This window comes from Triticum urartu, chromosome 3A, assembly GCF_056163025.1.
Source record: "Triticum urartu cultivar PI428250 chromosome 3A, HENAU_Tu73, whole genome shotgun sequence".
Taxonomy (NCBI): domain Eukaryota; kingdom Viridiplantae; phylum Streptophyta; class Magnoliopsida; order Poales; family Poaceae; genus Triticum; species Triticum urartu.
In genome coordinates, this window is record NC_141875.1 from 690,707,727 (window position 1) to 690,812,313 (window position 104,587).

The 104,587-nt window shown below is 45.8% G+C and overlaps 5 protein-coding genes, 1 long non-coding RNA gene and 3 pseudogenes across 10 annotated transcripts in view; 6 read left to right on the forward strand and 3 right to left on the reverse strand.

The window, feature by feature from the left end:
• Window positions 1-849, forward strand: part of LOC125545997 (disease resistance protein RGA5) — a 3,665-nt gene extending 2,816 nt beyond the window's left edge. The window contains exons 2-3 of the mRNA XM_087516047.1: window positions 1-451; window positions 837-849. The exon at window positions 1-451 is cut by the window's left edge and continues 1,460 nt beyond it. Coding sequence (XP_087372173.1) covers window positions 1-451; window positions 837-849 — 464 coding nt within the window. The remainder of the gene's footprint in view (window positions 452-836) is intronic.
• A 7,956-nt stretch (window positions 850-8,805) lies between these two features.
• On the reverse strand, window positions 8,806-9,612 carry LOC147981684 (uncharacterized). The gene has a single exon (XM_087516048.1). The coding sequence runs from the start codon at window positions 9,610-9,612 to the stop codon at window positions 8,806-8,808; it is 807 nt and encodes a 268-aa protein (XP_087372174.1).
• Window positions 9,613-15,366: 5,754 nt separating this feature from the next.
• On the forward strand, window positions 15,367-20,791 carry LOC125545999 (disease resistance protein RGA5-like; annotated as a pseudogene). Its single transcript, XR_015599000.1, has 5 exons — window positions 15,367-17,241; window positions 17,640-19,498; window positions 19,572-19,598; window positions 19,678-19,730; window positions 20,321-20,791. The product of XR_015599000.1 is annotated as a disease resistance protein RGA5-like (transcript).
• Window positions 20,792-26,405: 5,614 nt separating this feature from the next.
• Window positions 26,406-31,281, forward strand: LOC125549262 (disease resistance protein RGA5). The gene is made up of 3 exons (XM_048712713.2): window positions 26,406-27,579; window positions 28,001-29,967; window positions 30,360-31,281. Exons 1-2 carry the CDS (start codon window positions 26,753-26,755, stop codon window positions 29,940-29,942), a joined length of 2,769 nt encoding a protein of 922 aa, XP_048568670.2. The 5' UTR covers window positions 26,406-26,752; the 3' UTR covers window positions 29,943-29,967; window positions 30,360-31,281.
• An 11,090-nt stretch (window positions 31,282-42,371) lies between these two features.
• LOC125547215 (disease resistance protein RGA5-like) lies at window positions 42,372-46,137 on the forward strand (annotated as a pseudogene). Its single transcript, XR_015599941.1, has 3 exons — window positions 42,372-43,325; window positions 43,578-44,777; window positions 45,068-46,137. The product of XR_015599941.1 is annotated as a disease resistance protein RGA5-like (transcript).
• A 654-nt stretch (window positions 46,138-46,791) lies between these two features.
• LOC125547216 (protein ACCELERATED CELL DEATH 6-like) lies at window positions 46,792-49,026 on the reverse strand (annotated as a pseudogene).
• A 1,902-nt stretch (window positions 49,027-50,928) lies between these two features.
• Window positions 50,929-58,236, reverse strand: LOC147981685 (uncharacterized). Its single transcript, XM_087516049.1, has 6 exons — window positions 58,152-58,236; window positions 53,634-53,729; window positions 51,663-51,895; window positions 51,498-51,626; window positions 51,219-51,413; window positions 50,929-51,129 (listed from the first exon to the last, which is right to left on the reverse strand). The coding sequence occupies exons 1-6, from the start codon at window positions 58,234-58,236 to the stop codon at window positions 50,929-50,931; spliced, it is 939 nt and encodes a 312-aa protein (XP_087372175.1).
• A 14,384-nt stretch (window positions 58,237-72,620) lies between these two features.
• LOC125546001 (disease resistance protein RGA5) lies at window positions 72,621-77,200 on the forward strand. 2 transcript variants are annotated; one of them, XM_087514034.1, is made up of 6 exons: window positions 72,621-72,877; window positions 72,941-73,620; window positions 74,007-75,966; window positions 76,061-76,087; window positions 76,167-76,215; window positions 76,744-77,200. In XM_087514034.1, the coding sequence occupies exons 1-6, from the start codon at window positions 72,794-72,796 to the stop codon at window positions 76,755-76,757; spliced, it is 2,814 nt and encodes a 937-aa protein (XP_087370160.1). In that variant the 5' UTR covers window positions 72,621-72,793; the 3' UTR covers window positions 76,758-77,200. The 2 variants fall into 2 exon arrangements, with proteins under 2 accessions (XP_087370160.1, XP_048566033.2); XM_048710076.2 differs by having other exon boundaries at window positions 72,622-73,620.
• A 1,497-nt stretch (window positions 77,201-78,697) lies between these two features.
• LOC125546002 (uncharacterized) lies at window positions 78,698-81,399 on the forward strand. 2 transcript variants are annotated; one of them, XR_015599001.1, is made up of 3 exons: window positions 78,698-78,970; window positions 80,004-80,964; window positions 81,046-81,399. It is a non-coding gene; the product is annotated as an uncharacterized LOC125546002 (long non-coding RNA). The 2 variants fall into 2 exon arrangements; XR_007300396.2 differs by having other exon boundaries at window positions 78,702-78,970; window positions 81,210-81,399.
• Window positions 81,400-104,587: the final 23,188 nt, after the last annotated feature.

The following is a 104,587-nucleotide window of genomic DNA, read 5'->3' on the forward strand; positions in this document are numbered from 1 at the left end:
CATCGCTTTCTCTCCTCACCTATCTTCATATAAAGGTGGTTAAAGTGTCATCGGAGGCCATAAAACTTATTGGGATGCTTCCTGCTCTTTGTGTTCTCAGGATAATGGATATTTCTAAGTTCTATGAAGAGCGTGTGGTGGAAATGTCCGCCGTTTCCTCTGTTGAGTGTCACTTCCTTTGTATTGGTGCAGTGCCATCTATGTTTCCACGAGGAGCGGCGCCGAGGCTTAAGCACCTTGGCTTCACCTTCTCAGCTAAGTGGATCGCCCGTGAAAACATCGATTTGTGCATGCGCCACCTCCCTTCCTTGGAGCGAGTCGAGGTTAAAGTTATTAAGGAGGAAGCTAGTGATCGCGAGGTGTATGAAGCAAAGGCAGCGCTGAGGGCCACAGCGGAGGACCACCCCAACCGTCCCGTCCTTGACTTACATAGACGCATGCATAGGAATAGGTACGCACACTAGTGTTCGTTGCTCCTTCTTTCCTTCTTTCTCAGTTTCATGTGGAGGCTAGCTCCTCGAGCTAACCTCTGCTGTACGTGTATTCTTTTGGTTTCTGACCAAGTTTTTAATTCCTCTCCTCTTCTGTTGTTCAGTTTCAGGCGGCCGGAGTGCTAGGTCGATCGATCTGGCCCCTAAAGCCTATGAACTACTTATGCTACAAAGGTACAAGATTACATATGTGAAGCTCCCTCCATCAAGAAATGTAAGAGCGCTTAGATCAAGAGTGCTTTTACATTTCTTTACGGAAGGAGTAACTCAGATTAGTGAGCAATCCACTAAGTAATACTATGCGCTTCTATTGGATGAAACCTGTGGTCTTTATTTTCTATTCAGAACATTTGATTGAACCATTGGTATGTGTGTACTTGCTGCTGGAATTTAGTCTATTTTGGGCAGCCCAATAACTATTTCAGAAATTCCCAATAAATCCTAGAGGCCCATTTAGTTCATTTGTGCAAGGCAAGGGATACTACTAAAGTTTAGTCCCACATTGCTAGTTTAGTGGGAGTTGAACCTCCTTATAAAAGAGGTTCTTTCCCCACTTGTACGAGTATGAGAACAAGAGGGATATCCACGCCACGCCTCGCCTCGCCACGACGCGCCGCGGGTTGCGGGAATAAGCCGAGCCGATATCTAAATTTTTGCCACGCACGACGGGTATACGAAAGGTCACGTGGGAGTTGAAACGTTTTCTGTAGTGGACACTGAATTCGAACGGCGCGCCTCTTCGGCCGCTGCCTGTTCGCTTCGTCTCCCTTCGTTGCTTCACCTCCTGCCGCAGCCTCTTCGCGTCCTTCTCATGTGCCTATATAAGAGAGGTCGCTCCTCTCCAGAGAGACACAACAGAAGCTCCTCTTCCTCTCGCCACAAAGTTTTGACCACTGCGCTGCTGCTACGTTCTTCCCATCCCGTCTTGCGGCGTGCACCGCGGGTCGGGACAGTAGGCCTCCAAAACCGCACCTTTTGAGTCATGTACAGGAGAAGGGTGATAAGGTTTTTGGGGAGCGCTCAGCGCGATTACTGGCTGCTTCATCACGGACGATCCGGTCGCCGACGACTACTTCCCCGACGACGACTTTTTCCCCGACGTCCACGACCTCCTCGACGACATGGCAGGCGAGGACACCGACCCCCAAGTCCAGCGCTTCTGCTGCTGCTGTCCCGTACGTGTTCTTATCTTTCCTGTTAAAGGTTCTGCCGTAGTTCCTTGTTCTAGTCCTTGTCCTACACATGATAGGTTCTACTTCATATATGCTACTTGCTATACTGTCTGCTTTAGATATGATAAGCTACGGTTCATATATGCAGAAACTATTTATCTTCTCTCTGTCAGAACGCATGACTTGTTTTATCTCTATTATATTAGTCATGCTTTATCTAGTATTTCTGTTAATAAAATCATTTGGTAAATTGCTCATATTTCGAACAATCCAAAAACCTTATTATAGGCAATTTACCCCAAGTGGTTTTGCTGCTTCCATGAGACCTCCTATGTTTGAGGGTATCCACTATAAAAGGTGGCGCGTGAGAGCAGTCTTATGGTTTCAAACCATGAGTTGCTATGACGCCACTCTCGGCAAACCTGAAGGAGAGCTTGATGCTCAACAGGCACAAGCTTTTCATAAAATGGATACTCTGTTTAAGGCTGCTCTCTTGAGTGTTCTTGGTGAGAACATAGTTGATGCTTATGCGCCAATTGATAATGGAAAAGATATGTGGGATGCACTCGAGGCCAAGTTTGGGGTCTCGTATGCTGGCACTGAGCTGTACATCGTGGAGCAATTCTATGATTACAGGATGACTGAAGAGCACTTCGTGGTTGAGCAAGCTCATGAGATACAGCCATTTGCTAGAGAACTTGAGCACTTCAGTTGTATGCTACTGGAAAAGTTTGTTGCCGGAGGTATCATCACTAAGCTTCCCCCTTCATGGAGGAACTTTGCTACCTTGCTGAAGCATAAGAGGCAGGAGTTTTCCGTCCCGGATCTCATTGACACTCTTGATGTGGAACAAAAAGCGAGAGCAAAGGACACACGTGCTCGAGGTATTGAGGGATGATCTAGTGCCAATGTGGTATAGAAGCAGAACTTCCAGCCCCACAAGTTCAAGAACAAGGGCAAGTTTGATGGAAAAGCAAAGTTTGATGGGAAGAACAAGGCTGTGCAACACACGAACTTCAAGAAGAAGAATGGCAAGAAGAAAGGTGCTTGTCATGTGTGTGGGGATCCTGATCATTGGGTTCCTAGTTGCCCTAATCGCTATGACAAGCGTCATCCTGGGAAAGGCGGCAAGACCGCTAATGTTGTCATTGGAGACACTGACATGAAGGATGCTGGGTATGGTATATTTCCCACTATTCTTTCAGTATGTCATTCTCCTGACTGGTTGATTGACACGGGTGCTAATGTGCATGTATGCGGTGATATTTCCATGTTTTTGTTTTATCAGACCGCAGGGACTTCAACCGTGCTGATGGGCAACGGTTCAAGTGCTTCTTTTCATGGTGTTGGCACGGTCGATCTGAAGTTTACTTCGGGGAAGATCGTGCGGCTAAAGAACATGCATTATGTCCCCTCCGTCAATAAAAACCTTGTTAGCGGATCTCTTCTGTGTAGAGATGGCTACAAGCTTGTCTTTGAGTCGAATAAATTTGTAATATCCAAGTATGGAACCTTTGTTGGTAAAGGCTATGAGTCAGGAGGCTTGTTTCGTTTATCCTTATCAGACGTTTGCAATAAAGTTGTTAATCATATTTGCAACAATAGTGAATCCAATGTGTGGCATTCACGTCTTTGTCATGTTAACTTTGGTTGCATGTCGCGACTAGCGAAGTTGAACTTAATCCCTAGTTTCACCACCGTCAAGGGATCTAAGCGTCAAGTGTGTGTGCAAGCTAAGCAACCTCGTAAGTCTCACACGACTGCGGAAATAAGAAATCTTGCACCACTAGAGCTCATACATTCAGATCTATGTGAAATGAATGGTGTGTTGACAAAAGGTGGAAAGAAATATTTCATGATGTTAATTGATGACTCCACTAGATACTGCCGTGTGTATCTTCTGAAATCTAAGGATGAGGCTTTGAACTTTTTCAAGATCTATAAAGCTGAAGTGGAAAACCAACTTGATTGGAAAATCAAGAGGCTTAGGTCCGACCGTGGTGGAGAGTATTTTTCCAATGAGTTTGATGCTTTTTGTGCGGAACATGGTATAATCCACGAGAGGACGCCTCCCTACTCACCTCAATCAAATGGGGTGGCCGAAAGAAAGAACCGTACTCTAACTGATTTGGTTAACGCCATGTTAGACACATCGGATCTCTCCAAGGCATGGTGGGGGAGGCGATATTGACAGCATGTCATGTCCTGAACCGAGTCCCCACAAAGAACAAAGAGATAACTCCATTCGAGGAATGGGAGAAGAAAAGGTTAAAACTCTCTTATCTGTGGATTGTTTGGCGAAAGTCAATGCTCCAATTTCAAAGAAGCGGAAGCTTGGACCAAAGACTGTGGATTGTGTTTTCCTAGGATATGCTTTTCATAGCATTGGCTATAGATTCTTGGTTGTAAAATCTGAGGTACCTAACATGCATGTCGGTACGATCGTGGAGTCGAATGATGCGACTTTCTTTAAAGATATCTTTCCTATGAAGGATATGGCTACCTCATCTAATCAGGAGATGCCTAGTTCATCGAATCAGGAACCAGTTACAATTACCGAACCTACAATTTAGATGGAACACTTTGAAAGTTCTGTGGAGGAGAACAATGAAGTTCCTATTAGGAGCAAGAGACAGAGGACTGCAAAGTTCTTTGGTGATGATTTTCTTGTGTACCTCATAGATGACACTCCCAGTTCTATTTCAGAGACCTATGCATCTGAAGATGCTGACTACTGGAAGGAAGCGGTTCGTAGCGAGATGGATTCCATCTTGGCGAATGAAACTTGGGAGATAACTGATCGTCCTTATGGGTGCAAACCTATAGGATGCAAATGGGTATTTAAGAAGAAGCTTAGGCCTGATGGTACTACTGAAAAATACAAGGCTCGGCTCATGGCTAAGGGTTATACCCAAAAGGAAGGTGAAGACTTCTTTGATACTTACTCACATGTGGCTCGACTGACCACTATTCGAGTTCTACTTTCACTAGCTGCCTCGCATGGTCTTCTCGTTCATCAAATGGATGTTAAGACTGCTTTCCTAAATGGAGAGTTGGACGAGGAAATTTATATGGAACAACCAGATGAGTTTGTACTAGATGGTCAGGAAGGGAAAGTGTGCAAGTTGCTGAAGTCTTTGTACGGACTTAAGCAAGCACCCAAACAGTGGCATGAGAAGTTTGAAAGAACTTTAACAGCTGCAGGCTTTGTTGTGAACGAAGCTGACAAATGTGTGTACTATCGCCATGGTGGGGGCGAGGGAGTTATCCCGTGCTTGTATGTTGATGACATACTAATTTTCGGAACCAATCTGAATGTTATTAAGGAGGTCAAGGATTTCCTATCTCGTTGTTTTGAGATGAAGGATTTAGGAGTGGCTGATGTTATTCTGAACATCAAGTTGTTGAGAGACGATGATGGTGGGATTACATTGCTTCAATCTCACTATGTGGAAAAGATCTTAAGTCGCTTTGGCTATAGTGACTGCAAGCCCTCTCCAACACCATGTGATGCTAGTGTGTTGCTTCGAAAGAATCGAAGAATTGATAGAGACCAATTGAAGTATTCTCAGATTATTGGCTCGCTTATGTACTTAGCCAGTGCTACAAGACCTGACATCTCTTTTGCTGTTAGCAAACTGAGTCGGTTTGTTTCAAAACCAGGAGATGTGCATTGGAAAGCTCTAGAAAGAGTTTTGCGTTATTTGAAAGGCACTGCAAATTATGGAATTCACTACACCGGGCATCCAAAGGTCCTTGAAGGGTATAGTGACTCAAACTGGATCTCAGATGCTGATGAGATAAAGGCCACGAGCGGTTATGTATTCACTCATGGAGGTGGCGTTGTTTCTTGGAAGTCTTGCAAGCAGACCATCTTAACAAGGTCAACAATGGAAGCAGAACTCACAACACTAGATACAGCTACGATTGAAGCAGATTGGCTTCGCCGGCTCTTGAATGACTTGCCGGTTGTGGAGAAACCTGTACCGGGTGTCCTTATGAACTGCGACAATCAAACTATAATCACGAAAGTGAGCAGCTCAAAGGATAACATGAAGTCATCAAGACACATTCAGAGAAGGTTAAAGTCTGTCAGGAAAATGAAAAATTCCGGAGTTATTGCGTTGGATTATATCCAAACGTCTAAAAATCTGGCAGATCCTTTTACCAAGGGTCTATCACGTAATGTGATAGATAATGCATCGAGGGAGATGGGTATGAGACCCACAATATGAGTTGTTCGCGGTGGTAACCTATTCTTTGTGATCGGAGATCCCGTGAATTAGATGTGGAAGACAAGCTGTTGGTCAACTGAGAGGAGAGTATCTTTACTATTCATAATATCACTCCATGAAGATGCAATACTCTCCTAATCTGCATGGCAGGTTGATGTATATCTTAATGTGTTCTAAGTGGCTTATTTAAGCAGAGATGTTATCCTGTAGAACATCTTTTGAAGAACACACCTATATGAGTCTGATTGTCAAACGTCGCAATCTATAAGAGTAGGGTTCTCTCTAGTAAACTCATGAAAGGTCATGGAGTATGACGCATAAGCTCCACCCGCGGGGAAGATCCACGGTAGCCACATGTCGGTCAAGGCTTTATGTGAAGTTAGATTCGCAGAAAACTTGCAGTTCAAGACCCAGTCCACTGTTCAAGTTGCTTACTAGTGTAGCATAGAGTTCTAGGTGGAAGTTCAACTTAACAGTCTCCACTGCAGTACCGGTATATAAAACAGTGTTTTGGAACCAAAGGCAAATTTCTGTGTGCCTCTGGGATCTGGTGGGGGATTGCTAGAATTTAGTCTATTTTGGGCAGCCCAATAACTATTTCAGAAATTCCTAATAAATCCTAGAGGCCCACTTAGCCCATTTGTGTAAGGCAAAGGATACTACTAAAGTTTAGTCCCACATTGCTAGTTTAGTGGGAGTTGGACCTCCTTATAAGGGAGGTTCTTTCCCCACTTGTACGAGCATGAGAACAAGAGGGATATCCACGCGCGCTCCTCCTCCGCCGCCCGCCTCGCCACGCCACGCCTCGTCACGACGTGCCGTGGGTTGCGGGAATGAGCTTCCTCTCGCCACAAAGTTTCGACCACTGCGCTGCTGCTACGTTCTTCCCCATCCCGTCTTGCGGCGTGCACCGCAGGTCGGGACAGTAGGCCTCCGAAACCGCACCTTTTGAGTCCTGTACAGGAGAAGGGTGATAAGGTTTTTGGGGAGCGCTCAGCGCGACTACTGGCTGCTTCATCACGGACGATCCGGTCGCCGACGACTACTTCCCCGACGACGATTTCTCCCCCGACGTCCACGACCTCCTCGACGACATGGCAGGCGAGGACACCGACCCCAAGTCCAGCGCTTCTGCTGCTGCTGTCCCGTACGTGTTCTTGTCTTTCCTGTTAAAAGTTCTGCCGTAGTTCCTTGTTCTAGTCCTTGTCCTACACATGATAGGTTCTACTTTATATATGCTACTTGCTATACTGTCTGCTTTAGATATGATAGGCTACGGTTCATATACGCAGAAGCTATTTATCTTCTCTCTGTCAAAACGCATGACTTGTTTTATCTCTACTATATTAGTCATGCTTTATCTAGTATTTCTGTTAATAAAATCATTTGGTAAATTGCTCATATTTCCAACACTTGCACGATCCACATCTGCATGTATTTGCTAGCAGTATATGCACGCGCCTATCTGAAGTTCCAACAAATCTGCAATGTGGATTTCGCCTTGGTTACTTATGGTGCATAAATACATAGCATCAGTTGTTACTTCTGCTTGCCACAAGATCACATATAAAGTGCTCCACGTTACATTAGCAAGCAATTCACTAGTAGTACTAGTACAAATATGTGCCCTGTATATGTGTGCCCTTTTCGTAGTTGGATGGACTATGTTTTCTTCTTCTGTAACATTTAGCTGGGCCGTTGACATGTATGTCCTTCAACATGGCATTGCAGGCAGCATGAGCTAACAAATGTCGTCGACATGTACTTGATCGCGCATGCCTCCGCTTCTTCTCCAGCCATACTGTCAAGCACACTGCGTTTGCCATGCCGTTTGATCCGTCTTCGTTCTGCAACAAGATGAGGCAAATCAACCGACTCTTCTAACTTTATACAGGGGACCAAATCATATATGTGATGTTTTTTTTTGTTATCTTGCAACAAAATTGTATCAAGTGAAGCATACAAAGACGATGATCTCATAGATCGATTGTCATTAGCAGTGTCTTGTTATGTTGCCCCTCGGTTAATGCATGATTAATCTTTTTTCTTGAACGGTGCGTGAGAGCCAGTCGGTTTCGGCCGCAGTTTCAACAGAAATCTAAGTGAAGCTGTAAGGCTGAAGCCACGCCAAATTCAGTCGGACAGATTATTTAGCGATGCCTCAGTTTGTGCAGCGTTTGTTATACATGGGCACATTCGGGTGTAATTACTGGCCAGGTCCTTGCGTTGTTGTGAGGTATTCCGATTTGTCACCACACGTTTCAGAAACGTTGGTCAGGCCTTCTGCTGTCTGCTCTTTTGTAGCAACTTCTGCGTGAGTGGGGAGATTTCAGATGGAGTTGCAATCAAAAAGATGCAGTGCCCAAGCTTACTAGTAGTAGTAAGAAAATGATCCTCAGGTGAAAGCGAAATCACGCACGATTAGAGCATCTCCAGCCGTTCGGCCCCCAGGGCGCCGAAAAAGAGTGCCCTGGGGGCGAGCCGGCGCTAGATCGCCTCCTTGGGCTCGGTTTGCTCCCAGTCACGCGCCCGCGGTCGCCGCGGGTTCGGCGGAGTTCGTTTCAATTTTTTTTTGCAAACTCGGCGAAGTTCGACCAATTTTCGACGAAATTTGTACAAAAACTTAAAAACATGCATGAACTAACTTAAAAACGAACTAAAAGCCTAATAAGCCGCTGCCGCCACCGTCTACATGCCGAGAAGCCTGTAGAAGCGGGTGTAGTCGCCGCCGTCGTCGTCATCGTTGCCGCGCGCCTCACCTGCATGCCTGCTGCATCCCTCGTCGGGGTCGCCGACAGCGGTTGACGGCCCGGACTCGCCCTCGTCGTCGCTGTCGATGATGATAACGCCGCCCTCCTCGGCTACACGGCAACGCTCCTCGGCGCGGCTACGGGCCTGAGTCTCCAGTTACGCCCGACGCTGGCGGCGCACCTGCTCGCGGACGTAGTCCTCCCTCACCCATTTGAGGGCGGACTCGTCGTCGGGGGCCACCATGCCGGCGTGCTCCGGCTTCACGGGGAGCATGTCTGGCTCGGGCTTCGGCCGGACCAGGCGAACGGAGCGCCTCGTTGGTGTAGTCGCAGGCGAGGGTTCGTTGATGACGAGGGCGCCGCTGCGAGCACGGCGCCCAAGCGGTGTCTCCTCCGGCTCGGGCTTGATGGGGCGGAGGGCCGGAGAGCCGGAGCCCGACGACGAGGACGACCCCGGCTCCATTCGCCGCGGCATCCAGGAACTGCCACGCTGACGAGAGAAGAAGGGCCGCGTCGGGTACTCCAGCCGCGGCACATTGCCGGTCTCGATGTGGTCGAGGACGGCGTCGAGTGTGCGGCCGGGGATGCCCCACCACTCGCGCCGTCCTTTGGAGTTGTGGCAGTCGCGGGGGACAATGCCATTGACGGAGGCGATCTGCTCCTCGCGACGGCGCTGGAAGTACATCGTCCACAGCGTTTCGCTGTCGGGCGCGTACCTCGGCTCGTTCCGCTGCTCCTCCGTCAACGAGGAGCGGATGCGGGCGATCTCCGCCCGCCGTGCCGCCCCTTCGGGCACCGGCGGTACCGGGGCGCCGCCAGCGCTCAGTCTCCATGAGCCAGGCACGCGCATGTCGGTGGGCGCCGGGTACTCGGCCTCGTACAGAAGGCGCGCCTTCGGCTCCTGGAGGTGTCGGCGGTCGAAGCCGTTCGCCGCTGCGCCGTCGCATGGGTATCTCTCCGCCATGGTTTTGCTCGTCGGCGGGCAAGGGAGTGGTGGGAGAGCTCGCCAGTGGGGAAAAGGCTTTCACTGGAGGTAGAAGGGGAGGTTGTGGCGCTCACCGGCGGGGAGGGGCGCCTTTTTATAGCCGAAGCGGGATGGTCGGGGGGCTGCATGCGGGCTAACGCGTGGCGCATGCGGGCGGGACGCGCGTCTTCACTGCGCCGCCCGTGAGGCATCAATGGAGGAGACCGGCGCGGCAGCGCGGCAGCCTTCACATTGATTCCTGCGGGAACCGAGGCGATGAGGTCGACGAAGCGCCTGTCTCGCTGACTCGGCGGGCCCGCGGCTGTTTCACGCAAAAACACTCGCCCCGGCGCCCCCGGGCGCCTCCCGGCGTGTTGGGTTCGACCTGGGTCCGCCGACGCTGATTTCGACCCAAGCCGGTGAAAAACGGGCTCTTGGGGCGCGACTGGGCCGTTTTTTCGGCGCCGGCACAAAAAATCGCCTGGGGAGGCCTTTCTGGGGGCGTGGCTGGAGATGCTCTTAGAGCATTGCTAGTAGAACCCTCAAACCCTCAAATCCTTAAAGCAGTTTTAAGGGTTGAGAAATGCCACTTTTTGACACTTTTAGGGGTTGAAAAACAGGGGCAAATACTAGAACCCTCAAGCCCAACCCTTAAACTGCTTTAAGGATTGGATTTGAGGGTTCTAGTCTTTGCCTCAACCCCAACCTTTAAATCTATCATTTGACATCTCACAATTTATGACAACAAAAACACAATCAACTTCCAAACAAACTACCAAATGACAATCATTGATGCATGGTTTAATAGTTTACATCACAAAATCATCATCTTCCTCCTCTCATCGGCACCATCACCAAAAAGTTGCACCTCGGCGCCATCTCCTAGACCACATGCGGGCTCCATCAAGCATCTCCATGGGCATCGGTGGAGTCGTACACACCGCCATTGCCACAACTACTCATCGGAGTGTCACCTCGAAAAGTAGAGGACGCAACACGGAACATCCTCTTCCTCTCCGCGATGTCCTCCTTGTAGTCCTTCCACCATTGCAATTGGTCTTGATTCATGTCCTTATTGGACATCATCATGTGCTCTTTCTCTTCCACCATGAGTTCTTTCCATACTTTTGCCTCTTTGAGCTTGATCATCCTCTCCTCCAACTCGGCCTTGCGCTTTGCTTCTTCACGCTTTGCTTCAACTTGTGCAAGCTTGACCTCTTTCTTCTTCTCGGTGATAAGAAGCTTCTCTCCAATGTCTTCATTGTCAATTCCTCTCTTGCCTTCATCATGTGGTCCATCTTCTCCCTTAGGCTTGACGCCTCTTATCTTGCCCTTCTTGGTTCCCTCGGGCTTGCCCAAGTTCCTCTCCTCCTCATCTTCACTATCATCCATCCTAAGCATTGCCGACTTCTTGGGTGCGGTCTCTTGATCCCTCAACTTCCACTTGTCAAAGTTTTGAAGAATTGTCCAAGCATGCTTAAATGGGAATGGCTTGCCCTTGGAAGCGGCCATCTCCTTGTACCTCATGCCGGCAATTGTCTCCTATCAACCACACATAAATCACATAAGAACCCACCAATAGCATAGTACACACACATAATCAAAATAGTGAAGAAATATGTACTCACATAGTCACTCTCCACGGTTCCACTAGGTGGTGCATCCCTCACTTGGTCCATGGCCGCACTCCAACGAGCACAAGCGGGCTTCATCAACTCCCACCGGCCTTGAAGCGACCGGTAAGTGCAAGAGATGAACCCACTATTCTCCGGCTTGATCCTACAATAGGTGTCCTCGATCCTTTGCCAATACCGTTTACCGGTTTGATCGGTGCCAGTGGTTGCATCCATTCCCACAGCTGCCCAAGCACGAACCAAGAGGATATATTCCGCCCCGGTGTAGTTTGTCGACCGAGCGTGTGGGCGGGAAGCGGCGGTGAATACCTCCTCCCCTATCTCGGCCACCTCCTCCTCGTCATCACCTTCATCCTCCTCATCTTCCTCTAAGTCGTCACCAACCCTAAAGGGTTCGAGAGGCGGAGCCCCGAGGTCCACCTCTGCGTTTTGGAGGAGGTCCATGAACGAGGATGGGGTTGCCATTTTCTCGAACACCTCGTGCGCGGCGGGAGGAGGTTCGGCCACGGCGACGAAAGGAGGTTTGGCGACGGAGGCGGGCGGGGGCGCGGGCTTCTTCCGCGGCATCTTCACGGCCGGGGCGACCTTGGATGGCGCCTTCGGCTGGCTCTTCTTGGTGGCTGGGGCGGGAGCCAGGACGGGCGCCGGGGCGGTGACGGTGGCCGGGGCGGGGGCCGGGGAGGCGGGAGGAGGAGGTGCGAGGCCCGCCCGCCGCCGCTTGGCCCCGACGTGGGTCGCCGCCACCACGTCTGCCACGGTCGGGCGGGCGGGGCGGGCGCGGTGGGCGGGGGCGCGGCGGCGGTGGGGCCCTCCATGGCCGGCGCGGCAGGAGGCGGCGGGAGGAGGAGGCCGGGAGGAGGAGGAAGTTTCCTCCCGCCCGAGAGAGGAGGAGTGCGGGTTGGAGGGAGATTTCCCTCTCAACCCCTACTTCTACAGGTTGCAAACTGGTTTGAGGGTTGGACCTCTAAATTTTTTTACGGGTTTAAGGGTTTAGAGGTTCTAGTCTACAATGTTTTTTTCAGCGAAAATTGTAAAAAAAGTGGTCATTTTTAGGGGTCGGTCCGAGGGCTCTACTAGACTTGCTCTTAGACCAGGAGATCTATCAGACCTCAGCTTAGCTGTTCAATGTTTGTCTAAGCTGGATGACACATGGGACCATACCGCGCGGAGGACCCACATGGTAGCAGCTGTGTGGGACCATACCGCGCGGAGGACCCACATGGTAGCAGCTGTGTGCCGGCATGTGATTGGTCGGATCCGTTAACCCCTCTCCCCCCGTCGGTTATTTCTACAGCGTTTGGAGGGACCGGTTTAGAGAGAGGGAGAGTCCGTCAGTCAGAGGCAGAGGTCGAGCCGTGGAGTAGATCTCGCCGGCTGGGCTCGTCCCGGGGCTGGTGCGTCCTGCCGGCCACCGGCGACCTCCTCGTCGGTGAGTACGTGCAGCAGCCCGGAGAGGTGCCAAAGGCTGGATCTCGCAGAACAAGGACATGAGGTATATTTCGTTTCTTCCTGATCTGGATCCGATGAACTTAAACTCATGGTGGTGTGCATCTTCAGTTCAAATTTCTGGTCTTCTTCCGTTCTAGGTTGTTTAATCTAGTTTCCTCAAGTACCGGCCGGCCGGCCGGTGTGCGCATCTTAATCCTTCGGTGCAAATCCTTGATTATCCATGTTAGATTTACTCCTAGGGTCTGCTTTAGTGAGGCCATTTGTTGCCAGATAATTAGCACATACTTCACTACTGACCTCTCTTTGTGAAGAAACATATATCAGATTAACATCTTAAGTGCAAATCATTTGTGATTCACTCTAGATTCTGCTTATTTTTTGCCTTGATAAATAGCTCATTATTCATTGTTATCTTCTCTTTATGAATAAATAGTATACTCATGTTGACTTGCCTGCCAACTAATTGTTTCAAAATCTTCACATGCACAGGTACTTGGGCATGGAATGGGAATCACAATTGTTGTGGTGGAAATGAAGAATATCCTGTTATTTGGCTGCTACCATCGATGTTCTTTTAGATTGAACATTGCCATGAGCATTTCTCTACGCAGCGAATATATTAGATCAAGCATCATGTCATGGACACCATAAGACTTTTCTGCCTCGCTAGTGATGTCTACGGGTTGGATCGTACTTCTGTTTATCAGCTCACTGAAGTAACTCTCCTAGCTCAAATGGGTCAATTTCGTGTTTACATGATACACAAATCTTCAGCTATCCATCTTCATATGAATTGGTCTCGCTTAATTTTGTAATCTTCTGGATATATGCTTACATATAATAAATGATGTGAAGATAGATCATAGAACAAAACCATAATCTTTAGTCTTAAGCAAGTTAGGGTAAACTAGAGATAGAACACAACAGAAGCCACACACACGAATGACATGGAAAGCAGCAAAGAAATAGTAAAAGAAGCTCTTGAATTGTAGATTATGTCAAAGTGATAATCTAGAGTCAAGCTTCTTTTACTATTAGTTTCGATCTACCTTGTCATCTATAGGATTAGTTATTATATCTAAGTATGTTTTCAGAAGATTAGAAGATTAAGCAAGGTCACCTGATAGGTAAATTGATAGCTGAATTTTTTGTTTATCATGGAAAACCAGAGATTAGCCTATTTGAGCTCGGTGATAGAGTTACTCAATGAGATCATAAATAGAAGCATGATTCAACCAATAGACATCAATTTGATGAAGGCATGAAAAATCTTATTGTGTTATGATATGATGATTGATCCAATATGTTTTTGCCAAGTGAAGAAAAACACTAACATGGCACTGAGTGAAAGCGATCTATACAAAGGCAAGATTTGAATATTATCCACCCGAAAGAGAATGTCAGATATGACCACCATCAGAAGAAGCAAGAATGCCACAAGTGAGCTCTCTTGTATATCCGTGTGCTATTGTCGATTCAGTGTCGCGTATGTTGAGCGTTTATGTTCTACATGTGTTAGATTTAGAATATTGTGCTGAACACTTCCATTCTTGCAAATTGAGATGGTGAGACTCAGGAACACTGCATTTGCCATGGTCTTTTGATTTGTCTTCTGCAGCGACATGAAACTCTTATTGTAATTGTACCCACTTATGCCTGAATACTGCTATCACTTTAGTTAGATTCAAGAAGCACCAAGTTTCTGCGGCGCCTCCTGCATTTCGCTAATGATGAACTTCCTTCTCCATTTCTTTCTTTTGCAAGGAAGGGTTATGTACTTATGATGTATACTGGCTGGTTAATTTTCTGTCAATTTAACAACCAGTTTGTAGGGCGGCCACTGCAATTTGCCCGTATGAACCATTAGTTATTATATATGTACTGATGTCTGGTTTGCTTGCTCTGTTGCATTCTTCATTACACTCCTTTGTTTGTGACAGCTTTATTTCAGACTCGCAAACTAAAAGGCAAGTTCAGTTTGTACTATGTTCCAAAGTTTCATCTTCTATTTGTCATGCTGGTTTGATCTAATAAACGGGCAAGTCAGCAATGTCATTTTGATGTGCCAGCTTACGACCTGTATTTAGTACATGTTCCTATTCGAGTATAACTGGAACTTGACTTGCCATTTCATCTCACGTGTACCTTTGCTGTCATTTACTCTGTAGTAGAAATATTGGCCCTGAGCTGATGCAACACTTTCTGGATGAGAGAATGATTGGATATGACCTCAACTCAACTGACTCATCTATCTTTATACAAGGGCGCAAATCATGTGATGTTTTATTTTGCTATTTTGCAACCAAATTATTGTGCCGCAGACAAACACTCGTCTAATAGCAACTTGATATGATAAATTCAAAGAAGCATCTTGTTCAGTTGCACCCTCAGATTTGTTCTTGTTAGCTTGTGATTCCTCTTGCCACGGTCAAGCTACGTTGATAGGCTGCTTTGGCTGAGCTGTAGATGCCGATGTTGCAAACCGTGTCATTCACAGTCGTTCTTTCCACACACACACACACACACACACACACACACACACACACACACACACACACACACACACACACACACACACACATATATATATATATATATAAAACTGAAGTTTGTTTAATTTGCACAAGAGAATGAGCATCAGTGAGTGACCATGGGCAAGAGAATGAGCATCAGCAGCGGCCGTAGGCAATCCGAGTGTCTTCTTTCCAAGCGCCATTTTCTTCCTGGACACATGAGGAATTGATCTTAATTATCACAACAACCATATATACATGTAATGGGTACGCATGGTGGTGCGTGGCGTGGTGCCTAATTTGATTAATCCCACAGACAGAGGTGCCAGTCTTTCTGTCTAATGCAAACCAATGCATCTGCTCAGAGGCATCTCTCTAGGCGATGCAAGCTAAGCAGTTTATAGTAACTAAACTAGTGCACATGCTGAGAGGCATAGATCGGATCGTCTCAGGCACATAGTTCCATTCACAAGCGCCAAAGAAACGGGCGGGAGCTGAAATATTGCGTGAGTGGAGTAATTAACCAGAGTTGCTCACACGTACAAATGGTCTCGATCAGGGAGCAAGCGAGGAATCTCTTCTGACATTTTTCTTAGGCACGACAGCACGCGAGTAAAGTGCGCGCATGGAGACAGGTGAGGCTATGTAATTTAACAGGTCACTGCAGTCGAAGCGGCATCCAAGGAAACTTTTCTCCCATCTCAGGATCACATGACACTTGGTACCGTGTCTACCACCTAGCTTAAACACACAAAATGGGTGTTAGTTAGTGTTGCACACATGGCTTAGGGAGCAGCAGGAATCTCTCTAATTTTTCTAAATCAACGCTAGCTTGGTGATTGGTGGGGCGGTATAATTAGTTTATAAGCCAGTTCAGTCCGAGCGGCATCTCCGAGGCCATTTTCTCCCGTCTCAAGTTTGCATCTGGGCCTTGTGAGATTATCTTTGTCTACTACTACCACAACCGCTGATGCATGGGACCTAGCTGTTTGACAGGCCCGCAGGGCAGCCAGCCTACGCCATTATCATCGTATCCAATCTTCGATCTCGTCATTAAATTAGAATTATGTACTCCCCAACTCTGGTTTCTATACCAGTCTAGTTTCTCCTCTAGGACATGACAATTGCCCAGAGTGCCTTTGGAGCAACACTGTAGCACTTCCAGCTCTCTTTACACCAAAAACACCACGAGAGAGGTCGAGGCATATGGAGATCGCCATGGGGGCCATTGGCCCTCTCCTCCCGAAGCTCGGTGAGCTGCTCATCGGCGAGCTCACCTTGGAGAAACAAGTGAGGAAAGGCATCAAGTCTCTCGTAACAGAGCTGAAATTGATGCATGCTGTCCTTAGCAAGGTGTCAAAAGTGCCGGCGGACCAGCTTGAAGAGGGGGTCAAGATCTGGGCAGGAAATGTCAAGGAGTTGTCCTACCAAATGGAGGAAATCATTGATGTTTTCAAGGTCCGCATGGAGAATGGAGGCGAGCCAACCAACTCGAAGAACAGAGTTAAGAAGATACTCAAGAAGGTCAAAAGGTTATTCAAGAATGGCAAGGATCTCCATGGGATCTCTGATGCTCTAGAAGAAGCGGTCCAACAAGCTAAGAAGTTGGCGGAGCTACGTCAAAGGTACGAGCAAGAGATGCCGGATACTAGTGTTGGTGCTAGTGTTGACCCCCGCATGATGGCCCTATACACAGATGTGACAGAGCTCGTCGGCATTGAAGAAACACGAGATGAGCTGGTCAACTTGTTGATTGAAGGTGATGATTGGTTGAAGCATCCATTGAAGACGGTCTCTATTGTTGGATTTGGTGGGTTGGGCAAGACAACTCTTGCCAAAGCAGCATATGAAAAAATCAAAGGGCAATTCAATTGTGATGCTTTTATTTCGGTTTCTCAGAATCCCGACAAGAAGAAAGTTTTCAAGAATATTCTCTATGAACTCGACAAGAACAAGTATGCACACGTTCATAGCAAAGAATGGGAAGAAAAACATCTGATCGATGAAATCATTGAATTCCTTCATGGCAAGAGGTACATATTTTTTTCTTTTTGCAAAACGATTATCATTTTGTGTAGTTAAATGACGATAATATATTTTAGACTAGTGCATACGCATCTTGATACTATACTTTTGATTTATAGTTTTATCCGTTTGGCGTAAACTAGCCCATCTTTCAACAGTTAGCGAGTGTATATATTTAAGGCAGCCGTGAAATTCTTATGCCTAAGTGGACAATCTCAACTGTTTAAAACCATGTGCAACAATTTCACATTTCTACAACTATAGTTGCACACAAGTTTTCGTGTGTGTGGAAATCTAGGTCTCAGAACATGCAATTTGGCCGAGTTATAAATATTTTTTGTTAGTTCCCTTTGTATATATCTTCATTGTATTATTTGTTAACTAATTCCAAAATGTATTCACAAAGGTACCTTGTCATAATTGATGACATATGGGATAAAGAAGTGTGGAAATTAATCAAGTGTGCTTTCTCCAAGAAGAGTCCTGGAAGCCGACTAATTACGACAACCCGCATCATTAGTGTCTCTGAAGAATGCTGCTCTTCTAGGGATGATATTTACAAAATGAAACCACTTTCTGACGATGTATCAAGAACACTCTTCTGTAAAAGAGTATTTTCTCAAGAGAATGGGTGTCCTCAAGAATTGTTGCAAGTTTCCAAAGACATTTTGAAGAAATGTGGTGGCATACCATTAGCTATTATTTCTATAGCAAGTCTTCTGGCTAATAATCGTCAGATGAAAACAAAGCACCAGTGGTATACTTTGCTCAATTCCATTGGCCGTGGGCTCACAGAAGATCAAAGTTTGGAGGAGATGAAAAAGATATTATTATTCAGCTATTATGATCTACCCTCATATCTGAAACCTTGTTTATTATATCTTAGCATCTTCCCAGAAGATCACGAGATTATGAGAGATAGGCTGATATGGAGATGGATATCCGAAGGTCTTGTTTACAGTGATAGACAAGAAACTAGCTTATATGAGCTCGGTAATAGCTACTTCAACGAGCTAGTAAATAGAAGTATGATACAGCCGATAGGCATTGATGTTGAAGGAAATGTAGAAGGTTGCCGTGTACATGACATGGTGCTTGACCTTATATGCTCATTATCAAGTGAAGAAAGCTTTGTCACAATACTAGATGACACCAGAAGAAAAATTCCTAACTCAGAGATCAAGGTTCGCAGATTGTCCATTCAAAATAGCAAGATAGATGTGGATACCACTAGGATGGAGCATATGAGATCTCTTACTGTTTTCACAAGTGATGTTGTTGGGAAAGTGTTGGATATTTCAAGTTTTCAAGTTCTGCGCGTGTTGGATTTAGAAGGTTGTCGTGATGTCTCAGATGTTGGGTATGTGGGGAATCTGTTGCATTTGAGGTACTTGGGGCTAACGGTACTCGTGTTAAGGACCTTCCCATGGATATAGGGAAGCTGAAGTTTTTGCTTACCTTGGACTTAAGAGGTTCTGAGATAGAAGTACTGCCATCGAGTGTTGTTCAACTAAGACGTCTAATGTGCCTGTATGTTGATGATGATATGAAGCTGCCAACTAGGATAGGTAACCTGACTTCCCTAGAAGTGCTAGATGACCTGGGGTTATCTGACGTTGACCTTGATTCTGTGAAAGAATTGGGCCGTCTGACCAAGCTCAGGGTGCTCCGGCTTGACTGCGATGGTTTTGATGACAGCCTGGGTAAAGCTTTGGAGGAATCCATTAGTAATATTTATAAATTGAACAGTCTAGATGTATATGTCTCTGATGGACTCATCAATTTCCTGAGCGAAGATTGGGTGCCTCCTCCACAACTGCGTATATTGGCTTTCCTGTCAAGGGGAAGTTGGTTCAAGACATTGCCGTTATGGATTAATCCTTCATCGCTTCCTCTCCTCTCCTATCTGGAGATAACGTTGTTTGAAGTGCGATCGGAGGTCATCCAGCTTCTTGGGACTCTGCCTGCTCTTGTTTATCTTCAGATACGGAATTATTCTACTATTTTCGAAGCAGCGCATGAGGTGGAAGCGCCCGTCCTTTCCTCTCGTGCATTGTTTCCATGTGCGACGGAGTGCCGCTTCCGTGGTATTGGTGCCGTGCCATCAATGTTTCCACGAGGAGCAGCGCCAAGGCTTAAACACCTTTGGTTCACCTTACCAGCCAAGTGGATCTCCCGTGAAAACATTGATTTGGGTATGCGGCACCTCCATTCCCTCCAGCGAGTCAGGGTTGACTTTATCTGGTGACGCATGCAAGGGGTAAGGTACATACACATCATCTGATGACGCATCATATGTACATTGTCTCCGATGTTCATTGCTCTTTCTTTGTTTCAGGCGGACCAAGCGATTGAGGCTCGCGAGGTACCCCTCCACGATTTTGTACGTGTAGTCCCTTGTTTCCACACCTTGTGTTTTATTCCTCACCTCTTCCGTTTTTCAGTTTCAGGCAGCCGGCCCGAGTGCTTAGGACGATTCGTCGAATCTTGCACCCAGGTACTAAGCTAACTCCATTGATTTGATTACAAGCACCAAAGTATTCTTAATTTCAGCATTTCCATAAGCCAGCTAGCTCAATCGATCAGGCCCCTAAAGCCTAAACATTACAATACGAATCTACTCTGTTCAGCATTGGTCTGTTCGTTTCTGCTGCAAAGATACATAGGGCCCCTTAATTGTTATTTCTGCATGCTACAAGATTACAAGTAATCTAGATTAGTTTAGTGAGCAATCCACTAAGTACTATGTGTTTCTCTACTTGGATGAACCCTGTGTTTTTTTATGTATGCCTTTCGGCAATCCACATTTGTATGTCTGTCTAAATTCTGAAGTGCCAACAGAACTGCAGTGTGATTTTTGCCTTGGTTACTTTACGGTGCATAAGTACATAATAGGATCAGTAGTAACTTTTTCTTGCCACGTACAAGGTCTCGTATTTTCCAAAAACGCAAGGTCTTATATGATGTGGTACAGATTAGCAAGTAATCCACTACCGCAGTAAAATATGTGTACCTTCTCTGCAGTTGGTTCAACTTTGTTCTCTTGTTCTGTAACATTTAACTGAGTCATTCACATGTGGCATGCAGGTAGCATGAGTTAATAAATTTCGGCGACATGGACTCGATCGTGCATGCCTCCAACTCCGGTGCCTTTTCTTTTCCAACCAATGCAGTCGAGCACACTGCGTTTGCCTTGCCGTTTGATTTGTCTTGGTTCCGCACCGAGATGAAGCTCTCATTCTGTCCACCACCCATGTCTGAAGTCTCTTCTTGCTTCCGTCAATTCAACAACAATCAAGTTTGTAGGGCGCCCCCTGCATCTTGCCCTGATGAACCATTAGTTATCATGTATTGATGATGTCTGGTTTGGATGCTCTCCAGCATTGTTCATTACACTCCTTTATTTGTAACAACTTTATTTCAGACTCGATGTTTATTCCAGACTCGTAAACTGTAATGTCAGAGTTCAGTTTGTAATATGGTCTGAAGTTTATCTTCCATCTGTCATGTTGGCTTGATCAAATAAATCGTGAACTGGAACTTGAATTTGCGATTGAATCACACGGTGTGCCCTTGATGTCATTTACTCTGTAGGATTATTGGCCCAGAACTGATGCAATGATTTCTGGAGATAAGAACGATTCAGTGTACTCCCTTCATCAACTGCCCGTTTGTCTTCTACTTGCACTTATAGATGGAGCAAATAATCAGGTGCTTTTGGTGTGCCATAAAGCAAATCATATGCTGCAAGTCTGCAATGCAGATGAAGCACCCATGTTCCGAACGGAGGGAGTACGTCAATAAGTAGCCTGCTTCGGCCGAGATCAGACAAGAACGTTGCCAACCATGTAATTTACTGTAGTCGTTTCCACAGAAATCTAACTGAAGCTGAAAGCCCTGAAACCCGGCTCAACATCGAAACTCAGGCAGTCCCTTCTTTCTCTGTGGCCATGCCCTGCGTTTCTAATCCCTGGCGCTGTTGAAACTATGAGAATCAGTCATTTTTGTCTACTCCTGGAATCAACATCGGCAGTCAGGAATTCAGATTTATCACCACATACAGTTCATCACGCCAAGAAGATTTTTTTTCTTTTTGGGTTGGGGCACATGAAGCTAGCTCGACCAGGCGCATGCTCTGTGCGATTGTGAATGCCTTCTTTCAGCCCCGGAATGTGAATATGTGATCGATGGATCCCGGATGCGGCTTTGCGTTTTCTGAGCAAACAGGAATTACACCTACATCGTACCTAGACCGCTCGCGGTTTCAAAAGAAAATCAAACTAACTGAAGCTGAAAGCACAAAATTCAGTCAACCCGTTTGGAGCTGCATCACGCAGGCTACTACTCCTACTCCAGATTGCATGTTTAACTGGATGCAATCCCTGTCATATTTGCATAAGTAAGGCCTGTTCAATCCCTGTCTGTCATATTGGCATAAGTAAGGCCACTTCATCACTAACATCATCAGTCAGCATCTCGTTAGTATGTTGCGCTCTGAAACCTCAAATCCGTCTCAGCTGTTCATGTTTCGGTGTACCTGAATGACACGTGGGACCATACCATGCGGAGGACCACAGGACAGCGGCTCTGTGCGGGCACATGCTCAGTCGGGTCCCTTCATGGGTCCTCTGTTCCGGACGATTATTTCTACCGCGTTTGGAGATGGCGAGTGCGGTCAGAGAGAGAGGGAGAGAGGTCCAGCCGGTAAGTGGATCTCGCGGCTTGGGCTCCGCCCGCGGACCTGGACGCCGGCCTCCTCCCGCGGACCTGCTCGCCGGTGAGTATGTGCAGCGGCCCGAATAGGCGCGTCCGCGCGTGCAGTGGAAGGCGCCGGATCTTGCAGGAACATGAGGTTTAAATCCGACCTTCTGCTCTAGATCTGACTAAATTAGTTTCCTCTATATCGTTCATCGTGTACTCTAGTTTCCTCTAGTAAATCATGCGTGCCCATTATTTCTGTGATGGCCGGCCGGTGTGTGCATCTCTGTAACTCTGTTCTTAAGTGCAGATCGTTGGTTATCACTGATAGATTTACAGTGCTAATTTTGTTGTACGTATAATAAGCTAGCTAATCCTAGGGTCTGCTACAGTGAGTCCGTTCGTTGCCCGAAGAAGCACATGTTGATGTATCAGATACATCTTGATTTGTTTGCCAAGTAAACGGTGCAAAAGCTTCATATACATAGAGTCAGTGTGGGATGAAAATCACAACTGTTTGTGGACTTAAAAGAGATGCTAGCGCGGAACAAATAAATAGAGGATATTGTTATGTAGCCGTTACCATCCACTGTTTTTTAGTGCTTGTTTTGTCTGTGCACCTTAGTGCAAATCATTGGTGATTCACTATAGATTTACATTGTTTGGTATGAGCTGTTTTTCCCCCTAGTCTTTGCTCATTTGTTTTTTTCCTTGATAACTACTGCCTCCATAAAGAAATATAACATCGTTTATAGATCACTAATTTAGTGATCACTCTTATATTTCTTTACAGAGTGAGTAGCCAATTATTCATTGATGTCCTCTTTACAAAGAAATAGTACACGCTTGTTGACTTGCCTGCCAACTAATCATTGCAAAACTTCACATGCATAGGTACTTGGGGCATGGGATGAGAATCACAACTGTTGTGGATTTACAAAGATGATAGTGCGGACGAAGAATATCTTGTTATTTCGCTGTTACCATCCATAACTTTATCTCTCCGCGATGAATATATTAGATCAAGCATCATATCATGTACATGCTAAGCTTTTGCTCTTCTCGTCATCGATGCCTACCGGTTGGATCATGCTTCTGTTTATGAGCTGATTGAAGTAACTCTCTCCTAGCTCAAATGGGCCAATTTCTCGTTTACATGATACACACATCCTTCAGCTATCCATCTCCATATCAATTGGTCTCTCTTAACTTTGTAATCTTTTGAAATATGCTTGCATATAATAATGATGCAAAGGTATATCATATCATACAACAACACAATCTTTTGTCTTCGGCAAGTTAGGGTAGACTAGAGATAGCACACAATATGTGTCACGTACATAACAACATGGAAACTAGCAAAGAAATAGTAAAAGAAGTCTTGACTTGTAGATTATGTCAAAGTGATGATCTAGAGTCAAGCTTCTTTTACTATATTAGTTCTGATCTACCTTGTCACCTATAGGATTAGTTATTATATCTAAGTATTTTTTTTAGAAGATTAGACGACTAAGCAAGGTCACTTAATATGTAAATGGATAGTTGAATGTTTTGTTTATCATGAAAAACAAGAGATTAGCCCATTTGAGCTCGGTGATAGTGTTACTCAATGAGATCATAAAGAGAAGCATGATTGACCAATAGACATCAATGTTGTTGAAGGCATGGAAAAATCTTATCGTATACATGACATGATGATTGATCCCATATGTTTTTGCCAAGTGAAGAAAACCACTTGCATGGCACGCAAGATTTGAAGATTATCCATCCGAAAGAGCGTGGCAGACATGGCCACCATCAACAGCAACAAGGTCCAAGTGAGCTCTCTTTCAATATCCATGTGCTATGTTTGTTCTAGTGTCACTTATATTGAGCTTTCGTCTTCTACATGTGTTAGATTTAGAATATTGTCTGAATGCTTTCGCTCTTGCCAACTTAGACAGTGAGACTCAAGAAGACAAGAACACTGCATTTTCCATGGTGTTTTGATTTTTTCTTCTGCAGCAACTTTGAGCTTTCATTGTAATTGTACCTACTTATGCCTGGATACTCTTATCACTTTGGTCAGATTCAAGAACAAATAAGCCTCTGCGCCGCCTCCTGCGTTTTGCTAATGATGAACCTCCTTCTCCATTTCTTTCTTTTCATACAAGGAAGAGTTATGTAATTATGATGTATGCCTGGCTGGTTAATTTGCCTGCTTTTTTTTCAAAAAGGCGGGACTCCCCGGCCTCTGCATCAGAACGATGCATACGGCCAACTTATTAAACAAATAAATAGGTTCAACAAGGTCTTCAAGTCTCAAAACGAAAAATAAAGGAGAGCTCACAAAGAGCTAAAAAGGCGAAAAACAAACTCGCCAGAAAAAGCCACAACCGGGCTGACATAAGAAAGATAGGTAAACTAATTGCCTATCCTATTACATGACCGCCATCCAAACCGGTTAAAGATATCCCATGCTAGCATCTCCCAGTGGATAGATCCAGTAACCAAACGCTCCCTGGCCTCCGTCGGAGTAAGTAGCGACCACATACGGATCAACGCAGTGGCTCGGAAAATAACCTGCAAAAAATGAATATTTGTTGTTCTGTTAAAAACCAAGTCATTTCTGCAGTTCCAGACTACCCACAGTAAAGCACAGACTCCTACGCGAATGTGTCTCGCTGTTTCGGGCCCTATCCCGTTAAGCCACGTTCCAAATAACGTGTTGACAGACCGCGGTGGAGTAATGTTAATTTGCCTGCTTTGATTATCCATTATGTTTCTTTGTTCCTAGCAGCTTTCAGAGCCGTTTTACTCCAGCAAATTGGAATGAAATTAAGGTCCTTCAGTTTATACAATATTTTGAAATTTCATCCTTTTTTTCCTATTGGTTGCTATTAGTTTTCTCTATGTACTGCTGGCTTGTATATATTTACTTTAATTATTCTATGTGGTGCTTTCTTCCTATAGCAGACACGGAGCCATTTTTTTTTTATTTGAGACTCGTCAGCATTCAGTTCGTGATATCTTCTGAATGTCCACTTACTGTTTGTATCGCTTGCTCCTTGTTTTCCCTGTCTCCTTGCATTTGCCATCATGTTCCATAAGCCAAACAGGGAAGTCAGCAGTGATTGTTTCAATGTCATGACGGTATCTTGTTATGTTGTCCTTGGTTTATCTCGAGTGTCTGTGTGGTTAGTCTTATTGCAATCAAGCTATGTACTCTACGTACTTTCATAGTAATAGTCTGCTCTGTCCGACATGCAGCAGCCAAGATCAGGCGAGAGGACGATGCTCATCCTTATTCGGTAACTGAACCTGAAAGCGAGAAGCCCCCAGCTCAATGCAAAACTCAGACAATCCTTTTCAGATACCTCAACTGATTCGTGCAATTGCGTCTGTTATAAATTAAGGCACTCACTGGCGCACGCGGTCGGATGTGAATGTGATTCTGATTCCCCTGACGAAATGTTTACTGTCACCGGGGAGCGGGGAGGCAATCCAACTATATTCTCTTCTTATGTCTGAATTCTCATGCAGACTGTTCACTTATGTCTGAATTCTCTTCTTGCTTGCAGCAACTTAAGAACAACCAAGTTTTGCTGAACCATTAATTACGATGCACTGCTGGCTGGTTTGCCCACTTTAATTCTTTGTTCAACTTCTTTGTTTGTAACAGCGTTCAGAGTCATGTTTATTCCAGAGTTATAAATTGAAATGTCCACCTCAAACTCCCTCTGCTGCTTCCAATCCAAGCAAGAAGCCAAGAACGCTGCATTTGCCTTGCTGTTTCATTCTCTTTTCTTCCGCGACAACATGCAGTCAACTTGTGCCTGAATTCTGCTATCACTTCTGCCGATTTAGGAAACGTTAAGTTTCTGCGGTGCCTCCAGGATTTTGCTCATGATGAACTTTGGTCGGTAAGTCATGAAGCTAGACAAGTTACACTCTCATGGCAATATAAGCCCTCCCCCCTGTTGAGCATCTCCGGTAGTGCACCAAACCATGACTGTGGCTGATAATAATGCCAGTTTGAGATTGGATGCACCAAGCGCACCACAAGCCCCGACTCACCAGATATGTTCTTATCCACCCTTGTCCTAACATCCAACTAACGATGGTTGCGGAAATAGTTGTGACCTTGTCGTTGTGGGGTCTAGATCAACCACCATTTTCAAATTGGTTAGTTGTGACCTTGTCCTTACGTGTACGCATGGTGATTAAACAAACGACCAAGGCGGCTATGGGTCTTTCTGAGATAATGCAAACTGAGTTGTTTAACTAAGCTAAACTATCTCCATACGTACGTTTAGACATGGTCACAACACATGCACATCCACATGGGTATTCATTAGTTTTTTTTAGTGAGTAACACATATATGGTCTCATTCACGGAGCAGGTGGGCTTACGTACTCTATTTTTTTTCTTTGGTACAACGACTTGTTCGCAGGGTCTACGCTTGTAGATTGGTAGCGCCGTGTAATTTAACTTTTGATATGCAGTCCAAGGGCATCCTGGCCCGTCTAAGATCGGACTGAGCCTTGTGTGAGCAACCAGAGTAACACTGTTAGGTACTACTACAACTACAACTAGCTGATACCTGGGACCCCGATGTGTAGAGGACCACAAGGTAGTGAGTTTGCGCACATGACCAGCTGTGTAGAGTAACATTGTTTGCTTTTGGTTGACAAAATAAAATCATGCCCTATACATAGCTTCTCATTTTGGAACAGCGATACAAACATTACCACGGTGCCCTCGTTGCAACCTCAGAGCTCTACCACCTAGCTTCCTTCCACTTAAAACACATCCACAACATTAGCTAGATCCAGCTTGCCATGGAGATCGCCATGGGTGCTATCGGCCCTCTCCTCCCCAAGCTCGGTGCTCTCCTCGTCGGCGATTTCACCCTGGAGAAACGCATGAGAAAAGGCATTGAATCTCTTGTGACAGAGCTCACGCTGATGCACGCTGCCCTCCGCAAGGTGGAGAAAGTGCCACCAGAACAACTCGACGAGGGAGTTAAGATTTGGGTAGAAAAGGTGAAGGAGTTGTCCTGTCACATGGAGGACATAGTTGACGCCTTCATGGTGCGTGTGGAAGATGGTGGCGATCCTGCCAACCCAGAGAATAGAGTCAAGAAGATACTCAAGAAGGTCAAAGGATTATTCAAGATTGGAAAGGATCTCCACTGGATCTCTGATGCTCTCGAAGAAGCTGTTCATCAAGCAAAGCAGTTAGCCGAGCTACGTCAAAGGTACGAGCAAGATATGCAAGATACAAACGCCGGTGCTAGTGTTGACCCTCGCATGATGGCCATGTACACAGATGTGATAGAGCTTGTCGGCATTGAAGAAACACGAGATGAGTTGATCAACATGTTGACAAAAGGTGATGATTGGTCAAATCGTCCATTGAAGATTGTCTCTATTGTTGGATTTGGTGGGTCAGGCAAGACAACTCTTGCCAAAGCAACATATGAAAAGATCAAAGGGCAATTCAATTGTTGTGCTTTTGTTTCGGTTTCTCAGAATCCCAACATGAAGAAAGTTTTCAAAAATATTCTTTATGAACTTAACAAGAAGAAGTATGCACATATTCGTAATGAAGAATGGGAAGAAAAGCATCTGATCGACGAACTCATTGAATTCCTTAATGGCAAGAGGTACGCTTCTTTTTTTGTGTTCTTATGGATCGATACATTTTCGTCTTGTAAAATTAAAACACCAATTCTTATATATAATATCATATGGTTGATTAATTACAAGTTTATAGTAAACCCTCCTGGTGTTAAACCTCTAGTAAGAATTATGGAGTATATTTTTAGGGCAGCCAAGAAATTCTTGCTTATAGGTCGATGTTCTCAATCATTGAATCAATACCCTATGAAAATTATAGGATTACCCATTTCAAAAACATGGGCAGCTTAAGTTTTTAGAAATGTGCAATAGGCGCTATTGCACATTTCTACAACTACAACTACTGCACGCGACACAGCATGTAGTTTGATTGCCATAGAAATATTGTGCCCGTAGGATTGCTAAAAAAATTGATTTGTCGACTAATTCAAAATTTTAATCATATAGGTACCTCATCATAATTGATGACATATGGGATAAAGAAGTGTGGAAATTAATCAAGTGTACTGCTTTCTCCAAGAAGAGTCCCGGAAGCCAACTAATCACGACAACCCGCATCGTTAGTGTCTCCGAAGCATGCTGCTCTTCTATGGATGACATTTACAAAATGAAACCTCTCTCTGACGATGTATCAAGAACTCTCTTCTATAAAAGAGTATTTTCTGATGAGAAAGGGTGTTCTCAAGAATTGGTGCAAGTATCCAAAGACATTTTGAAGAAATGTGGTGGCATACCATTGGCTATTATTTCTATAGCAAGTCTTTTAGCTAATAATCATCGGGGGAAAACAAAGGATCAATGGTATGCATTGCTCAATTCCATTGGTCGCGGACTCATAGAAGATCAAAGTTTAGAGGAGATGAAAAAGATATTATTATTCAGCTATTATGATCTACCTTCATACCTGAAACCTTGTTTATTATATCTTAGCATCTTTCCAGAAGATCACAAGATTATGAGAGGCAAGCTAATATGGAGATGGATATCAGAAGGTTTTGTTTATAGTGCAAAACCAGAAACTAGCTTATATGAGCTCGGTAATAGCTACTTCAGTGAGCTAGTAAATAGAAGTATGATCCAGCTAATAGGCACTAATGGTGAAGATGAAGAAAACTTAGAAGCTTGTCGTGTACATGACATGGTACTTGATCTCATATGCACATTGTCAGCTGAAGAAAACTTCATCACAATATTGGATGACACTGGAAGAAAAATGCCTAACTTGAAAAGCAAGATCCGTAGATTGTCCATCCACAATAGCAACATAGATGTGGATACCACTAGGATGGCACACGTGAGATCTTTTACCATTTTTACAAATAATGTTGTTGGGAAAGTGTTGGATATTTCAAGTTTTCAAGTTCTTCGCGTGTTGGATTTAGAAGGTTGCGATGTTTCAGATGTTGGGTATGTGGGGAATCTATTGCATTTGAGGTACTTAGGGCTAAAAGATACTCATGTTGAGGAACTTCCCATGGAAATAGGGAAGCTGCAGTTTTTATTTACCTTGGACTTAAGAGGTACTAAGATAAAAGAACTATCGTCGAGTGTTATTCTGCTAAGACGTCTGATGTGCCTATATGTTGACTATACTATGAAGCTGCCATCTGGTATAGGTAACCTGACTTCCTTAGAAATGCTAGGTCAACTAGGGGTGTCTGGCTTGGACCTTGATGCTGTGAAAGAATTGGGCCATCTAACCAAGCTCAGGGTGCTGCGGGTTTTATGTAACTGTTTGGATGAGGCCTCGGATAAAGCTTTGGAGGAATCACTCGGTAATCTGCACAAATTGGAAAGTTTAGAGATAGAGATATTTACCGAAGATGAATTAATAAATTTGTTGAGCAAAGATTGGGTGCCCCCTCTAACACTCCGTAAGTTGGATTTCCGGTCAGTCTATAGTCGGTTCCAGGCACTACCGTTATGGATCAATCCTCTATCGCTTCCTCTCCTCACCCATCTTCGTATCAAATTGGATGAAGTGCGGTGGGAAGTCATCCAGCTTCTTGGAGCGATGCCTGCTCTTTGTGTTCTCGAGATATGGGATTATTCTAAGGTCTGTGGGTGTGAAGAGTATACGGTGGAAATGCCTGCACTTTCCTCTAGTGCATTATTCCCATGTGTGACAGTGTGCCGCTTCATTGGTATTGGTGCCGTGCCCTCTATGTTTCCACGAGGATCTGCGCCGAGGCTGAAACATCTTTTGTTCGCCTTCTCAGCTGAGTGGATCTCCCGCGAAAACTTCGATTTGGGCATGCGGCACCTCCCTTCCCTCCAACGAGTCGAGGTTAACATTATCGATGCAGATGCGAGTGAAGCGGAGGCTGCGCTGAGGGCCGTGGTGGAGGACCACCCCAACCATCCAATCCTTGCCTTTGACATATACTAGTGGATTCATCAAATCTCTCAATCAGGTATACTATGCTCTAACTAATATGCATATTTGTACCTGGATGAGCCCTGTGTTTTTTATTTTCTGTTCGGAACATTTGACTGAACCATTTGCATGCTTCTGCTTCCACAACCCAGAACTCTATGTATTTGCTAGCAGTATATGTGCCTATCTGAAGTTCCAACAAAGTTGTAATGTGGATTGTGCCTCGGTCACTTCGCTTATGGCGCACAAATACGTAGCAGCCATTGTTACTTCTGTTTGCCACAAGATCTCATATAACGTGGTTCACATTACCAAGCAATCCACTAGTAGCATATGTGCCCTTCTCTGTAGTTGGATGAAGTACGTTTTCCTCTTCTGTAACATTTAGCTGGGACACTCACATGTATCTCCTTCAACATGGCATTGCAGGTAGCATGAGCTAACAAATGTTTTCCTCCGCATCCTCTCCGGCACATTGCGTTTGCCATGCGTTCAATCCGTCTTCGTTCTGTAACGAAATGAAGCTCTCATTTTGTCCAATCATGTCTGAAGTCTGAACTCAACATGGTTTCTAGCCCGCATTTTCTCCATGATGAACCATTAGCTATTATGTACTGATGTCTGGCTGGTTTGCCTGCTCTCCAGCATCCTTCATCACACTCCTTTCTTTGTAACAGCTTTATTCAGACTCGCAAACTAAAAAACCGCGTTCAGTATGTACTATGTCCTGAAGTTACATCTTGTATTTGTCATTTTGGTTTGATCAAATAAATATGGAGATCAGCAGTGTCATTTTTATTCGCCGGCTTTGCACCTGTATCAAGTAGTACATGTTTCTATTTGAGTAGAACTAGAACTTGAATTGCTAGCTGTTACATCTCACATGTGCTTCGCTGATGTTTCCTCTGTAGTAGAAGTATTGACCCTGAACTGACTCTTCTATCTTTATACAGGGGAGCAAATCACATGATGCTTTTTTTTATCTTGCAACCAAATCGTATTAGGCGATGCATATGAAGACCATAATATCATATGACCCCGAATTATCATAGCAGTACCTTGTTATGTTGCCCCTCCGAGTTATTCCATGGTTACTCTTTTGAACGGTGCGTGAGAGTACTCTTGTTACGATCAAAGCTACACGCATTTATTTTGCTCTCAGCTATATTAGTGATGCAGATGTCGATGATGGCAACCGAGTCGGTTTCAGTTGATGTTTTGACAGAAATCTGACTGAAGGTGTAAGGCTGAAGCCACGCCCAATTCAGTTACAGATTTTTAGAGATTACTCAGTTTGTGCAGCGTTTGTTATACGTAGACACATTCGGGTGTAATTCTTGATGCTTCTTCCTTTGGGAAATTAATTGTTCCTGGCATTGTTGTGAGGTATTCTGATTTGTCACCACACGTTCCAGAATTTTGGTCAGGTCCTCTGCTGTTTGCTTACTGTCTTCTTAGGAACCGCCGGTAGGTCAACGCCTCCTGATCAAGGTAAAGGCCGAATTACATCAGGTGCTCTGCTATTCTGTAGCATGTAGATCGACACTCGACAGAGCTGCCTATGATGCTTTCTTTTTATTACTTTTGTTTATACTTTCGAATATTCTAAAATATTACAAAAAACCTTTACATAAGAAATGTCAATCAAGTATTTAAAAAATGTTGATCAAGCATTAGAAAAATGTTAAATGTGTATAGGAAAAAAATGTTTGTCATATATACAAAAAATACAATGTGTATGAAAACTGTTCCTAGTATATACGAAAAGTATACAATATGTATGAAAAGTACACATCAAGACATATATATGCAAAATGTTAGTCATGTATTTCAAAAATCTTAAACATGTATATGAAAAATGATCCTGTTATATATTTTTTACAATGTGTATCAAAATGGTAGAGAAAAAAATATAAGTTTTGAAAAGTGCTAACCATGTATTTGGAAAATGTTAAACGTGTATTAAAAAATTACGAATGTATAAAAAAGTACAATATTTATGAAAAATATAGACATAGAAAAATATAAGTTTTGAAATTTTTTAATCATATATTCAGAAAATGTTAAACGTGTATAAAAAGATGTTCGTACTGTATATAATAAATATACAAATGTCTATGAAAAAGTAGACAAAAAATATATGTTTGAAAAAAGTTAATCATGTATATAAAACATGCTCGTGCAGTTTAAAAAATGTATATTACCGTAGAAAAAATATTCAATGTCTAATTGAAAGAATGTTAACCATGTATTCAAACAAGTGTTCATAACATGTTTTTAGGGGGAAAATGTACATCATGTATTTGAGAAATGTGCAACACGTAGGAAAAAAACGTTTCATGTTTCATTAGATATGTGTTGATGAAAAACGAAAAATGACGAAAGCCAACAAATAAACATAAAGAAAACAAAGAAAACCTATTAAAGAACCAAAGAAAATAGAAGTATAACAAAGAAAAAGAAAAACCAGGGAAGAAACAAAAGAAAACTGAAGTAAAAAAACAAGAAAACTGAAGAAAAACCCATGCAAAAATAAAAGGAAACAAAAGTCCATAGAAAACCGAGAAAAGAAACAAAAAATGAAGAAAAAACAAAGAAACCAAAAAACATGAGAACCAAGAAAATAAAAAAATTGGAAAAGCAATTTTTTTAAATAAACAAAAGAAAAACGGAGTAAAAAAAGAAAGAAATCAAAGAAATCAAAGAAACCAGAGTAGGCGCAACCACCATCGATCATCTTGATTAAAGCAGATTGAACAAAAACTATCGATAAAACTAGGATGGGCCCATGGCTACACGTGGGAAAAAGATTTCGGACGACGGCAGGATATATCTCCGTATAAGCGAGATATAGCTCCAGCGGTAAAAGTTAGGGAGACAAGCCAACTTTCTTGGGAAAACCCTATTTAACGCTCGTCACGGTAAATTGTCAGAGCCAAAGGGAGATTGGGCGAGCGTTCTGGGTGGGTCGACCCGTTAAGCATTTCACCGATCCCGGTATTTGAGATTCCAAAATGAGGTTTTTCGTTTTTTGAAACTTTCTAGAAGGTCGTTGAACCATTTTTTTTCTTTCTATGTTCTTTTTCTTTTGTGATTTCTGGGTTTTCCCTTTTTTTCCTGTTACTTTTTTTCTTTTTCTTTCTTTGTTTCTTTTTTCTGTTTCTATCCTTTTTAAATTTCTATCATTTTATTTTTATTTTCTATATTATTTTCAGTTTTTAAACAACTGTTCAGTGATTTAAAAATGTTCCATTTTTCAAGATTATTTGTTTTTTCTAAATTGTTCCTCTATTTAAATTTTGTTAAAAATTGCAAAATATTTAATAATTTCAAAAATTATTCGCTTCTTTCAAAATATATTCAGAAATACGAAAATAGTAATGTTTGGATTTTCAAATTTGTTTGAAAATTCGAAATATGTTCCCATTTGCAACATTTATTCATAAATACAAAAAAATCATGTTTGCAAATGTAAAAAATGTGTGGCAAAATCCGTAAAATGTTCATATTTAAAAAAAAACTTCATAACGTCTAAAAAATGTCCACGTTTTTCAAAAAAATTCCGGTTTTTGAAAAAATGTTCTCATTTTGGAAAAGTTGTAGGCACTTTCAAAAATTTCTTGTTCAGTTTTGTCCCCCTTTTTAAAATAGAAATTGAGATCCAAAATGTATTCATGTTTCCACGAAATGTTCGAGTTTGTAACAATTTGTTCACAGATTTTGAAAATGCTTGTGTTTTGAAAATATTTGATTGTTGTCAAAAATAAAATCGCGATTTAAATTTTTTAAAAAGTATTTTTGTCGGCTTATAGTTCATAGAAACGGTATTGTCTATTTACACAACAAATCTCAAGAACTACAGATGCTAGAGACGTGGTTCACTCGCGGGAGGTCGTGTTTTCTATCCCGCTCACGCTGTCACACACTATAGATTTTTCGGATTTTGCAAACTAGTGTTTAAGTTTTGCCGCTACTGTTAGTTTCTTTAAGAATCATGCTGGGAATCTCACTATAGTCAGCTAGTCGCAGTGGCTAGTAGCGTGAGTGAATCTCCCTCTGTTCGCACTTTTTTTTTCATCGCATGCTACCACAAATGAGCCGGCCTATGTCAGCTATCCCTGTGTGATTGCCGACTACTTGCCGCAACCCCTCTCTCGGGTCCCTGCAGGGACCGAATATAGCTAACAGATGCTTATCCACACGCCAACATATGCACCTAGTGGACTTCAACCCTGAACATACCTAAAGGCAATTTCTTTGAAAAACGTTGTAGAGAGATTTCAGATAGAATTGCAATCAGAACGATGCAGTGTCCCAATCTTATTAGTAGCATAAGAAAATGATCCTCAAGAGATCTGCGAACCTACCTATGGTTGATTGATTTGAGGGACTGTGGTATCCCCAGCCCACCAGGGTTCAAGTCCTGCTACTCGCATTTATTCCTGTATTATTTCAATTATTTCAGGATTTCCGGCGATGCGCATTCAGTGGGAGGAGACGTTCCTGTCGACGACGAGGTGCCTACGGTGAATTCGTAAATTTTGAGATGATATGCCGGCTCAGTAGGTGCTCATAGGGGTAGGGTGTGCATGTGTGCGTTCATATGGATGAGTGTATGCACGTGTATATGAGCGCTTGCGTCTGTACTGTGTTAAAAAAAAGAGACTAGGAGATCTATCAGACCCCAACCTAGTTCTTCATGTTTGTCTTAGCTAGATGACACATGGGACAATACTGGGCGGAGGACCCACACGGCAGCAGCTCTGTGCCGGCACGTGATCGGTGGGAAGTGGATCCGTTAATAGGCCCTCTGCTCCGGTCGTTTATTTCTACATCTTTGGAGAGAGGGAGAGTCCGACAGTCAGAGACGGAACGAGAGTCGTGGAGTAGATCTCGCGGCGGGGCTCCACCGGCCCCAGGGACGCAGCTTCGGTGCCTTAAAGGCACCTGCCTTTGGGTCACTGACATGTAGGTCAGTCACCTATTGGATCCACATGTCATAGACACAAAAGCAGGTGCCTTAAGGCACCGAAGCATTGTCCGGCCCCCAACTAGGCTCGTCCCGGGGCCGGAGCGTCCTGCCGGTCACCGGCGACCTCCTCGTCGGTGAGTACGTGCAGGGGCCAAAGGTTGGATCTCGCAGAACAAATACATCGAGGTATATTTCGTTTCTTCCTGATCTGGATCCGATGAACTTGAACTCAGTGCAAATTGCTGGTCTTCTTCCGTTCTAGTACATCTTAATCCTTCAGTGCAAATCCTTGGTTATCCATGTTAGATTTACTCCTAGGGTCTACTCTAGTATGAGGCCATTTGTTGCCAGATAACTAGCACATGCTTCACTACTGACCCCTCTGTGTGAATAAACATAAGTACATCAGATGCATCTTAATTTGTTTGCCAACTAAACGTTCCATAAAACACGTTAGGTCAGATTTGTTTGCCAGCTAAACGGTGCAAAAACTTCATATCCATAGGTCAGTGTGGGATGAAAATCACAACTGTTTGTGGACCTAAAACAGATGCTAGTGCAGAAGAAATGAAGAGAATAATGTTATTTAGCTGTTACCATCTTAAGTGCAAATGGTTTGTGTGATTCACCCTAGATTTACATTGCTTGGCATGAGATGTTTTTTTCCCAAGGGCCTGCTCATTTTTCTGTCTTGATAACTACCTCATTATTCACTGTTATCTTCTCTTTATGAATAAATACTCATGTTTACTTCCCTGCCACCTAATTTGTTTCAAAATCTTCACATACATAGGTACTTGCGCATGGCATGGGAATCACAATTGTTGTGGAGGAAATGAAGAATATCTTGTTATTTGGCTGCTACCATCCATGTTCTTTCAGATTAAACATTGGCATGAGTGTTTCTCTACGCAACGAATATATTAGATCAAGCATCATATCATGGACACCATGAGACTTTTCTGCCTTGATAGTGATGTCTGCAGGTTGGATGCTGCTTCTGTTTATGAGCTCATTCAAGGAACTCTCCTAGCTCAAATGGGTCAATTTCATGTTTACATGATAGATGATACACAATCTTCAGCTATCCATCTCCATATGAACTGGTCCCGCTTAATTTTGTAATCTTCTGGATATATGCTTACATATAATAAATGATGTGAAGGTAGATCATAGAACAACAACATAATCTTTAGTCTTAAATGAATTATGATAGACTAGATATAGAACATAATAGGAACCACACAAACAACAACGGTATGGCAAAGTAGCAAAGAAATGGTAAAAGAAAGTTCTTGACTTGTAGATTATTTCAAAGTGATAATCTAGAGTCAAGCTTGTTGGGGATCGTAGCAGAAATTAAAAAAATTCTACGCATCACCAAGATCAATCTATGGAGTATTCTAGCAACGAGAGGGATAGGAGTGCATCTACATACCCTTGTAGATCGCGAGCGGAAGCGTTCAAGAGAACGGGGTTGATGGAGTCGTACTCGTCGTGATCCAAATCACCGATGACCAAGTGCCGAACGGACAGCACCTCCGCGTTCAATACACGTACGGTTGGGGAAGAAGTCTCCTCCTTCTTGATCCAGCAAGGGGGGAGGAGAGGTTGATGGAGATCCAGCAGCACGACGGCGTGGTGGTGGAAGCAGCGGGGATCTCGGCAGGGTTTCGCCAAGCTCAGCGAGAGGGAGAGGTGTTACGGGAGGGAGAGGGAGGCGCCAGGGGCTAGGGTGCGGCTGCCCTCTCTCCCCCCACTATATATAGGGGTCCAGGGGGCGCCGGCCCCTCCAGATCTCATCTAGATGGGGGGGGGGGGTGGCGGCGGCCAAGGGGGTGGCTTGCCCCCCAAGCCAAGTGGGGCGCCCCCACCCCTAGGGTTTCCAACCCTAGGCGCAGGGGGAGGCCCAAGGGGGGTGCACCAGCCCACCAGGGGCTGGTTCCCCTCCCACTTCAGCCCATGGGGCCCTCCGGGATAGGTGGCCCCACCCGGTGGACCCCCGGGACCCTTCCGGTGGTCCCGGTACAATACCGGTGACCCCCGAAACTAGACTTCCTATATACAATTCTTCACCTCCGGACCATTACGGAACTCCTCGTGACGTCCGGGATCTCATCCGGGACTCCTAACAACATTGGGGTTACCGCATACTAATATCTCTACAACCCTAGCGTCACTGAACCTTAAGTGTGTAGACCCTACGGGTTCGGGAGACACGCAGACATGACGGAGATGACTCTCCGGTCAATAACCAACAGCGGGATCTGGATACCCATGTTGGCTCCCACACGCTCCTCGATGATCTCATCGGATGAACCACAATGTCGAGGATTCAATCAATCCCGTATACAATTCCCTTTGTCAATCGGTACGTTACTTGCCCGAGACTCGATTGTCGGTATCCCAATACCTCGTTCAATCTCGTTACCGGCAAGTCACTTTACTCGTACCGTAATGCATGATCCCGTGACCAAACACTTGGTCACATTGAGCTCATTATGATGATGCATTACCGAGTGGGCCCAGAGATACCTCTCCGTCATACGGAGTGACAAATCCCAGTCCCGATTCATGCCAACCCAACAGACACTTTCGGAGATACCCATAGTGCACCTTTATATATAGCCACCCAGTTACGTTGTGACGTTTGGCATACCCAAAGCACTCCTACGGTATCCGGGAGTTGCACAATCTCATGGTCTAAGGAAATGATACTTGACATTGGAAAAGCTCTAGCAAACGAACTACACGATCTTTGTGCTATGCTTAGGATTGGGTCTTGTCCATCACATCATTCTTCTAATGATGTGATCCCGTTATCAATGACATCCAATGTCCATAGTCAGGAAACCATGACTATCTGTTGATCAACGAGCTAGTCAACTAGAGGCTCACTAGGGACGTGTTGTGGTCTATGTATTCATACATGTATTACGATTTTCAGATAACACAATTATAGCATGAACAATAGACAATTATCATGAACAAGGAAATATAATAATAACCATTTTATTATTGCCTCTAGGGCATATTTCCAACAAAGCTTCTTTTACTACTAGTTTTGATCTACCATGTCATCTATAGGATTAGCTATTATATCTAAGCATGTGTTTAGAAGATCAAGCAAGGTCACTAGATATGTAAGTGGATAGCTGAATGATTTGTTTATCATGAGAAGTAAGAGGTTAACCTATTTGAGCTCGGTGATAGAGTTATTTAATGAGATCATAAATAGAAGCATGATTCAACCAATTGACATCAATGTTGATGAAGGCGTGGAAAAATCTTATCGTATACATGATATGATGATTGATCCCATATGTTTTTGCGAAGTGAAGAAAACTACTTGCATGACATTGAGTGAAGGCAATCTATCCAAAGGCAAGATTTGAAGCTTATCCATCCGAAAGAGCAAGGCGGATATAACCACCGTCAACAGCAGCAAGGTCACAAGTGAGCTCTCTTGCAATATCCATGTGCTATTGTTGATCCAGTGTCGCTTATGCTGAGCGTTCATGTTGTACATCTGTTAGATTTAGAATATTGTGTTGAATGCTTCCATTCTTGCCAATTGAGATGGCAAGACTCAAGAACACTACGTTTGCCATGGTGTTTTGATTTGTCTTCTGCAACAAAATGAAGCTCTCATTGTAGTTGTACCCACTTATGCCTAAAAGCTGCTATCACTTCTGTCGGAGTCAAGAACCACCAAGTTTTTGCGGCGCCTCCTGCATCCTGCTAATAATGAACTTCCTTCTCTATTTCTTTCTTTAGTAAGGAATAGTTATGTACTTATGATGTATGCCTGTGGTAGAATCAAGTACTCTACCATGTCTAGGGCGTAGGTGGTAAGGGAAGGATGGAGGGGGACGTGGTGAGGAACGGGCGCGCCGGCGGCAGGGCGCCGTCGCGAGCTAGGAGAAGGGCGGCGGCGGTTAGGGCTGTTGGCGGCTAGGGTTTCCGGCTCCTCAGGGAGCCGGGCAATAGGAGATAATATTCTTCTTATTGCTTGATCTCAAAAGAGTCTTACAACTTATATTTATAACCTAGATAACTTGCACACGAATTAACCTAAGATAACTTGTGGGCTGAGATTGCCCGATGGGCCTTCCATATGACAGGCCGGACATAACACTTCTCCCCGCCTGCACAAACAGCTCGTCCTCGAGCTGTAAGGTGGGGAAGCGCTTGTTGAACTCCTCGAGGTAATCAACCAGCGTCAAACACCTTCTCGACATCTGGGGCGGCCAGGTCGGCGGCGACGGCGTCCTCCGGAATGTAGTCTGCCACCTCCAGGTAGAAGAGTCGCGGGCAGGCGTGGCCGGGCTTGTAGGGTTCGTCGCAGTTGAAGCACAACCCTTGGCGGCAACGCTCGAGTATCTCGGCTGGGGTGAGCCGGCAGAACGGGCGCGCCGCGGTCGCGGCGAGAGGTGCCGCGGAAGCCTTCACAGGCCGACCCGGTGCAGAATCCGGCGAAGGTAGTGAGCCAGCGGCCCGGAACGGTGAGTCCTGCTGAATGGCCACCGCGCGGCGCTCGAATGCACGGGCATAGTACATGGCCGTCTGGAGATCGGGGGGATCCCGTAGCTCGACGTCCACGCGAATATTGTCTGGCAGACCGCCCACAAATAACTCGGTGCGCTGAGTCGCGGAGACGCCCGACGCGTGGCATGCCAGGGCCTGAAAGCGGTCGGCGTAGTCCTACACCGTGGATGTGAAGGGTAAGCGGCCGAGGGCCGCCAGTCGGCTCCCGCGGATCGGAGGCCCGAAGCGGAGGAGATAGAGCTCCCGGAAGCGCTCCCATGGTGGCATGCCGCCCTCGTCCTGCTCGAGGGCGTAGTACCAGGTCTGCGCCGCGCCTCGAAGATGATAGGACGCGAGCCAGGTACGATCCGAAGCGAGCGTCCGCTGCCCTCGAAAGAACTGCTCGCACTGGTTGAGCCAGTTGAGGGGGTCCTCCGTGCCCTCGTAGGTGGCGAAGTCCAGTTTGGCGAAGCGAGGGGGTGTTGGCCCGCCGTGCCCGAGGGCGGCCGCAGTCGCCGGCAGCGCGTACGCCTGGTCGAAAAGTGCCGGGGCGTACGTCGCCGAGCTGGAGGGGTGATCAAACCGCAGGGAGGGCGTCGGGTGTTCCGGCGTCGTGGAGTATACCGGGCCCGGAGACGAGCCGGTCGCCCATGCGGGGATCAGCGAAGGTGACAGTGGAAACTGCACCTGGTGCAGGGGCCGACCCGTGGCCCTAGACGCGGGTGGTGGTGCTGTCGATGGTGGTGGCGCCTGGTGGAGCTGCTGCACCGGCGCCTGCGTCGTGGGGGCCGACGGTGGTGCCGGGAGAAACTGCTGGGTCGGGCCCCCCAGCGGCGCGATGGAGGCCGACCACGCTGGCCAAGGCTGTCCCGCGGCGGAGTAGTGCGGCAGCAGCAGCGGCGGCTGGGGCGCCCCTCCGTAGGGCGCCTGGAAGGCCGGTGCGGCCCACTGGAGCGGCGGCGGCCCGTAGGCGGTGGTGGCGGCGCTCGGTGGCGGGGGCTGGTTCCCGGCGAGGTAGAGGGTAATGCCCCTGACCGCCTGGACAAGCTCCCGCAGGGTGCTCGACACCTCCTCGGGCGAGAGGATCGGGGGCGGATCCGCCGTGGTGGTGATGGGCGTGGGCGCGGTGGTGGTGGTGGTGCCGGACGTGATCGCCGTCTTCGGCGTGGAAGTGGCCGGCGGCAGCGAGAGCGGGGCGGAGGAGGATGGCAGCGGCGGTGGTGATGGAGGGAGCGACATGATCGGCCTGGTGTCTCTGAATACCAAATTGGTAGAATCAAGTACTCTACCAGGTCTAGGGCGTAGGTGGTAAGGGAAGGATGGAGGGGGACGTGGCGAGGAACGGGCGCGCCGGCGGCAGGGCGCCGTCGCGAGTTAGGAGAAGGGCGGCGGCGGTTAGGGCTGTTGGCGGCTAGGGTTTCCGGCTCCTCAGGGAGCCGGGCAATAGGAGATAATATTCTTCTTATTGCTTGATCTGAAAAGAGTTTTACAACTTATATTTATAACCTAGATAACTTGCACACGAATTAACCTAAGATAACTTGTGGACTAAGATTGCCCGACGGGCCTTCCATATGACAGGCCGGACATAACAGCCTGGCTGGTTAATTTTCCGTCAGTTCAACAACCATTAAGTTTGTAGGGTGCTCCCGTGCATTTTTGCCCTTTATGAACCACTAGTTCTTGCGTACTGGTTTGCTTGCTCTCCTGCACTTTTCTCCACTCCTTAGTTTGTGACAGTTTTTTTCAGACTGGCAAACTAAAAAGTCGTGTTCAGTTTGTATTATTTTCCAAGGTTTCATCTTCTATTTGTCATGCTGATTTGATCCAATAAACGGTGATGTCGGCAGTGTAATTTTGATGTGCCGTCTTAGGACCTGGATTGAGTACATGTTTCTATTAGAGTATTACTGGAACTTGACTTGTCATCTCATCTCACGTGCACCTTCGCTGTCATTTACTCTAGTAGAAGTATTGGCTGGCCCTGAACTGATGCAACACTTCCTGGATGAGAGACTGAGATTGGATGTGCCCTCAACTCAAATGGCTCTTTGATCTCTATACAGGGGTAGAAATCATGCGATGTTTTAGTTTGCTATTTTGCGACCAAATTGTATGGTGCCGCAGACAAATAAGAGTCGTCTACTAGCAACTTGATATGATAAATTCATAGAAGCATCCTGTTCAGGTCCCCCCCCTCAGACTTGTTCTTGTTAGCGTGTGATTATTCTTGCCACGTTCAAGCTATGTTGATAGGCTGCTTTGACCGAGATGTAGATGCAGATGCAAACCGTGTCATTCACGGTCGTTGTTTCCACAGATATATCCAACTGAAGTATGTTTAATTTGCACAAGAGAATGAGCATCAGTGACCATGTCTGCAAGCGCCGCGGCCGTAGGCAATCTGAGCGTCCGGCCGGGCCATGCACATTTCTTTCTTTACAAGTGCCATTTTCATTCAATAATCCATTGGAGAGATTTGAGGAATTGATCTTATCACAACCATACTTGGAGTGGGTTAAATGGGTACGCATGGTGGTGCCTAATTTGATTAATCCCACAGAGGTGTCAGACCGTCTAATGCAAACTAATGCATCTTCTCAGAGTCATCTCTAGGCAATGCGAACTAAACTAGTGCACATGCTCAGAGGCATACTTAGATCGCAACATACGATTTCACAAGTGCCAAAGAAACGGGCAGGCGTTTAAACATTGCATGGGTGGAGTAATTAACTAGAGTTGCTCACACGTACACATGGCCTAGGGAGCAAGAGGAATCTCTCCTCGCATTTCTCTTTGGCGTGACAGCACGCGAGTAAAGTGCGTGCATGGAGACCAGTGACACGGTGTAATTTAACCCGTTACTGCAGTCGAAGTGGCATCCAAGGGCATTTTTCGCCCATCTCAAGATCGCATTGAGCTTGAGCCTCCTCTTTAACACTCTTTCGCTTCATTTTTAGGACAGCCGAACAAACATTGCTAGGGATCCTTCCTACTAACCATGTCACAATAGTAGAGCTCTCTCTTCCGCCCAAAGCAATACCACAAACGTGTGTAGTGAGGTCGAGCCATGGAGATTGCCATGGGGGCCATCAGCCCTCTACTCCCAAGGCTCACCAATCTGCTTGTCGGCGAGTTCACCCTGGAGAAGCGGGTGAAGAAAGGAATCGAGTCTCTCATCACAGAGCTCACATTGATGCACTCTGCCCTCCGCACGGTGGCCAAGGTGCGCCACCAGATGAGCTCGGCGAGGGGGTCAAGATTTGGGCAGAAAAGGTGAAGGAGTTGTCCTACCAAATGGAGGACATCGTTGACACCTTCATGGTGCATGTGCAGGATGGTGGTGAGCCAGCCAACCCAAAGAATAGAGTCAAGAAGTTACTCAAGAAGACCATCAAATTATTCAAGAAGGGCAAGAATCTCCATCGAATATCCGAAGCTCTAGAAGAAGCGGTTGGTCAGGCTAAAGAATTGGCTGAGCTATGTCAAAGGTACGAGCTTGTGCATGCCACCGGTGCTGGTGCAAGCATTGACCCTCGTGTCATGACTCTATACAAAGATGTCACAGACCTTGTTGGCATTGAAGATACACGGGATGAATTGATCAACATGTTGATCAAGGGTGATGATTGGCTGAACCATCCACAGAAGACGGTCTCTATTGTTGGGTTTGGCGGCTTAGGCAAGACAACTCTTGCCAAAGCAGCATATGACAAGATCAAAGGGCAATTTGATTGTGGAGCATTTGTTACAGTTTCTCAGAATCCCGACATGAAAACAATCTTGAAGGATATTCTCTTTGAGCTTGATAACGACAAGTATACAAAGATTTATGATGAAGTAAGGGATGAAACACATCTCATTGACGAGATCATTAGATTTCTTAATGACAAGAGGTATCCTTCATTTTCCTATTACATACCAGTAGGCATTTTCTTCAAGTAAAATCACGAAACATTTGCCTTAGTATATATATGTGTTTTGATAGCAATCTTTGATCCACTCTATATAGTTCCATATACTTTCTATATAGACATTTTTGAGTATAATTGATGAAGTTTCACTTGGATATCATTTAATAATAGTCTCCTTGCATATGTATCTTCACCGATCAATTTTTTAACTGACTCTTGAGAGCATCTATGCAGGTACCTCATTGTAATTGATGACATATGGGATAAAAAGGTGTGGGAAATAATCAAGTGTGCATTTTTCAAGAAAAGTATCGGCAGTCGGCTAATAACAACAACTCGTATTGTCAGTGTGTCTAAAGCATGTTGTTCATCTAGTGATGACATTTACAGAATGAGAGCTCTTTCCAATGATGTAGCAAGAAGACTCTTCTATAAAAGAGTATTTTCTCATGAAAAAGAATGTCCTCATAAATTTGTGCAAGTATCCGAAGATATCTTGAAGAAATGTGGAGGGATACCACTAGCCATTATTACTATAGCAAGTCTTCTTGCTAGCAATTGTCGAATAAAAACAAAGTATCGGTGGCATGGTTTGCTCAACTCCATTGGTAGAGGACTTACAGAAGATCCCGATGTTGAGGAGATGAAGAAGATATTATTATTCAGCTATTATGATCTTCCTTCATATCTCAAGCCTTGTTTGTTATATCTGAGTATCTTTCCAGAAGATCACAAGATTGTGAGAGATGAGCTTATATGGAGGTGGATCGCGGAAGGGTTTATTTGCAATGAAACACATGAAGCTAGTTTATATGAGCTCGGTGAGTGCTATTTTAATGAGCTTATAAATAGAAACATGGTCCAGGCAGTAGACATCGATGGAGAGGGAAGGGCAGAAGCTTGTCGTGTGCATGACATGGTGCTTGACATCATATGTTCCTTGTCAAGTGAAGAAAACTTTGTCACTATATTGGATGGTACTAAGAGAAAACTGCCCAACCCGCAAAGCAAGGTTCGCAGATTATCCATCCATAAGAGCAACACAGATGTGGCTACCACCAACATAGCACAAGCGAGGTCTGTTACTGTTTTTGGAAATAATGCTGGTCACCAAATGCCGCTTGTTTCAAGTTCTAAAGGGCTGCGTGTGATGGCTTTAGAAGGCTGTACCATTTCGGATATTGGGCACGTGGACAATTTGTTACACTTGAGGTACCTAGGGCTAAGAGGTACATGTGTTGAAGAATTTCCGGTGGATATAGGAAAGCTGCATTTTCTGCAAACACTGGACTTGAGAGGAACTAAAAATATATGTGAATTGCCATCAAGCATTGTTTGGTTAAGGAATCTAATGTGCCTATATACTGATTGGTGGATGAAGCTTCCATCTGGGATTGCTAGCCTGACGTCCCTAGAAGTGCTATACAGACCATGGTTTTCACTTTCAGTGAGATTTCGATGAAATTCATTGAATTTCAGTAATTTCAGTCGACACTGAAATATTATGTTTCAGCCAAAATATTTCAGCAATTTCAGTATAGAACAACAATTCCAATATTTTTCAAAATATTTTTTAAAAAAATTCAAATTTTTAATTGAATTCAAGTGAATATTTCGATCATTTGGCTGAAATGGAAACTGAAATCACTGAAATTCATTGAATTTCAGTGATTTCGGTTGGTGCTGAAATTTTTCTGAAACTGAAATTGAAAACCATGATACAGACTGAATATTGGCGATGATGACCTACACATGGTGAAAGAGGTGTGCCATCTGATCAAGTTGAAGGTGCTCGTGATTGAATGGCATTGTAGTCCTCTTGATGAAAGCATGGGAAAAACTTTGGCGAAATGCCTAAGTAATTTGCATAGGTTGGAAAGACTATGTATTCTAGGTGGAGCATTGGATTTCTTGCAGGAAGGCTGGGTGCCCCCTCCACAGCTCCGCAAATTAGAGTTTTACGTATATGGCGCCGCTTTCGAAACACTGCCTTCATTTATTAACCCGACATTTCTTCCTCTCCTCTCCTACCTTGTGATATCGGTGTTTGAACTGCGACCAGAGGATATTCAGCTTCTTGGGATGCTGCCCACTCTTCGTTATCTCTGGTTCAATGTGGATATCACCAAGAGCTTATCAAGAAAGGGCGTCACAATAATTTCCAGCTCTGGTTGTTCCGCTTTCTGCTTCAGTTCCGCAGTGAAGATGTTCCTTACCTCTGATGCCTTCCCATGTGTGACCAACTTATCCTTCATTCATATTCCTGTGATGCCGTCAGCATTCCCTCGAGGAGCCGCCCCAAGGCTTAAACACCTTCAGTTTCCCTTCCCGGCTAAGTGGATCAGCCGTGACGACATGGATTTGGGCATGGGGCACCTCCCTTCCCTCGAGATCGTTGAGGTCTGCCTTCACCGTACTGAATCCAGCGATTCAGAGGTGAAGGAAGCAGAGGCTGCGCTGAGGGCTGCAGCGAGTGACCATCCCAACTGCCCGGACCTTCGTATCCTCCTTCCCTGAGGGCACATCGGTCGGAGAAGGTACACAACTGCACCTCGAGGCATCATGCATGCGCTTCTTCCCATCCCTGTGCTGTGATCCACCACGTGGCAAATTAAATGTTCATTCCTCTCTCTATTTCTCAATTTCAGTCGGAGGAACATGCCGAAGCTGCAGGCGCTGAGGTTTGTGTTTCGCCGATTGTTCAGATTTCCTTTTTCATCCAGCAAGTGTTTAGCATTCATCTTCCTTCTTCTCTTTTCAATTTCAGATCAAGGGCTCGAGCCATCAAAATACTGCAGACAGGTACCATTCCGCAGCATCTCCTTTACCATGTTTTATTCTGCTAGCAAGTTCAATAAGAGCTTACGTGGCCGTCTGCTTCAAGTTCAAAGAAAAATGCAATGTGAATTTCGCCTTGGTTACTTATGGTGCGTAGGTGGCACAGATTAGCAAAGCAAATTCACCACTACTGTAGCATATAATTTTCCATTTTCCTATACTTGAGTGAACTCTGTTTTTGTTTCTGGAACATTCAACTGAGACATTGACATGTAATTCTTTCACATCGCAGTAGAGCTCATAAATTTCGATGACATGGACTCGACCGTGCAAGAGCCTCCGACTCCCGTCCTGCTTCCGCTCCAACCAAAGACAGTCTAGAGGACTGCGTCTGTGTTCACCTTGCCGTCTGATCCGTCTTCCTCCAGCAACGAGATGAAGCTCTCAATCTGTCCACTAATGTCTGAATCTTCTTCTTGCTTCCGTCCAGCGATTCAAGAACCAGCGTCTGAGTACTGCTGGGTTGTTTATCTACTTTAACCACTCACTGCATTGCTTTGTTCCTAGCAGGTAGCAGCTAGCTGCAAACTCATTTTTATTCGAGACACGTCAACATTCAGTTCGTGAAATTTCAGTATGTTTGTATCGCTTGGTCCTTGTTTTCTCTGTCTCTATGTATTTGTCATGCTGGTTCATCAAATAGTTTCATCAAACAAATCGGGAGTTCAGCTGTGTTGTTTCAATGTACCAATCTGTATCATCATCTACTTCTTTGAGTAGAACTTGGACTTGCTATTGCATCCGAACATTTTTCAGACCAGAGAGGGGTTCAATGTACACATTATTTATTTTAAAGTTTTTCCTAACACTGTTTAATTTCATCATAAAGCATGAAGATAGTATCCCAGGAGTAGTTGCGAACGGCCTGCACTCCGACTTGCCGCCCTTAAGGTGGTCATCAGCTCTGTAACCCCCAGGTAAGGCGAAAGCAGCACCAAAAGCCATTGTTGTAATTAATACTAAGCCAAGGCCGAGAAATTGTGTTGAGTTTGATATTACCGCGTCAATCTTATCATCAGATTGGGTACTAGGTCCTTTTTTCATGATATCCCGCCGACAAATATGAAGTGTAGCATCGGCAGATATTAGAGCTTGTTGTATCAAAATCCGCGAGTGCTGCAGATCAGAAAAAAAGAAACAATATCAACTTATCAACTTCCTATTTTTTTCTCTGAATCTAGAAAATAAAGTACTGAATGAAAGGAATGGAAGTAGTTTACCAGTAGGCAGTACAACCCTGTGGGAGTACTGCTAACTGAAATTTCTCGCCGGGTATGTTGCTTGTTTTTTGGTAGATTCAAATCTACTTCTTTGTTTGCGAAGAGACAAGCGAAACTCCACCAATCCCCAACCTCCACAGCTAGATGTAGTGCAGTGTTTCCTTCATTATCTTGCTTGTTCATAATTGATGAAAACATGGGTGTCTGGCAGGCATACCGAACTATATCATATCTTTTCTTCATGACAGCAACATGGAGAAAAGTTCTCCCACGGGTGTCACGTAGGCTGGCGCAACCTGGACACTTTAAAAGTAAGATGATGAGAGATGAAAGTCTCCCTGCTAAAGCAGCGACATGTATGGGGAATGATCCTTCCTCATCCGGTTGATATGCTGAATATGCATCTGCCTCCAATATTTGCATGGTAAGGTCCATTGGTGTTTCCACTACGTTCAGAAAACTTGTAATACTAGTCCCGTTTACCACTGGCACGGCATATTGGGGAAGCATACCACGTGTGCCCGTTTCTAATGATACCGCAAAGTGTAGAGGTGTGTTTCCAAGTTGATCTCGCTTTTTAGTAAGCTCCTTGTTCCAGTTCATTAGTAATTCTGTCATATCTGCAATTTGGTCCTCTCTGTGTCAAACAGTGAAATATGCAAAAAGCCGTGTGAAAGGTACATTTGGATTGATCATGTAGAAGAGGAAAAGAATGCTCTAGCATATCTGACATGCTAAGTAAATACAATTATCTTACATTCAAAATGTTAAGTTGTATTGTACTCATATATACACCCTCCATCCCAAAATAAGTGTCGCAGATTTAATACTAAATTAGTACAAATTTTGTACTAGATCAACAACACTTATTTTGGGATGGAGGGAGTAGCAAATTAAATACAATCATTTTTATGATCACAACAGAGTGGCATAGAAGTCAGGTACCTCTGCTTCGAAGAACTGCGGCATGAAGAGCATTCTGTCCATCTGGCCCGGAGTATGACAACTTCTTGTCTCTCTCGTAGAGCTCCCGCGCAATTTCTTCATGTCGCAGAGAGACGGCGAGGAACAACGGCGAGGTTCCGTTCTCCGGAACGCGAGCGAGGAACGGGTCCGCCGTCATCAGCTCAGCCACCGTGAGCATGTGACCAGCGCGGATGGCCTCATGCAGGGCTGTCTCCCCGAGCTCGTTCTGCATCCTCACCAGCGTCTCCACCCTCCCATCTTCACCGGCGACTTCTTCCCCTCTGGCCAGCTCAATGAGGAGAGCGGCCATCGGGGCATGACCGGCTCTAGCGGCGCAGTGCAACGGCGTCCTGCCGCCGCTGTTGCGTGCGCCCAAGAGGTGTGGTGCCTTGTCGTAGACCGCCCTGGCTTTCATCTGGTACCCGTAGGCTGCTACGATGTGGAGTGCGGAGTCCCCGTCTGGGGTTACCCCTTCCAGGAGCAAGGACGACGCTGCTGAGCGCCCGGGGCGGTCGATGTCGACGACGACCTCAATAGGCACGTTGGCCGCTCCTCCGTTCAGAAGGTTCGTCAGTTCCCGGCAGCTGCCATGCATGGCACGCCACCTCCAGCAGCTCGGGATGCATGGTATTGGTAGTTGCGTTTGCCATAGCAGTCATGCTGCCGGTTTGTTGTGTGTGTGTGTCACCAAAGTGACGACTCTAGGTGAGGAATTGCACAAAGGCGATCATAATGAGGAGAATCTTTATGCTTGACTTGGGTTGCAAGGCCTTATTATTTGCATCAGCCAACACGCAACGAATAGGCAGCAAAAAAGTATCAGTTCGGCTCTGGTATGGTCGTTCTGATTAATGAAAATGGTATCTGATCCAGTAACAATGCATACAGCTTTCTTGGTAAAAATGCATGCTCTTTTATTTTCTTTGTTTGTATGTGATCCGTTTAACTCGAGCTGCAATTTTGCAGACAGTTGCGTCGAGTAGGAATTTCTTCTTTGCTTGATCCTAATGTGAACGCTCTCCACATTTTCTGTTTGTTGGTTCCTTACTAAGCTGACCGGTTGAACGCTCTTGACATTGATAGCTTGCTCAGCTTTAAAACAGTGGGCAGTCTGGCTCAGTATTAAAAAAGTACTAGTGTTTTTACTTCGACAATCCACATTTGTATATGTCTTACCTAAATTCTGGAATGCCAACAGAACTGCAATGTGATTTTCACCTTAGTTACTTATGGTGAATAAGCACATAGGATCAGTAGTTACTTTTGCTTGCCACGTACAAGGTCTCCTATTTTTGGAAAAGACAAGGTCTCATATAATGTGGTACAGATTAGCAAGCAACCCACTACCGTAGTAATATGTGCAACTTCTCTAGTTGGATGAACTATGTTTTCTTCTTCTATAACATTTAACTGAGCAATTCACATGGGGCATTGCAGTTAGCACATTGCATTAATAAATTTCGTCGACATGTACTCAGTTGTGCGTGCCTCCATCTCCGGTGCAACTTCTTTTCCAACCAATACAGTCGAGCACATTGCGTTTGCCATGCCATTTGTTTATTTGAAACAGCTTTCTTTCGGACTCGATGTTTATTCCAGACTCATAAACTATGATGTCAGAGTTCAGTTCGTACTATGGTCTCAAGTTAATCTTCTATTTCTCACTGTGTCATGAAGTAAATCATATGCTGTAACGCACACTACCGGAATCGCACCCTATGCCGACGGCCCTGGCCGTCGGCATAGCCCTGACTGGCCGTCGGGACAGGCCTATGCCGACGGCTCCCGTCGGCATAGGGCCGTCGGCAACATATCCGTCGGCATAGAAAGGCCGTCGGCATAGGACCTATCCCGACTGTGTCCGTACATGTATGCCGACGGCCCCGGCCGTCGGCAACGTTACCTCCTAACAGCGGCCGCCGTCAAGTTCTGACCAACACCTGCTCGCCACGTGGCAGGTCTACGCCAACGGCCTAGCCGTCGGCTTAGTTTGAAACTATGCCGTCGGCATAGACGTGCCACGTGGCGAGCAGGCGTCACCCCTGGGGCAGGTCTATGCCGACGGCCTGGCCGTCGGCATAGGTTCAAACTAAGCCGACGACCAGGCCGTCGGCATAGACCTGCCACGTGGCAGCAACTGGGCTCTCCTAGGGCAGGGCTATGCCGACAGCCTGGCCGTCGGCTTAGTTTGAAACTATGCCGATGGCTAGGCTTGCCGCGTGTCAGCCACTGGGAGCTCACGCCAGCTCTATGCCGACGGCCTAGCCATCGGCATAGCTTCTGCCTGTTTTTTTTTCTTTTTTCTGTTTTGTTTCAGCTCAATTCATTTGAATATATACAACATATATAAGGATCATACAGCAATATATGCATCACATAACAATAAGGAGCAGCATCACACAACAAATTCAGGATCACACATCATAAGAAGCATCACAAAGCATAAACATATAAGTATCATCACCACCAAAGCATATAAGAATCTCACAAACAACAATAAGAAACATCACTAGCATATAAGTATCATCACCACCAAGACAGCCACAATGTGACCCAAAGGCTTAAGCGCCAGGACGTCGATCACCGCGGAGGTCGTCACCGCCAAGACCGCCAAAGCCCAGGTCGTCACTGCTAGCGGCAGCGCTACCGCCAAGACCGCCTCCGCCTCCGCCTCCGCCTCCACCTCCGTGGATCGGAGTGGTCGGGCTCCGTGTCTCGGGAGTGCTGCGAAGACCACCGCCAACGGTAGATCCACCTGTTCCCTGGATGTTGAAAAGACATATTAACGGGATATATGACTGTGTTGAAAGGCATGGCATGCTTTGGGTGAATAGATTGGGGATGAACTAACCGGCGAGGGGCTAGCGTTCTGTGCCACAAACTCCTCAAAAGTCAGCAGCACTGGTTGTGCTGGCTGCAACTGAGGACACCTGCCGGCCGCCATTTCCTGAAAAGCCTGCTGCATCTGGCGATCCCTCTGCACTTGGTGTTCATAAAGCCTCTCATGCCACGCCATGGTCTCCTGGCGTGTGTACTCCAGGTAGGCCTGCGGTATGACATGATGAAACTCATAAAACTACTAAATGCGGAAAATAAAGTGAGCAATGAAGATAAGAGAGAAAATACTTACGGATTGTTGCTCCTGAAAGAGGGACTGTGCACTGGTCACTGGCTGGCTCGTGCGCTGGCTCAGGCTCGGGTCGATCCGACGGAGCTGTGTGTAGGAGATAGTAGGAGTGATCACAGCATCGAGAACCGCCTCCCGACCGTGCTCCTTGGGCCCCATGCTCACCACCGCCCCCTCGTCCAGATCCGCCGCAATGGGGTCAGGTGTGTCAGGATGTAACTTCAGATACGCTTCGGAGTAGGACTTCTTCCTCCCCGCAGTCTTCTTGCCGTAGTACTTGGGCTCGCCAGGCTTGGAGTCCTTCCGCGTATGGGCGATCTCCCACGCCTGCATGTGTGAGAGTGGCCGCTTCAGTTTCTCCTCCTGCACCACCAAACAGAGGTTAGTCATACATAAGAAAGTGATGGTAAATAGAAGAAGAAGAATGTTTAATGGGATTAGTCATACATTAACTGCCTTGTGGAGATAGTGGTTTCGGTTTCCCTGAGCATGTACTCCCTCCTTCCCTCGATTAGCCTTATTTTAGATTCTCATAGTCGCCCAGGCTCCAGCCTCATCACACCAAAGATCCACCAATGCCGCCCAGGACTCGTCTTTTCCATAACACCAATTTGGACACACCTACATAATAAAAGCATAATGACATGTCAACACGAAACGGTGAAATGTACCACAAGGTAATGAAAGCATAATGAAAAATCTTTTATACTTACCGCCAAGAACTGGGGCCTCTCCACGGTAATGCCCATCCTCCGCGCTTCTTCCTTGGTCATCTTCACACCAAGAACGTCGTGGTAGTATGTCGAGATGGCCACATGGCGCACCTCGTACTGCATCTGGCGGGCCTTCTTCTTGCATTGGCGCAACACGATCTGGTTCGCTCTGGCCCTGTGCTCCGGAAGAACTCAATAGAATTTCTACAATCATGCATGAAACAAGAATGGAAGAAGCCATGAGTTAAATCATTCATGAAACTAGAATGGACTTGTGCTTCTGAAGAGAACTCACCCAGAAAGTAGCGATCACGGCCTTGGCATGGGTCTCATGGTCCGCATGGAGGGCCGCTTCCCAGTGGTCCCAGCTCGTGGCCAAAACCCGACGGTCCGGCTGCCTGACTGGATCCGGACAGTACAACCCCGGCCAGTATAACTTCAGCAAGACGGTGATCAGGCCGTTGGGAATACGGACCCCTTTAGAATATATCCAGTTGCTGCAAAAGAATGAACTATTAGCATGTGACAAGAAAAATAAATAACAACCGGAATAAGCATGTGACAAGCAAAATAATGAAATTATTACAAAGTGGCACTTACTCTTTCCCCGTGGACTCAATGAGCCACTTCTGCTCCTCAGTAGTAGGAACCTGCTTTGGTAGCTTTGCGTTACCACGCAGCCACCCCTTGTTGTCAACCCCCTTCCCGTCACCACCATCATCCCTGCCACCACCCTCCTCCTCGCGTGCCTCCCCCTCACCACCCTCCTCCTCGCCTGCCTCCCCCTCCCCAACCTCCTCCTCGCCTGCCTCCTCCTCCACCTCCTCCTCCTCCTCCACCTCCTCGTCCTCCTCCTCCCTAGAGGGTACCTCACTAGAGGAGGGCCTCGAAGACAACACCCCTAAGTCGGTGAGGGTGCGCTCTTTCTGGCCGCGACCCCCTGTAGTGGCTCTCCCCCCACCACCTTGCCCTCTAGAGGCTCTCCCCCTGCCCCTCCTCCTCTAGGGGCACCTCTCCCTCGACCTCCCTATGAGGAGTCATCGTCAAGTAGCCAAGGGGGAGGATTACGTGCTCGACCACTCCGACTAGGCAGGCCACCCGAGAGTCGCACCCGGCCTCATACATGCGGGGTGGAGTGGGGTAGCATGTCCGAAGAGGCGGCACGCGTCTCCGGGGTGTGCCCCCCTCACGGACGGTGCCGCCGCCGGCACCTAGAGGGGGGGAAACGGACGCGTCGGGTCTACACGGAGGGGATCTTGCTGTAGGTCTGGCCCGGATGTTGCTCCAAAGTGTTCCTATGGACTGACCTCACACAACCGGGTGGAGAGGTCCACTGGTCAAAGCCCGTCCGTGCAAAGTCAAAGGGCTAGATCCCGTGGTCAAACGCTACAGGGTTAGGCAGGACGGGGGCCCTGGGAGGGTGTAGCAATGCCACCGGAGCGTCGCCCCGGGCCCTCATACATGCAGGGTGGCGTGGTGGCATGTCCGAAGAGGCGGCACGCGTCTCCGGGGTGTGGCCCCCCTCACGGACGGCGATGACACGGTAGTAGTGAAGGAAATATGCCCTAGAGGCAATAACAAAGTTATTATTTATTTCCTTATAATCATGATAAATGTTTCTTATTCATGCTAGAATTGTATTAACGGGAAACATAATACATGTGTGAATACATAGACAAACAAAGTGTCACTAGTATGCCTCTACTTGACTAGCTCGTTAATCAAAGATGGTTATGTTTCCTAACCATGAACAATGAGTTGTTATTTGATTAACGAGGTCACATCATTGGTTGAATAATCTGATTGACATGACCCGTTCCATTAGCTTAGCACCCGATAATTTAGTATGTTGCTATTGCTTTTCTTCATGACTTATACATGTTCCTATGACTATGAGATTATGCAACTCCCGTTTGCCGGAGGAACACTTTGGGTGCTACCAAACGTCACAACGTAACTAGGTGATTATAAAGGAGCATTACAGGTGTCTCCAAAGGTAGATGTTGGGTTGGCGTATTTCGAGATTAGGATTTGTCACTCCGATTGTCGGAGAGGTATCTCTGGGCCCTCTCGGTAATACACATCACATAAGCCTTGCAAGCATTACAACTAATATGGTAGTTGTGAGATGATGTATTACGGAACGAGTAAAGAGACTTACCGATAACGAGATTGAACTAGGTATTGGATACCGACGATCGAATCTCGGGCAAGTAACATACCGATGACAAAAGGAACAACGTATGTTGTTATGCGGTCTGACCGATAAAGATCTTCGTAGAATATGTAGGAGCCAATATGGGCATCCAGGTCCCTCTATTGGTTATTGACCGGAGACATGTCTCGGTCATGTCTACATTGTTCTCGAACCCGTAGGGTCCGCACGCTTAAGGTTACGATGACAGTTATATTATGAGTTTATGCATTTTTGATGTACCGAAGGTTGTTCGGAGTCCCGGATGTGATCACGGACATGACGAGGAGTCTCGAAATGGTCGAGACGTAAAGATTGATATATTGGAAGCCTATGTTTGGATATCGGAAGTGTTCCGGGTGAAATCGGGATTTTACCGGAATACCGGGAGGGTTACCGGAACCCCCCGGGAGCTATATGGGCCATAGTGGGCCTTGGTGGAAAAGAGAAGGGGCTGCCCTAGATGGGCTGTGCGCCTCCCCCTTCCCCTAGTCCTATTAGGACTAGGAGAGGTGGCCGACCCCCTCCTCCTCTTTTCCCCCTCCGCGTATCCTATTCCGACTAGGATTGGGGGGGGGGAATCCTACTCCTAGAGGGAGTAGGACTCTCCTGCGCCTCCCTCCTTGGCCGGCCAGCCTCCCCCCCTCTACTCCTTTATATACGGAGGCAGGGGACACCTCTAGACACACAAGTTGATCCACGTGATCTATTCCTTAGCCGTGTGCGGTGCCCCCTGCCACCATATACCTCAATAATACTGTAGCGGAGTTTAGGCAAAGCCCTGCTGCAGTAGTACATCAAGATCGTCACCATGCCGTCGTGCTGACGGAACTCTTCCCTGACACTTTGCTGGATCGGAGTCCGGGGATCGTCATCGAGCTGAACATGTGCTCGAACTCGGAGGTGCCGTAGTTTCGGTGCTTGATCGGTTGGATCGTGAAGACATACGACTACTTCCTCTACGTTGTGTGGTCGCTTCCGCAGTCGGTCTGCGTTGGTACGTAGACAACACTCTCCCCTCTCGTTGCTATGCATCACATGATCTTGCGTGTGCGTAGGAAAATTTTTGAAATTACTACGAAACCCAACAAGTAGACGTTCTGCGGAAACAATGCGGCGTGAATATTATTAAATACTCGGAGCGCGATAAAATCATGAGTTATTTACATGACGTGGGCACATGTGCTATAGGACCGATGGTAATTTTTTTCATAATTTTTCTTGATGGAGAAGTATCTGAACACTTCCCTCTACGCGGATTTCTCTTCGCGCGTCTACGACTGTGGCTGGCGGCCTCCGGGGGCTAGCATGCCGCCAAATCTTGCGTAGGCGGCCTCTCCCAAGTCTGGAAGTGTTGTGGCGGTTGCAAACGCCCGGCATGCGTCTCCGGGGTATGCCCCCCCTCACGGACGGCGCCGCCGCCGACACCTGGAGGGGGGAACGGACGTGTCGGATCTACACGGAGGGGATCTTGCTGTGGGTCTGGCCCGAATGTTGCTCCAAAGTGTTCCTATGGGCTGATCTCACACAACCGGGTGGAGAGGTCCACTGGTCAAAGCCCGTCCGTGCAAAGTCAAAGGGCTAGATCCCGTGGTCAAACGCTATAGGGTTAGGCGGGACGGGGGCCCTGGGGGGTAGCAATGCCACCAGAGCGCCGCCCCGGGCCCTCATACATGTCGGGTGGTGTGGTGCCATGTCCGAAGAGGTGGCACGCGTCTCCGGGGTGTGGCCCCCCTCACGGACTGCGATGACACTGTAGTAGACGTTCTGCGGTAACGATGCGGCATGAATAATATTAAATACTCGGAGCGCGATAAAATCATGAGTTATTTACACGACGTGGGCACATGTGCTATAGGACCGATGGTAATTTTTTTTCATAATTTTTCGTGATGGAGAAGTATCTGAACACTTCCCTCTACGCGGATTGCTCTTCGCGCGTCTACGACTATGGCCGGCGGCCTCCGGGGGCTAGCATGCCGCCAAATCTTGCGTAGACAGCCTCTCACAAGTCTGGAAGTGTTGTGGCGGTTGAAAACGCCCGCCACGCGTCTCCGGGGTGTGCCCCCTCACGGACGGCGCCGCCGCCGGCACCTGGAGGGGGGGGGGAACGGACGCGTCGGGTCTACACGGAGGGGATCTTGCTGTGGGTCTGGCCCGGATGTTGCTCCAAAGTGTTCCTATGGGCTGATCTCACACAACCGGGTGGAGAGGTCCACTGGTCAAAGCCCGTCCGTGCAAAGTCAAAGGGCTAGATCCCTTGGTCAAACGCTACACGGTTAGGTGGGACGGAGGCCCTGGGGGGGGGGGGGGGTAGCAATGCCTGGAGCATCGCCCCGGGCCCTCATACATGCGGGGTGGTGTGGAGGCATGTCCGAAGAGGCGGCACGCGTCTCCGGAGTGTGGCCCCCCTCACGGACGGCGATGACACGGTTGTAGACGTTCTGCGGTAACAATGCGGTGTGAATATTATTAAATACTCAGAGCGTGATAAAATCATGAGTTATTTACACGACGTGGGCACATGTGCTATAGGACCGCTGGTAATTTTTTTCATAATTTTTCGTGATGGAGAAGTATCTGAACACTTCCCTCTACGCGGATTGCTCTTCGCGCGTCTACGACTGTGGTTGGCGGCCTCCGGGGGCTAGCATGCCGCCAAATCTTGCGTAGGCGGCCTCTCACAAGTCAGGAAGTGTTGTGGTGGTTGCAAACGCCCGGCACGCGTCTCTAGGGTGTGCCCCTCCTCACGGACGGCGCCGCCGCCGGCACCTGGAGGGGGGGAAACGGATGCGTCGGGTCTACACGGAGGGGATCTTGCTGTGGGTCTATCCCGAATGTTGCTGCAAAGTGTTCCTATGGGCTGACCTCACACAACCGGGTGGAGAGGTCCACTGGTCAAAGCCCGTCCGTGCAAAGTCAAAGGGCTAGATCCCGTGGTCAAACGCTATAGGGTTAGGCGGGACGGGGGGCCTGGGGGTAGCAATGCCACCGGAGCGTCGCTCTGGGCCCTCATACATGCGGGGTGGTGTGGTGGCATGTCCGAAGAGGCGGCACGCGTCTTCGGGGTGTGGTCCCCCTCACGGACGGCGCCGCCGCCGGCACCTGGAGGGGGGAAACGGACGCGTCAGGTCTACGCGAAGGGGATCTTACTGTGGCTTTGGCCCGGATGTTGCTCCAAAGTGTTCCTATGGGCTGACCTAACATAACCGGGTTGATAGTTACACTGGTCAAAGCCCGTCCATGCAAACTCAAAGGGCTAGATCCCGTGGTCAAACGCTACAGGGTTAGGCGGGACGGGGGCTCTGGGGGGTAGCAATGCCACCGGAGCGTCGCACCGGGACCTCATACATGCCGTACGGTGTGGTGGTATGTACGAAGAGGTGGCAGGCGTCTCCGGGGTGTGGCCCCCCTCACGGACGGCGATGACACGGTAGTAGATGTTCTACGGTAATGATGCGGCGTGAATATTATTAAATACTCGGAGCGCGATAAAATCATGAGTTATTTACAAGACGTGGGCACATGTGTTATAGGACCGATGGTAATTTTTTCATAATTTTTCGTAATGGAGAAGTATCTGAACACTTCCCTCTACGCGGATTGCTCTTCGCGCGTCTACGACTGTGGCCGGCGGCCTCCGGGGGCTAGCATGCCGCCAAATCTTGCGTAGGCGGTCTCTCACAAGTCTGGAAGTGTTGTGGCGGTTGCAAACGCCCGGCACGCGGCTCCGGGGAGTGCCCCCCTCACGTGCGTCGCTGCTGGCGGCGGCAGCGACGCCCGTGAGGGGGGCACTCCCCGGAGCCGCGTGCCGGGTGCCTGCGCCTGCCACCATGCTTCCACAACCGTAGGAGGGCCCACCGCAACGCCTGGCGGCATTTCTACCCCCCCTCCCCCAGGTACCCCGTCCCATCTAACCCTGACACAGACGACCGCTGGGTCTAGCCCTTTGACTTTCGCCGGACGGGGTTTGACCGGTGGACCTTTTCACCTGGTTGTCATAGTCCAGCCCATAGCTAGACCCCCCAACACCGTCCCGGCCCAACCCACCCCAAGATTCCCTCCGTGTCGGCCCGACGTGGCCGTTTCCCCCCTCTGTGACACGGTGGCAGCAACGCCCATGAGGGGGGCACACCCCGGAGCCGCATGTTGGGTGCCTGAGCCTACCACTACGCTTCCACAACCGTAGGAGGGCCCACTGCGACACCTCGCGACATTGCTACCCCCCAGGTACACCATCCCGTCTAACCCTGACACAGACGACCGCCGGGTCTAGCCCTTTGACTTCCGCCGGGCGGGGTTTGACCGGTGGACCTTTTCACCTGGTTGTCATAGCCCAGCCCATAGCTACACCCCCAACACAGTCCCGGCCCAACCCACCCCAAGATTCCCTCCGTGTCGGCCCGACGTTGCCGTTTCCCCCATCCGGGACACGGCGACAGCGATGTTGGAAATATGCCCTAGAGGCAATAATAAATTGGTTATTATTATATTTCCTTGTTCATGATAATCGTTTATTATCCATGCTAGAATTGTATTGATAGGAAACTCAGATACATGTGTGGATACATAGACAACACCATGTCCCTAGTAAGCCTCTAGTTGACTAGCTCGTTGATCAATAGATGGTTACGGTTTCCTGACCATGGACATTGGATGTCGTTGATAACGGGATCACATCATCAGGAGAATGATGTGATGGACAAGACCCAATCCTAAGCCTAGCACAAAGATCGTGTAGTTCGTATGCTAAAGCTTTTTCTAATGTCAAGTATCATTTCCTTAGACCATGAGATTGTGCAACTCCCGGATACCGTAGGAATACTTTGGGTGTGCCAAACGTCACAACGTAACTGGGTGGCTATAAAGGTACACTACAGGTATCTCCGAAAGTGTCTGTTGGGTTGGCACGAATCGAGACTGGGATTTGTCACTCCATGTGACGGAGAGGTATCTCTGGGCCCACTCGGTAGGACATCATCATAATGTGCACAATGTGATCAAGGAGTTGATCACGGGATGATGTGTTATGGAACGAGTAAAAGAGACTTGCCGGTAACGAGATTGAACAAGGTATCGGGATACCGACGATCGAATCTCGGGCAAGTACAATATCGCTAGACAAAGGGAATTGAATACGGGATTGATCGAATCCTCGACATCGTGGTTCATCCGATGAGATCATCGTGGTGAAGGAAATATGCCCTAGAGGCAACAATAAAGTTATTATTTATTTCCTTATATCATGATAAATGTTTATTATTCATGCTAGAATTGTATTAACCGGAAACATAATACATGTGTGAATACATAGACAAACAGAGTGTCACTAGTATGCCTCTACTTGACTAACTCGTTAATCAAAGATGGTTACGTTTCCTAACCATGAACAAAGAGTTGTTATTTGATTAACGAGGTCACATCATTAGTTGAATGATCTGATTGACATGACCCATTCCATTAGCTTAGCACCCGATCGTTTAGTATGTTGCTATTGCTTTTCTTCATGACTTATACATGTTCCTATGACTATGAGATTATGCAACTCCCGTTTACCGGAGGAACACTTTGTGTGCTACCAAACTTCATAACGTAAATGGGTGATTATAAAGGAGCTCTACAGGTGTCTCCAATGGTAGATGTTGGGTTGGCGTATTTCGAGATTAGGATTTGTCACTCCGATTGTCGGAGAGGTATCTCTGGGCCCTCTCGGTAATGCACATCACATAAGCCTTGCAAGCATTATAACTAATATGTTAGTTGTGAGATGATGTATTACGGAACGAGTAAAGAGACTTGCCGGTACCGAGATTGAACTAGGTATTGGATACCGACGATCGAATCTCGGGCAAGTAACATACCGATGACAAAGGGAACAACGTATGTTGTTATGCGGTCCGACCGATAAAGATCTTCGTAGAATATGTAGGAGCCAATATGGGCATCCAGGTCCCGCTATTGGTTATTGACCGGAGACGTGTCTCGGTCATGTCTACATTGTTCTCGAACCCGTAGGGTCCGCACGCTTAAGGTTACGATGACAGTTATATTATGAGTTTATGCATTTTGATGTACCAAAGGTTGTTCGGAGTCCCGGATGTGATCATGGACATGACGAGGAGTCTCGAAATGATCAAGACATAAAGATTGATATATTGGAAGCCTATGTTTGGATATCGGAAGTGTTCCGGGTGAAATCGGGATTTTACCGGAGTATCGGGAGGTTACTGGAACCCCCCGGGAGCTATATGGGCCTTAGTGGGCTTTAGTGGAAAGGAGAAAGGGGCAGCCCAAGGTGGCTGTGCGCCTCCCCCCTTCCCCTAGTCCTATTAGGACTAGGAGAGGTGGCCGGCCCCCTCTCTCTCTTTCCCCCCTCAAGGAATCCTATTCCAACTAGGATTGGGGGGGAATCCTACTCCCAGAAGGAGTAGGACTCTCCTGGCGCGCCCCTTGTGGCCGGCCAGCCTCCCCCCCTTTGGTCCTTTATATACTGAGGTAGAGGCACCCTAGAACACACAAGTTGATCCACGTGATCTATTCCTTAGCCGTGTGCGGTGCCCCCAGCCACCATATTCCTCTATAATACTGTAGCAGAGTTTAGGCGAAGCCCTGCTGCTGTAGTGCATCAAGATCGTCACCACGCCGTCGTGCTGGCGGAACTCTTCCCCGACACTTTGCTGGATCGGAGTCCGGGGATCGTCATCGAGCTGAACGTGTGCTCGAACTCGGAGGTGCCGTAGTTTCGGTGCTTGATCGGTTGGATCGTGAAGACGTACGACTACTTCCTCTACGTTGTGTGATTGCTTCCGCAGTCGGTCTGCGTTGGTACGTAGACAACACTCTCCCCTCTCGTTGCTATACATCACATGATCTTGCGTGTGCGTAGGAATTTTTTTGAAATTACTGCGAAACCCAACAGTGGCATCCGAGCCTAGGTTATTTATGTTGATGTTATATGCACGAGTAGAACACAAGTGAGTTGTGGGCGATATAAGTCATACTGCCTACCAGCATGTCATACTTTGGTTCGGCGGCATTGTTGGACGAGACGACCCGGACCAACATTACGCGTACGCTTACGCGAGACCGGTTCCCCCGACGTGCTTTGCACATAGGTGGCTTGCGGGCGACTGTCTCTCCAACTTTAGTTGAACCAAGTGTGGCTACGCCTGGTCCTTCCGAAGGTTAAAACGGAGTCTATTTGACAAACTATAGTTGTGGTTTTGATGCGTATGTGAGATTGGTTCTTGCTTAAGCCCGTAGCAGCCACGTAAAACTTGCAACAACAAAGTAGAGGACGTCTAACTTGTTTTTGCAGGGCATGTTGTGATGTGATATGGTTAAGGCATGATGCTGAATTTTATTGTATGAGATGATCATGTTTTGTAACCGAGTTATCGGCAACTGGCAGGAGCCATATGGTTGTCGCTTTATTGTATGCAATGGAATTGCGATGTAATGCTTTACTTTATTACTAAACGGTAGTGATAGTCGTGGAAGCATAAGATTGGCGAGACGACAACGATGCTACGATGGAGATCAAGGTGTCGCGCCGGTGACGATGGTGATCATGACGGTGCTTCGGAGATGGAGATCACAAGCACAAGATGATGATGGCCATATCATATCACTTATATTGATTGCATGTGATGTTTATCTTTTTATGCATCTTATCTTGCTTTGTTTGATGGTAGCATTATAAGATGATCTCTCACTAAATTATCAAGAAGTGTTCTCCCTGAGTATGCACCGTTGCCAAAGTTCGTCGTGCCCAGACACCACGTGATGATCGGGTGTGATAAGCTCTACGTCCATCTACAACGGGTGCAAGCCAGTTTTGCACACGCAGAATACTCAGGTTAAACTTGACGAGCCTAGCATATGCAGATATGGCCTTGGAACACAGAGACCGAAAGGTCGAGCGTGAATCATATAGTAGATATGATCAACATAAACGATGTTCACCATTGAAAACTACTCCATCTCACGTGATGATCGGACATGGTTTAGTTGATTTGGATCACGTGATCACTTAGAGGATTAGAGGGATGTCTATCTAAGTGGGAGTTCTTAAGTAATATGATTAATTGAACTTAAATTTATCATGAACTTAGTCCTGGTAGTATTTTGCAAATTATGTTGTAGATCAATAGCTCGCGTTGTTGCTTCCCTGTGTTTATTTTGATATGTTCCTAGAGAAAATTGTGTTGAAAGATGTTAGTGGCAATGATGTGGATTGGATCCGTGATCTGAGGTTTATCCTCATTGCTGCACAGAAGAATTATGTCCTTGATGCACCGCTAGGTGACAGACCTATTGCAGGAGCAGATGCAGACGTTATGAATGTTTGGCTAGCTCAATATGATGACTACTTGATAGTTTAGTGCACCATGCTTAATGGCTTAGAATCGGGACTTCAAAGACGTTTTTCAACGTCATGGAACATATGAGATGTTCCAGGAATTGAAGTTAATATTTCAAGCAAATACCCGAGTTGAGAGATATAAAGTCTCCAACAAGTTCTATAGCTAAAAGATGGAGGAGAATCGCTCAACTAGTGAGCATGTGCTCAGATTGTCTGGGTACTACAATCGCTTGAATCAAGTGGGAGTTTATCTTCCAGATAAGATAGTGATTGACAGAATTCTCTAGTCACCATCACCAAGTTAGTAGAACTTCGTGATGAACTATGATATGCAAGGGATAACGGAAACGAATCCCGAGATTTTCATGATGATGAAATCGATGAAGGTAGAAATCAAGAAAGAGCATCAAGTGTTGATGGTTGACAAGATCACTAGTTTCAATAAAAGGGCAAAGGGAAGAAGGGGAACTTCAAGAAGAACGGCAAGCAAGATGCTGCTCAAGTGAAGAAGCCCAAGTCTGGTCCTAAGCCTGAGACTAGGTGTTTCTACTGCAAAGGGACTGGTCACTGGAAGCGGAACTACCCCAAGTGATTGGCAGATAAGAAGGATGGCAAAGTGAACATAAGTATATTTGATATACATGTTATTGATGTGTACTTTACTAGTGTTTATAGCAACCCCTCAGTATTTGATACTAGTTCAGTTGCTAAGATTAGTAACTCGAAACGGGAGTTGCAGAATAAACAGAGACTAGTTAAAGGTGAAGTGACGATGTGTGTTGGAAGTGGTTCCAAGATTGATATGATCATCATCGCACATTCCCTATACTTTCGGGATTACTGTTGAACCTGAATAAGTGTTATTTGGTGTTTGCGTTGAGCATGAATATGATTTGATCATGTTTATTGTAATACGGTTATTCATTTAAAGTAAGAGAATAAATTGCTGTTCTGTTTACATGAATAAAACCTTATATGGTTACACACCCAATGAAATTAGTTTATTGGATCTCGATCGTAGTGATACACATAATCATAATATTGAAACCAAAAGATGCAAAGTTAATAATGATAGTGCAACTTATTTGTAGCACTGCCGTTTAGGTCATATTGGTGTAAAGCGCATGAAGAAACTCCATGCTGATGGGCTTTTGGAATCACTTGATTATAAATCAGTTGATGCTTGCGAACCATGCCTCATGGGCAAGATGACTAAGACTCTGTTCTTCGGAACAATGGAGCGAGCAACAGATTTGTTGGAAATCATACATACTGATGTATATGGTCCGATGAATATTGAGGCTTGCGACAGGTATCATTATTTTCTGATCTTCACAGATGATTTGAGCAGATATGAGTATATCTACTTGATGAAACATAAGTCTGAAACATTTGAAAAGTTCAAAGAATTTCAGAGTGAAGTGAAAAATCATCGTAACAAGAAAATAAAGTTTCTACGATCTGATCGTAGAGAAGAGTATTTGAGTTACGAGTTTGGTCTTCAATTAAAATAATGTGGAATAGTTTCACAAACTCATGCCACCTGGAACACCACAGCATAATGGTGTGTCCGAATATCATAACCGTACTTTATTAGATATGGTGCGATCTATGATGTCTCTTACCGATCTACCACTATCGTTTTGGGGTTATGCATTAGAGACAGCTGCATTCACGTTAAATAGGGCACCATCTAAGTCCGTTGAGACGACACAATCTGAACTGTGGTTTGGCAAGAAACCAAAGTTGTCGTTTCTTAAAGTTTGGGACTGCGATGCTTATTGAAAAAGTTTCAACATGATAAGCTCAAACCCAAATCGGAGAAGTAAATCTTCATAGGATACCCAAAGGAGACTGTTGGGTACACCTTCTATCAGAAATCCGAAGGCAAGACTTTTGTTGCTAAATTCGGAGTTTTTCTAGAGAAGGAGTTTCTCTCGAAAGAAGTGAGTGGGAGGAAAGTAGAACTTGATAAGGTAATTGTACCTTCTCCCTTATTGGAAAGTAGTTCATCATAGAAATCTGTTCCTGTGGCTACTACACCAATTAGTGAGGAAGCTAATGATGATGATCATGTAACTTCAGATCAAGTTACTACCAAATCTCGTAGGTAAACCAGAGTGAGATCCGCACCAGAGTGGTACGGTAATCCTGTTCTGGAAGTCATGTTACTAGACCATGACGAACTTGCGAACTATGAGGAAGCGATGATGAGCCCAGATTCGGCGAAATGGTTTGAGACCATGAAACCTGAGATATGATCCATGTATGAGAACAAAGTATGGACTTTGATGGATTTGCCCGATGATCGGCAAGCCATGGAAATAAATGGATCTTCAAGAGGAAGACGGACGCTGATAGTAGTGTTACTATCTACAAAGCTAGAATTGTCGCAAAAGGTTTTCAACAAGTTCAAGGTGTTGACTACGATGAGAGTTTCTCACTCGTATTTATGCTTAAGTCTGTCCGAATCATGTTAGCAATTGCCGCGTTTTATGAAATCTGGCAAATGGATAAACAAAACTGCATTCCTTAATAGATTTATTAAAGAAGAGTTGTATATGACACAACCAGAAGGTTTTGTCAATCCTAAAGGTGCTAACAAAATATGCAAGCTCCAGCGATCCATCTATGGACTGGTGCAAGCATCTCGGAGTTGGAATATACGCTTTGATGAGTTGATCAAAGCATATAGTTTTATACAGATTTGCGGTGAAGCGTGTATTTACAAGAAAGTGAGTGGGAGCACTACAGCATTTCTGATAAGTATATGTGAATGACATATTGTTGATCGGAAATAATGTAGAATTATTCTGTAAAGCATAAAGGAGTGTTTGAAAGGAGTTTTTTTCCAAAGAAAGACCTCGGTAAAGCTGCTTACATATTGAGTATCAAAGATCTATAGAGATAGATCAAGACGCTTGATAAGTTTTTCAATGAGTACATACCTTGACAAGATTTTGAAGTAGTTCAAAATGGAACAGTCAAAGAAAAAGTTTCTAGCCTGTGTTACAAGGTGTGAAATTGAGTAAGACTCGAAGCCCGACCACGGCAGAAGATAGAAATAGAATGAAAGTCATTCCCTATGCCTCAGCCATAGATTCTATAAAGTATGCCATGCTGTGTACCAAATCTATTATATACCCTACACTGTGTTAAGCAAGGGAGTACAATAGTGATCTAAGAGTAGATCACTAGACAACGGTCAAAATTATCCTTAGTGGAATAAGGAAATATTTCTCAATTATGGAGGTGACAAAAAGGTTCGTCGTAAAAAGTTACGTCGATGCAAGTTTTGACACAGATCTGGATGACTCTAAGTCTCGATCTAGATACATATTGAAAGTGGGAGCAATTAGCTAGAGTAGCTCCGTGCAGAGCATTGTAGACATAGAATTTTGCAAAATACATACGGATCTGAATTTGGCAGGCCCGTTGACTAAATTTCTCTCACAAGAAAAACATGATCACTATTTGGGTGTTAATCACATAGCGATGTGAACTAGATTATTGAATCTAGTAAACCCTTTGGGTGTTAGTCACATGAAGATGTGAACCAATCACATAAAGATGTGAACTATTGGTGTTAATTACATAGCGATGTGAACTAGATTATTGACTCTAGTGCAAGTGGGAGACTGAAGGAAATATGCCCTAGAGGCAATAATAAAGTTATTATTTATTTCCTTATATCATGATAAATGTTTATTATTCATGCTAGAATTGTATTAACCGGAAACATAATACATGTGTGAATACATAGACAAACAGAGTGTCACTAGTATGCCTCTACTTGACTAACTCGTTAATCAAAGATGGTTACGTTTCCTAACCATGAACAAAGAGTTGTTATTTGATTAACGAGGTCACATCATTAGTTGAATGATCTGATTGACATGACCCATTCCATTAGCTTAGCACCTGATCGTTTAGTATGTTGCTATTGCTTTTCTTCATGACTTATACATGTTCCTATGACTATGAGATTATGCAACTCCCGTTTACCGGAGGAACACTTTGTGTGCTACCAAACGTCACAACGTAAATGGGTGATTATAAAGGAGCTCTACAGGTGTCTCCAATGGTAGATGTTGGGTTGGCGTATTTCGAGATTAGGATTTGTCACTCCGATTGTCGGAGAGGTATCTCTGGGCCCTCTCGGTAATGCACATCACATAAGCCTTGCAAGCATTACAACTAATATGTTAGTTGTGAGATGATGTATTACGGAACGAGTAAAGAGACTTGCCGATACCGAGATTGAACTAGGTATTGGATACCGACGATCGAATCTCGGGAAAGTAACATACCGATGACAAAGGGAACAACGTATGTTGTTATGCGGTCCGACCGATAAAGATCTTCGTAGAATATGTAGGAGCCAATATGGGCATCCAGGTCCCGCTATTGGTTATTGACCGGAGACGTGTCTCGGTCATGTCTACATTGTTCTCGAACCCGTAGGGTCCGCACGCTTAAGGTTACGATGACAGTTATATTATGAGTTTATGCATTTTGATGTACCGAAGGTTGTTCGGAGTCCCGGATGTGATCACGGACATGACGAGGAGTCTCGAAATGATCGATACATAAAGATTGATATATTGGAAGCCTATGTTTGGATATCGAAAGTGTTCCGGGTGAAATCGGGATTTTACCGGAGTACCGGGAGGTTACCGGAACCCCCCGGGAGCTATATGGGCCTTAGTGGGCTTTAGTGGAAAGGAGAAAGGGGCAGCCCAAGGTGGCTGTGCGCCTCCCCCCTTCCCCTAGTCCTATTAGGACTAGGAGAGGTGGCCGGCCCCCTCTCTCTCTTTCCCCCCTCAAGGAATCCTATTCCAACTAGGATTGGGGGGGAATCCTACTCCCAGAAGGAGTAGGACTCTCCTGGCGCGCCCCTTGTGGCCGGCCAGCCTCCCCCCCTTTGGTCCTTTATATACTGAGGTAGAGGCACCCTAGAACACACAAGTTGATCCACGTGATCTATTCCTTAGCCGTGTGCGGTGCCCCCAGCCACCATATTCCTCGATAATACTGTAGCGGAGTTTAGGCGAAGCCCTGCTGCTGTAGTGCATCAAGATCGTCACCACGCCGTCGTGCTGACGGAACTCTTCCCCGACACTTTGCTGGATCGGAGTCCGGGGATCGTCATCGAGCTGAACGTGTGCTCGAACTCGGAGGTGCCGTAGTTTCGGTGCTTGATCGGTTGGATCGTGAAGACGTACGACTACTTCCTCTACGTTGTGTGATCGCTTCCGCAGTCGGTCTGCGTTGGTACGTAGACAACACTCTCCCCTCTCGTTGCTATACATCACATGATCTTGCGTGTGCGTAGGAAATTTTTTGAAATTACTGCAAAACCCAACACGTGGAACATGTGGGAACCAACATGGGTATCCAGATCCCGCTGTTGGTTATTGACCGGAGAACGTCTCGGTCATGTCTGCATGGTTCCCGAACCCGTAGGGTCTACACACTTAAGGTTCGATGACGCTAGGGTTATAAAGAAAGTTTGTATGTGGTTACCGAATGTTGTTCGGAGTCCCGGATGAGATCCCGGACGTCACGAGGAGTTCCGGAATGGTCCGGAGGTAAAGATTTATATATGGGAAGTCCTGTTTTGGTCACCGAAAAAGTTTCGGGTTTTATCGGTAACGTACCGGGACCACCGGGAGGGTCCCGGGGTCCACCAAGTGGGGCCACCAGCCCCGGAGGGCTGCATGGGCCAGGTGTGGGAGGGGACCAGCCCCAAGTGGGCTGGTGCGCCCCCCCACCAAGGCCCAAGGCTCAAGGGAGAGTGGAAGGGGGCAAACCCTAGGCTCAGATGGGCCTAAGGCCCACCTAGTGGTGCACCTCCCTCTCCCCCCCTTGGCCGCCCCCCTAGATGGGATCTAGGGCTGGCCGCCACCCCTAGGGATGGAAACCTAGATGGGGGCGCAGCCCCTCCCCTCCCCCTATATATACTTGAGGTTTTGGGCTGCCAGATACAGGGATTCAATCTCCTTCTTGGCGCAGCCCTACCCCTCTCCCTCCTCGTCTCTTGCGGTGCTTGGCGAAGCCCTGCTGGAGTACCACGCTCCTCCACCACCACCACACCGTTGTGCTGCTGCTGGATGAAGTCTTCCTCAACCTCTCCCTCTCTCCTTGCTGGATCAAGGCATGGGAGACGTCATCGGGCTGTACGTGTGTTGAACGCGGAGGTGCCGTCCGTTCGGCACTAGGATCTCCGGTGATTTGGATCACGATGAGTACGACTCCTTCAACCCCGTTCTCTTGAACGCTTCCGCATAGCGATCTACAAGGGTATGTAGATGCACTCTCCTTCCCCTCGTTGCTGGTTTCTCCATAGATAGATCTTGGTGACACGTAGGAAAATTTTGAATTTCTGCTACGTTCCCCAACAAGCGACGCCCGTGAGGGGAGGGGCACACCCCGGAGCCGCGTGCCGGGTGCCTGCGCCTGCCACCACGCTTCCACAACCGTAGGAGGGCCCACCGCAACACCTGGCGGCATTGCTACCCCCCAGGTACCCCGTCCCGTCTCCCCTCTCCGTAACACGACGGAAGCGACGCCCGTGAGGGGGCAATAGATGGATGACATTGAGATGTGTGCATGTGTAATTAGTATTAGCACTGATGGGTCAACCATGTTAGGAAAGAATTATTGCAAATTATTGCTTCATATGGACACTTAATGCCTAGATTAAACAAGATAGAGAAAAAAACAACAATTAGTGGTCCATTAAGACCATGTATGCTGCATATGCATGCCATAATTCATGTAGTCGGGTATATATGTAGCCATATTTTATTGTATATATATATATATATATGTTGACAGGAAACCTAGAACAGTTTTCTACACCTTTTCATATAGCCGGGTATATACGTGTGCAGACACATTGGGTATACTGTTTTATGTAAGTACGTTGGGTATATACTAGAAGATTTATGTGAGCATGTCGTAAAAAGTATGTGGATACACTAGGAGTTTTTTTGTTACGAAGGTATACTAGGAGTTCATTGGGTATATTTTACATAGCAGGGTATCTATGTAGCCATATTTTATGCAGCCTGAAATATACGTACCCGCGTATATACATCGTCAGTAGGTACCGGATACAAGTATTAGATAGTTAGAAAATAAATTATTGGGTATATACATACCACGTATGTAAATAATTTCATTAGTAGGTATTCGATACCCATATTAGATAGTTAGGAAATAAAAATGAAATATAATAGTTCAAAAAAATATTGAGTATATACGAGTTGGTATGTATTAGATATTTAGGAAACAAAAATACGCGTATTAGATAACCATAGCAGTTCAAATAAAATCAAACATTAATATGATTTATTATATGGCAAGTCTTGCATGCCTAATAATTAGGAAACAAAAATAAATCGTAACTATGGAAAGTCTTGCATGAAGAATGGGTAGGAAACTAATTAAATATATCATGGTTTCCAAAACAATCAAGGTGTCCAGACACCTAGGTGCCCCATCTATTTTACCTATATATATATATATATATATATATATATATATATATATATTTTACCTATATATATATGTATGTATGTATGTATGTATATATAATCGAGATATGTTTTCTGTACATAAGGCACATTTAAGTTAATCTAATTATTTTGGAAGAAAAATAAAAAGGAAAAAGAGAAAATAAATAAAAATATGAAAAAATATTAGAAATCTATGCCTACGGCTATGCCGTCGGCATAGCTACAGCCACGGAAGGGTAGAGCCATGGATCGATGACGTGGCGTATGGCGCGGATCGATGACGTGGCGTATGGCGCGGATCGATGACGTGGCACCGTCCACGGGCCAAGCCTATGCCGACGGCGAGGCTGTCGGCATAGATATGCCACCCCCGGACCGGTGAGCATTTCGGATCGTTGACGTGGCGGATCACGCGGATCGATGACGGCGGCATAGCTATGCCGACGGCCACCGTTAGGCCCCGTCGGCGTAGGCTTCACGCCCTCAAAGGATGTCGCCGCCCGGGTAGTCGGGCCCACAGATATGCCGAAGACAGCCTCTATGCCGACGGCCGCCGTAGGCATATTGATTGGGATGCCGACGGCCGATCTGTGCCGACGGCCCCCGTCGGCATAGGTGGATGTATGCTGACGTCTTTTCTACGCCGACGGCCTGACCTGGGCCGTCGGGATACATCCATCGATGCCGACGGGGCCGTCGGCAATTGGGTAAATTCTGGTAGTGGCAGAGGAAGACCCGTTTATTAGCAACTCAATGACAAGGCACACGTCTTTGCTTCTCTTTTTACTGCATTCCACCGCAATAGCCTGCTTCGGCCGAGATCAGATGAGGATGCGTTGCAAGTGCCAACCGCATAATTTTACAGTCACCATTTTGACAGAAATCTAAGTAAAGCTGATTGTTGTACTGGTGATGTTTGGTTTGCCTGCTCTCCAGCATTTTTCCTTGCATTCCTGTATTTGTAACAGCTTTATTTCAGACTCGGTGTTTATTCCAGACTCGTAGACTATAACTTCAGAGTTCAGTTTCCACGGTCTGAAGTTAATCTTCCATTTGTCATGTTAGACTTGGTTTGATCAAATAAATCGTGAGCTGGAACTTGAATTTACCACTGAATCACACCATGTGCCCTTGCTATCATTTTACTCTGTAGAAATATTGGCCCTGAACTGATGCATTGATTTCTGGAGGCTGGAGGCAAGAATGATTCGGTGTACTCCCTTCATCGACTGCCGTTCTATTCCTTCGGCCGAGATGCAAGAGAGATCAGATGAGGATGTTGCCAACCTTGTAATTTACAGTCACCGTTTAAGTAAAGCTGAAGCTGAAAGTCCTGAAGCCCAGCTCAACATCAAACTCAGGTAATCATTCTGTCGTTGTCGCACTCTGGGTTACTAATTCCTGGCGTTGTCTAGTTACTTTTGCCTACTCCTGAAATCAACATTTATGGTCAGGAATTCAGATTCATCACCTCACACATCAAGCTCGATGAGGTGCATGCTGGTTTACTTATAGTTTAAATTCTTCCTGTAAATCATGTGTGCGTACTACTTCTGTGCTGGCAGGCCGGTGTGTGCATCTCAGTTCTTAACTGCAAACTGTTGGTTATGCACGACAGATTTACAGTGCTAATTGGGTCCATGAGCCCATGACGCCAGATAACTAGTACACGCTTCACCTCTCTTTATGAATAAACATATATTAGATTCATCTTGATTTATTTGCCAATTAAACGGTGCAAAAACTTCATAGTACATAGGTCAGTCTAGGAAGAAATCACAGTTGTTTGTGGTTGTGGACTTCATAGTACATAGTACGCGTTGCTGTACGTATCTACTTCTAGTTTTGAAATATATTTTCTGAAATTACCCTATTTCATGTACATCCCTCCAACCAAACAGAGAGATGAGCTAAGAAAAGAGATCAATCATCTCTCTTGAAATTGAAATTAGTTTAGTTTGAAATATATTTTCTGAAATTGCATTTAGCAGCTTTGGCCGCATGCAGAAAACATGCATGCTCTTTTGAGGTGTACGTAATTATTTTGTTTGTAGGTTGGGTCCAGTACGGGCTGGACGCTCTGATCCGTTTAATCGAGCTGCAGTCTTGCCGACAGCAACGCATGATGCCACAGTTGCATTGAGCAGGGATCTCTACTTTACATATGATGACTTTACCACAGTGAAAGGCTTGGACACTGGACACTGGTGGCGTGCTCAACTTTCTTTAATCCCCAACGCATCAGTCCAGCAGCGGCCAGCCTGTGGTGAACTGCAGCCTGACCTGACGTGATTAGAAGCCCGGTCGGTTGGTGGCGAAATAAAAAGCCAGCTCTTCCTTACACAGACCAGCGATCATTAATCTGAACCCAGCTCGTCTTCTCCACAACAACGAGCAAACACACTGCGAGGAGAGGCCATCGTAGTAGCAGCAGCAGCACGGAGACATCATCTTTCTTCCACCACCACACAACTGCAATCTCGCAAGTAGAGAGAGATCCAGCTATGGAGATCGCTATGGGGGCTATCGGCCCTCTCCTCCCCAAGCTCCGCGAGCTGCTTCATAGCGAGCTCACCATGGAGAAACAAGTAAGGAAAGGTATCGAGTCTCTCGTAACAGAGCTGAAATTAATGCATGCTGTCCTTAGCAAGGTGTCAAAAGTGCCGGCGGACCAGCTTGACGAGGGGGTCAAGATCTGGGCAGGAAATGTCAAGGAGTTGTCCTACCAAATGGAGGACATCGTTGATGCTTTCATGGTGCGTGTGGGGGATGGCGGCGAGTCCACCAACCCGAAGAACAGAGTCAAGAAGATACTCAAGAAGGTCAAAAGATTATTCAAGAACGGCAAGGATCTTCATCGGATCTCTGATGCTCTGGAAGAAGTGGTTCTTCAAGCGAAGCAGTTGGCCGAGCTGCGTCAGAGGTACGAGCAAGAGATGCGGGACACTAGTGCTAATACTAGTGTTGACCCTCGCATGATGGCCTTGTACACAGATGTTACAGAGCTCGTCGGTATTGAAGAAACACGAGACAAGTTGATCAATATGTTGACTGAAGGTGATGATTGGTCGAAGCATCCGTTGAAGACGATATCTATTGTTGGATTTGGTGGGTTAGGCAAGACGACTCTTGCCAAAGCAGCATACGACAAGATCAAAGTGCAATTTGATTGTGGTGCTTTTGTCTCGGTTTCGCAAAACCCTGAAATGAAAAAGGTTTTGAAGGATATTCTCTATGGACTTGACAAGGTCAAGTACGAAAACATACATAATGCAGCGAGGGACGAAAAGTATCTCATAGACGATATAATTGAATTCCTTAATGACAAGAGGTATGTATGTATGCTTTTTTCCTCTTATACACACTGATTTCCATTTCATCTAGTAAAATAGTGACATCGTTTAATACTAGTGCATATGCATCTTGATAGCATATTGTTAATTTATACTTTTGATGTAAATTTCTATAGTTATTGTATAAATCATATAATGTAATAATTAGTGAGTGCACATTTTTAAGGTAATTGAAAATATATATTCTAGGTCGACGATCTCAATTATGTGTGTGTGAGTGGGGGGGGGGGTAATACAAGTCTCTGATTATGCAATTTGGTCGAGTTTGCTTAGAAGTAATTTATCCAAACTAATATAATAATATATTATTTTGTTATCTTCATTGTATTGATTTGTTAACTAATTATTAAATGCATTCATCAAGGTACCTCATCGTAATCGATGATATATGGAATGAAAAAGCATGGGAGTTAATTAAGTGTGCTTTCTCCAAGAAGAGCACCGGAAGCCGACTAATCACGACAACCCGAAATGTTAGTGTCTCTGAAGCATGTTGCTCTTCTGAGGATGATATTTACAGAATGGAACCCCTTTCCAATGATGTATCAAGAACACTCTTCTGTAAAAGAATATTTTCACAAGAAGAAGGCTGCCCTCAAGAATTATTGAAAGTATCCGAAGAAATTTTGAAGAAATGTGGCGGTGTACCGTTAGCTATTATTACTATAGCAAGTCTTCTAGCTAATAAGGGTCATATAAAAGCAAAGGATGAATGGTATGCTTTGCTTAGTTCCATTGGTCATGGACTCACAAAAGATCGCAGTTTGGAGCAGATGAAAAAGATATTATTATTCAGCTACTATGATCTACCTTCTTATTTGAAACCATGCTTATTATATCTAAGCATCTTCCCAGAAGACCACGAGATTAGGAGAGATAGACTGATATGGAGGTGGATATCAGAAGGCTTTGTTTATAGTGAAAATCAAGATATTAGATTATATGAGCTCGGTGACAGCTACTTCAATGAGCTAGTAAATAGAAGTATGATCCAACCCATAGGCATTGATAATGAAAAAAAGGTAAAGGCTTGCCGTGTACATGACATGGTTCTTGACCTTATATGCTCATTGTCAAGTGAAGAGAACTTTGTCACAATATTAGATGACACCAGAAGAAAAATGCCAAACTCAGAGATCAAGGTTCACAGATTGTCCATCCAAAATAGCAAGATAGATGTGGATACCACTAGAATGGAGCATATGAGATCTCTTACTGTTTTCACAAGTGATGTTGTCGGGAAAGTGTTGGATATTTCAAGTTTTCAAGTTCTGCGCGTGTTGGATTTAGAAGGTTGTCGTGATGTCTCAGATGTTGGGTATGTGGGGAATCTGTTGCATTTGAGGTACTTGGGGCTAAAAGGTACTCATGTTAAGGACCTTCCCATGGAAATAGGGAGGCTGCAGTTTTTGCTTACCTTGGATTTAAGAGGGACTAAGATAGAAGTACTGCCATCGAGTGTTGTTCAGCTAAGACGTCTAATGTGCCTGTATGTTGATTTTGGTATGAAGCTGCCATCTGGGATAGGTAACCTGACTTCCCTAGAAGTGCTAGATGACCTGGGGTTATCTGACGTGGACCTTGATTTTGTGAAAGAATTGGGCCATCTGACCAAGCTCAGGGTGCTCCGGCTTGACTGCGATGGTTTTGATGAGAGCCTGGATAAAGCTTTGGAGGAATCCATTAGTAATATACACAAACTGGACAGTCTAGATGTATATGTCAATCATGGACTCATCAATTGCCTGAGTGAAGATTGGATGCCTCCTCCACAACTCCGTAGATTGGCTTTCCCGTCAAGCTACAGTTGGTTCGAGACATTGCCATCATGGATTAATCCTTCATCGCTTCCTCTCCTCTCCTATCTGGATATAATGTTGTTTGAAGTGCGATCGGAGGTCATCCAGCTTCTTGGGACTCTGCCTGCTCTTGTTTATCTTGAGATACAGAATTATTCTTTGTTCGAAGGAGCGCATGAGGTGGAAGCGCCCGTCCTTTCCTCTGGTGCTGCGTTATTCCCATGTGCGACGGAGTGCCGCTTCCATGGTATTGGTGCCGTGCCATCAATGTTTCCACGAGGAGCAGCGCCAAGGCTTAAACGCCTTGTGTTCTCCTTCGCAGCCAAGTGGATCTCCCGTGAAAACTTTGATTTGGGCATGCGGCATCTCCCTTCCCTCCAGCGAGTCAGCGTTGTAGTTCGAAAGAAGGGAGCTAGCCGTGCAGAGGTGAATGAAGCGGAGGCTGCGCTAAGGGCCGCAGCGGAGGACCACCCCAACCGTCCCGTCCTTGAGATTGGGCTATGCATGCAAAGGGCCGCAGTGGAGGTACATACACTAGACGCACAAGCATGTATTCACATCATTGCTCTTTGTACATTGTCCTTGATATATGATATTCATTGCTCTTTGTTTGTTTCAGGCGGACGAAGCGAGGCATGCGATTGAGGTTCGCTAGATACTCCTCCACGGTTTTGTCCCTAGTTTCCACACCAAGTGTTTTATTCCTCTCCTCTTCCGTTTTTCAGTTTCAGGCAGCCCGAGTGCTTAGGTCGATTCATCGAATCTTGCACCCAGGTACTATACTAACTCCATCGATTTGATTATACAAGTACCAAAGTATTCTCAATTTCAGCATTTCCATAAGCCAGCTAGCTCGATCGATCAGGCCCCTAAAGCCTAAACATTACTACGATATGAATCTATTCAGCGTTGGCCTGTTCATTTCTGCTGCAAAGATACATAGGGCCCCTTAATTGTTATTCCTGCATGCTACAAGTTCACAACAAGTCTAGATTAGTGAGCAGCCCACCAAGTACTATGTGTTTCTCTACTTGGATGAACCCTGTGTTTTTTTATGTGTGTGTTTCGAAGTGCCAATAGAACTGCAATGTCATTTTCGCCTTGGTTACTTTACGGCGCATAAGTACATAATAGGATCACTAGTTACTTTTTCTTGCCACGTACAAGGTCTCGCATTTTCTGAAAAGACAAGGTCTCATATGATGTGCTACAGATTAGCAAGCAATTCACTACGGCAGTTGGTTGAACTCTGTTCTCTTGTTCTGTAACATTTAACTGAGCCATTCACATGTGGCACTGCAGGTAGCATGAGTTAATAAATTTCGCCGACATGGACTCGATCGTGCGTTCCTCTTTCCAACCAATACAGTCAAGCACACTGCGTTTGCCTTACCGTTTGATCTGTCTTTGTTCCGCAACGAGATGATGCTCTCGTTCTGTCCATCACCCATGCCTAAAGTCTCTTCTTGCTTCCGTCAGTTCAACAACAGTCAAGTTTGTAGGGCGCCCCCTACATTTTGCCCTGATGAACCATTAATTTTCATGTACTGAAGATGTCTGGTTTGGATGCTCCCCAGCATTGTTCATTACACTCCTTTGTTTGTAACAACTTTATTTAGACTCGATGTTTATTCCAGACTCGTAAACTGTAAAGTCAGAGTTCAGTTTGTACTATGGTCTGAAGTTTATCTTCCATTTGTCATGTTGGACTTGGTTTGATCAAATAAATCGTGAACTGGAACTTGAATTTGCCACTGAATCACACCGTGTGCCCTTGCTGTCTTTTACTCTGTAGAATTATTGGTCCTAAACTGATGCAATGGTTTCTGGAGGTAAGAATGTGATTCGATGTACACCCTTCATCGACTGTCAGTCTCTCCTTACTTGCACTTTTTTTTTGAGGGGTAAAACCAAGTTTTATTCCGCAAAAGCCACATGGTGTGGGATACAGTTCAGGTTGTGGGATTGGCCAAACCAGACGTGGCGTCCCGAACCCAATGAAAGTGTGAACTTGGCTAACCTATGTGCTTCAAGATTGGAAGCACGACCTTCAAACTGGAAATTACAATGAAAAAAGCTAGCTCTAGTGTTGACTTCACTAATAATAGCTCCGCAGTTCCCTCTACTTTTGTTTTGGATATCAGCAACAACTTGTCTTGAGTCTGATGAGACGACGAAGTACTGTATATGCAAGTCCTCCGCTAGTGCCAGCGCCTCCCGACACGCAATTGTCTCCATTGTGGTTGAATCATCTACCCCGCCGATAACAAGGGCAGAACTACCCAAGTAAGTGCCATCAGTGTCTCTGCATACCGCTGCTGCAGCTCCTCCGCACCCAGTTCTGATGCCCGCATCGACGTGTATCTTTGCATGTCCAGGTGGTGGCGCTTTGGGTCGTCGGGCAGGAGCAGCAAGAGATGCGCCCCTGGCTTGGTTTGGTTCGCCCTCCTGTACCATCTGAAGCTCAAGAATGAACCTGGCAATGAAAGCATTAGTAGCTTGAGGACTTTGAAACACTCCTTCGTGGATCGCTTTTCGCCTCACTGACCAGATCGCCCATAGCGTTACCGTGATTTTAATAAAGACGGTGTGTGGGCATGATTCCATGAGAGTGAAGAGCCAGTTTTTTGCGTCAGGTTCGGAAGTTGCAACCAGCATCTGCGCTAGCTCCTCATCTCCCAGTGCCCATGTACATCGTGCCACTGTACACTCAATGAGGAAATGTCGCCACGAATCTGGTGATCCACAGAAACCACACGCGCTGCTGTCAGCCATATGTCTATGCGATCGGACATCATTTGTCGGTATAGATTGCTTCGCAAGACGCCATAAAAATAGCCTGACTTTCCCTGGTACCTTTGTTTTCCACAGCATCTTCCAACATCCTTCCTCTTTTGACCTTGTAGATGATCCGGATGAGCCTTCCAACCATGCTTCTCTCCTCTGACGTGTTGCAATAGCATTCTGTAGGCCGATTTAACTGAAAAAATCCCGTTCCTCTCATAGCTCCAGCTCCAGAAATCCTCAACGTTTCTGGTACAGAGTGGTATCCCCCGAATAATATTCACATCCATGGGCAGAAAAACTTCCTCAACCCTCTGTCTATCCCAGCATGCCGAAGTAGGATCAATCAAACCAGGTGATGTTTTCTGCGTGCCATGAAGTATCTTGTTTTTACCAGTAACCTCATACTCGTCCTACTTGTTCATGTTTTCATGATAATAACAACCATAGCTGGATGACACATGGGGCCATACCGTAAGGAGGACCACAAGACAGCGGTTCTGTGCGTGCACATGACCGGTCGTGTTGGTTCATAGGTCCTCTGCTCCCGATGATTATTTCTACCGCATATGGAGAGGGGAGAGCCGTCGAGTGGATCTCGCGGAAGGGGCCTCCGCCGGCCGCCGGCCCCCGGCCTCCTCCCGGGGCTGCTAGGTCCTGCCGACCACCGGTGAGTATATGCAGCGGCCCGAAGAGGCACGTGCAGGGGAAGGCTTCCCCGGATCTCCCAGGACAGCGATATCAGGTACGAATCTGTTCTTCTGTTCTATAGTAGATCTGACTAAATTAGTTTCTTGGACTACAATCGTGTGGGTCACGGTATGCATCTTAAGTGCGAATTGTTCGTCGTCCACCACAGATTTCGTTCCGTTCGTTCTAGATCTTTCATCATGTACTCTAGTTACTTCAGGTAAATCATTTCTGTGCTGGTCGGCCGGTGTGTGCATTTCAGTTCTTCAGTGCTAATTTGGTCGTATAAGCTAGTACTTTGCAGGGTCTGCTCTAGTGAGTCCTTTGTTGCCAGATAACTAGCCATGCTTCAATACCGACCTCTCTTTATCAAGAAACATAGTCGTATATCAGATGCATCTTGGTTTGTCCCGCAAAAAAAATGTCCATCCGTTCTAGTAGATCTTTCTTCGTGTACTCTAGTTTCTTCAAGTAAATCATTTCTGTGCTGGTTGGCCGGTGTGTGCATCTCAGTTCTTCAGTGCAAATTATTGGTTATCCACGATAGATTTATAGTGCTAATTTGGCCGTGTAGGCTACTTTGTAGGGTCTGCTCCAGTGAGTCCTTTTTTGCCAGATAACTAAAACATACTTCAATACTCATCTCTCTTTATGAAGAAACATATATCAGATGCATCTTGATTTATCCCGACAAGAAAAAAAAGATGCATCTTGATTTGTTTGCCAACTGAACGGTGCAAAAACTTCATATAAATAGGTCAGTCTTGGATGAAAGTTACCGCTGTTTGCGGACTTAAAAGAGATGCCAGTGCAGAAGAAATGAAGAGGGCGCTGTTAATTAGCTGTTATTGTCCACTGTTTTTTACTGCTGGTTTGGTGTTTGCGCCTTAAGTACAAATCGTTGGTGATTCCCTGTAGATTTACATTGGTTGGTAAAAGATGGTTTTTCCCTTGGGATTTGCTAATGTTTTTTGCCTTGATAACTAGCTTATTATTCATTCATTGATGTCTTCTCTATATTTAGAAATAGTATACGCATCATGATGACATACTGCCAACTAATCGTTGCAAAAACTTCACATGCGTAGGTACATGGGCATGAGATGGGAATCACAATTGTTGTGGAGGAAGGGAAGAATGTCTTGTTATTTGGCTGTTGCCATCCATGTTCTTTTGGGTTGCACAATGCAATAAGTGTTCCTCTCCGCAACGAATATATTAGATCGAGCATCATGTCATGTACACCATAAGCTTTTGCTGTCTTCATAGTCGATGTCTACCAGTTCGATCATGCTTCTATTTATCAACTCATTGAAGTAACCCTCTCCTAGCTCAAATGGGCCAATTTCTCGTTTACATGATACATAAAAAATTCAGATATCCATCTCCATATGAACTGGTCTCTCTTCATTTTGTAATCTTCTGGATACATGCTTACTTATAATAAATGATGTGAAGGTAGATCATAGAACAACAACATAATCTTTTGACTTTGGCAAGTCAGTGTAGACTAGAGATAGAACACAACAGGAGCCACACACACCAACTATATGGAAAGTAGCAATGAAATAGTGAAACAAGCTCCTGACTTGTAGATTATGTCAAAGTGATGGTCTAGAATCAAGCTTCTTTTACTACTAGTTTTGGTCTACCTTGACATCTGCTATAGGATTAGTTATTATATCTAAGTATGTTTTCAGAAGATTAGAAGATTAAGCAAGGTCAGTTGATAGTAAATGGATAGCTGAATGTTTTTGTTTATCATGAAAAACAAGAGATTAGCTTATTTGAGATCGGAATAGAGTTACTCAATGAGACAATAAATAGAAACATGATTGAACCAACAGACATCAATGCTGATGAAGGCATGGAATAAATCTTATCGTATACATGATATGATGATTGATCCCATATGTTTTTGCCAAGTGAAGAAAACCACTTGTATGGCATTGGGTGAAAGCGGTCTATCCAAAGGCAAGATTTGAAGATCATCCATCTGAAATAGCACGACAGACATAACCACCATCAGAAGCAGCAACAATGCCACAAGTGAGCTCTCTTTGCAATATTCATGTGCTATTGTCTATTCAGTGTTGCTTATGCTGAGTGTTCATGTTCTACATGTGTTAGATTTGGAATATTGTGCTGCATGCTTCCATTCTTTCCAATTGATATTTTGAGACTCAAGAACAGTGTGCATTAACCATGGTGTTTTGATTTGTCTTCTGCATCAACATGAAGCTCTCATTGTAACTATACCCACTTATGCCTGAATACATTATCACTTCCATCAGATTCAAGAACGACCAAGTTTCTGCGGCACCTCCTGCATTTTTCTCAGGATGAACTTCCTTCTCCATTTCATTCTTTTGTAAGGAAGAGTTTTGTACTTATGATGTATGCCTGGCAGGTTAATTTTCCGCCAGCTCAAGTTAATGTAGCCTGGCATCCCTTACATTTTGTCCTTAAGAACCATTAGTTATTCTGTACTGATGTCTTGTATGCTTCCTCTCCTGCATTCATCATTACACTCCTAGCTTTATTTCAGACTCACAAACCAAAAAACCACGTTCAGCTTGTACTATGTTCTGAAGTTTCATCTTCTATTTGTCGTGCTGGTTTGATCGAATATACGAGGAAGTCAGCTGTGTCATTTTAATGTGCCGGCTTAGGACCTGTATTGAGTAAATCTTTATTTGAGTATAACTGGAACTTGACTCGCCATTTCATCTCAGGCGCACCTTCGCTGTCGTTTACTCTGTAGTAGAAGTATTTTGATAGGCTGCTTCGCTGTCGTTTACTCTGTAGTAGAAGTATTTTGATAGGCTGCTTTGGCCGAGCTGTAGATGGCGATGATGCAAACAGTGCCATTCTCCTTTCTTTCTTTTCTGCGGGGGGATGCAAACCGTGTCATTCAGTCATTGGGCTTGCCCCCCACAGTACAGCTGGTCGTGAAATACAGCCACCAGGTTCCAGCCTCTTCCACTGACAAGACCTCAATCTGCGGGGGATGTCTCTATGACTGACTGGAGTAGCGATGCCATGCTTGACAACGGTACAATACGAGGTTACGAGCAAGCGTACAAGTGATGAATTGGACGCATAATCCATCAGAGATTTCAGGAACGAGTTAAATGGGTACGCATGGTGGGAGTGCCAAAATACGGAGGTGGTGTCTTCTGTCTAATTGCAAACTGCCAAGCTTATATAACTAAACTAATGCATCTGCTCAGAGGCATCTCTAGGCAGTGCAAACCAAGCACATTATAACTAAACCAGAGTGCACATGCTCAGAGGCATAGATGGCATCGCAGGCACATACTACGATTTCACAAGTGCCAAAGAGAGTTTAATTAAGTATTGCATTTGCATGGGTGGAGTAATTAACTAGAGTTGCTCACACCTATTCCCTCAAAAAAAAAAGAGTTGCTCACACCTACACATGGTCTCAGGAGCAAGAGAGCAATCTGTCCTGACACTTTTCTTAGGCACGACAGCACGCGAGTAAAGTGCGCGCATGGAGACCAGTGACGCGGTTTAATTTAACCTGATCACTGCAGTCGAAGCGGCATCCAAGGGCCATTTTTCGCCCATCTCAAGATCGCATCGAGCTTGAGCCTCGTCTAATACTCCTTCGCTTCACTGTTACTAGGACGGAGGGGTTCGTTCATGAAGAACACTAGATGAGTAAAAAGAAAAGAAAAATGTATGTTGGATTTGTTTGGCTACTTCTAGATGCTTTCGCTCTAGTGTAATATATATTTTTTCTATCTAATATCAAATGATGTTAAGGGGAAGCAAAAGCTTTATGAAGTTAATATGTAGTCTTCTAGCCTACCCCCGTAGGTTGATGTGGTTGGCTGGACTAAGCCGCCCAAGAATCACATAAAGATCAATGTGGACACTTCTTTCATTGCAGGCACGGGATTGGCTGGGCTGGGAGCGGTTGGCAGGGATTGTTTTGGTGATATTGTCTTCTCAGCGGCTTCCTATTTTCATGGATGCTCGGATGCAGAGGAAGCTGAAGTCTAGGTCCTATCTTTTGGCCTCAACCAGGATCGTAAACTGAATTTGAACAATGCAGATGGAGACCGATTGCATCGCAGTAGTGGCCGTTGTGAATGATTGTAATGTTAGCAGGGGCAGCTCGTGGGCTTGCTATGATAACTCTAAGGATATTAAGGAGGGTGGAGTTTGTTCTGTTTCCAAAGTCCATAGAAAGAGCAACGTGGTCGCGCATGAGCTTGCTGCCCATGCTAGAGTGAAAGGGGATTTCTTTGTGTTAGTTGATGTGCCACAAGCTTAGAAACATGTAATTACTTCCGATTGTAACCCAGGTTTATTGATATAAATGAAGCTCTCCCTTTCCTCAAAAAAATATTTCTTTTCTATCCTACCTACTGTTTTCTAGAGCCCTCTAGTTGTGAGTAGTTATGAGTAGAATGGTGAATCTTAAATAATGTTTTCTAGAGTGTTCCAGCTATAAGTAGGAGTATGTGAAGGCTTACAAGAGCCCTATAAATAGAGGCCCTCACCTCTACTTTATATCCAGACTATGTACCCCCACTATCTGTAATATAACTTGGTGTTTTTATCTAAGATCTTGGAGTAGATCTTGTGCTATAGGAGTTTTGGATTGAACTCCTCCTGTCATATCGGCCTACATTTGCCTCTAGAGCGATATCTATCACAAGACGTTGAAGTAGTTCCTTCAACTCTAGTGTTGTACACTTTGTACCAACAAGGCGAAGTCGCTCCTCCACAACCTTGTGCTGCTTCAGGTGGCATCAAATCCTCGTTGATCCATACAAGTTCTTGTTGTTCTCTTTGAGAGCAAGCTGCAGCAAGCAATGAAGCAATTGGAGAAGAGATAGATGATGCAGAAGAACAAATCAAAGAGTTGCATGGATGCTCGGATGCTTCCTATCTTCATGGATGCTCAGAAGGAGAGGAAGCTGAAGTCCAGGTCCTATCTTTTGGCCTCAACCAGGATCGTAAACTGAATTTGAACAAAGTGCAGATGGAGACCGATTGCATGGCAGTAGTGGCCGCTGTGAATGATTGTAATGTTAGTAGGGGCAGCTCGTGGGCTTGCTGTGATAACTCTAAGGATATTAAGGAGGTTGGAGTTTGTTCTGTTTCCAAAGTCCATAGGGGGAGCAATGTGGTCGCGCATGAGCTTGCTGCCCATGCTAGAGTGAATGGGGATTTCTTTGTGTTAGTTGATGTGCCACAAGCTTAGAAACATGTAATTGCTTCCGTTTGTAACCCAGGTATATTGATATAAATGAAGCTCTCCCTTTCCTCAAAAAATATTTTTTTTTCTATCCTACCTACTGTTTTCTAGAGCCCTCTAGTTGTGAGTAGCTATGAGTAGAATGGTGAATCTTAATTAATGTTTTCTAGAGTGTTCCAGCTATAAGTAGGAGTATGTGAAGGCTTCCAAGAGCACTATAAATAGAGGCCCTCACCTCTACTTTATATCCAGACTATGTACCCCCACTATCTGTAATATAACTTGGTGTTTTTATCTAAGATCTTGGAGTAGATCTTGTGCTATAGGAGTTTTGGATTGAACTCCTCCTGTCATATCGGCCTACATTTGCCTCTAGAGCGATATCTACCACAAGACGTTGAAGTAGTCCCTTCAACTCTAGTGTTGTACACTTTGTACCAACAAGGCGGAGTCGCTCCTCCACAACCTTGTGCTGCTTTCAGGTGGTATCAAAGCCTCGTTGATCCATACAAGTTCTTGTTGTTCTCTTTGAGAGCAAGCTCCAGCAAGCAATGAAGCAATTGGGGAAGAGATAGATGCTACAGAAGAACAAATCAAAGAGTTGCATGAAGATCTTAATCGGAGATTTGACCGACTGATTGAGATGATAAGATGATAAGAAAGAGTGTCCCCCTACTACCAATGAAGGAGATTCATCTAAAGAAAAATAAGATGTTCAACAAAGAAGGAGAGGTAATCTTGGAGCAAGACCGCCATAACAACGTGTTGTTCAACGTACTTCAAGAAGGCCGATCTATATTGAAGCTTTTGAAGGTGAAGAATATGACGATGCCCTTGAAGAACCTAGTCTCTATGCATATCGGAAAGTACCCAACTCTACATATGCAAGGGATACATACAAGGTGAAAGCTGAGATCCCAACTTTTAATGGGAATGTTGACATTAAAGGGTGCCTTGATTGGTTATATGAAGTGGAGACTTTCTTTGAGGTCATGGAGGTTTTGGAAGATCGTAGAGTTCCTTTGGTCGCGCACAAGCTGAAAGGATCGCGTGCAAGAAGAGCACAAGCTGAGAGAAGAACCTTGTATGAGAACTTGGCGGCAAATGAAAAGTCTTTCGAAAGGGAGATTTTAACCTGTTGATTATGACAAGACCTATTTATCTAATTCCAAAATTTCCCCCAAGAAAATATGACCGTTTCAGATTACACGGAGGAGTTTCTGAGGCTACAAGTGAGGCGCAACCTTGCCGAAACTGAAGATTAACACGTTGCAAGGTACATCTATCAATGGTCTCAGTGATGCTATTCAAGATCTTTCGATTGATAATGCAACAAATATGATCCATTGATCAAGCACAAGCCCTAGCATTAAAGGCCGAGAGGTTTGTGAGGACAAGAAAGACAACTAAGTCTCCATATCCTCATATCGAAAGCTCGTCTAAGGATCACACTAATAGAGTGGAAGAAAAGACCGCTCCACCAAAGACAAAATGACCCATCCCAAAGCAAACTAGACGCAAGGGTAAGGAAAATGAAGGCCCAAAGTGTTATAAATGCGGTAAAGTGGGACACATATCCAGCGGTTTCCCCACTAAGAAAATGTGTTTGGCGTCCACCAAGCTTAGCGTCAAGGAGAGGGGAGGAGCGGTGGCCTTCCTAGGACCCGAGCGGCGGCGACCTACCGTGCACTACTCTTCCTCACTGCCGGCGGCACCCTTGGACGTCCCGGGTTCATGGTCATGGTGGCGGGACCCGGCCTCGACGGAGCTAACAATGTCCTCCTCCTCGTCGGTGTCGCCGAACAGAGCCTCGCTCGCGTCGCCACTTGGCTTTGTAGGCGGCCGTTGCTGAGGAACGTTGCAGAAAACAAAAAAATTTCCTACGGCTTCACCAAGATCCATCTATGAGTTCATCTAGCAACGAGTGATCGGATGCATCTACATACCTTTATAGATCGTGAGAGGAAGCGTTCAAAGAACGGGGATGAGGTAGTCGAACACGACGTGATCCAAATCACCGGAGATCCTAGCACCGAACGGACGGTACCTCCGCGTTCAACACACGTACGGTCAGCGTAACGTCTCCTTCTTCTTGATCCAGCAAGGGGGAAGGAGAAGTTGATGAAGATCCAACAGCACGACGGCGTGGTGGTGGATGCAGGGCGTCACAGTAGCAGGGCTTCGCCTATACTACGAGAGAGAGATGTAACAGGGGAGAGGGAGGCGCCAAAAGGCTGAGGTGTGATGTCCTCCATCTCCCCCACTATATATAGGGGTGCCTAGGGGGGAGCCGGCCCTAGGAGATCCAATCTCCTAAGGGGGCGGCGGCCAAGGGGTGGGGGGCTTGCCCCCCAAGCAAGGGGGCGCCCCCCTTTAGGATTTCCCCAAAACCCTAGGCGCATGGCCCCTTTTGGGGCTGGTGCCCTTGGCCCATATAGGCCAAGGTGCACCCCCTACAGCCCATGTGGCCCCCGGGGCAGGTGGCCCCACCCGGTGGACCCCCGGGACCCTTCCGGTGGTCCCGGTACAATACCGGTGACCCCGAAACTTGTCCCGATGGCCGAAATAGCACTTCCTATATATAATTCTTTACCTCCGGACCATTCCGGAACTCCTCGTGACGTCCGGGATCTCATCCGGGACTCCGAACAACATTCGGGTTACTGCATATACATATCTTCACAACCCTAGCGTCACCGAACCTTAAGTGTGTAGACCCTACGGGTTCGGGAGACAGGCAGACATGACCGAGACGACTCTCCGGTCAATAACCAACAGCGGGATCTGGATACCCATGTTGGCTCCCACATGCTCCACGATGATCTCATCGGATGAACCACGATGTCGAGGATTCAAGCAACCCCGTATGCAATTCCCTTTGTCAATCGATATGTTACTTGCCCGAGATTCGATCGTCGGTATCCCAATACCTCGTTCAATCTCGTTACCGGCAAGCCACTTTACTCGTACCGTAATGCATGATCCCATGACCAGACACTTGGTCACTTTGAGCTCATTTTGATGATGCATTACCGAGTGGGCCCAGTGATACCTCTCCGTCATACGGAGTGACAAATCCCAGTCTCGATCCGTGTCAACCCAACAGACACTTTCGGAGATACCTGTAGTGCACCTTTATAGTCACCCAGTTACGTTGTGACGTTTGGTACACCCAAAGCACTCCTACGGTATCCGGGAGTTACACGATCTCATGGTCAAAGGAAAAGATACTTGACATTGGAAAAGCTCTAGCAAACGAACTACACGATCTTGTGCTATGCTTAGGATTGGGTCTTGTCCATCACATCATTCTCCTAATGATGTGATCCCATTATCAATGACATCCCATGTCCATAGCCAGAAAACCATGACTATCTGTTGATCAACGAGCTAGTCAACTAGAGGCTTACTAGGGACATATTATGGTCTATGTATTCACACGTGTATTACGATTTCCGGATAATGCAGTTATAGCATGAATAAAGACAATTATCATGAGCAAGGAAATATAATAATAATGCTTTTATTATTGCCTCTAGGGCATATTTCCAACAGTCTCCCACTTGCACTAGAGTCAATAATCTAGTTACATTGTGATGAATCGAACACCCATGGAATTCTGGTGTTGATCATGTTTTGCCCTAGGGAGAGGTTTAGTCAACGGATCTGCTACATTCAGGTCCGTATGTACTTTACAAATCTCTATGTCTCCATCTTGAACATTTTCACGAATGGAGTTGAAGCGACGCTTGATGTGCCTTGTCTTCTTGTGAAACCTGGGCTCCTTGGCAAGTGCAATAGCTCCAGTGTTGTCACAAAAGAGTTTGATTGGCCCCCACGCATTGGGTATGACTCCTAGGTCGGTGATGAACTCCTTCACCCATATTGCTTCATGTGCTGCCTCCGAGGCTGCCATGTACTCCGCTTCACATGTAGATCCCGCCACGACGCTCTGCTTGCAACTGCACCAGCTTACTGCCCCACCATTCAAAATATACACGTATCCGGTTTGTGACTTAGAGTCATCCAGATCTGTGTCGAAGCTAGCGTCGACATAACCCTTTACGACGAGCTCTTCGTCACCTCCATAAACGAGAAACATTTCCTTAGTCCTTTTCAGGTACTTCAGGATATTCTTGACCGCTGTCCAGTGTTCCTTGCCGGGATTACTTTGGTACCTTCCTACCAAACTTACGGCAAGGTTTACATCAGGTCTGGTACACAACATGGCATACATAATAGAACCTATGGCTGAGGCATAGGGGATGGCACTCATCTCTTCTATATCTTCTGCCGTGGTCGGACATTGAGCTGAGCTCAATTTCATACCTTGTAACACAGGCAAGAACCCCTTCTTAGACTGATCCATATTGAACTTCTTCAATATCTTATCAAGGTATGTGCTTTGTGAAAGACCTATGAGGCGTCTTGATCTATCTCTATAGATCTTGATGCCTAATACATAAGCAGCTTCTCCAAGGTCCTTCATTGAAAAACTCTTATTCAAGTAGGCCTTGATGCTGTCCAAGAGTTCTATATCATTTCCCATCAAAAGTATGTCATCTACATATAATATGGGAAATGCTACAGAGCTCCCACTCACTTTCTTGTAAACGCAGGCTTCTCCATAAGTCTGCGTAAACCCAAACGCTTTGATCATCTCATCAAAGCGAATGTTCCAACTCCGAGATGCTTACACCAACCCATAAATCGAGCGTTGGAGCTTGCACACTTTGTCAGCATTCTTAGGATCGACAAAACCTTCCGGCTGCATCATATACAATTCTTCCTTAAGGAAACCATTAAGGAATGTCGTTTTGACGTCCATTTGCCATATCTCATAATCGTAAAATGCGGCAATTGCTAACATGATTCGGACGGACTTTAGCTTCGCTACCGGTGAGAAAGTCTCATCGTAGTCAACCCCTTGAACTTGTCGATAACCCTTAGCGACAAGCCGAGCTTTATAGATGGTCACATTACCATCCGCGTCTGTCTTCTTCTTAAAGATCCATTTATTTTCTCTGGCTCGCCGTTCAACGGGCAAGTCAGTCAAAGTCCATACTTCGTTTTCATACATGGATCCTATCTCGGATTTCATGGCTTCTAGCCATTTGTCGGAATCCGGGCCCGCCATCGCTTCTTCATAGTTCGAAGGTTCACCGTTGTCTAACAACATGATTTCCAAGACAGGGTTGCCGTACCACTCTGGTGCGGAACGTGTCCTTGTGGACCTTCGAATTTCAGCAGGAGCTTGATCAGAAGTATCTTGATCATTATCATTAACTTCCTCTCTAGTCGGTGCAGGCACCTCAGGAACATTTTCTTGAGTTGCGCCATTTTCTGGTTCAAGAGGTAATACTTCATCAAGTTCTACTTTCCTCCCACTTACTTCTTTCGAGAGATACTCTTTCTCTAGAAAGAATCCATTCTTGGCAACAAAGATCTTGCCTTCGGATCTGAGGTAGAAGGTATACCCAACAGTTTCTTTAGGGTATCCTATGAAGACGCATTTTTCCGACTTGGGTTCGAGCTTTTCAGGTTGAAGTTTCTTGACATAAGCATCGCATCCCCAAACTTTTAGAAACGATAGCTTAGGTTTCTTCCCAAACCATAATTCATACGATGTCGTCTCAACGGATTTCGACGGAGCCCTATTTAAAGTGAATGCGGTAGTCTCTAAAGCATAGCCCCAAAAAGATAGCGGTAAATCGGTAAGAGACATCATAGATCGCACCATATCTAATAAAGTGCGATTACGACGTTCGGACACACCATTACGCTGAGGTGTTCCAGGCGGCGTGAGTTGTGAAACTATTCCACATTTTCTTAAGTGTGTGCCAAATTCGTGACTCAAGTATTCTCCTCCACGATCTGATCGTAGAAACTTGATCTTCCTGTCACGTTGATTCTCAACCTCACTCTGAAATTCCTTGAACTTTTCAAAGGTTTCAGACTTGTGTTTCATTAAGTAGATATACCCATATCTACTCAAGTCATCAGTGAGGGTGAGAACATAACGATAGCCACCGCGAGCCTCAACGCTCATTGGACCGCACACATCAGTATGTATGATTTCCAATAAGTTGGTTGCTCGCTCCATTGTTCCTGAGAACGGAGTCTTGGTCATTTTACCCATGAGGCATGGTTCGCACGTGTCAAATGATTCATAATCAGAGACTCTAAAAGTCCATCAGCATGGAGCTTCTTCATGTGTTTGACACCTATGTGACCAAGGCGGCAGTGCCACAAATATGTGGGACTATCATTATCAACCTTACATCTTTTGGTACTCACACTATGAATATGTGTAGCGTTACGCTCGAGATTCATTAAGAATAAACCATTCACCATAGGAGCATGACCATAAAACATATCTCTCATATAAATAGAACAACCATTATTCTCGGATTTAAATGAGTAGCCATCTCGAATTAAACGAGATCCCGATACAATGTTCATGCTCAAAGCTGGCACTAAATAACAATTATTAAGGTTTAAAACTAATCCCGAAGGCAAATATAGAGGTAGCGTGCCGACGGCGATCACATTGACCTTGGAACCATTCCCGACGCGCATCGTCACCTCGTCCTTTGCCAGTCTCCGCTTATTCCGCAGCCCCTGCTTTGAGTTACAAATGTGAGCAACTGCACCGGTATCAAATACCCAGGAGCTACTACGGGTACTAGTAAGGTACACATCAATTACATGTATATCATATATACCTTTTGTTTTGCCGGCCTTCTTGTCTGCTAAGTATTTGGGGCAGTTCCGCTTCCAGTGACCACTTCCCTTGCAATAAAAGCACTCAGTCTCGGGCTTGGGTCCATTCTTTGGCTTCTTCCCAGCAGCTTGCTTGCCGGGCGCGGCAACTCCCTTGCCGTCCTTCTTGAAGTTCTTTTTACCCTTGCCCTTCTTGAACTTAGTGGTTTTATTGACCATCAACACTTGATGTTCCTTCTTGACTTCTACCTTTGCTGATTTCAGCATTGCAAATACCTCAGGAATGGTCTTTTCCATCCCCTGCATATTGAAGTTCATCACAAAGCTCTTGTAGCTTGGTGGAAGCGACTGGAGGATTCTGTCAATGACCGCATCATCCGGAGGATTAACTCCCAGCTGAGTCAAGCGGTTATGTAACCCAGACATAGTGAGTATGTGCTCACTGACAGAACTATTTTCCTCCATCTTACAGCTAAAGAATTTGTCGGAGACTTCATATCTCTCGACCCGGGCATGAGCTTGAAAAACCATTTTCAGCTCTTCGAACATCTCATATGCTCCATGTCTCTCAAAACGCTTTTGGAGCCCCGGCTCTAAATTGTAAAGCATGCCGCACTGAACGAGGGAGTAGTCATCAGCACGTGTCTGCCAAGCGTTCATAACGTCTTGGTTCTGTGGGACAGGCGGGTCACCTAGCGGTGTTTGTAGGACATAATCTTTCTTGGCAGCTATGAGGATGATCCTCAGGTTCCGGACCCAGTCCGCATAGTTGCTACCATCGTCTTTCAGCTTGGTTTTCTCTAGGAACGCTTTGAAGTTGAGGACTACGTTGGCCATTTGATCTACAAGACATATTGTAAATATTTTAGACTAAGTTCATGATAATTAAGTTCATCTAATCAAATTATTCAATGAACTCCCACTTAGATAGACATCCCTCTTCTAGTCATCTAAGTATAACATGATCCGAGTCAACTAGGCCGTGTCCGATCATCACGTGAGACGGACTAGTCAACGTCGGTGAACATCTTCATGTTGATCGTATCTTCTATACGACTCATGCTTGACCTTTCGGTCTTCTGTGTTCCGAGGCCATGTCTGTACATGCTAGGCTCGTCAAGTCACCTAAGTGTTTGCATGTGTAAATCTGTCTTACACCCGTTGTATGTGAACGTTTGGATCAAACACCCGATCATCACGTGGTGCATTGAAACAACGAACTGTCGCAACGGTGCACAGTTAGGGGGAACACTTCTTGAAATTATTATGAGGGATCATCTTATTTACTACCGTCGTTCTAAGTAAACAAGATGCAAAACATGATAAACATCACATGCAATCAAATAATAAACGTGACATGATATGGCCAATATCACATAGCTCCTTTGATCTCCATCTTGGGGCTCCATGATCATCTTGTCACCGGCTTGACACCATGATCTCCATCATCATGATCTCCATCATCGTGTCTCCATGAAGTTGCTCGCCAACTATTACTTCTACTACTAAGGCTAACGCGTTTAGCAATAAAGTAAAGTAATTTACATGGCGTTTCTCAATGACACGCAGGTCATACAAAAATAAAGACAACTCCTATGGCTCCAGCCGGTTGTCATACTCATCGACATGCAAGTCGTGATTCCTATTACAATAGCATGAACAACTCATACATCATATATAGATCATTCATCATTCATCACAACTTTGGCCATATCATATCACAAAGCACTTGCTGCAAAAACAAGTTAGACGTCCTCTAATTGTTGTTGCAAGTTTTACGTGGCTGAATTAGGGTTCTAGCAAGAACGTTTTCTTACCTACGTGAAAGCCACAACGTGATTTGTCAACTTCTATTTACCCTTCATAAGGACCCTTTTCATCGAATCCGCTCCAACTAAAGTAGGAGAGACAGACACCCGCCAGCCACCTTATGCAACTAGTGCATGTTAGTCGGTGGAACCAGTCTCACGTAAGCATACGTGTAAGGTTGGTCCGGGCCGCTTCATCCCACAATACCGTTGAAGCAAGATAAGACTAGTAGCGGCAAGAAAGTTGACAACATCTACGCCCACAACAAATTGTGTTCTACTCGCGCAAGAAGAACTACGCATAGACCTAGCTCATGATGCCACTGCTGAGGAACGTTGCCGAAAACAAAAAAATTTCCTACGGCTTCACCAAGATCCATCTATGAGTTCATCTAGCAATGAGTGATCGGATGCATCTACATACCTTTATAGGTCGCGAGTGGAAGCGTTCAAAGAACGGGGATGAGGTAGTCGAACACGACGTGATCCAAATCACCGGAGATCCTAGCACCGAACGGACGGTACCTCCGCGTTCAACACACGTACGGTCAGCGTAACGTCTCCTTCTTCTTGATCCAGCAAGGGGAAGGAGAAGTTGATGAATATCCAACAGCACGACGGCGTGGTAGTGGATGTAGGGCGTCACAGTAGCAGGGCTTCGCCTATACTACGAGAGAGAGATGTAACAGGGGAGAGGGAGGCGCCAAAAGGCTGAGGTGTGATGTCCTCCATCTCCCCCACTATATATAGGGGTGCCTAGGGGGGGAGCCGGCCCTAGGAGATCCAATTGTTGGGGAACGTAGTAATTTCAAAAAATTTCCTACGCACACGCAAGATCATGGTGATGCATAGCAACGAGAGGGGAGAGTGTTGTCTACGTACCCAACGCAGACCGACTGCGGAAGCGCTGAACCGACGTAGAGGAAGTAGTCGTACGTCTTCACGATCCAACCGATCAAGCACCGAAACTACGGCACCTCCGAGTTCGAGCACACGTTCAGCCCGATGACGATCCCCAGACTCCGATCCAGCAAAGTGTCGGGGAAGAGTTCCGTCAGCACGACGGCGTGGTGACGATCTTGATGTACTACAGCAGCAGGGCTTCGCCTAAACTCCGCTACAGTATTATCGAGGAATATGGTGGCAGGGGGCACCGCACACGGCTAAGGAATAGATCACGTGGATCAACTTGTGTGTTTCTGGGGTGCCTCTGCCTCAGTATATAAAGGAGCCAAGGGGGAGGGGGCGCCGGCCTAGGAGGAGGGCGCAGGAGGAGCTCCTTCCGGGAGTAGGACTCCCCCCCCCAATCCTATTCCAACTAGGATTCCCGAGGGGGAAAGAGGGAGAGGGGTGGCCGGCCACCTCTCCTAGTCCTAATAGGACTAGGGGAGGGGGGAGGCGCGCAGCCCTTTCACCTTTCCACTAAGGCCCACTAAGGCCCATATGATTCCCGGGGGGGTTCCGGTAACCTCCCGGTACTCCGGTAAAATCCCGATTTCACCCCGAACACTTCCGATATCCAAACATAGGCTTCCAATATATCAATCTTTACGTCTCGGCCATTTCGAGACTCCTCGTCATGTCCATGATCACATCCGGGACTCCGAACAACCTTCGGTACATCAAAATGCATAAACTCATAATATAACTGTCATCGTAACCTTAAGCGTGCGGACCCTACGGGTTCGAGAACAATGTAGACATGACCGAGACACGTCTCCGGTCAATAACCAATAGCGGGACCTGGATGCCCATATTGGCTCCTACATATTTTACGAAGATCTTTATCGGTCAGACCGCATAACAACATACGTTGTTCCCTTTGTCATCGGTATGTTACTTGCCCGAGATTCGATCGTCGGTATCCAATACCTAGTTCAATCTCGTTACCGGCAAGTCTCTTTACTCGTTCCGAAATACATCATCTCACAACTAACATCTTAGTTACAATGCTTGCAAGGCTTATGTGATGTGTATTACCGAGAGGGCCCCAAAGATACCTCTCCGACAATCGGAGTGACAAAACCTAATCTCGAAATACACCAACCCAACATGTACCATTGGAGACACCTGTAGTACTCCTTTATAATCACCCAGTTACGTTGTGACGTTTGGTAGTACCCAAAGTTTTCCTCCGGTAAACGGGAGTTGCATAATCTCATAGTTATAGGAACATGTATAAGTCATGAAGAAAGCAATAGCAACATACTAAATGATCGGGTGCTAAGCTAATGGAATGGGTCATGTCAATCAGATCATTCAACTAATGATGTGACCTTGTTAATCAAATAACAACTCATTGTTCATGGTTAGGAAACACAACCATCTTTGATTAACGAGCTAGTCAAGTAGAGGCATACTAGTGACACTTTGTTTGTCTATGTATTCACACATGTATTATGTTTCCGGTTAATACAATTCTAGCATGAATAATAAACATTTATCATGATTATAAGGAAATAAATAATAACTTTATTATTGCCTCTAGGGCATATTTCCTTCAGTCTCCCACTTGCACTAGAGTCAATAATCTAGATTACACTGTAATGATTCTAACACCCATGGAGCCTTGGTGCTGATCATGTTTTGCTTGTGGAAGAGGCTTAGTCAACGGGTCTGCAACATTCAGATCCGTATGTATCTTGCAAATCTCTATGTCTCCCACCTGGACTAGATCCCGGATGGAATTGAAGCGTCTCTTGATGTGTTTGGTCCTTTTGTGAAATCTGGATTCCTTTGCCAAGGCAATTGCACCAGTATTGTCACAAAAGATTTTCATTGGACCCGATGCACTAGGTATGACACCTAGATCGGATATGAACTCCTTCATCCAGACTCCTTCATTTGCTGCTTCCGAAGCAGCTATGTACTCCGCTTCACATGTAGATCCCGCTACGACGCTTTGTTTAGAACTGCACCAACTAACAGCTCCACCGTTTAATGTAAACACGTATCCGGTTTGCGATTTAGAATCGTCCGGATCAGTGTCAAAGCTTGCATCAACGTAACCTTTTATGGTGAGCTCTTTGTCACCTCCATATACGAGAAACATATCCCTAGTCCTTTTCAGGTATTTCAGGATGTTCTTGACCGCTGTCCAGTGATCCACTCCTGGATTACTTTGGTACCTCCCTGCTAAACTTATAGCAAGGCACACATCAGGTCTGGTACACAGCATTGCATACATGATAGAGCCTATGGCTGAAGCATAGGGAACATCTTTCATTTTCTCTCTATCTTCTGCAGTGGTCGGGCATTGAGTCTTACTCAACTTCACACCTTGTAACACAGGCAAGAACCCTTTCTTTGCTTGATCCATTTTGAACTTCTTCAAAACTTTGTCAAGGTATGTGCTTTGTGAAAGTCCAATTAAGCGTCTTGATCTATCTCTATAGATATTAATGCCTAATATGTAAGCAGCTTCACCGAGGTCTTTCATTGAAAAACTCTTATTCAAGTATCCCTTTATGCTATCCAGAAATTCTATATCATTTCCAATTAGTAATATGTCATCCACATATAATATCAGAAATGCCACAGAGCTCCCACTCACTTTCTTGTAAATACAGGCTTCTCCGAAAGTCTATATAAAACCAAATGCTTTGATCACACTATCAAAGCGTTTATTCCAACTCCGAGAGGCTTGCACCAGTCCATAAATGGATCGCTGGAGCTTGCACACTTTGTTAGCTCCCTTTGGATCGACAAAACCTTCCGGTTGCATCATATACAACTCTTCTTCCAGAAATCCATTCAGGAATGCAGTTTTGACATCCATCTGCCAAATTTCATAATCATAAAATACGGCAATCGCTAACATGATTCGGACAGACTTAAGCATTGCTATAGGTGAGAAAGTCTCCTCGTAGTCAACCCCTTGAACTTGTCGAAAACCTTTCGCGACAAGTCGAGCTTTGTAGACAGTAACATTACCATCAGCGTCAGTCTTCTTCTTGAAGATCCATTTATTCTCAATTGCTTGCCGATCATTGGGCAAGTCAACCAAAGTCCATACTTTGTTCTCATACATGGATCCCATCTCAGATTTCATGGCTTCAAGCCACTTTGCGGAATCTGGGCTCACCATCGCTTCTTCATAGTTCGTAGGTTCATCATGATCTAGTAGCATGACTTCCAGAACAGGATTACCGTACCACTCTGGTGCGGATCTTGCTCTGGTTGATCTACGAGGTTCAGCAGTATCTTGATCTGAAGTTTCATGATCATTATCATTAGCTTCCTCACTAACTGGTGTAGGTGTCACTGAAACAGTTTTCTGTGATGTACTACTTTCCAGTAAGGGAGCAGGTACAGTTACCTCGTCAAGTTCTACTTTCCTCCCACTCACTTCTTTTGAGAGAAACTCCTTCTCTAGAAAGGATCCATTCTTAGCAACGAATGTCTTGCCTTCGGATCTGTGATAGAAGGTGTACCCAACAGTCTCCTTTGGGTATCCTATGAAGACACATTTCTCCAATTTGGGTTCGAGCTTATCAGGTTGAAGCTTTTTCACATAAGCATCGCAGCCCCAAACTTTAAGAAATGACAACTTTGGTTTCTTGCCAAACCACAGTTCATAAGGCGTCGTCTCAACGGATTTTGATGGTGCCCTATTTAACGTGAATGCGGCCGTCTCTAAAGCATAACCCCAAAATGATAGCGGTAAATCTGTAAGAGACATCATAGATCGCACCATATCTAGTAAAGTACGATCACGATGTTCGGACACACCATTACGCTGTGGTGTTCCGGGTGGCGTGAGTTGCGAAACTATTCAACAGTTTTTCAAATGTACACCAAACTCGTAACTCAAATATTCTCCTCCACGATCAGATCGTAGAAACTTTATTTTCTTGTTACGATGATTTTCAACTTCACTCTGAAATTCTTTGAACTTTTCAAATGTTTCAGATTTATGTTTCATTAAGTAGATATACCCATATCTGCTTAAATCATCTGTGAAGGTGAGAAAATAACGATATCCGCCACGAGCCTCAATATTCATCGGACCACATACATCGGTATGTATGATTTCCAACAAATCTGTTGCTCTCTCCATAGTACCGGAGAACGGTGTTTTAGTCATCTTGCCCATGAGGCACGGTTCGCAAGTACCAAGTGATTCATAATCAAGTGGTTCCAAAAGTCCATCAGTATGGAGTTTCTTCATGCGCTTTACACCGATATGACCTAAACGACAGTGCCACAAATAAGTTACACTTTCATTATCAACTCTGCATCTTTTGGCTTCAACATTATGAATATGTGTATTACTACTATCGAGATTCAATAAGAATAGACCACTCTTCAAGGGTGCATGACCATAAAAGATATTACTCATATAAATAGAACAACCATTATTCTCTGATTTAAATGAATAACCGTCTCGCATTAAACAAGATCCAGATATAATGTTCATGCTCAACGCTGGCACCAAATAACAATTATTTAGGTCTAATATTAATCCCGAAGGTAGATGTAGAGGTAGCGTGCCGACCGCGATCACATCGACTTTGGAACCGTTTCCCACGCGCATCGTCACCTCATCCTTTGCCAGTGCCCGCTTATTCCGTAGTCCCTGTTTCGAGTTGCAAATATTAGCAACAGAACCAGTATCAAATACCCAGGTGCTACTGCGAGCTCTAGTAAGGTACACATCAATAACATGTATATCACATATACCTTTGTTCACCTTGCCATCCTTCTTATCCGCCAAATACTTGGGGCAGTTCCGCTTCCAGTGACCAGTCTGCTTGCAGTAGAAGCACTCAGTTTCAGGCTTAGGTCCAGACTTGGGTTTCTTCTCTTGAGCAGCAACTTGCTTGCCGTTCTTTTTGAAGTTCCCCTTCTTCTTCCCTTTGCCCTTTTTCTTGAAACTAGTGGTCTTGTTAACCATCAACACTTGATGCTCCTTCTTGATTTCTACCTCCGCAGCTTTCAGCATTGCGAAGAGCTCGGGAATAGTCCTGTTCATCCCTTGCATATTATAGTTCATCACGAAGCTTTTGTAGCTTGGTGGCAGTGATTGGAGAATTCTGTCAATGACGCAATCATCCGGAAGATTAACTCCCAATTGAATCAAGTGATTATTATACCCAGACATTTTGAGTATATGCTCACTGACAGAACTGTTCTCCTCCATCTTGCAGCTATAGAACTTATTGGAGACTTCATATCTCTCAATCCGGGCATTTGCTTGAAATATTAACTTCAACTCCTGGAACATCTCATATGCTCCATGACGTTCAAAACGTTGTTGAAGTCCCGATTCTAAGCCGTAAAGCATGGCACACCGAACTATCGAGTAGTCATCAGCTTTGCTCTGCCAGACGTTCATAACATCTGGTGTTGCTCCAGCAGCAGGCCTGGCACCTAGCGGTGCTTCCAGGACGTAATTCTTCTGTGCAGCAATGAGGATAATCCTCAAGTTACGGACCCAGTCCGTATAATTGCTACCATCATCTTTCAATTTTGCTTTCTCAAGGAACGCATTAAAATTCAACGGAACAACAGCACGAGCCATCTATCTACAATCAACATAAACAAGCAAGATACTATCAGGTACTAAGTTCATGATAAGTTTAAGTTCAATTAATCAAATTACTTAAGAACTCCCACTTAGATAGACATCCCTCTAATCTTCTAAGTGATTACGTGATCCAAATCAACTAAACCATAACCGATCATCACGTGAGATGGAGTAGTTTTCAATGGTGAACATCGTTATGTTGATCATATCTACTATATGATTCACGCTCGACCTTTCGGTCTCCGTGTTCCGAGGCCATATCTGCATATGCTAGGCTCGTCAAGTTTAACCTGAGTATTCTGCGTGTGCAAAACTGGCTTGCACCCGTTGTAGATGGACGTAGAGCTTATCACACCCGATCATCATGTGGTGTCTGGGCACGACGAACTTTGGCAACGGTGCATACTCAGGGAGAACACTTCTTGATAATTTAGTGAGAGATCATCTTATAATGCTACCGTCAATCAAAGCAAGATAAGATGCATAAAAAAGATAAACATCACATGCAATCAATATAAGTGATATGATATGGCCATCATCATCTTGTGCTTGTGATCTCCATCTCCGAAGCACCGTCATGATCACCATCGTCACCGGCGCGACACCTTGATCTCCATCGTAGCATCGTTGTCGTCTCGCCAATCTTATGCTTCCACGACTATCACTACCGTTTAGTAATAGAGTAAAGCATTACATCGCGATTGCATTGCATACAATAAAGCGACAACCATATGGCTCCTGCCAGTTGCCGATAACTCAGTTACAAAACATGATCATCTCATACAATAAAATCATGCCTTGACCATATCACATCACAACATGCCCTGCAAAAACAAGTTAGACGTCCTCTACTTTGTTGTTGCAAGTTTTACGTGGCTGCTACGGGCTTTAAGCAAGAACCAATCTCACCTACGCATCAAAACCACAACGATAGTTTGTCAAATAGACTCCGTTTTAACCTTCGCAAGGACCGGGCGTAGCCATACTTGGTTCAACTAAAGTTGGAGAGACAGTCGCCCGCAAGCCATCTATGTGCAAAGCACGTCGAGGGAACCGGTCTCGCATAAGCGTACGCGTAAGGTTGGTCCGGGTCGTCTCGTCCAACAATACCGCCGAACCAAAGTATGACATGCTGGTAGGCAGTATGACTTGTATCGTCCACAACTCACTTGTGTTCTACTCGTGCATATAACATCAACATAAATAACCTAGGCTCGGATGCCACTGTTGGGGAACGTAGTAATTTCAAAAAATTTCCTACGCACACGCAAGATCATGGTGATGCATAGCAACGAGAGGGGAGAGTGTTGTCTACGTACCCAACGCAGACCGACTGCGGAAGCGCTGAACCGACGTAGAGGAAGTAGTCGTACGTCTTCACGATCCAACCGATCAAGCACCGAAACTACGGCACCTCCGAGTTCGAGCACACGTTCAGCCCGATGACGATCCCCAGACTCCGATCCAGCAAAGTGTCGGGGAAGAGTTCCGTCAGCACGACGGCGTGGTGACGATCTTGATGTACTACAGCAGCAGGGCTTCGCCTAAACTCCGCTACAGTATTATCGAGGAATATGGTGGCAGGGGGCACCGCACACGGCTAAGGAATAGATCACGTGGATCAACTTGTGTGTTTCTGGGGTGCCTCTGCCTCAGTATATAAAGGAGCCAAGGGGGAGGGGGCGCCGGCCTAGGAGGAGGGCGCAGGAGGAGCTCCTTCCGGGAGTAGGACTCCCCCCCCCCCCCCAATCCTATTCCAACTAGGATTCCCGAGGGGGAAAGAGGGAGAGGGGTGGCCGGCCACCTCTCCTAGTCCTAATAGGACTAGGGGAGGGGGGAGGCGCGCAGCCCTTATGGGCAGCCCTTTCACCTTTCCACTAAGGCCCACTAAGGCCCATATGATTCCCGGGGGGGTTCCGGTAACCTCCCGGTACTCCGGTAAAATCCCGATTTCACCCCGAACACTTCCGATATCCAAACATAGGCTTCCAATATATCAATCTTTACGTCTCGACCATTTCGAGACTCCTCGTCATGTCCATGATCACATCCGGGACTCCGAACAACCTTCGGTACATCAAAATGCATAAACTCATAATATAACTGTCATCGTAACCTTAAGCGTGCGGACCCTACGGGTTCGAGAACAATGTAGACATGACCGAGACACGTCTCCGGTCAATAACCAATAGCGGGACCTAGATGCCCATATTGGCTCCTACATATTTTACGAAGATCTTTATCGGTCAGACCGCATAACAACATACGTTGTTCCCTTTGTCATCGGTATGTTACTTGCCCGAGATTCGATCGTCGGTATCCAATACCTAGTTCAATCTCGTTACCGGCAAGTCTCTTTACTCGTTCCGAAATACATCATCTCACAACTAACATCTTAGTTACAATGCTTGCAAGGCTTATGTGATGTGTATTACCGAGAGGGCCCCAGAGATACCTCTCCGACAATCGGAGTGACAAAACCTAATCTCGAAATACGCCAACCCAACATGTACCATTGGAGACACCTGTAGTACTCCTTTATAATCACCCAGTTACGTTGTGACGTTTGGTAGTACCCAAAGTTTTCCTCCGGTAAACGGGAGTTGCATAATCTCATAGTTATAGGAACATGTATAAGTCATGAAGAAAGCAATAGCAACATACTAAACGATCGGGTGCTAAGCTAATGGAATGGGTCATGTCAATCAGATCATTCAACTAATGATGTGACCTTGTTAATCAAATAACAACTCATTGTTCATGGTTAGGAAACACAACCATCTTTGATTAACGAGCTAGTCAAGTAGAGGCATACTAGTGACACTTTGTTTGTCTATGTATTCACACATGTATTATGTTTCCGGTTAATACAATTCTAGCATGAATAATAAACATTTATCATGATTATAAGGAAATAAATAATAACTTTATTATTGCCTCTAGGGCATATTTCCTTCACCAATCTCCTAGGGGGGCGGCGGCCAAGGGGTGGGGGGCTTGCCCCCCAAGCAAGGGGGCGCCCCCCTTTAGGGTTTCCCCAAAAACCTAGGCGCATGGGCCCTTTTGGGGCTGGTGCCCTTGGCCCATATAGGCCAAGGCGCACCCCCTACAGCCCATGTGGCCCCCGGGGCAGGTGGCCCCACCCGGTGGACCCCCGGGACCCTTCCGGTGGTCCCGGTACAATACCGGTGACCCCGAAACTTGTCCCGATGGCCGAAATAGCACTTCCTATATATAATTCTTTACCTCCGGACCATTCCGGAACTCCTCGTGACGTCCGGGATCTCATCCGGGACTCCGAACAACATTCGGGTTACTGCATATACATATCTTCACAACCCTAGCGTCATCGAACCTTAAGTGTGTAGACCCTACGGGTTCGGGAGACAGGCAGACATGACCGAGACGACTCTCCGGTCAATAACCAACAGCTGGATCTGGATACCCATGTTGGCTCCCACATGCTCCACGATGATCTCATCGGATGAACCACGATGTCGAGGATTCAAGCAACCCCGTATGCAATTCCCTTTGTCAATCGATATGTTACTTGCCCGAGATTCGATCGTCGGTATCCCAATACCTCGTTCAATCTCGTTACCGGCAAGTCACTTTACTCGTACCGTAATGCATGATCCCGTGACCAGACACTTGGTCACTTTGAGCTCATTTTGATGATGCATTACCGAGTGGGCCCAGTGATACCTCTTCGTCATACGGAGTGACAAATCCCAGTCTCGATCCGTGTCAACCCAACAGACACTTTCGGAGATACCTGTAGTGCACCTTTATAGTCACCCAGTTACGTTGTGACGTTTGGTACACCCAAAGCACTCCTACGGTATCCGGGAGTTACACGATCTCATGGTCAAAGGAAAAGATAATTGACATTGGAAAAGCTCTAGCAAACGAACTACACGATCTTGTGCTATGCTTAGGATTGGGTCTTGTCCATCACATCATTCTCCTAATGATGTGATCCCGTTATCAATGACATCCCATGTCCATAGCCAGGAAACCATGACTATTTGTTGATCAACGAGCTAGTCAACTAGAGGCTTACTAGGGACATATTATGGTCTATGTATTCACACGTGTATTACGATTTCCGGATAATACAATTATAGCATGAATAAAGACAATTATCATGAGCAAGGAAATATAATAATAATGCTTTTATTATTGCCTCTAGGGCATATTTCCAACAGCCGCCACCTTGGCCACCTGCCGGTGGTATCGCTAGTGGACGAGGCAGATGTCGCGGGTGGTGCGGTAGGAGTCGAGCAACGCCTCTTTCTTCGTCGGGTCCACGTTTGACATGATCACCCTACCTGTGGCAATCTGCTACTCCGCCTGCAGATGCTTCTGGGGAGGTTATAGTTGTAGTTGGCGTCCACCTGCGCCTCCCGGAACTACTCCTCCTACTCCGCTCGCACCATGCCCATATAATGGGCACAAGCATCGCCGATGGTCATGGTGCAATGGACCGACGAGGGTGGCCCTGTCTCGTCGTCGGAGGCGTCCTCCATTTGCATGCCGTCGTCCTCCTCCGGCTGCCTACCAGCCTGCCAGTCGACAACAATGACGACCATCTCCTTCTTCTGCTCCGACGTCAGCCGTCCCAAATAGCTTTGGTGGCGGGGGGGGGGGGGGTCCATGGCGGGGAGTGGTGCAGAGAGGGATGACTGTGGCTATGTCCGGGGCACCGGGACAACAGTTTATATAGCACCGGCGGGCGGCAGAGGGACGAACAGGTGACACCGAGAGAGATGCCTCGGCAACCGCGTGCCATCAACGCGGGTGCCAGATGGACGGAAGGGCGACCATCATGTCGTTTGAACGCGCGGCTGTTGCCTGCACCGGGAAGCGGCGAGGGCGACACCCTCTTGGTCGGCGTACCGCTTCAATGCCGGTGCCAGTGAGCAGTCGTGTCCGCTCTGGTCGGGCATGAATGCTGGGGTTGACTAGATGACCGTTTCGGGCAGTAACGCACGCGGGCGCATAAGGAGGGGTTTTGGTGGGCTAGGATGGCCAGAAGCGGTCAGAACTCCCGCAAAGCCCCACGTTTATCTCTGGTTTGCGAAAGAAAACAAATCCGAACCACTTCACGAATCGATACATATCCGTGTTGGATGACTTCCACGATCCGGACGCATGCGGGAGATTTCTTGGTGAGGTTGGAGATGCCCTTACTATAGCTGAGTGATGCATGGGACCATACCGTGCTGAGGACTACAGGGCAGCGGCTCTGTGGCGGCACATGGTCAGCCTAGTCCGTCAGCAAGTCAGACCTGGCCAAACGGGCCGGCCCGACACGGCATGGCCCAGCCCGTGCTAATCGTGCCTGGCCCGGCACGGCTTGCCATGGCATGTTTA

Coding starts and splice junctions, on each gene's coding strand:
- LOC147981684 (XM_087516048.1), bottom strand. CDS start 9,612: ATGGCGGAGAGATACCCATGCGACGGCGCAGCGGCGAACGGCTTCGAC.
- LOC147981685 (XM_087516049.1), bottom strand. CDS start 58,236: ATGGTGGCAGGCGCAGGCACCCGGCACGCGGCTCCGGGGAGTGCCCCC. Junction 51,414..51,497: donor TCTTTCAGGAGCAACAATCC/GTAAGTATTTTC, acceptor GTCATACCGCAG/GCCTACCTGGAGTACACACG. Junction 51,130..51,218: donor AGAACGCTAGCCCCTCGCCG/GTTAGTTCATCC, acceptor TTCAACATCCAG/GGAACAGGTGGATCTACCGT.
- LOC125546001 (XM_048710076.2), top strand. CDS start 72,794: ATGGAGATCGCTATGGGGGCTATCGGCCCTCTCCTCCCCAAGCTCCGC. Junction 73,621..74,006: donor GAATTCCTTAATGACAAGAG/GTATGTATGTAT, acceptor GCATTCATCAAG/GTACCTCATCGTAATCGATG. Junction 76,088..76,166: donor AAGCGAGGCATGCGATTGAG/GTTCGCTAGATA, acceptor TCCGTTTTTCAG/TTTCAGGCAGCCCGAGTGCT.
- LOC125549262 (XM_048712713.2), top strand. CDS start 26,753: ATGGAGATCGCCATGGGTGCTATCGGCCCTCTCCTCCCCAAGCTCGGT. Junction 27,580..28,000: donor GAATTCCTTAATGGCAAGAG/GTACGCTTCTTT, acceptor TTAATCATATAG/GTACCTCATCATAATTGATG.